Raw genomic sequence first — 144,179 nt, 5'->3', positions numbered from 1 at the left:
AGAATTCATTCTGCCACTCAACAGCTGGGCTGAACCTGGGCTCACCGCATCCCGGCAGCTCAGTTCCCTATCAGTGCAGCAGATTAATTTCTCTGCAAAGCACCAAGATCCACAGACAGAAAGCAAAACTTAACAATGGCTGTTTCTATGTATTATTAGTGCGTGAAATGGTTAAAGCTCTACAAGTGTTAGAGCATGGTTTCAAAACAGGTTTTGGTCACCGACAGATTTTTCAGGAAGTTTTCTTGCCCTGTATTTGTGCAATTCATGATTATGTCAAGTATCGCCAGATACTCCTGTGGGTCACTAGGCCTTCAAATGAAGAGCAGATAGTCACTATCCACGAGATCTCTACACAGGGATTTTGCACTTGGGGTATCAGAAAGAAACAGCAGTTTTTCAACACTGTTTCTTAAACCTCTGACTCATAGTTCAACTATTAAAGGAGCCTCGGGAAATCTTTCAAAGGTTTACAGAGCTTTTTTTTTTTAAAAAAAAAAAAAAAAAAAGGACGTTTTGCAGCAATTTAGATAGGAACCTACACTGTCTGACACCAAGTGAGTCAAGAATATGTATATGAAAATTTTTCAAATATGTACATTCATACATATAAAGAAACATCTTAATCATTAACATTTCTTAATTGGTAAATACATAGAAGACCAACTAGGTAAAGGAACTATGCTCTCAATGTGTTTCATTGCATGCTCTGTGGACACCATCATATTTTGATTGTCAGCATGAGGTTAAAATTGCAAGCTGGTAATGCCAAGCAAGGTTTGTGGGAGGAGGAAATACCTTTTGCCAGACCAGCTGGTATACTTGAAGAACACGGACATGCTTTCAAGCATACCAGCCCTTCTGCAGGTCTGAAAAAGAAAAAAATAATCCATATTTCAAAGCTAAATACATGTTCACAACAATTTCTCAGAGTTTAGTTAGCTACCCATTCACTAGGCAGTCTGTGAAGAAGGGAAATTGGTGACTGTGAAGGAAAGAAAATGTGAAAAGGAGGAGGCAAAAAGAAGGAGGGTGATGAGTAGGTAGAAAAAAACAACCACCATTTTATAGCCTACAGTATAAACAGAAGTTAGTGTGGGGAAGAAATACCTAAGCATGCCATAAACCAATGTCTCCACTGAGCTACTGGTTTTTACTGCCCCATAGAGTGCTGCATCTGAGTTTGCAGGCTCAGCTTTGGAAAGCATTTTGCAAGTTTACCTTGATGATAAAAACAGAGGTATCAAAAGACACAGAGATTGTTTCCTGGGGAATGTTGAGAAATGGCAGCTGGGTATTTTGTCCTTTATAGATCGCCCTCAAGAGGTTCACCGGCTGCACTGGGAGAATAGATCACTTTCTTTGAGAAGCAAACCGTCAGTAACTACACGCACAATGATGGTGAGCAATTGACCAACAAATTACTATTTCAGAATCAGTGGCACAGGTCACATCTTTTAGCTGAGCTGTCAATGAAGTCCGACCGGTCTCCAGGCTTCCGCTCTGTAAGCCGACAGATCCATTTGCAATACTTCTATGTGAATCACAAGAATTATTAAGAGAAATTTCCAACACTAAACTATGTAAACACGTCCAACCCCACCCTCGAAAAGCCTAGGATCAAACACGTTTATGAAACCTACATCTCCTCTCTTACTCCTTCTCTCAATCACGCCAGCAGTCTGGTAGGGATTTATTGGACTACTAGATATCCTGCCTTCTCCTGCCCAAAGCGAAATATCCCATAACACCAAATTTAGTACCTATCCCCTTTTAACTTATGATTTTTGCCATTTCTGTGCACTACTAGTTACGAAAGTCAAGGCTAGGTCATAAGTGTCTAAAGATACTGGTTTTATATTGACTTTTTTTTTTTTTAACAAAACATTTCTGCTGTTAGTAATATATATACATATATATCAAACCTATGTTATTTAGTATTGCTATAAACTACTTACGGTATTAACTGCAAGTTAACAAAGGCCTTCTGATTATGTATAGCTTTCCAATGGACATAGGGAAAAGTAACCAAGTTCTTGAGACAACTACAAAAAAAAAAAAAGGGAGGCAGTGCTGGCATGGGTGGTTTGGGTTTCTTTTCTTGGTTCAGTTTTTAGCTGATTAGATCATCTTTTTTAATATATATATCCCAGTCCAAGTTGTAACAAAGTACAGAAAAAGTGAATACAAAGTTACTGAAGTTTAGATAATTATGGTAGTTATTTGCATCCATTAGTTCTTTCTTAGACATCAGATGAAGTAGCACATTAGCCACTCCTGAAGTAAGACAGCATCGTAAATAAATAAATTTGATTACATAGATATCAATCATAAGAGAAAATTTAGACACTGTAGATAGCACTCTGGAATTTGTTTCTTTGGGGACAGACACTGAGTAATTCATTAATTTTTCCACTTATATTGTAGGTACCACCGTAACAAATAGAGCTAACTTGATTTTCATCCTCCTAACCTGGATATATTTGTTTCAGCTTGGAGAAAGAACTCTAGAGAGTCCTAAGCACTACAAGTTGGAATGGCAGAATGCACAATGAAGGCAATAGCAATAGCAAACAACTGGTACTACAGGAAGGAGTTTCATGGAATTGCTTGGGTTAGAAGGGACCTTAAGGATCACCTAGGTGATCCTTGATGCCATGGGCAGGGATGCCATCCACTAGATCAGGCTGCAATCTTCAGAAATGCAAAGATGTAAAATGCACAGGAAAAGCAGGCTTGATGACTGCAAAGCATAGGTTGGAAAAAGCACTGGAACACAAAGGTATCTATGGGCAGTAGCATCCCTTCAGAAAAGTTCCAGCTCCCACAAGAACACTCAAAATGGTTAAGCTTTCATACAGGCTACGCACTCAAGAACTTCAGAACACTTGAGGAAATCAGTCTTCATTGATTTGACAGAAAATAATTAATGCCACAGACTGAATAACGCAAAGCCATAAACTTGATGAGCTGTGCCAGGAGAAGGACATATAACTGGTGAGAACTACTTGATCATTAAGTTCAGTCCCCTGCAATTTTAGGCAGCGAGACAATAGATGTTTTTAGTACAGAACAGCTAAAAAATAATAAATCTATAGCATCTCACAAACATCAGAAGTCAAAAACATTCTCCAATATTACGAAAGACGCTTTAAAACTAGGCTACCATGCAGTTGCTATTTATCTGATCTAGAGCTTATTTCTTCCCAATCCATTTTTTTCCATTTATTTCATAACAGACCAAATAAATTTGAGAAGCTTCAGCTCATCCCGAGATGAACGTTTCATTTGAAATAGAAGAGTTCAGCTGGAAGGGCCCTACAAAGATCACCACGTCCAAGTGCCTGACCACTTCAGGGCAAACCACAAGTTCAAGCACATTATTGAGGGGGCTATCCAAGTGCCTCCAGAACACTATGTGTTAATGTTTGATTTCCATTGTGCCCATCTGATCCTCCTTCAGCTGTACCGCCACTGTGATAGTTATTCCCCCATCTTTTACAGCTCTTTCCCATCTGCTGCATGCCTCCTTTCAACATTCAAGCTACTTACTTGTTATCATTTCTCTCATTCATTCTGATAACACATCTATTAATAAAGGTTTTACTTTACACCACTACTGTGTTTTCAAACCCTCCTGTTCTCGTTTCTAGAAAAACAAATTTTATAATAACATCTAAAATGATAAAGTAATTAATGGGTATTCTTGAAGAACATGCTGTTGACTAAGAGGATCTCCAGCTGATAAACTCTTATGCTGGGAGAGAAAGCAACAGCATATATAAACCATCACACAGTGAAGGATTGTAAAACTGAGCAATGCTTGTGTCAAGATTATCTTATGTTTCCATAACACAAGAAAAGGAAGCACAGATCTCGCACAGAATTTGTCAAGTACCACACTTCACAGGAACATCATAAAAGAAATGTATGACCTCATTGTAATAGCTGCAGCTAGCACACAGAACAGGTTCAGTCCCTTCAACAAAGTCTTCAAGAACTGTGAACTTCAATGGCCAAAAACAAAGTTAAGGAAAAAAAAAAAAAATACAGTCATTAAAAACAAAATTGCCCAATTTTTAAACATTACTGGCCAAAAGCAGTAAGTTTGTATCAAAGGGTTCAATAACTTCAGAGAGTAGATAAAACGTGCCAAAAAGAAAGTTCTTACAAGAAGTTCATTTACAGCTTCCAAAGGCCTCTGAGTTATAAAAGTTAGATTTATGCCCAGAGTACTGTACGTTATTGTGAAAGCTGGATGTGAAGTAGCACGTGGAGATGAAACAGATTGCCTCAAGTGCTATACAAGAGCATCATAAAACGGCCAAATAACCCAAACTGCAACAGCATTAAGGTTGACTGAGAGGAACAAATTTAAGCCTGAGGGACAAGCCAATTCACTGGGATAGCTGGCAAAATTACTGCCCCCTTTATCAAGTCCTCACTGACCACTTGGAAGGCAGCTCCTGACCTGCCTCAACATACAGCCCAGCAGCTTCATTTTGTTTCAGAAACCATGATGCTGGAGGAGATGCTCCCCTTGCCACTCAGCCCTTCATATGGTGTGAGTGGAGGGGAGGGACAAGGGGAGCGACCTCCCTAGGCACCCCAAAATCATTTATGCCAGCACTTTCAGAAAGCTGCAGGAATCCACATCAGAAAATAACTGAGGCTTTCTCTGACACAGTGACAACAATGGCAAACTACTCAAGAGCTGTCCTTGCTCTGTCATCCAAGACAGCAAGAAAACAAGGAAAAGCAGAAAAATAGGTGGCTGCTGAAAGGGTGCTCCCATCCAGCGCAAGTATTTCATAGCTTTGCTGTTCCCTCTTTACACTGAGGGCATTAAAATCCACTGCCTTCCAAAAGGGCATCTAGTAGCTGAAAGGAAACTTCTCCACTTTTCCTCACCACTCTGCTCATTGCCCTGAAGTCTAGGCAATAACTTGCAAGTTCCACGAATGAAGAAGAAAGCTCTAAATCCTGGGGCCCAACATGCCTAGCTGAGAGCAGGGATGCCTTGGCTTCTTTTCTCCATTCCTATGAACATCTACTTTGCTTCCTCTTACCTTTTTTCAAAGTTATCTTTTGAGGCATCTAACTCTCCCAATACGCTATATTCCAATAGCAACCCTGGTGTTTAACACGATACACCGAATTTCCACCCTATGTTGGCTCTTTTGTACATGGACAAAGCTATCCTAAAGAACATGTTAAAAATGAACAGTAAACATTTGCAACTGAATGTGCTCATATGAGGCAATTAAGAGTAACACAGCAGGAATCACCTTCTCTAAATCCAAGGGCAGTGTTCCCTCCCTGAATACACACTATTTCCGAATAACACAATTCCCCTAGGGGCTGGCGCTCCTTTTGCTGTTCTACAAGCAAAGAGGCGTATGATCATGTCCAGCAAGCCAGCTGAAAACCAGATTCCATCCTGCAGGAAGCCACTGGATATTCTATTTGTTCCAGCTAGGGTCTAGATTAGGATGCGGGCACACACGAGTCCTCAGAAAATAATCTGATTTAGGAACAATCCAGCATTTCGCTCTATTTGCTGCTCATTTTTCAAAACAGTGTTTCAATTTACTTTTAATTTCTTTTATATAATGTTAATGGATACGCCTCATAAACACCGTATCCTCCCTTATGAACAAATGGAAATGCCCTTTTTTAAGTCAAGGTTTTCTTACCATAAAGCAATTCCAGAGGAAGATTAGGGTGAGAGGGGTAGTCTATAAAAAACAAGAAATCCACTCTTATATGCAAGGACATGAGATAATTAAATTGTGAAACTGAGCTTACCAGAACAAGGTCAGCAGTTCAAAATATTTTGATTTAGATTTTTTTTTTTTTTTTTAAGAATAGAAAACGGTTCATGAAAAATTTGTACTGTTTGGAAATCACGTTGTACATGAAAATAACATCCAAACATTGACCATCTCTTATCATCCTAACACAGTAGATAGTGCTTCCATAAACATGGTATGTTGTAATTGCATTAGCTATGTTTTTATTGATAAGTTACAGAAAACCACATAAACGTAGGTGAGCATGTATGTACAGAGACAAAGGCCTCCATATAAAGTACATATCCGGCTGGAAAAAAGTGCTTTAATGTACATCAGTCTCTAACTTGCTGTTCAGTTTTAAATCCAGCCTCACCCACAATTTATCTTTTATTCACTGTTTTCACCCTTACTTTCAAAGGGATTTGAATAGGTCAGACCTATTTTATTTCAAGAAAATATTCTTGGATCACAGTTGGTCAAAACCACAACAATATTCTTTCTTGAAGAATTTACTTAAAAATTATGACAAAAATGTTTTCTGTAAGGGTATTGCACGGTAACTTTTGAAAAGCACCACCAGTGGAAAATGCTAATCATTAGTTTATGCCTTATTCATTCAGTAGTGATCTGCAGTAGCAAGCCATTCTTTTCAGAGAAAAAGCATACAATGTTATTAGTACAATATAATATTTTTTTAAATTTCAGTACGGAAAGAACAGGGTTCTGTTCAGAAACAGATCCACCTGGATATTTTCAGAATAACTGATGAAACACTAAAAATTACAGAGGTTCTGATCAACTTAAACATCTTAGAAGTTTAGGCAGAACAAAGTTAATGGAAATCTGACTTAAAGCAGTTATTTTAGGCTGCACTTCAAAGTTTTTAGAATTGTTATGGATCTGATCCCCATTTATGAGTCAAGCAAGCTAATAGTAAAGTAGACTTCATAAAATAACACATGCCCAAATTATTTCAACAAAGGCTTGAAAGTCCTGATCCAATTTAAAAATAAAAAATATTTTAAAATATTGCAGGTTAAATGAGCTGCAGTTCTACAAGGGAGTAAGCACATCCACAAATAAGCAATTAGAAAATGCATGAAAAATGTAGTTTTCACACTGCAGTCTACTTTGTTGTCTTTTAACAGTGCATTTACATATTTTCCAGGTCCAATGAGATTTGTTTGATATCCTAACAACTCACTATTATTATCTCCTAATTCTTAACTATACTATTAATGACTTGAAACTTTAATCTAGAAGCTGTGAAGTTTTAGCATGTTGTAATAAGGAAGTCTTTATGTTCTTTCACTTAGCAATATACAGCATGTCACTACTCACTTCCATAGTGGACCCCATTTATGAAAGATGAATCACAATACAACTGTTGACAAATGTGTTATTTATAACTGGGATTTAAGCACTGGAACAATCCTGTGAAACTTTATAGCAAAGAACGCACTGGGTAGGCCATAAAACTTTTGGCAGGTTTTAAAAAATCATTAAGGTATGTAATGGCAAAGATAGAAGTACCACTGCTGGTTTGTCACTAACTAAATCCCTACCAGCTTAGTGCTATGTTATTGCTTTCTACTGCTCAATAAAGGAAAAAGATCACACTCACCGACTCAAGAATCTAAGTTCCAGACAGACAAGAAAGAGCTTTTCAAAATTATGCAGCACTTGGAAGAGAAAATCTTTTTTAGCTTATCCTCAGAAATTATTTGAAATCTGAAAGCATTTGAAAGATTTTTGTAAATTTGTACACAAAAGCAATGACACCAAATGTGATTTCAAACAACAACTATGGAAACAGCATATTTTTAAAAAGTGGCAATAACCCAATTTCATCAAAATTGTTGAGAAAATAACTTTATGTAATGACATAAGATACCTCCTTTACTGTGAAGATTTTTATTTTTTTTTTTAGTACTTTGACATTTCATCAAAGGACAAGGCTCCTATGGCTCCATAAATGTAATGTAGCTATAACCAATCCCCAGCAGAGCACAAAGATGCAGAGTTTAAAAAAAAATAATAATCTCTGAAGCAAAACCTAACCTACCTCCTGTAAAAGGCTCTCTGTTGGGAGAAAGTTTGGGCATTCAAAACACTTCCTGGCTTTGCTTTCCAGAAATTGTTGTACCTTTCTCATATTTGAGATGAGGCATCAGAGCCAGGCCTACTGTGCCAATTCAACAGCTTCATTTGAGTTTTGCTAAACGTACTAGGAAATAAAGAGAGATTCATGAAAGGACTTGTGATTTATTTGATTAGGTCTGTTTTACCCTAATTGGAAGTACAGTAACACTCCTACCATCTTATGTATTCTCCCACTGTAACAGGAAAGCTGGCTTTTAAAAAGACATTGCATTATTGAAGCAGAAATATATTGTGCACTGGGTAATTCTGAATCGTATTTGATGAGGGGTGACAGTTTTGAAACATAATTGTGGATCAGAGAGAAAAAAACCTCCTGCAATGAAATGGTTCATGAGGCATTTTGTAAAGCCAGTTATCTTGCATCACAGGGGACAGACAGAAGACAACTGGTCAGTTAGAAACGCTTTTCCATAGGAAAATTAACCATAAAATTATAGCCTGGACTGGAAACTCTAAATAGTATTCCTTTGCTGTACTGATTGCAAGAATTTATGACCAGATGCAAGTCCTTGCAATTTAGTTAATGTATGCAAGGTACGGAGGCACATACAAAACATCTATAAAGCAGGATGCTCAATTACTGCTGTTGAACCATAGTGAGGAAAATATAAATATAACTAGATTTCCACAGAATAAAAAAACAACAGAAATTAACTTCCCAAATTCTAGAGAAGTAGTTGATTGAAAAAAACTAACTGTAAGCTCATGGTAAGTAGCCAGCATCTGTGCACCTGGAGTTTGTTGCTGTAAGTCGTATGAATTGACGTTTAAAATACCTATTAAGACTCCTTTAAAAAAGAATCACAGCTATCCAAAGCTTAATTATAGGTGCTACTTAAGGAGGTAGAACCTGAAAAATAGGAAAGTAAATTCTTATAAGGACTGTCCAAGGTGACATACTTGTGGAAGATAACGGGATAAGAATCGAGTGCCTAAAGCTGCAAATACATCAGCAGGATCTCCTGAAAGAATTAAGAACCTTGCTGCTTTTGCTTCTGTTGGTGGTGGTTTTTTGTTGTTGTTGTTTTGTTTTGTTGTTGTTGTTTTTAAATCTCACTTTCCAGTGTTTGGTTTCACCTGAGACAGATGCTAAATTCTGCACGCTTATACTCACGAAGCCATAAAACCGTTATGAAAAGAACAAAATTTCACATTCCTTTGGTAAAGATATTGGTGATTATTATAGCAAGTGCAGGACAGAAGAGGAGCTGCTCACTAGTGTCTAAGTGTTCATTTAATTACCAAGAAATTGGTAAACTTAGCATTTAGTAGTAGTGTTGTGGTTTTTTTTTATTTTTGTTTCTGTCATTTGCAATCTTTCCCAAAAGACAGAAACATTTCACATGCTATTTACCAACACATAACAGGCTAATTAACAAAGGGTGGTGCTCCTGCAGTTGCAAATCAATCATTCAAAAATTCAAAACTATCAGAAAATATTCTTTTAAAGTCTGATGTGTGATTTCTGAACAAAGTTGGTAATACAGAGGTCAAGATATTTATAACTGATCTGCGAAGGCTTTGCCACAGCCAAATAAAACGAATGTGTAGATTGAACAAAGAAGACACCAACAGCAAGATGATTAAAACCAAAGAAACAGTGAGTCCTGGAACTAAACATTCAGGGCTATTTGCAGTATGTGCACGTTTCTGATGACCTCTTTGGTCAATTAGCTATGAAATGAAGGAAAACACTGTTATAACTGAAAAATAGCTTACTTGGAGATAGAAGCCTCAGGAAAGCATGAGGCTTCCACGGCTTTTCCGTAAATGTTTCATTTGTTTGACTATGAGGCCTATCGGGCAACGCAAGCAAGGTAGAAGACCACTGCTGGCATTTAACTTATCCCCACAAAAACAGTGAATGTCTATAAAGCTAAATGAACGTGGTGTTATTTTAAGGAACTTTATATGGAATCAGAGCCATCTAGGTTGGAAAAGACCTTCTGGATCATCAAGTCCAAGCATCAACCCGACCTACCGAGTCCCATCATTGAACCATGTCCCTCAGCGCCACAAGGAGCGCCAGGAGTCCGAGTTTGTGAAGAACTGGAAGCTGAGGAATGAACTGAGAAAGCATTTACACAGCAGATACAAGCCCCCTTTCTCCACTTTAAATGTCAGACGTCCTGCTGCTCTGCGTCAAGTTTCCTGTTTATCGGTTGCTCCTTGCTTTCTGGAAGAACACTCGAAACCTTTGACGTGCAAAGTGATAAGCATCTATATTCACAATTTTTTGAGCTCCAAAAGATAGCACATGCTACTGGCTGTTCCCAATGCTAAGGAAAATCATTTCCTTCAGAAAAGACAACAGCTAAAGGGCAGAGAACAACTATGACTCAGAGCTGGTGGAGAAAGAAACCAGTCTCCAAACCATCACTCCCTGTATTTTATCTGCATTCTTCTGATTTTTATGCAACTGATTGCAATACATAGACTGACATTAATAAAAATATAAAAAGACACGTAGACTGTGTTAAAGGCACCTCAGTCAGTCCTGGCCTAAAGATATTTTTCAGGAGAACTTCCTCATAATGAACATATGAGCTTTTCCCTGAAATGCTGCCAAGAAAAGGTTCAACTGGGATTACACCTGTCTAAAGCAGATGGGTATTTGATGGCTGACCGAGAGATTTTTTATTAATGAATTGTGCTTCTTTGTTTCACTTCTTGTTGAGGTGTTGAGATTCCTTCAGGTTTTTGTCATTGTCCCTCCTACCTAACAAATGTTCTGCCAGTTTTTGGATGAAGCTTTATTTTGGATTGCAGTGGTTGGCAAATACTGAATTACATGAATGCGATCTTAAAGCTGTTAGTCTTACAAGCAAAGAGAATGTGAAGTGCACATTGAATGTTTAATGTATAACTAATGCGAAAACAACACTGAAATGTTGTAGAAACAAAAACATTTTGGAGAGGCTGCAATATTTTGGTTCCAAAAGGTATGAGCAAGAGACGCTAATAAAGCCATTTATAATAAACTACAGAATAAAAGTATTGAATGTAACTAGGCAAAGAATTGGGTTATTGCCTTTGCACTCAGCTGAGGTAACCCTGAAAGACTAACACACAGGCTCAGAGCTGTCATCGTTCCTAGTTTACAAAAATACTGGGTCTCTCTGCTTGTTTGTGTGACAAACATGACTGAACGTACAGAAAGACACCCAAAAGCAGGACAGCAAGCTGAACGTCCCACAGCACTGCACAGCGAGCTGACAGCAGGAGTTGCCAGGTCTGTCACCTGGTGAGAGGAGAGGTGACTGGTCTGCTCAGAGTCACTTCTGTAGGGGAAATAACTATTTGTATTAGATTGAGAGAAGAAGACTTATTTATTCATTTTGAAAAGTTTACCTTATAACTTCAGACTTTCAAAAACAATCTGTCACAACATGTCTTTTGGAAGATGCACATCAGGTGATAGCTAAGCAGAAATAATGCACGGGCATTTGTGAGCCTAACTATACTCTTGCAGATGGTTCATTAATTCATTTGATAAAGAGAAGAATGATGCATACCAATTGGAGACGTAAGTTTTTATCTTTCTGTTGTAATGCACAGCTTTGTACATTATTTATCAGCTCTGTCACTTTATGTTTCTATATAAAAACAGTGATAAATCCACAAGGTAACTTTGGTGCCAAAATACACAGAATCTTAAAATCCTCAGTCATTACCACCTATTCATCAGCTGCTTGCATCTCCACTGTTAAAGATGGCTGGTTATGAGAAACAACACAAAGTAATGAACAACCCTTAATAGCAGGAACAGATTCTGAAAACATTACAATTCCAGCAGGAATTGATGCAGGAAAGCTTCCAACCCAAACGGTTGGCACTTGTTTCTCTTTCAAGCAGCCTAGAAGAAACACGTCCCAAACTTTGCAGTTTTCAGGCATAGACGAGCATTAAAACACAACAATAAAATATGTCAGGGAAGTCAAAAGGAATTTTTAAAAAGGCAGCTAAACAGCATGGACTTCACAATGCAGAGTTTATGAAAGTATTAGCAATATCTCAATTTCATTTAATGACTTTTCTTTTTACCTTTTTAAGTACATACAGCAACAGCCTCCTAACTCAGTTGTCGTATATACGAACTCCAAACATGTGAAGTGTTTGATAAATAAAATCCAGAGTTAAAAAACATGAAACCAAACCAACCAAAGAAGACTACCCATACTGCCTATGTATTTCCTTAGGCTGTATAAACACAATTTCAAGCCTCTATCAAGAACTCAATAGTGGCTTTTTGCAGGCTATCCGTTTAAGCATAGACAAGTCTCTTAGACTTCTTTGTGTTCTAGTTATTTCAAAAATAAGATAGGATAATATTAAGTAGCTAATTTGTATATAGTGGTTTAGAAATAAACATAATTGTCATAAGTGCTTTCACAAAACATTATGGGCATAGTTTTAAATAAATGGTGTAATTTTTTTTTTTGAATTATTACTTTTGATTGCATTTATTCGCTATGTCACCATTTGTAGTTTTATGATACTACAAGAACAACGTAACTTATATTTTCCCAGTCACCAAATATATTTTGAAAACTGCGATCTACTTCAACGAGTAATAACTGTATGCGTGAGGGTTTAAATCAATGGCAAAAGTATTTTATTATCAGACTGTCACCACAGTATTTTCACTTGGGCCTGCTTTTGTTTAGTCACAGAAAGGGGAAGTGGGAATCCCTTTGCACTGATTCACCCTGCACAGAAATCTGTTCAGTGAAATGGTGCTAGTAGCGTGGTGATTAAGGAGATCTGTGCTCAGAGTGAGGTGGCAGGGTATTACTTGGCTCCATCAGATTATGTGTGTAAAAAGTATGAAGTAGAGAGATAACATTATTAAAGGATGTCAAGAGAGAGGTGCAATAAAGAACACTCCTCTAGCTCACCTGACCCTACAGTCTGCAAAATTAACTGTACCATTTGGGTGAACAACCCTTGGTTTTGTTCAGGACCATAATACCTACAGGATTAAATCCTTTCATAGCACAGCACTTAAGGACTTGAACTTCCAATCACAAACAGGCAAAACAAAAATAATCACGAAAAAGCAAAGGTTAATCAATTTTCAGAGCACAGATCAGGCTTTAGACAAACTCACCACAGCTTCAGAGCCCACTCAACTCCTACAGCAGTCGATGACAGTTATTCCAGAGACACTAATGAAATTATTATTTTTTAAACCACTACCATTGCTCGTTCCCCCTCCGAGTTCCCATAAAGCAAAATACAAACTCAAAGGCACCGATAGTTGTGCACAGTTCTGTAGCGTTCATTCCAAATGTTGATAGGAAAAGTCATGGCAGTGTCTATTTTGTGTCACTTATTAACATCTACTATTTCACAGCAGCTTTCAGAAAGGAGAATATTTTTTTTTACAAGAAACTGCCCCTGCAAACCAGGAACATAGAGCTGCTCCGAATCGGAATGAATAATGGCACAGTAAGCTATTTGGGTTCAAATAAAATCTAGACCAATAAATTAAATACAAGCTGTAATGTTGAGTAACACTCATTTGTATTGATTTCCGATTTTTGCTCATAGCACATGCTGCCACTGCTTTATACAGATACTTTAAAAAGAAATTGGGATCATAGACCCAAGAGCTCAAAATACCACCCAAGAATCACATAAAAAGTGCATTAAAATGTGAAAGACAGACAGACTAACTGAAGTATCTTGTGTATTTGGAGCAAAGCCACTTACATGATATACGTTCACCTATGCTGTACAGATCAAACAATCCATTTTATTTATAAAATACACTAAAGCATCATTTTTTCCCTTGAAGGGACATTCTCTCAAAACGCTATTTATGAATTCATTTTCTTTCTTGTCATGCACTTCTCTGAAATAATTGGATACAATGCAGTCTGCCTCCAGTTCAGGAGCTGTCCGTGCCCACAGGTTTTGCCGTAGTGGGACAGCTTTCTTTCACTGACCCTCAGGAATGTGAAGCTCTGTTCCTACAGCCAGCAGCCACCCAGCGTAAGCTGGAGAAATGAGACCCTGCTCAAGCACTGGGAATTAACTAAATTCTGGAGGCTTTGTTCAGATAAACTTCTGGGAGACTGAACCGTACAAGTTGGCCTATCGTCAGGAAATGATTAAAGGTATACATAAAATTGGATTTTATATATATATATATATATATATATATATATATACACATTTGCCATAATGTGGCAGGCTTCACTTTCAGACAAGAAACTGCATCCACTAACAGAAGACTCACACACCTCTATAAGTTTTTTTCTCACTCAAGCGTTGGTGGCTTATTCCAACCGGCCGCTCTTCACTGCGGTGTTACTATTTTATGTGCTAGTGATTTATGTTATTATATGAATAATTCCATTTCTAGGGCTAGCAAATCTTCTACCCAATAATCACTTCCAGTTACCAGGAATTTGTGTTCTGTTGTCCACTAATTCACAGCTACCCCAATCAGAGAAGAGCAGAACAAGTGGTTTAGTTCAACTTCAACGGAAGTGGTCTGCTAAATTAGCATCTCTCCCCAAATCTACAGTATTTCCCATGCACATATCAATTAAGTACACAGATACCAAGTATTTAAAAAGTTAAAATAAATCCAGTTAACTTGATTAATCACTTCTATCTTATCCCACTTCTTGAGAAGTTGTTACTCAAAGTATTATAAGATTTCTTGACATCATCTTGTTATTTTTATGTGGAGTATCACGGTAATATCTGACATCTGAAATAATAGGGGACAAATACTACACTAATTACATTCAACTCCTAACTAGTCTTTTCATTAGCGAACAAGGAAGAACCTAAACTCCTACACTGATTTTATAATTACATGCTCGGTATAAATTGACTACTGGTTTAGCACTTTTCTTTTGATTTTCCCAACTCCTAGTCATGGCATTTATTCAGGAGGTGATCAAATATTTTTTTCCTTGTTGCACTGAAACAGTAGAACACAAGAAATGGACAACAGTTTCTTTACATACAAAAAGCTGGAGGGTGGCCTGCTGGAAAGTTTGTTAAATCTCCCGGAGCTTTCAGCAAACCTTGAGAAAAGTCTGAAACTAGATAACACTTTAAGAGGAAAGCATAAGGAACAAAGAAACCAAAGAAAATATTTGGATTTCAACTTCCAGTATTTGGGTTTGCAAATAACATAACGTAGAGACAAAGTACAGCTCCAAGTGTTCAAATGCTGGGGTTTATTTAATGTTTCTGAGATGAGAAACCAATCTCAAATTCAAATCTGGAAAAAAAATGAACACTATCGTAATTTCTAATTTCCTGAGAATTTAATTCCCTGAGATAATTTTACAGCTTTAGAGTTGTATTCCAAATTCCAATTACATTCTAAAAAAAAAAGAAAAAAAAGAAAAATCTTTTTTATGAAAAACATTACTCAAGCTGAATGAAAATTTCAGGAACTCAATGAACATGGAGGCCTAATGCAACGTAATCTCTGCTTATGATCTGCGGAGCAGGATATAGCAGAGAGTCTCCATCTGCGTTTTAGGCAAATGTCACAAAGTACTTATTTTTCATAAGTACGAGCCTGCAGTTTCTAAGAGGTTTATGAGGCACCAAAACAGTTCTCTCCCCCTGCCCCAGAGGTAATCCGTGGCATTAAGGTTTCTTCAGGGATAATTAAAGCTTATCCAGAGAGTACTGAAAATTCATAAATACCGATTCAGGCATTCAGGACAAGGGATAAACTTAATAGTTCCTTAAGCATGACTTAGCAGAGTTGTCATTGGGAATTAAGACACTGGGATAGAAAAGTATTGCTGAAGTATGAAAACAACTTTTATGGAACAGCTATCACTAAGTTACACACGCTTTGACACAGGATAGAGGCATATTTCAATTGCAGAACAAAGAACAGAGATATTCTGGCATGATTACAAATATCAACTCATTACCACTTTTTTTTTCCCTCAGCCCCACAGCTACATTTACCATTATATGATCTGACTTCATTTTATCCGATCTTCATCTGATTCAGGTTTCATTTTGAAAAATTACTTCCTTTTTCCAAATTTAAGACGGGTCAAAGGTGGTCCATACTACCTCTGCAAAGCCTCACCAGGTTAGTCAACTCAGACCAGACACAATACAGTAAGGACTCTCAAATTTAAGAAGTTAGCTATATTATAAAGTGGGGGGATTTCTACAACTCTGAAGTCTGTTGAAAGAGCTGCATCCCACTAATGCTAAAGCTTATGGAATTCAGTGTTTCCATAGCAAGTCTTTATTTCAGGCCAGGGAAACATATGCCAGAACCTGACACACTCCAGAGGCTCAAGCTTTCCGTGCAACTGTGATAAAAAGTTATCTATTATACACAGGGGAAAGGAATCCACCACACACACAAATATTTTGGTGATCTAACAACAAGGAATCAGTTACTTGCACTTGGAATTTTTCCCCGCTCTGATGCCTTGACACGTTGCGCCCATGAAATCAGAGAATTAACTAACCCAGTGGGAACCATTTCAACAAATCCACCCATAAAATATTGAAAGCTGAATTAAAATTCAGGTACAGCATTTGGAAATGAAATATTTTTGGAAGGTTAAACATACATTCAAGAATAAAACTGTAAGACAGTGATTCTTACAATTTCAAATTCATGCTTGTAACTGGCCTTGCTTTCAAATACTTCGAAAACCATTTACCTCTTCTGCCTCCTGAACCAGTGTTTACGATCCATTTCTAAAGGGCAGGTAAAGCAATTTGGATTTAAAAAGTTTCTGGAGTGACAGCTTATGACTAAATACCACATTTATAAAATTTGCTGTTAAGAACAGACAGGATATAAACAGAGTATCAAAATGAATGTAGTGCTCTATGCCTTTTACAAAAGATCTTCAAAACGTTCAGAAGACCTGTAATAGACAATAAGAGTTCCAAATAATTTGTAAGAGACCTAATTTTTTATTTTTTTTTGTCAAAATTCCTTTCAGTCACCTCTTGGATTACAACACATTACGGCTCTATTCTAGAGGAAACATTTATCAGTCTTATCTGGACAGAGAGAGGGAGGGAAAATAGTCTTACCCTTATCACTTTCCTAGGTCTGGAAATTTGTATCTGCATCACTGGAAAATTCCAATTGATCGTGACAGGACTTTTCTTCCTGAAGTACAAATTATTTTACCGCAATGGACTATAGAGCAACATATAACTTTAACTGTAAAATAACTGTAAAATACCGTAAAGAGAAAGATCCTTATAAAAGGAATAAGAACCAACTTAAATTTGTGCACATGTGAAAGAATAAAGCTTTCAACAGGAGATACCCTATTCTCACAGGTTACACACTTTAGCTGTATTGACTAATAACAACGCATTTGGAACAGATAGTACCTAAGCAGAAAGGAGAACAAATTTTGCTAAGTATTCCATTAAAGCCAAGGAGAAATTCCCCTGTACAAGACCAATTTTCCAAAGGTGAACTCCTACTCCCAATAGAAAATCAGCTCCAAAATATTCATTGTGTTCATAAATACCTTGGAGGATCCGAAGCTTCAGTTTGCACCTGACATCCTACCTAGCACCTTAGTTATGGAGACTATTTCAACAGCTTCCCATCAGTCAAGCTCCATCGCTCCCCAACAGCTACAAGCAGCATCAACAAATAGCTAAAAGTCCTCACTGTCAACTGAATTGGCAGGAAGCTGGCAAAATCAGCTTTTAAACCTGTATCGATACAAGGTAACATTAAAACAAGAAAGAAGGAAGAAGGAAAGAAAGAAAAAAAAGAAAAAAAAAAAAGAAAAAAAAAAAAGAAGAAGTAGGAAGCAGAACTGAAGCTATTACTGGTATTTAGTTAGCTAATAAACCACGGAGGTCTTGTAATTACATTCACATGGTTAGGACACACAGATTGCATGACAGTTTCTGTTCATCTGACTGGGTAATGATGCATTTCAGTCAGTAGATGGTGCTGCTTCTTTCTAGCCCTCTCCATCAAAACAACAGTATGTGGTTAGGTATGTATGGTCCCACGTTTACGTATGTTTGTGGAAGGACTGTTACTTGCATCTTGCTGCTTGGCCAAATCAGCAACAAAAACACAAGCTGCCTTCCTAAATCACCACAGCTAACATGAACCTGGTTTTAGAGTATACTTATTAAAGAACGGGAGAGACACACTCAGACTATGGATTTCTGCCTTTGGAAATGCAAGAACAAACACCAAATGGGTGCCATATTGTTTTCTGTCCCCAAACCACATTATTTATAGAAAAAAAAACAAACAAACAAACAAACAAAAAAAACAATCCTTAAAATGCAAAGATAATGTTACTCCTCCATCTACATACGAGGTCTGCAGCCCTCAAATCCTCCTACCACCCACCCTCCAATTGCATCAATTAAGCCTCTACTCACGTTCATTAGCAGTCAGTTGCATAGGCTGTATCTGATTTTATGCATTCCAGCAAACCTGAGCATATTCAGTACACTAAATGAGTCCATGCTATTTGCTTAGCTTGATTATTGTCAAAAGACTTCCGTTGCTACTTCAAAAAAAATCTTGGCATACTCTTACTTCTTTTGATACATCACCAGACTTCTGATCTGCAGACACAACAGATCACGAGACTGATCTGATGTGAAAGATCTTGCAAGATTTACCATTAAATGTTGGGACCGGTCTGCTGGCCTGGAGGCACGCAGGAAGAAGCGTCAGGTAAAACAGACAGCCTCATCTTCTCTCTGACTTCTCAATTAATCAGTGAATTCAGTCCGGATGCTCTAGTCATATAAACAGCATACAACACTTAGAAGCTTACTTCAAATTTTCAATACAAAGGGCTTGGATCTCATCAAAGATAGGACCTAAGAGATTTCTTGGTCTTTGCAATTTAAACAGGAAAAATATCTCGAGGCAAGGCTCTTGCTTTCTTTTGGCCCCGACAGCCATAACTGAAATCTGAAATCAGAAGTGTACCAAAAAGAAAAAAAAAAAAAAAAACATTCTAAATAGTTCAAAAGCTTAAAAGTCAGATTATTCTCATAAGAATTTATAGAAAAATAATAGTAGAAGAACAAAAATGGAAAGAAAAAGGTATTTAGCACAAGAGGAAGCACCTATAGATGTCAGGGGAAGACTCTGGTTATTTTCCTATTCAAATGGAAAGGAACTAAAAAAGATTGTAAAAGCTACCGGTCCAGCTTTGAGAGCATTTCAATGCCCTTCCCTGCAAAGTTTTTATTTGAGGCTCTTCTACAAATTCTCCTATATACCCTTGCCACCACAACCCTCCAGCAGGACAGCACAGTTCCCAACATGATTGTGCCACTGCCCTGGCACCGTGCAATCGGTCCCCTCAGACCTATAGGAAATGCCACTACCAACAAAGTCTGAAGGCTCACAAGCAAAAGAAGACAAACAAGAATACTTGTGAAGACGACACAATCTACGTGTATGAACTCTCCAATTATGTACATTTTCCTGCATCAGCTAAAAAACATGAAGTCATATTTACAAATTTTAATTTAAAAGCATATTTAAAATATTGAGTCCCACTCCACTGATTTATCTGCCTGTTCATGCTGCAGGTATGTGCACTGTCCCAGAAAAACACAGCAAGCCCCAAGGCATCTAACACCCAGAACCTTCATGACTCACTTTTTAAGAATTGCTACACTAACATCCAGATGTACACCATGATTTCAGCATCGCCTGCGCAGAGCTCAGTAGGAGTATATTCACACTGAAAGCCTTTTTTGCTTTTCAGCCACATAGCTTTGAAAAGACCTCCTAATTTTCAGCAGAACATGACAGCAGCTTGATAAAAGCCTCAAAAGAGTGGGAAATGGTTCAGAAGTTGAATTAACTAAAAGAGTTCATAAGATCTGCTGACATTTGCTTATAACTACTCATAGTCTCTGCTCGAGGGAGTCTCATTTACCTTTATGGAGAGGCTGTTGCTAGCAGTAAACAAGTCGATGCAGCAGCATCTTCCTTTTGTTCTGCAATACGGTTCTTTCCTTTTGAAATTTTATCTGCAGCTTCTCAGCAAGACAATAAATTTGCAACAGCGAATGAAGCCTAGAATAGTCAACAGAGCTGAAGGACTGGCATTTGAGGAAATGACTGAAGTATGTGTGTATATGGAGAATGAGTCCGTGGGAGCAGCCAGGCTGCGCTGCAGGTCCACCAGCTCCTCTTAAGAAGCAGGGGAATGGAAAGACTGCGGAGCCCATCAGTTACGGCACGTGGCAAAGTCCTCCTGGGCAAAGCACAAGACAACCTCCCCGTCCCCCAGTCCAGTATTCACTGGCAGATACCTCAGGAAGCAGGGCAAGGAGGAACATACGTATTGGTACCACTCCAGCATCGCGCTCCCCAAACAAATTCTGGCTCAGAATTTTTTCAATTTTGACTCGTATGGATTTACCCAGTCACATCTTGAACTCCTGTTAAATTTAACCACCACACTCTGCGTACCAAATTTCCACGCTTTGATACCCGACAAGAAAGCATGAAAGATCTATGGAACCCAATTGAGATTTCTTTTTTTTTTTTTAATTAAAAGGGAAACAATGGTAGCAAGTTGTATTAGACTTTTTGCAAAGGAATACTGTGAACACCCTGCACAGTTTTACACCTTGACTATAGAAAATAATAGGTAATAATGATGAAATAGCAGAGTCTTGGAAACAATTTGCAGAGGGCTTTGCAGAAATCATGGGCATATTGTTGGGTACCATTGCTATAATGCTGCATTCGGAAAAAAAAATATTTATCCACTGTCTATGAGATACTAGATCAGTTATGCATACAGGTATTTTCCATCTTCTACTAATATTTTTTTTTTTTTTTACATTTTTGAACATCTTAGTTTTCTCATTGTCAAAACGTGTCTCTAAATAATGTCATCAAGGAATAAAAACCAAGACTGCAAAGGAGGTCCTGGTGGCATGTTAACGTTTACAAACCCACCAGCCTCTTCTGGTTCCTTTTGAAATCCATTTCTAGACTTTTATGTTTTCTGTGTGTTTAAAATGCCATATGAAAAATGGAAGTGAACAATGTCAACGTTAAAATCCGGATGTGAAAGTCCATAAATTGGATTAAATTTCCATAAACCTTAATGAAAAGCAGAGTTCACAAAAAATACATTATTGCTCTGATTTTCATTATGTAGCTCAGCAATGCAAATGAGTAGGAGTCTGAGAAAAAAAAAAAAAAAAAAAAACAATAAAAACAAAAACACACAAAACAGTTGCTGTTCTTAAATATGCATCTACTGTTATGGCTTGTTAATGGGAAGAAGGCTGCTCTAGATCATAAACTATAAATCCCAAAGCTGTAAGGATGAAAACACAGAAGTAGAGGTATTACTGACCACTTGAACAGAGAAAGCTGTCACATATTGACTAGCGAAAGAAGTCGGGCTCTTTTAATACAGTGTTGGTTGCTGTGATCATATAAACTGGAAGAAAGCAGTTTCCAGGCTTTATGTCTTAAAACAATTTATTTGCATTTTAAACTGTGTAAGTGATGCCCAATTAGTTCAAACGTACACAGAAGGAATGGCTGTCCTGGCACGGTCTTGAATACTGTAGAAGAGCTACTGTGAAGGAAGTAATCAGAGCTACAGAAGTCACCACAGAAAAATCAGTTGTAACATTCACATAAGAAAACTCAACACAGAAACAAGAACTCCACAACTACTAATAGTATGAAAAAAAATTGTAAGAAAGAGAAACTATGAAGGAAGAAGGATGTTCAAAAGACCCAAGATAATTAAAAAAATAAAATAAAATAAAAAAAAAAAGAGGAGGGTGGAATGAAAATGCTTGCATTTTGCCTGGAAAACACTTAAATAAAAACTGAGGGTAAACGTTCCATTAAACAAAGATGGAAATGCACAAGAAAAATATAATATTTAGCCAGTAAGAAAGTCTTCGTACATATTGTCTGTTTCTCGTTTAATAAGCTAAGTGTTAATGGCATTTTGCAGATGAACACAGAATTGCATAAAACCTACAGCAGAAAGGAACATAAATGCAAGCATAAGCACACAGCTAGTCCCTGAATCACATTTAGAAAACTGAAAAACAGTCCAAAGGAAGTGCACAATCAGAAAGTTAGGAAAGTTAAACAGTAGAGAGAAAAAAATAATGGAAACTGACGGACAAGTAGCTAAAAAGAAGCATTATTTAACCGTATCACAGGGGGACACACATATGAACCAGATGCACTTCAGAATGAAAACAAACTAAAATACACAGAAAATCATACAAACAACTTCAATTTTTCTGAAACGATGATTACCTTTTACATTTACTTGCTCAGGCATCTCAGCTAGAACCACACAGTTATTCAAATGTTTACATGAAGAAAAAAATATATTGACTGGCAGAAATAATTCATTAAAATTTCAAAATGTGTTTTGTTTTGCTCGTTACTTATTTAAATAAAAAAAGTTTTAAAACTTAAACAGCAGTCAAGCCACTTTTTCTGCCAATACTACAGATCCGCTTCTGAATTATTAGCTGACAAGGTAACTATAATTTTGTTAGAACTGATCTGATCCACTGAAGAGCCTGCAGTGGGATTTCACATACAGCAGACCTATCTTGCTCATCTCATGCTAGTTCTCCAAAATAATTTTTTATAACAATCTACATAAGATGACCTAATTCGTGCATCTCTCTTAAATTGGAGTTTCGAGTTCAGCTAACTTGGGCACAAAAAGAATAATCAGCAGAGACGAAAACACACACAAAAACGATAAAAGCAAATATCCACAAATTACATCCTACCACAAATAGGACACAAGTAGTCACGTTAGTGCTCATTGCCACTTTGGAATTTTATGGTAAAACAAAACCACAATACTGTTCAAGAGATAAACATCATGTGTTTCCACAAACATATTCCGCGTGCATGGAATAACTGCATACTTACTTGGGCCAGTAAACAAAGCCATAAACTAGACAGCTTTCATCCTGCCTAAGTGAAAAGATAATTTGATACTAGAAAATAATCTCTATCAAACTTCCTGCAAATCGAATTCTCTATAATAAAGTTTATTTTTACATGTACTCCACGACAACATTCAGTTTACCCATTTTACAGCAAATATACCTCTTATTATGCCAAATTATTCCAAATGAGTTAATACAAGCTTCGGCATTAATGTTTTCTCCTCCACCCTGCAACGATTTCATCCTCAATCTCTGTGAACTCCATTACATAAAATCTCATTCTTCTAATGGGCTGGCATTTATTTTTCATTACAACATCCCATCTAGATTTTATTCCACACAAACCGGCACTCCTGTTTAAGAAGTCTTCAGCCATACGAGAGAAAGCCTTTCCAGTAACAGCCGCTACCTTATTCACCTCGCAACACTGCACAGAACATTGTAACTGCAAGTAAGAAGATTGATAAGCTTGGCAAAATTAAATAAAAAGCAAAATCAAAAATTCTGATGTCTGCTTATAATTATTAGAAAACACAAAATTACACGAGAGACACTGTGCGTGTCCTGCCTGGGAAGCCACCGTTTCTGTTCTCCGGAAAATTAATATTTGAGTGAAAACAAATTCTAACAAAGCAGAGTGATATAGAAAAAAAAAAAAATCCCCAAAAAGGAAGACTTATTTTGAAGTAATCAACCACATTATCTCAAAAAATTCAAAAGAGCAAATATCTGGAAGCCCAAGTTCAGAAGTTTTCAAAACTTAAATTTCCTAGGAAAGTACAAGAGTCTTAGAAACATCCGAAAGCAACAAAAAAGTTTCAGAATAAAGAGGTCTCCCAGGAGGAGCGCAACAGAAAAAATAAAAGTTTGTTGAAACATGTTGGTGTTTGGTAACTTCATATCACACAGCTGATGCAGTACCCTGCATTATCAGGGTGGAACTAGGAGAAAACTTGATAGTCGCTGTCAGGGCATTCCTACATAAGAAAACTAGGAACTCACAAGACCTTTTTGGCTTCATGGTGAAGAATAGAAAAATTCTGGTAATGTTCCAACATGTTATGGAATGTCTACGTTGCACACAGCTTTTTTGTTTTAATGTTTTTTTTTAAACACCCTTTGATAGAATTGTTGTCATCCCCCCCAGCATGCAGGGCAGCTGCAGAACCTGATCAGTTCAACATTTGCTTTGGAGCTCTTTCAGCTGATACCAACCTACCTCTGCTTCCAAAGTAGCAGAGCATGGCTGGGTCTACTGCAAGTTAGCAAGAGCAAAATTAGAACAAAGACATAAAATCACAGGGGCAAGATGAGATATTGTCATTTTTGCACAAGACATTTATATGGGGAACGGTAATTACAAAAAAAAGTGCACACAAGCATGTTTGCTAACTTAGACATGGTGTTTAGACTTATTTTTACCTAAGGAACTGTTTATTTAAATCCATGTTTCTTTAGAATTCAAGTCTTTTTTGTTGGATAGCATCTCTGATCTTCACCTGCACAAACAGTAAAGAATCTTTATGCTACCTTTGCAGGCTGAGGCACTCAGCAGTGTTCCTTTTCCTTCATGTAGATGAGCCAGTATTTCACCGATATATACATCCATACTTTGCTTGTTGGATGAGAGAGGTAGTTCTGTTTTCTGCCCAAATTTAATTACAAAATCATAGGTCTTTAAGACAGGCTTTGAATACATTTATATTTATAAGAAACAATAAATACGGGGGAATATGAATGAAGGTTTTGTTTTGTTGTTTAATGCTGAACATGATTTTGCTATTGTTCTGCAGTTGAATAGTTACCAACATTCACAATCCAAATCTTGGCATGAGCAAAGTCAATGGCAAGACTCCTGGTGGTTTCAATGGGACCAGGATCTGGTGCCCTAAAGCAACTGGCCTCTTCCCCACATTCCCCATGGTAAATATGTCATTTATTATGTGGCATTAAAACTGAGTGGTATAATGCCTGTTCTCTGCATCGTTTTACTGCACGCAAACTGTAGCTTAACATCACATTATAGCACAATTCACATCAAGTTTCCTGGGAAGAAGCTGCAATATGGAGAAAATAACACTTGACAGGGGTGGTAATTATTTTTACATCACAACCTACAGAATTACAGCAAGATTTGCCTTCTTAATGCTAAATAAGCAATTCTGTGAGAATATAAGTGACACTGTAGCTAAAGGCATGGTCTTACTGAAATTTAACAACTCCCGCTGTTTTCAGAAAAGAACCAAAGAATCTTGTAAAAATCATTTATTTTAAGATGGCTTTTAAGATGGGTGGGAGAGAGACTGGGGAGAAAACTTACTTGCCTGCCTCATCTTTTAGAAACATGTCCAGACAAACACAAATGGAAGCGCCTTGACCAGCACGAACTTTGCCTTTCTACAGATTAAGTATTGAACAAATACTGTTACTTTAGAATAGTTTCTTTAGCTATAATTCACAGTTCTCTAGCTTTAAACAAACAAAAAGCTGTCTGCTCTGAGCTGAGTTTGTTCTAAGTTTCAGGTCTTCCAGATCTGTAGCAAATATTCTCAACTTCTAATAAAAACAAAACAAAACACCTCTATTGTATAAAGTTTGGATAAATCTTCTGTAATAGTTGTATCAAACATAACACGTAACATTTTTAAACAACATAAACAAGTATGCAAAGGACTTCACTCTGGAAAGAGAGGAATGGAAGAGACAAGCAAAGAAAGAAAGAATAGAGCTGTGTAGAATACTAGCAGAGATTTCCTTGCTAGTTTGGTTTGGTTTTTGGTTTGGTTTTGTTTTTTGGTGGATGAGAATGAAATTCCTGGACTATAAAAAAAAAAAAAAAAAAAAAACTTTCATTGATTTTCTGAACATGAAAAGATAAATTCTGCATGCCCCTAGCAAAGTTACTAACTTGCAACTACTCTACAGCTAATAGAGTGTTTTTATAGTTCGTTATATTACCTAGCAAGACAACAAATTGCTCTCACGGGATATTTGGTAAGGGGTTAGAGGATCAGAAAATGAACTGTGTTTCATAAGCTGCTGAACAAGCTTTCCACCCCTCCCAAGTAAGGACAAAGAGAGAGAATTTGGAATAACCAAATATACAAGGGATCTCACCACAGCTAGTACACGCTTTTCGGAATTTTTATCTTAAATAGCTGAAACAAATGAAAAAAAATAAATAAACTAATAACTACATACATACATGTACATAGTTCTGGATATTTGGTCAAAATGGATTTTCACCTAAGCATCCTGACTGAGCTCTTCAAGGATCAGCTTCTGATAAGCTTACCCTGGCTTTCAACATGCCCTTTAGAACTCTCTAGAGAAAACACCTACCAGCTTCAAGAGCACGGAGACACCAAGATCAGCTCCACTGCAGTCAGAGTAACGCGAAGAGCACTGAAATCAGGAATCTTATTATGTGCAATAAATCCAAATACTTACTATCACATCTCTGTCTTCATTCCCCACTAGCTGTGTACTGAGACCAAATTTTGAGGGCAGCAGCAAAGGGCGCAGCACAAGCAGCAGCTGTGGGTCAAGCTGGAGTGGGGAGGTGCCTGGTGAGGCTGGGCAGTGCCAATGAAGCTAATTTGTGCCATCTCACAGCCAGGTGTGTGCACCCACCTCTCACAGCCATGGAGAGGTGCTGCAGAGGGGTTTTGCTGGCAGGGGATATTCCAGGGAACGCAGAGGCTCCAGACTGGGAAAGAGACATGGCATGGGAGATTTGGGGCAGGTCAGGGTTTGGGCTTCCCAGGAGGGGAGTCTGAGGAGGACGGGGGACCTTTAGGGCACCCTGAAGAGGCCCCGTGATCTGGGCAGGCTGGAGGGGAAGGCTCCCAGCTGTAGCCAATGAGCCCCATGGGGCAACACAGGTTGGGAGGGCAGAGCCTGCAGCCAGGTCCCCAGCAGGTCACAGGGTCAGTGCCCCAGGGATGTAGTTTTTGTCAGAGAAGTAGGCTCAATCACTTGGTTTAAGATTTAAATTTAAAATTTTGCCATAGAGCTTTGTTTTCCTGCTTCAGATATACTTCCAAGTAAACCACCCCAGGTTTCAGATTTCACAGGCAGATTGTCTCTAACAAGTGAATGAAGGAATACTTGAGCTTAAAAATGATCAAATGAATCTGTCTGACGAAGACCAGGACACTAAAATGTCACACTCTTTGGAAAGGGTTACAACTCTCAACAAAAGCTTACCATTTTTGATGACCTGTTGCTTTTAATTTCATTTGTAACTGTGTACTATTCAGAGTGACATACTGGCATGGCAGCAGTTGCTCTAGACTGACACACTCCGAAATTAAAACTAGGAACAGGAAAGATCAAGAATGCTTTGATGTTTGCAGTTTAAAAAAAAATAATAATCAGGCTTTGTTACCGTGAAATGGAGTAACACCTTGGAAACCCCACACTTCGCATCTCACCCAAATAAAACTTACTCATGTTCGTAGGAACAATGTTATGAATTCCCAATGAAGACAGCTTTCTTTCAAAAACAAAACAAAACAAAAACCACCAACATTCAAGTACAAATAAATGTTGCATGTCTTGGATTTTCAAACATTAAAGCACAGTATGTTCATTAGCAAACATCTGTTCTTATCATAACACTTTTGAACAACCTTTACGGAAAACATTCTGCATGTTTAATTTTCAGCAGATGTAGCATGCTTAGAAATGTTTCTTGAAGTATGTAATTTCTGCAAAGGTGACTACTTAATTATTGTGTCTAGGTGCATCCCCTAACCGAGGCAGCACAAGCACCCACAGAGGGGGATTTGTTGCCACACCTCTTCAGCATGTATTGCACAAGCACATGCAAAATCCACAGAATTCAGCCTAAGCAGAAATCCAAGCTGCTTTAAATTCCTTGGAAAGCTTCCTTTAAAGCTAAAAACGCACATTTCACTACCTGAACATTTTTTAATTTTTGCTGTCATTAACTTTTGCCTTTTTGGTCTCTGTATTTGCCTAGGATATTCTGGGTTGATAATGATTCAGAATTACTAAACTGCGCAGTCATCTATCCAAATGGAGCCACCACAAAGAAAAAGTGCTCGTTTCAGTCCAGGATCATCTGGAAAAACACTCCCGATTTGGACTGCAGGTTGACTACACAAGCAGTAAATCATACACGGTGGATTCGAAGCCAAACAAGACAGCCACCTAACACGTACAGCTGGATTTTTCCTGTTTTGAAAGGCTGGTACTTTGGGAAGATGGATGGGAGCCTGAAAACAAGACTGAGGAGCTAAAAAATGAGAGAGGAGGGAATAGTCCCAACAAATGGGATGGCCAGAACTTAGAGGTTTCCTAATACAACACAAATAGGACAGTTTTGCATGTACTTCTTGATTTTTCCTCACTGTCTTTTCTGTGCATTTTTGCACTTTGACAATGACAAAAATGTGGCTGCTTTATGAAGTCTTTTGCAAAGCCTGTATGCCCTGAATTTCAGGCTTTTCAAGATAGTGATGACCTAGAGGGTTCAAATCTCCTGGAGAACTCTGGGGAGCATGAAAAAGAACTTGTCTCAGATTTCAGAAATTTGGGCAGAGAAGTACTTATTTCGGAAAGGAAGGCTAGGTTAGAAGGCAGAAACCTTGGCATTATACCTCAGAGCACACACTTTGAGATATGGTTGATTTTTTTCTACAGCAAATTGGTCTGGGTAGTAAAGGCTGGCTATAGTTCTGCAGCTGAGGGAATACACATCCATAAGGTTTCTAACACAGCCTACGACAAGCTACAGAACAGATTTGGTCCTTGTGGACAGTCAGCCATAGCTCATCTTAAATGACAAACCCCTATATACAGCTCTTGCAGATAAGGGAAAGAAAATGGATTTGTTTTCCTTCTTGGTCATCACCAAAACAGCTGTTCAATGAGTTCTGGTCTACACGCCTACAAGCCCCAAATCATAGTTTCTCCTGCAGAAGTTTTCCTGCATCAATGAAGATGGACAAAAAATAACAAAAACAACACAACACTTGCATCCTCGCTTGAATTTTCGGATACAGGACTTATCAAGTTACACTTTCAACAGTAAATATACTTGACATTTAGTTGCTGAAATAAAGTAAATATGGGACCCAATTGTGTCATTTTTATGGAGTAGAACTACATGTTCGAGCATATATCAAAAGTGAAATCCATTTAACTAAACAGAAAAGAATAATCCAAAACTGACAAGGGATATGAAAAAAAGGTTGATACAAAACATTTCAAAGATTCCTGACTGGGTATCCCTAAGGAGTAGAAGCCGTTAGACCATCAAAGAGCATTATCATTCTACCTACAGAGACTCTTTGTGTAAGACATTAAAGTTACACTGCTGAGACTTCACTGTCCATTAGAATCATTTTGATATTCTTACGTTGTTTCCCCTATGATATTACACCCTTTGTACTTGCTCATTAAGTCCCAATACTTGTTTATCAAAAACATGTCAAGCCAACGACAAATCTGGAGTTCAAATTTAGACAATGCATATGATCAAGGAAAAAAAACTCATTGAATTCTCTCTCCTGGTGTGAACTCATTACTGTGTATTTACATAATGTTGTTTTCAAAGGCAGTGAAATGACATTCTGTTATTGAACCTCAATGGTTTTTCTGCATAAAATCCAGCAATTACCCTTATCAGGTAAATCAAGTACCCAGCAAGTGAGACGATCTAAGCTCGATCAGTATGATAAAAACTTTCAATGTCTTCATAAAGGTCTCTGCCTCCATTCTTAAATGCTTTTTTGATAGCAGAAGCATCTTGTTCATAACACACTCAAATACTTTTTTTTTTTATATATATTCAAATGAGTTTTCTTGCAATTTCACAGCAGTTAAGCTTCAAGTTATTCAGAGCTTCGTGTCACAGTTCATCACCCCTCTAGAACCTATGATATCAAGTGTAAACTTAAAGTTTACTTTCTTTGCTGCGAGTAATGATTCCCCAGGAAATGAGCAGAATTCATTATGTGCTTTTATTCCACAGAGAAACACCTTTTGAAAGAATCTCATTCCAGACATGTGAACAGAACTTGCAATCAAGTACTTAGAGCTTTACACAAAATTCAATGAAACCTAAAATCTACTGAAAAAAAAAAAAAAAATCCTTCTTGTGCTTCAGGGAAAGGTGTGGGAGCCATTCAGTTTGTATTAATTGTAAATTCAATTTAAATTCAGTATGTGCTTCACAAACATGGGCCACGTCATGGTCATAGAAATAATATGACCTAAGTATCTGATGAATTGTCAGAAGCAAGGAATCCCCGATACTTCACTCAATACATCCCAGAGAAAGAAATAGCATGTATCTTGGCTGACAACGCAATGCAGGAAGCACCAAGCTAGCCTCAACCTCCCTCTTCCCACATGTCTCTGTCTGCACATTCCCACTCTGGAGCTGCCCCACGTCCCTTCACTGCTGGACTCACCCTGGAATTCTCGAAGCGCCACAGGGGGATTCAGTGCCTGCGATGAAGCCAGACCAAAGGGGACCAGCGAGGCAGCCTCTGATCTTCTATCATTCCTGTAGAAAAGATCAGATTAATATTTTCATAAACCAAGTCTGCAGGAGGTCAGGACACAAGCTGATTGAAACACTTCACGTTGTTGGGAGAAGGGAAAGCTTATCCATGTTTTCCCAGCTGTGGTCTAAGGAAAGATATTGCTTCTGTGCATCAAAACTTTACCTGCTATCCTTAAACCACTATGGCTACAATGTTCTACTACTAAAAAACATTCAGCAATAATAAATTAATAAATAGCTTTTCAAATCAGTTTGTACTTGTAGTATCATTCAGGAACTTCCATAATTTTGACCTATTCTAACCAGTCCTGGCAAATATCTCAGTTAAAAAACAAAACAAAACAAAACAAAACAAAATCTAATCCAAACATCCAAACTCAGTAGTATTTATTCCAGAATGAGCCTGCCAGTCAAAACAATCCTGGTGCAAAGGCAGAGTCTAAGGTCATTTTAGAAACTGCTTTAGCTGTTACAAATACCTTAGTTGCAACCAGCAAGTGGAAGGACAATGAAATTGTCTGGAGATATAATGCATATATCTTCATTCCTATTCCCACTAGAAAATAAAAGCAAAATTTCAGTAGGAAAAAGAATCTGCTTCTTTGTCCTTGTTATATCGGTATGCAGTCTATTAAGACAATAAATTCAGAGCTCTCACTAAGCTATTCTTAAACTGCATGAGTCTTCCTGGGCTACATCTACAAAGAAATGAACTTAAGTTCGCCCCTTTTGATTTCTCACTTTCCTTTTTAGATGAGTTTTTCAAACTGAAAATTCAGGGCTAACAACTATTGATTTCTACGGGCAAATGAAACCATCTGGGACTTGAGCAATTTTTTGTATGCATTACCAGAAGACTAACTCATTTTATTTATATGTAAATGAAGAAAAAATAAAACACACGTAGAAAACAGAAAATCTGGGGGTTGCTTTCACTTTGTCTACTTGGAGAAATGCTTTCATCCAGGTTGTGTTCAATTCACAGTGTAGTCTATATGCACCCTGTGTTAACATGGTAAAGTCATTTTATTGCCCTTTCATTCTTCTCCTCATCTGAGAAACAAGGATATAATTATCTACAGTGGAATTCTAATCTTGGCTGGGGTGATAAGAATCAATTATTAACCCAGTGTCAGATTCAGAAAAAAAAATAAAAGGAAAAATAAATTTAAATGAGACACGAGAGTCGGCTTTAACACGTATTACTGTCCCCAAATCCCACCTCCTTAAAGACAACCCATGCACTTGTGTTATGCAGATATTTCAGTGATTTGATGATTTATGTATTAGTCTTCCCTTTGAGATTTCGTAATCACTCCAAACTGAACCTAAAATCTCTCCTACGTATACATTAGGTTGCCCTAAATTCTCCAGGAGAATAAACTGAGAGCACTTGGATTTGATTTCCTTGTTTGGAATTAGCTTCAACATTTGCAAACACTCAGGGGTGTTTGCAGAAACTCCTTTTGATGGAGACTTAGATGGCGATCAGATTTCTGAGACTTCACAGGAATAGCTTGTCTTTCCTACTGAATGAATGATGAACAACGAAGCTGATGTGATATACAAACAGAATTAACAAGTTGACATACACAACATAGATGTTAATACCTTAAAAAATTCTGCTTCGTACCCCATGCAGTGCGTGCACTTCTGCCCCACCGAATTTAACTATTCAACCACTGAATATCTCCCTCCCCCTCAAGTAATTGCTGCTTTTGCTGTAAGGCTGCATCCTGCAGTCAGGGCAATTTCCATGCTTAGAAGCCTAAAGAAGTCAGAGCTATTTTGTTATATGCCAACTTACAGAAGGGGAAATTGCTTACATATAAACACTCGTGAGCAAGCCATGCAATGTACTATTAGAATTAAGTTACATTCAATATAATGTCTTACTGCAGGAAAAGAATTAATCTTGTATTCAAAATGTTTACAGAGAACCTGCAATACTTTGTTGAGGAAGCCAAGTTTTCAAAAGCCTTTGCAATCAGCTTTGTAACAACAACAACAACAAAAAAGGAATTCACACCTGTGCTTCTTTGATGATAGCTGCTCAAAATAACCAAATAAACAAAGCTGTGCATGTCAAGTCAGATCATCTGCTTTAAACACAATTTCTAAAATAAATTTGGCTCCCATTATAAGGCTCGTTAACTGATATGCATTATTATCTCATTTAATTCATCATTTATTGTCATTTTCTCTTGCTGGTAGTCTGGGGGGGTGTATATCTCAGTACACACTGGTGTGATTTTCTTTCTTCCTCTTCCTTTCTTCCATCTTTTTTTGAAGCTCAGTAGCTCTGATAATTCCTCCCCCTACACGTTGCTGTCAGCTACTATATACCCAGGTCCCTCCAAGATTCTTACTCTCTACAGGAGTTTCCACATGGTGGGCAAACAGAAGCTCATAAAATTCATGTTTCAAGCTCACAGGAAGCTGGGAGGGCCTGGGAAGAGCATTGCAGAGCCTGGGTTATCACACCCTGAGCTCTTCAAGTTTTGGCTCTGTGCCCACCTCTTCCAAATGTTGACCATGCAGGTGTCCCAGCAGAGCATCAGAGCATTATTCTTTCCTTCTCACTCTTCTAAATTCACTCTGAATGATGCAAGCTTCCCCTTGGACCAGCTCCTAAACTATTTCAGTATGGGCTGTCTGCTTCACCTCTCTTGCTGTCACCCACCTTGAAGACACCTTCCATAACTATTTGCTCACCAGAAGTGGTTCCTTGTCTCTGTCAGCCATCTGCTGCCTGCTCCTCTTTCCCGATAAGTTTGTGGCATTTCATAGTTCACATGCTCTATTTTTTTTTAAGAAACTCTTTTGCCCCAATATCTTATCTATCAACAACTGAACATCACTTTTCCACAGGATCTGCTGCTTTCACTGTTAGCATCTTTGCTGCAGTTCCTGTTGTCGAGCTGCTTCTCAATTTTAGACATTTGCTCTTTTTTGTTTCTCTCTTAATTGTGGCTGAGCAGCTATCTATTTCTTTTAAACTGACTCCCACAGTCATAAACTCCCATCCAAAACGGCCTCTTCAAATGCAACCCCAAGTATCCTGCAAAGGATCTTCCAAGTTTCTTCCAGAGGTAAATTGACTAAATGTATCAGCTGTTTCCTCCTCTCCCCTTCTGATCCCTTTCTTCTCCCATACAACACACAGAAAGATTCCTCATCTGCTCTCCTCTTCTAATTCTTCCACTTGCTTCTGATATAAGCTCTTATTTTGGATTTCCCCTCCACCCACTTTTGTCTTAGGAAGCCAGGCTCTGTTCTGTCTGCACAGAACAACGTAATGACTGGCCCGGGATTAGATGCCATTACAGCTATCAAAATAGTCTCTCACAACTATTAGCTTTGTTTAGAAGAAAAACCTTTATTTTCTCTGAAACAGAGAAGGGATGAATCCAGTTTAAAAAAAAAAAAAAAAAAAAAAAAATCTGTCATGTTTTGTTAATGTCTAAGAATGATCCATCTTTGAATTAATCTGCAATGGCGTGGAAAAATAATGCATTAAAAAGTGTGCTACCAATAAATATCTTAATCTACCTTTAAAAAATAAAAAACTATTTAAGAAGCAATCAAATGCACCTGATGTGAAAAACAGCAGGACTACTGGCTGAGCTCTAATGATCTGGACCATTTAGAGACCATCATTAAGGTTGCTCAAGGTTGCTTTCACAACTTATCTATGACACAACCAGAACTATCGCACAGCAAGACAGCCAAAACTGTTTTGTCTTCCAGACTCACCCTGAATCACCTTAAAGGTCTGTTCTGTCTCCTTTGGACATATTTGCTATACAACCAGTAAATTCCAGCATACATCAATTCACATATTTCGCTGTTATGAAATACCCAAGATACAGAGGTGGCTCTGTAAGCATTTTGCAAATCAAAAATATTTTTTTTTCCCCTCAAAAATCTTGATTTACGGTATTAAATAGCTACCATAATAGGAAAAAAATCATTGTTTCAAAATAGCCATCTCCACCTGACTAAAAGTCCAGCTACGATCCAGGAAAAGAAAATTTAAATACACAACATGAAAAGTGACTGATTGTGTTGTGGTAAAAACAAACAACCCAACTTTCTCTCACAAAACACGTGCTTTTTGAATGCAAAAATTAACCGCGTTATCATTTAATATGCTAAGTGTCCTCACCAACTTTAGCATCACCTCTGGTTTCTTTCAGCACTCTTACAAAGCCCACACCAACCTTGACCAAAATGTAATTAGCATCTTGTACCCCACACCTCCATCTTCCTCAGGCAGTATTTTCAGGATGTTCTGGAACTGAAAGCAGTGTTTTATTTCCGAGAGGAAAGCCATTCTCGGCACCCTTCCTGAGCGCCTGGCATCATATTTACCCCACCAGAAGTCACCAGCCGATGGACACGCAGGTGCTCGTCTTTGCCTCAAGGCAAAGATCACTCACCTGTTTTTGCTTGCTCGTTGTCATGTAAACTTGCACCTCTATGCAATGACAAATAACGTTTGTAAAGCTTTACCTACCACTGCATCTCAGACACTTAAAATGACTGTATGGATGCAATTCGTTTTAATGATTGGTTCTGTTCTCTCAGACTTGCAACATATTATTCAGTAAATTAACTTCGCCTCTCTCCTTTGAAAAGAATGCCATGAAAAGCCTTTCACATCACAGAATATGAAATTGATTACTTTCCTTTGACTGCTGTATTTCCATGAGGTGCTGTTTTGACCCTGTCATACAGCTTATTAATTAAAAGATACTCCTAGGAGCACAAAATATTAAAATACGTAGGAGAACAGGAATCTGTGTCTACAAGAAAGCATACGAAACAGAGCAGTTCAGTTGGAAAGGCCCTAAAAAGATCACCAAGTCCCACTGCCTGACCACTTCAGGGCTAACCAAAAATTCAAGCACATTACCGAGGGCATGATCCAAGTGTCTCCTGCACACTGGCAGGCCGGGGGCATCAACCACCAGCTGTAACACCCACGAGCTCCCTCGGTACTCGGGGGTGAATCCCATCAGGCCCCACTGAGCTGATACAACTGGTCCCTTACAATTTTGGACCTGGCAATTCAGTGACCACAGACAGAAAAGCACTGCTTCTCAAGGCACAGTCCTCCAGCCCAGAGAACTAGGCAACTGAAGATCTACCATTAAGAGCTCAGGCAACAAAAGGCATTAAATGCCTCCACATTTTCCTCATCCCTACTGGTTAAGTGACCATCTTCATCAGTTACCAGTCCAATGTTTTTCTTAGAAAACATTTCCTTTTCTCTTGTTTTTGACACACTGGAGCATTACGCATGCTTCAAAACTGAAAGGAAATACTACCAATTCTCACAATTTGCCCCTCAATTTAATACGTCAAAATAATTTCATTCCTCTGGCATCAAAATATTTAGTTCATGTATGAACAATGGAAACTATTCATATGTACAGTTCTGGAGGTACCAGAGCCTCTGAACGTGATTGAATAAGCACGCTATAATTACAAACTTTTCTTTATCTAGTCATGTCATTACTATGACCGGATTTATTACACAATTAGGACTGCATAACTTGACACGTAACAACATATATTATAAACATTGTTTCAGAAATAACTGACTGTATAATCATGGAAACTGAATTATTTTAACTTTATTATTTAAACTCATTGTAGTGTACGATGTAATCACTAGGATAGTCTGAGAGATAAGTGGAAAAATTAAAATGTGAAAAAACATTGGAAGATAGCTCACAGATATTCTTCCCAAGGTACTGCATCCAGCCAACCAGCAGGAACAGTCAACGTTTGCCTATCCTGCAGTTGAACTGTGTGCGTTAGCCAAAGATGAGGTTTTATGTCTGCTTTCTTTCTCTTTAAGCACATCGGTGAACTTGAGTTGTTTTGAAAGCTACTCGATTCTGTTTCAAAAATTGAACTCAAGAAGCATTCAGCTTTTGGCCCCTTTTAATCAACCTTCACAGGACCTCAAGGCAGCTCAGACAAAGCTACCATTTGCGACACCCTGTACCTCAGACTCAAGACCTACCACGCATAGCAAAACAGATCCCATTCGTCAGCGATACTCAAAACCACAGAGATAACCAGCTCTGTACTTGCCATGGACAATTTTTCGTGTAACTTGGTGATAAGAATTAACCAGCTTGTTTATGCGACCGATCAAACATTCTGCAGGAAGGTCACTGCTCTGTGGTATCGTGATCTCAAAGGAGTTGAGGGTAAAAGGGGAATCATTCTCAAAATGCTTTTCTATTTCTATAAATAAATGCTTTCAGACAATTTCAATAAAATGTACACTGATTGTTTCCTATGACAATCATTTTCTGTTACGATATATATACACCTGAAAAGTTCCAGCAGCAGCAAAAGCATTTTTAGGTATGGTCACTGATAAGCATCAGATAATTAACCTGCCTTATAATACAGATGACAAATTGGGGGGGGGAAGCAGAAGCAACTTTAAACTGTTGTCAACAACATCTAAACTCTTAATGCTACCGTAAGTTTTGTCCTTACCAAAATTAACCAGAATGAGAGTACAGTACAGCATTCAAATTCTTAGCAAAAAGAGAGACCCTTCTTTTAGTACTGGGCTTCTGCAATGCTCAGGCAGATTCTGTGCATTCTGCTGCAGATGTTAACATGCTTGTCCACCTGAAAGTTAGCCATTTACTTTCAATGTCTTTAATTGCAAGAGTGCACTAAAGCAGTGCTCCTCTAGGGAGGGGGAAGAGTGTCTTCTGGCTCTCTCATACTGGCTCCAGATAATTTTATTCCATTTTTCTGTATTTATTGTTATAAAGAGGTTGGATAATTGCATTAAGATGACAGCTGACATTTTCTACATAGGAATTTCTGAATGATGTTAGGCCAGTAAACAGAGGACAGGATCAAGAAGACCAAATGTTTACCTACAATGAAAAAAGTCAAGCCTATATATGTTACCATTCTTTCTAAAGCAGCAGAAGAAATTCAGTCCAAAAATAAAAATAAAAAAGGGGAGAGACCACACAGGCTCCCACAAACAGTGAGCACCGCTGAGGGTGGCTGCCTTCCATTCTGTCATCTTAAAACACTCACTGTGCTCTGTATGGGGTAGTACGCTGGTAATTTCAGGAAGTTTTAAAAATCCAGTACTCACTTTCATACATCAAGTTATTGAAAAATAACTTGATCAGCACTTGCTATTTCTCATTGAGCTGTACACTTCAAATACAGAGAAAAAAAAAAAAAAAAAAAAAAAAAAAAAAAAAAAAAAAACATGTAAACTCATACATGGCATCTCCTGCTCCTGCAGGAAGCCAGGCTCTGTTTAACTTCCTTAAAGCCAGTTTTTGGACCTTTACACATGGTGAAACTGTGTCTGGTCATGGGGATAAATAAAAGCTTGTGCCTTCTGTAACACAGCCATAGGCACAAATATCAGTGAGGCTATGTAGCTTAGCAGCAGGGAAAGCGAAGGCCTGCAGCACAGAACAAGAAGCCTGAAATCAAAAACGTGCTCATCAGCTCTGGTCTGTATTCTGCTCTTGCTGGAAGCTGTCAGGCTGGCATGGGCTATCCTGTTTGACACACTATAGTTCAAGCACACGAGTCACGTGTAGAAACCAGATTATTTTTTTTTTTAACTTGGAATTATAAAAAATGTTTGTGACCTGGAACGTAATTTAAATACCTACTTTGCTTGGTTTTCAGTATTTACAGGATGGTCATTTACTAAAGTATGGTTGCCAAAAGCCCAAAAAGGCCAAAATAGGATAACCGAGGTAGAGATTTACAGTTCAGTTTTTGTTTTGTGGGTTGTTTTTTTTTTTGGGTTTTTTTTTTTTTTTTTTGTTGGTTGGTTGTACATTGTTGCAGTGTTTGTTTGTTTGTTTGTTGGGGGGAGGAGGGTTGTTTCTGTTTCATCCCTAGCCTAATTTCAGGTTCTCTTCCTAGCAAAGTCTTAGAGCTGTGTATTTCCATGCAAAAGCAGCTACCTTGAAGATGGGCAGTTGGGATAGCCTACACCAAAAGGAAATCACGTGTAACAGCATGTTTTTTCTCTTAGATTTCTTCCAAATCACCATGGTCAGCACTGTGAACTGTGTTCAAGTGAACAGCACTGTGACAAAGCAGATTGTGCTCAAGTCCCTGCAAATCTTCCTTGCCAAGGACAAGCGACTTCAGTCAAAAACTTAAAACAACTCTTTCCTCAAGTAAACCCAGACCAAATATGTTTTCCTCTTCTCAAGACTAAGAAAAATTACGTTACATTCACAATGACTGTTTTTCCAGGTGCGTCCTGCATCAGCATGTTCACATCCTATCCAACACTAGAAACAGAATTACCTTAATGCGTGTAACAGAACAACAGCATCTGCCAAATTCAGGAATGGAGAAAAAAAGAGCTAAAGACTTAAGACTGACATCTAATTCTCCTAATAAGAGGATTGAAGGAGGTAATTTGGTTAAACTTCAGATTATAAAACTAAATAAAATCCCCAAGGCTTCTGAAAAGATGAAAATATACACTGAATTGTGATACCACTAAAGATTCAGAGTTATTTAAGAATGGATAGCCAAGTTACACCGAAAGAGTTACAGTATTTACATCAGTTTGAGCCTTGACTCCCATTTCTACTCCTAGAGGATGGTTAGCAGTGCTTTGGAAAACTCATGTTACTTCCCAAAACATAATTCCACTATCTGCCCTTTAACTTCAAGGGAAAAAAAAAAAAAATCAGTAAAAGTTTTCCGAGATTTTAAATTAAGTACAACATACTATGAGCTCTGATGTAATTTTGCACTTTTACACTGCACATGTAATTATTTGTCGCTTAATTCTAGTCTTAAATAGGGGTTTGGAAGATCCAGTCTACGAAATGTGTTTTGTCAAGATAACAAGTAGAATGCCCCTGGGAAGATATGGGCACATTTATCGTCTCTATTTATGGCTCTGAAGAATGTTCCATTCCTGTATGGTGTGCTGTCCTAGAGAACTTGAAATGCCAAATAAACAAGGTTGCCAGAATCTTATTTTAACAATTTTAAAATGTTTTAGAACAGGAATAACATTCAATGTTTTACATGATATGAACAAGCATTATGAAAGTTTACAAAGCCAGTATGTTCAAGTCTATGGCTATAAACAGTACTGTACGAATTCAAAACATTTAGCATTAATAAAGGAAACTCAGGAAAGAAAAGGAGATGGGGTTGGTCAGAGTATGGGGCAAAAGTTTCTTCAATTACATTATACAACTTGTGAGTAATGAAATGGTAATTTTTTTTTATTACTTTTTTTTTACTTGGTGTTATACTTAAATCAAGTTATAATTCAGTTATACTGTAATCGCTCTGACTACTTGCTTCTTCGTTCTCCCTCTCCTTGCCTGCAGTCTTACTCCTGCAATCTCTTTCAACTCAATTTTTCTGATGTACAGGCGGCGTAGGGTCAGGTATCTCCAAATTACTTACACATATAAGCCTTGAGAAATTCAGGGTTCAGATAAGGACAAGCATATGAAACTTGAAAGTTCAAGGTTTTATTTCACAGCTGGTCTACCACGCAATGACAACTTCAAACGCTTAAAAAGTAGAAGCATGCATTTATAGACCACCAGCACAACTTCAGAAACCTATACAGACCTGCAATCAAGTGCACATACTGCTGAAAAGCGTGGCCAAAGAAGAAACAAACAGTGAAAGACACTTTTTTCATTCTTAAGCCATTTTCCACTTTTTTTTTTTTTTTCTTCCACATAGCCAGTATCCAGAATTTACTCAGGGGCACTTTACCTTTTGTCGTAATAGCCATTGGCAATTATGGCTGATGAACACTTCCAGAGTGATGACAGAGCATGGCTATATGATAATATAAGACCACTCCTACATGCACTGGCCTGAGGTATCCCAAATATGAGGTGACAGGGAACAGCAGACGCATACCACTAATACATTATGTTGGTCTGTGTCAGTGGGAAAAATGTGACAGCTTAGGAATTGTTCTCAAGTTACACAAAAACAGGAAATATTCTCCTTTCTCATTTTACCAATCAGGGAGAAATTCCAAGTAAGCTGCAAGACTTAAAAGCAAGCTTATGTCCATGCAACAGACCTGGAAGCCTTGTCAGGGCTTGAGGGGGAAAACATTACACTTTTTTTTTTTTTTTTTTTTGGGGGGGGGGGGGATGGGGGGGATGGGGGAGTTAAGGGAAACGAGGTAGAGGCAAGAGGACAAAAAATGACTGCAGTTGCTATTGCAAGTTCTACCTTTTTGTGCTAAATGCAAGGTCTGCATGTACTTACTGTGTTACACAGAAGTATCAGCCATGTGCAAACTCATTTTATATGCTTTAAAACATTCACATCTTCTTCATATCTCTTTGAGACAAAGGGCCCAGGTACAAAGACTGTGTCGTAACTGGAATCCAAATCCAGATTTACCAATGTAAGTCCATCATCACTATACCAAAGCAGCCATCAGAGGTTATTTAAAATTTCCATGCAGAACTGAGGACTGGGAAGTATGCAAGAAGGCATTTAGATTACAAGGCAATCAAAGTGCCTAACCTACTCCCCCAAAATATCTGCATATCACACTTCCAAGCCCTGCTACTTTGATTTCAGAAAGCTGGAAAATAATCACCTCTACGCACTGCTCTTTTAAATCACTTGATCTGCTAAGAAAATAAGATCCTGTCTGTCATTACTTTGGAATTTCTCACTAGAGATTGTTGTACTGAATATTTCAGAGGATTTTCTAAAATTTCATCACTAGAGTGTTTCTATTAATGACACACTCAGCAAAAGAAGCCCGCTTTTCTCATCAGTTGTCATAGACTGCTGCCTAAGCTAATTATTTTAAAGCATGCATAGTTATGCTCCAAACATGAAACTTTAATGGAATGAAAGATAAAATCAACTGGCAGCCACAATGTTATAAAATATGCCCAGTAATAAAGAATATAGACAAAAGGATCTTTTTCATGTTTTCCTATTTACCACCTTCAACTTGCATGAAAGACCTATAAGCCTCTTGCTGCCTTTCTAAGATTAATGTTAGTTTAAGGAAGATCAATGATTCCTCAGCCACCAGCTAAGGGAAAAAATCTTTCATTTTTATATCCCGCTTGCCAGTTTGTCACAGGTAAGAGTGAGTATGCATTTGGGTCTGATAGGCTCATAAATAAAGCAAATAGTGACTAGAGCAATACAGTTGGAACTGCTAAAAATGTTTTATTTTTATTCCTGCTTCTTCCCTCATTCCAACCTCCAAAGTACCTCCATAGGATCTATAAATTTCAAGCAGAAGATGTGCAAGGCCTCCCGTAGGAAGATGTCTTTCAGTTGTCATCCCATGACAAGGATTAACCTAGTACACAACTTCCCAAATTCTTTTTGGGGATTTCAGCAGGGCTAGTATTTTTTTTTATAGTTTGTCTTTTAAGAGGTTAACATATTTAGTTTGCCTGGCTGTTCCTAACGTAATGAACAACTTTTTCATTCGTTGCAGAGTGGTATCGTGGACAACCTATAGACTTACTTTTAACTAATACTTCAGACTAATTACACCCAAAGTATTGTTTCTTAAATACTGAAAGTCTGATGTCTCATAGCAGGCAACAAACTATAAAAGGAACCAAGAAGAAATGTAAAAAAGTAAAGTTTCTTATTCATAAAACCAGTCACCAAGAGCAAGATGAAACACAAGAGAAGAAAGAAAGAAAGAAAAATGTTTAAAAAGATATGGATGTCTAGTGACAGCTGTCATTCATTGCTGGTAATGCTGAACAAGACAGTTTTTCAGACAAGCGAGATGGAGGTTAGACAGCTATTTGAAGGGAAAGAAGAAACAAATGATTAGACAGGTCCCAGTGTCTTTTGTTTGACTAATTACACGTTGAAAAATGCACGTGCTCTCTATGCTATGTTTTAGTATTGAGTAAAAAGTTTAGATGTTACATTTTGAAAAATGTTGTGTTTTTTTTTGCAGAGATTCCCCCCTAAAAAAAAAAAAAAAAAAAAAAAAGGCACCAGAAAGTGACCCATTTTCTACCAAAAAAAAGTCAAATAAAAGTCAAATTTTTGACTAAAGTCACTTAAAAAAATGATATCTCAATTCCAGAGAAGCTGATAGCAGTCATCTATTAGATTATTGTCTACTTTCACAAATCTGTACTCCTACATTTCTAAATTTTCTTATCAATCCTGCTCAGCCATAATGACAGAATCAACTGTAGTCCTGCAGAACTTTTTGCTAAGCTTTAATCGTGTGTTCCACAGCTTCTAGATATCACAGGATGCAACTGGACAAAACGTTAGAGCACCATGTGCCTGTACAATTTTATTTCAATTTGAAACCCCCCCAAAAACATACATGGGTCCTTTTAATGCTACAGAACGCCAATACAGCAGACATAATTAGATTGTTCGTAACAGCCAAATATCATGCAGGAAAATTCATTAAGGCACTGCACTGTTTTTGCACTTCTGACTAACTGATCCCCAGCTAAGTCTTTTGAGGCCAGCCGAAGAATAAAGGCTCTGACTATGTGTTCTTGAAATCTACGGCAATCATTACAAACACACACTTGAGAAGCAACTGGAAAAGAGAGGCAATTTCCTTTTAGTTGCTATTCTAATTCACTTCCAACAGCAGAAAAACACTAGAAATCAATGCTGAAAAGATACACTTCTCAAAAGATTCTGCAGCCTAAGCTCAGTCCAAATGAAACGTATCAACCAATTCCTTAACGAGACTGGAAAACTACGGATTCTGTTTCCCATGGCCCATTGAACAGGCAATGCCTTTTCATGGGATTTCTACGGTTTCCGTGCTTCATTTCCACGTCTCACTTACTGGAAATCATCAAACGCGCATTGCTGTACCCTAAATGAAAAAATGGGATTCCTGATCTTGAGCAAATATAATCCTCCTGAAAACTGATAGATGTCGAACCCAACTAGGTACTGAGTTCAAGGACTTCAAACAGTAAAACCATCTTCCTTTCCAAATGCTCCTCTCTTTACAAGTAGTAAAGGGTAGTATTGCTTAGCTGTCGAGCTGCTACGCTACTTGAACTTTACCTCTCGTGTGTAAGAAAAATAATGACAAAATTAAGCTCTAAAGCTTTCCTGACATTTCAGGAATACATTACTCCTGAATACATTGCATAGCAAGCAAGAAGTCCTTTCTTCTCTTCTGGTCTGTAGCTTTAAGTAAATAATTTGGTATACACTGCAGTGAAAAAATACCACATGAAAATAACATTTCAGAAAGGAGAATACAAAGGTTCCATATTTCCAAAAAAAAAAGCTTCTGAAATCTCTCTGGAAAAACAGCAGTCCGTGCACCCCACAGACAATGAATAGTTCTCTTTGAGCCTGCCCACTTACCCTACTGGCCTTTTCAGGCATGAAAAGACCCTCCTTTCCCTGTCAACATGTCCCCCCTCTACCCTCCCAGTATCTGTTGGCACCATTATTTCTTTCTTATCTTACAATAAGTGTAATTTTGATGCATCTCCTCTGAACTGCCTATACTTGGCCATATGAGTTAACTATTTACTTATTTAAAGAAAGCTTAAGGGAATTAGTTGTGGAAGGCACCTGCAAATGCCTAAGAAAATATCAAAGGGGATTTCCTGAAGTCTAGAGAGGAATGCTTATAAAACCACAGGGACATGAAAGAGATTCAGGAAGGATTCGTCTCAGATGCAGATGAACTATTGACGAAAACGAGTGCTTGAGAAACAGAGGCATTAGTTTACAAGTGAATCTGAACAAATACCAATAAATCGATGAAAGCGAAGCATGTACCAAACCAAATAGGGCTCTTCAGATTTGATAATTGCCCACCGATAAAAACAACCAGGGCAGAATTTCATGTCAGCAGAGTATTTTTGATATACTAATAGATAAGCTAATATCTCCTGTTAACGTCATCTATGACATTTGCATGGCAGGAAGCAAACACCATGCTTTTTCAATTGCATGCATTCAATTGAAAATCTCACAGCTAAATCCTAAAGTCTTCCCCCAAAAAATAAACTAAATCCTAAAGGCAATCCCAAAAAACAGAAAAGCTAAGCAACATCTAACAGAAGTTTTAACATCACTCCGGAAAATAAAATAGCAGAAGGTAGCAGTTACCTGGAACAGACAAAAGAGAGAACTGGGAGTGAATTAAGAAGCCTGAGCAGCTACTACTGGTTAAGTGTAAAACAAACAAATGAAAAAAAAACATGGACAAGTCAAAGAGGAATGAAGACCACAGACACGGAGAGGTTGATCAGCAAGGTGTGGACATATTTATTATGCCCTAGAGTACCTGCTAAAACCTGTGCTTGTCCCAAGCCTTAACTTCAGAGTTCTCTGCTGTCCATGTTGCAAAATATGCAAGTTACAGTAAAAGGGAGAAGTGTGAAGCTATTGCTCATTTCTGTTGTATCACAGAGCTCAAAGACAGAAGGAAACAGTGGCTGGCCTGAAAACAAAAGTCACTAACACTTTACCTATACTGCCTTTTTTGCTCACATATTTAACCTTCATTTTTCAAAGATCTAAGTTACAGATATAAAATAGAGGCTTAACTGAACTCTACCTATTTTGTTATATATACACATATGGGATTATAGATAGATAGATAGATAGATAGATATAACCGGATTTAATCTGAAATAACCATACGCATAAAGATTACTTAAGAAGCAACACTCAAAATATCAAAATTCATTGCCACATAGCTCATTAACCTAAAAACATGATGTTTGCAGAATACACGTGAGCAGAACTTTAGGACTGATGACACCTTGTCTAGCTGCAGGTAGACTGGTGCCATTGATTTTGAAATTTCTTCTTTCTACTAATGCAACCTCTGTGCTTTCATTTATTAAACATTTCCCTTTTTGTATTAATTGTTGTAAATACTCTAACTCAACTAATGAAATATGAAAAGCTAAAACAAAGGAATAAAAAAATCAGAACAGAATTATTTGTTTAAAACTGAACTGCTTCATTTCATCTTTTAGCTTTCATTTTCTTTGTATCACACATTACTGTTGTAGACTGAAATAAAATACTGCACGAATAGAAAACTTTTTTTTTTAAATATTACTATATATGTCTAATACCTCTTTACTACACTAATCTTTTAGAAACCTACATGAAGAGGGTTAAGAAAGAGACTATAGCCATTTTACTAAGTTGTTATTTCCCTGCATTCACATGATATGTTTGCTTTAGCAATACAAGAGGCACACAGGAATTTTTGTTTAGGATGAAGACTTATGCTGTTACTCTTTGCTGGCAACAAGGATGTGCAAATATGCTGAGAGCAAGGTTTAAATATATTTAATACTGATGGATGGATTTAGATGACCAGGGGTAATTTCTAAACCAAGCATTAAATCTCATACTCATACAATTTTGAGAAAGAATCATAGGAAATTCTTTTATTTTTTCCACCTGCGTCAATAGATTTTCCTCATGATTTTCAGTTAAGAAAGAGTTTTGCTCCTTGGATGCACTAATGGACAGCTGATCTTATTGTATGCTTGGTATTTTCAGGGTTTAGTTGGTATGCTATGGGATGCTAAGAAACACTTCTTGGGTATAATGTATGTTGTTTACCTGTTATACCTGTTTAAAAAAAATGCCTAACTGGTTGGAATTAATTTTAAAAAATAATTCCTATAACAGGAAAGCTCAATTTCACATCATATGTACATTTCAAACCACCTTTATAAACAAAGAGCCATGCTACACTAACACTTTTTCCATCAGGCCTTCTTAATGATTACTGTGTGCGTTGTGATAAATCACTTAAGGCAAAATAATTTTCACAAAGTAGTCCAGTGTTTTTAAAATGAAAGAGCGGATGCTGAGCCATCTCACTGTAAAACATATTTCTACAGAATATGTCACAGGTAATATGTCATGGGCTTCTGGGTGATAAGCATAGATACCTGAGGATTGCCATACAAGCAGTAACTGTGAGCCATAAATTTAAAGTGTGATAAATAAATGTGATATGGTCCAACACTCCTTAAAATTAAAATGAATTCTCCCCTTGGCTTCAGTGGGCTTTGGATCAGGCTCTGGTACGTGCCAATCGTTATTCTTCTAAGTATGCTTCTAATCGATTTCTCCAAGGGGAAGGTCCAGCGTAAAGAATTTTAAGAATTAAATAATACAAACCCACATCAGAATTTAGAGAAGGAGGAGTATTTACTGAAGACATCAAGACAATTACTGAAGCGAAGGACATTCTCAGGAACCTGTTGTCTCAGCACCATCTCAAAGTACAAAATTAATGTTCAAATTTGTGGTTTCCTAGGTTGTTTTAAGCAGTTTTAAATGACATAGCCCCTCAAGATTTCTTTTAGCTTATCTATTTTCTATCATGTACAGAAGAACGCATAAAATATCTAGCATTACTTTGCCAAGTATTTACCACTGACAGATTGTGCAGTGCTGCAGGTGACCTACTGCCTGCACAACGCAGCTACTGAAAAGGCAGAAGGTCATTAAAGAGTAGATTAGCTTCCAGAAAGTGGGAAAAAACAAGATGGGGAAGAAAAAAAAAAAAAAAAGAAGAAGATACAACATACCCAGTGCCTTTCTATGACCGTATCTGAACTGGCAAGCAGTAAAATAAAACTGGTGCAGAAGTGTAGAGCAAACCAATCAGTGATGAACACCTGATGTCCACTTTACACGTGCTTTCAGGCTTTTACTTTGGACAAGCTGGAGTCCAATCCTGGTGGCTGGACACCCAGCGAGTGGTTGGAGTACATCAGGCTTGTTCCCACAGTGCATTTGCCCAGTCGGTTTCATCCAGAAGCAACCCAGGTCAAGCACTGCTACGTGTTATGAACCAAAGCTCAGGATGTGGGGCCAACCAGGAAATTCAAAAGCATAATCTTGATCAAAAGTCAGCGCAGGAATAAAGCTCAAAGAAAGCAAACAGAAAAAAACGGGTCTTTACTTATTGTGCCAGGAGATTCTGAAAGGCAATAGGGAAGTTTGATTTAGCATAAACAGGAGGCTTTCACCGGGCATTTTACTCCATCTTACTCACAGGTCTACATCCGAGACTGATTCCAACCCGTTATGTCTATCCATTCTTACAGAAGAGGCATCACCACGATAACCAGTGGGGTAACAGGAACTGCCAAAGATGCACTGTCTGAGGTAATTTTTAAATAAATCAAACCCAAAAGCTTAAAAACATAAAACTCCTATGCTAAATGGAGAGCTTACTATGAAAGAAAATTTGTTATTTAATCAAGGGAATCTATTGAGAGAGAATAAGTTAAGAGCTACAACAATAATCACATCATTTACTTCTAAAAAGTTCAGGGTCAAATTCCTGAATACAAAGTTTCCTCTTCCAAACAGCAAATTCACACAGCTGGACATCAAGAGCAAAATGCTGCTAGATGTAACACAAACACTCAGGATTAGGTGGAAAGGGAAATAGATTTCCTGCCTTACACAAACATCTGAGATGTTACATTAAACCCAAGCTGATACTTGTAAGGGGTTTTAACCAAAAGCTGTTAACAGAAGGGACCACCCACACTCCCAAAGTTGAGGAAATTTTGTTTAGAGCACTCAGGAAACTGAGGTTTAAGAGCTCAAATTCTTGCTTAAAGCAGGAAGAAACAGGCTCCTGTACTGCAGGGAATGCACTATGCTACCCTCCCTTATTCCGATCCAAAATTCTGCCTTAGAGGAATGCCTGGCTGCTGCTCTGCCAACTTTCTGTTTGCTTTTTTGTTTGTAACAAATCAGCATCTTCCAGTCAAAACAGAAAGTCCTACCCAGCTCCAGAGTCCATAAGGTGGTGGTGAGAAGAAAAACTTCAGACTAGTGCCTGATACAACCGCAGGAGACTGTTTACTTATGAGTAAAACCTACTGCTATTGCTACACATTGCGCAAGCATGCCAGAAGACTTCTTTAGAAACGAGGAGGCAGGAACACACCACCCTGAACATCAGCAAGCTAGCGAATTTGAAATATGAACATTAGTATAGACACGTTCCTAACAGCTTCCACAAAAAAATGGCATTCAGTGATTTATTTTGCAACATAATGCCTTCAAATCAGACCAAATGCACTCCAGTCGTTCAGACCAGAGGGCAGCAGGCAAGGCAGGCATCCCCTCAGCTGGGGGCTGCACGGGGCTAACACAGGAGGCACAGCCCCACTGCAGCTCCAGCTCTCCTGCTTCCAATGCTGCCTGGCGATGGCAGCCCACTGCTGCACCCACGCAGCCGCGTTATCAATTACCTCCAGCTTGCAGATAAGGCTGAATCGCTGCAGCATCGATTTTACCACCAGGCACAGATGTATTTAGAAATGTTTTTTGAAAGATAATCTGTATAATGGGATCCAGAAGTATATATTAGAGGAAGGAGTCAAGGAATATAGCAACGTGTCTTATATTTCTGTTGACTACTGGAATACTAAACAGATTTTTTTTAATCAGATTTTAGCTATGTAACATTTTCTTTGTACCTTTTCAAAACATCCATGTAAAAACTGTCCAAGCATATGTTGTGTTCTTCCAAAAAAAAAAAGAATCCTTTTTAATTATTATTTTTATATAAGATATATATATATATTTTATAAGATGCAAGTCAAAGTATACATTCTGGAAAGTCAAAACTGAAACACGTAGTTTAAAGTCCAGGCAAGCAGATTCTTCAAAACTGAGAACATTTGCCCAGCTTAGATGCAAAAACTGGTAGCTCTTAAGAGCTGTGCAATCCACAGGAGATCTACAGTGTTGAGCAACATCCTTACTTGCCTGAGTTTGTCTACAAAATACGAAGGATTCAATGTATAACAACTTGTATACCACGTGTATCAGCACCTTTCTGCACACACTGTTGTCATTGAACGAAATAAGACAACTGGAACTACCATTTTGGGCCAAATATAAACCCCCCTGACTGCACAAATTGCCATTGTTCCCTCTGGTTACAATCTCACTAGAAGGAGAGAGTAGTCCTCATCTGAGAGGAGAATAAGCTAAAAACACAACCAAACAAAACATATATGATGAATGTCTCAATAACATAAAAAGAACAAAGTAGATGCTAAGCTCAGAGCATCTTAGCCCTATAATGTTCTCTAATGAATGCCACTTTGAAGAACTTCTGTGATGACAAAGCTCACGTCCAAGCTTCTGCACAATGACACAATCGAGTCAGGCCCAAGATCCACCTGGTTTGGCACCACAGTGCTCCAGCAGCAACTGAAAATGGCCCAGGCAATACAAGAAGAACAGGAAAAGATTATACAGTGTTCCTCAAAATAACCCCACAAACTATAGGAGATTGGAAAAGTACCTTTGGATAGGACAACTTTATTGATTATTATGCTTTAATGTACATAGTAAGAACTGAAGATACCTACTGGATTTTTTTTAGGAAATAAAAATAGTTATATTTGTAAAAATAAATAGTAAGCTCTTTGGTCTTTGATGTTTTATGATGTATTTCAGCTTACAGTTGAAGTCTGGCATCCCAGAATATAGGCCAGACTAACTTAAAAATACAGCTAATTATCTCATCCAACCATTCGAGCCGAATCCTCCATTCAGGAGTCAGTAAGAATCAGAAGAAAAAAAAAAAAAAAAAGCAAACTAGAACTGCAGACAGAAGAATTTCTTCTATGCATCCCTCTCTCATTTCCTCTCTCTTGAAACCAGAGGGAAGAAATGGGTATGTTCACTGCGCCAGGACATAACAGCTGTGCCCCAGGTTAAACCTGACCTTGGCAGGTACTGATACCCAACGTGCAATGCTTCAGGAGCTGAGGTCTCAATAAAGGAGAAAAAACAGCAGCTCCCTTTCCCACACCCACTTTTATCTCATTTAAGACTTCTCTCCATTTTACTCCGAGCTGGGGAAAAACAAAGAAACCAAACTAGGCAGGTATTTAGAATGATAATGGGGAAAAAAGAAACTAAGTGCTATACTGTCTTCGGAGTGCAACAGATTTGGATGCACGCTTGCATGTGCATGCATTGGCAAAGGAATGAGCAAAGTCAAAATAAAGCTAAAATAATAAAATGTGCACAATAAACAGGGAAGCACTGTAGTAGCAGAACAGATGGACAGAGAAATGAAGTGTAGATTCTTCTTTGTAATAGATTATATATAGCATTAACTTTGCTAGATTCAATTTTCAACAATGCTTATTAATAATGCATCATTTAATCTAACAATGTCTTATAGTAAGAAAAGAAAGCTTAAGGATTAACAGATTTACTTCTTTTAAAACATATGTGTAAGGAAAATGCTGAAATACTGTTCATGGCAAGCTGCTGCAGCTATTAATATAATCTCTGAAAGGTTACAGATACTGTTTCTTGAGCAAAAATATCAGTGACATTTGCATCTGTTTGTTTAAAACTGCAGACTGACAGAATTGGGACATAGAAACACGGCTAAAGAGAATAGATGCAGTGATGGTTTACACATCTACTTGCTATACTGATGTTCAAAATACATCCCTTCATATGAATATTTTTCCCTATTTTTGCTAATTAATGTTCTTTAAAGTGGTTGCTGTAATTCCAAAGGATGATAATTGGACAGGTCTTTAACATAAAAAATAAACTCTTCAATGCTTCCTCATAGCGTGATCTCTTCTTCTTGTAAATTACGAAGTTACCTGTCAGTCGTCAAAAGTACTTTGAAGTCCTTGAAAATTAAGCGTTTACAGTTATAAACTGAAGGCACTTTGAAGAAACTTTTAGTTTCCCAAACTTCATCCAGTGTGGTGCTGGATGTGGTCCCTTCCTCCCTGAAACCAAAGGTACCCCAAGCAGATGTGAAGTTGGAGTCACCAGCTCATTCCAAGCTGTTGCCATTCACCAAGCAGCAGCACTAGACAAGTAAACACTCCCATAAATCTCATTATTCAACGTTTGCTGTTATCTCTCCGTGTCCTTGCCTCCACTGAAATAAAGACAATCCTTCCGCTCAGGAATAACAAAAATCAGCACGTTAGCAATTTCTGCTTAACTATCAGCAAGAGGAAAAGTTTATGAAATTGCAAGTCTTGCCACTAAGACTGAACTGAGGACCTTCTTACTGCCATCAAACCTCAAGCACGTGTAGATTTGAAGTAAATCCGTAGGACTTGAGGCCATCTTCCTTTTCTCCTGAAAATCTTCTGCCTTATGATTACAGCAGTCAGCCACATACTGCCATGCTCTCCCCTCCCAATATCTCACAGTTTCGTGGCATCACTGCTACAACAGGCAGCCCCTTTAAACATTTAGGAAAAGAAGTTTCACAGGAATTTTGCTTCATATTTTCTTTTTGGTGAGCTTGCTTTTTTCCTGCCAGAGAAATACCTCATAACTGAGTTCAGAAAACCCTTTACCATGGGGTATTTCAGTGAAAGTTGTCAGGGAAACTGGAAGAATGAGAGGAATTTGAGATAATGGGAATGCAGCAAAGTACTGCAATGTCATCTCACTTAAAGTAAGTAAGTAAAAGCAGAGACCAAGGAGAAAATGCCAGCTGCAGTTGTGTTAAAAGACCTAAGGTAGAAGGGAGTAAGAAGAGCATGGTAGAGAACCACCTAAAGTAAACTCAAAAGTTCTTGATTTAAAAAAAACAAAACAAAACAAAACAAAGCGACAAGTACTGACTGACTCCAAGCTCTTAGACCAGTAAAAAGAGCAAAGAACCTTCATTTTTCTTCCCTTTGGAGAATTCCATTGTCATTTCCAGACATCCTTATTCATAATGAAAATACAACAACTGTTCCAGCTGTCAGGTACACTCTTCAACAGAGAAATGAGATTAAGGGAAAACTGGAACATGACAGAAACATACTTCAAAAGGCAATTGGTAGCACCTAGGCATACCTCACTTCATTTTTTGTTTGTTGCAGGGACTTGACAGGAACAGCATCTTGATCTCTGCTATTCAGTGTGCTGTAGGAAGTACAGTCTCCCAGACTAATTGGCTTAATTTAGTTGCCTCCTAAAATCTCTATCTGTAAAATGGGATATCCGGATGAAATGTAATGGACTGTGGTATGTAGAAAGTCACATCAGATAAACTCAATGGTTCTTTTGGCTTTTGAGCTATAAAAAGAGGAATACACTAATTGTCATTGTTTACAAAGAGGGCTTAATTAACAATACTTTGGCAGCACAGAAATATTTCAGAATACCAAAGCGGCTGTATAACTACAGACATTAAAGGTTAAACAATAACAATAAAGAACACAAGTTCAGAACTACAAATGAATCCTGTACGCACTTTTAAATAGGCAGTGTAGATATTAGCAAAATTGTAATCTGAAAGTATGACAGCTTGTGTTCTGCTCATCGACCGCTCTCTCCTTTCCCATAGTCTAACCAATACTTACATGAAAGCTCTCTTTAGCACTTTTTTCTTCTTCCGAGCATTCTCATCAATTTTTTTTCAGATTTCCTTTGATTAACTGTCCCCCATCCCTTAGCAGCCACCAGGGTATATATCAGGCAGAATGCCAACCTTTCTCACATCACCCTAACCTGAAGAATTTCTCTCAAGCAAAGAATTTGTTTCTGCACATTTATAAGCGTAAGACAGACAGGATAAGTACCTGCAATGACATAAATGAGGTAATCAGCCTATGCCTCAAGAATTTATTTAGAACAGCAAAATTCATTTTATCTCAATGACTTGAATGCCAAGACTACATCATTTAACGGGATGTATACATATTCTATGAATACACATGCTGTTTAAACATCTACTTTCATTTTCTTTCATTCAGTCACCATGCCTGCAACAAGGAAGCACTTAAAGTTATGAAAAGTTAGCGTCTAAATTTGTGATACAACCAGTAGGAACAATTAATTGAAGAAAAAGTACTGGGAACTAATTAAGAACCGCTTTTTGAAGCAAGTGCCAGTAAAAATGCTTTTCCTGAATTTCTGAGAGCCTGTTTAAAAATTCATCAAAGAATTTCCACTTAAAGTTGGGCTTTGAAGCACACACTCAAAACTCAGTGTCACCATAGATCTCCCTGCCCATTTTACTGTGATTGCCTAAGGAGGCAGAGATAATGTGATCCCCCTGTATGCCAGCATCCCTCTTGCCAGCCCCCACAATTTCAAAGTTGTTGTCCAGTTTCCATCAAAACCAGAAAAGAGTTAAAAGGCTCAAAAATAACACTATTTGCATCGGCTTGAAAAACTGTTTTCCAGGTAGAGAAAGAGAGAAATTATTGGTTCTTCTGAGAGGAACCTGGACTTTATATACTCCATTTAACCAGTAGCTGGGGAGACAATCAGCTTCCACAAAGCTGCAGCACACACTGACTGCCACATGAGCAGGTTTCTCAGAAGGATTAATTGTACCCAAAGCTCTAGTTTACAGAGTCACGGTTATTATGTCAGTATCACTTAGCTCAACAACTCAGACAAAATCTCATCTACTTATAAATACTAACTACAGTGACAACTACATCAAAAGCCCAGGCCAAAATATCTTAGGGCTAAAGCAGTCGTGGAGAAATCAAGTGTTGAGTCAGGGGTTGAACTTCGTAAAAGCCTCAGTTAATGCTGCAGACTTAATTACATCAGAAGATGTACTGTTTTTTTTTTTTTTTTTTTCCTTTTTTACGTCTAGTTGTTTGTTCCTGAAGTTTGTGGAGTGAGTCTCTTTGTTATCTTCATATTCGCTTTGTAAGACGTTTTAAGTGAAACAATAAATATGCAGAGAAAGAAGCAGCAGCTGACTATTCATGACACTTCTGTAAAAATAATCAACAAAATTTTTAGAGCTGTCTCCTCTCTAGAAATAAGCCTATGTAAAACAAGTACTGAAAAGTATGCTATGTTAAATTATGCAGGACAAAAAAGATCCTTCTGTCCACATACCAGTATAGTATAAAAACTCTTCGTCTTCTAGTTGAGACTCCTGTAAGCTGTGCAATTCAGCTTCCACACATTTAGTTTTCAGTGCACAAGTACCTTGAAGCACATGCTTGAAGCCAAGCACAGCTGCCTTGGATATTTGATAGACAAGGCCTTTTCTTTTTCAGGACAGGGAGAAAAGTATATTCTAAAATATTAGTGCCAGTTGCTTTACTTTAGAGGGCTTTTCAATATCTGGATATCTTTCTAAGTTTCTCAGAGAAGGATGACAACTATCTTTCAAAACACTTCATCTACTCTACTTTTCCCATTAGCCTACTGAAAAGTCATCAAGAGTAATAACCTGCAGCTCAAACTGAAAACCACCACAAAGAGAGCTCTTCTCTGTCGTAGAGTAGAAGAACTGAAGACACTCATACATCGCCCAATTATTTAGCAAAGCTGTAATACTTGATTAAAAATGAATATCTTAATGCAATTAAACAGCAACCATATTTTCAGAATTAAATTCTTGACTGGGATGCTTGGTTTCCATGCTAAACATTCACTCACTGCTAATTTAATAATAATAATAAAAGTTATCTAGTTTGCAAAAACTTACACAAAATTAAATCACATTAGTTGTAATTTTATATAATCTATGTTCCACAGAAGCTGGATCCCCACAGAAGCTGCCTGAGAGTATTTATAAGGTGACTCATGTGTCTGGTTTGCATTAGAAGAGGCACATATCGGCTGCCTTAGCTAGGAAACAGCTGAAGTCATGAAGAAGAAAGGCAAATGAAAGCAGCAAAGGCAGAACCCCTTTGGCTCTGACATTCTTCCTTGAACTCTGTCTACGTATTAAGGGACTAAACCTTAAAAAATATATATATATAATAATAATAAATAAATAGATAAAAAAGGAGAGAAAAAAGTAATGACCATAATGACCATGAGCTTGTAAAATCTGTCCACAGTTAGCTTCAACTGACTGCACAGCTTAAATAGACATCAAATAGCCTACACAGGCCAGGGCATGTGGTCAGAGCGATAGTGTTGCATGACAAAGCTGTTTTTTCCAAGCACACAGGTTTCCTCAGCACACTCAATCAGGCAGGAATTGCTGATCACTTCAGAAACAGTTCCTCCAGACTCTGCGCACTGTTGACAAGAAAACAGGCAAATTTTCACCCTTGCAAAGCTGCCTGTGACAGGCAGCTGATGAAAGAGTGAGAATTACTGACACAACACGTCCTGCGTGTGGCAATCTGCCCCACTCATGGCGTACTGAAATAAAACAGGCACTTGGTAGTCTTCACACAGAACTTGCTATACGTTACCTCTTTGGGTTTTTGAAGCTTAGATTCTTTAGCTACAGGTTTATACAACTTTCCTGTCAACAGTCTTTGTAAAGTTAAAGAGAAATCCATTCCTGTGCCCAAGGTCTTGAAGTGACAATACAATGACGTACTGTTTTTGTCACCTCCTTCAGAAAAGTGTATGCTTTGACTTGGTAGAATAGATGTACCAACCTGTGAATGCTGATGTACAAAATGAGAGCATTTTTTCCACGAACAAGAAGGCCCTGCAAGTTCACTGCTCCGCTGAGCTATTCAGTGGGTACGGCACAGGAAAAAGTAATAAGACTCTTCAGCAGCGTTTCAAATTAATAGTTTCCCTTTTAAATGTCATCTATTTCTGTCAAAGCTGGTCATTTACATTTTGCACAGCCAGCCTCAGGGTAGCTCCAGTTCTGAAGACCCTACTCAGACAAAATACGATTGTGTTTCAACAAGGACTTTACCTTTCAGTCTGAAAGGCTGAGTTCCATTGCTGCAGCCTCCATACACAGTTATTGCACGTGAAACACACATCCTACAACATTATTCTCTCTTACCATCTACTATGAGTAAAGCTCCAGGTCGTGCCGTTTGCATTTTGCCTTGCCCTACTTCAAAAGACGTCAATCAGAACTTGCATATTGCCTTCTGATACCAACACGGAAAAATGCCTACAGCTACGCCAATTAAATTTGGCGCAAAACATCGCTCTGAAAGTATTATTTAACTCGTTTTAGCCTACGGCAACGTTTTACAGCCAAGCTATAAACTCCTTAATAACAAGCTGCCTAACAGAAGTGCTGACAGACCATTCACAGCTTCAGCAGTGCTCATTAAAATGCACTGGAACAGATCACTCCGCGGGTGACGGATCCTCAGCGCTGAGCAGCACCTGACATCTCGATCAACTCACACGTTTCTGGCCACGTGCACAACACGCTCCCTCCTCCTATTTGGACAGCACGTAATTACATTACTTTCTGCAAAAACAGCGACTTTGGCCTTGGATATTAATAACCTGTTTATTAGTGAACAAAATCATATCCCATGCCTATGGAAGTGCAGGCAACTTTGACCAACATCTCCATGACAATTAACTTCAGGAGGAATGCTTTCACTGAAGACTTTCATAAGGGATTGCTTCACCCCTGGACTTTATCGTTTCTGGATTTCCTAACTCCTTTTCATAAAACCATTTCATTTTTAAAGTAGGCCCATGCACTACAGAATTTCCTTTTATTGTGTGAGTCACTCCTCTGAAATAGCATGAAGGCACTGAAGTACCCGAAGAAGTTTGTTTGAAAGTCCACGTGTTCAAGCACACAGAAGGAGCCTGGTGCTCTGACCCAGGATCAGCATCCAGGCTCGGATTCGGATGAGGTTTGTAGGCCACAAACACAATGGCTGGGAGAACTTCAGTTCCTGTGGAAGGGGTTCCCCAAAACCAGCACACAGAAGGCTCACAGATGTTTTTCAGATGTATGAAATTATTAAATCATAGCACAACGTATGGTTTTACCTAAGCCAGCCTCCTGAAATTAGCAGGGTTAACTTCAAGAATAAGCCAGCTTGCTTAGGGCCCTGTCAAGGAGGGAGGTCCTACACCAGCCCCCTTGGGGCTACACAGGGGGGACTCAGACCCACGTCCCCCCTTGAAGCACACAGCTGCAGAGCTGCTTCCAACGCTCTTGAAAATAGGTCTGACATGTAATCCCTAAATATTTACAGGGCTCCACTGCAGGAGACAAAGGGGACAACACAAAGCACTCAGCACCTCGTCGTTTCAGACTAGTACGTGGCAGTTTATTCACGGCTGTGCAGCACAACGCAAGTCCACCAACCCCTCCAATCTGTTTTGCGGTCACGAATCCTCCCGTGTAATGGCTATCGTAATCCAGAACTAGCAGCTTGATACAAACCCCTGCCGGCAGGGCACTGCTCAGAAAAGTGCTTCAATAACATGGAGGTAGAAAGAGGAAAACAAGAATATTGAGAATATTGACTACAGAGCACAGATAAGAGTTTGCAACTCAAAGCTCGACAGAGTTAAATGAAAGTTAAATGAATTATTTAATTAAAATGTAAAATGTATTTGTTATAAATCTTTCCTGGTTTCTAAAAAGTTTTTTTTTTTTTTTTTTTTTTTTTTTTTTTTAATTAGAAGCCTATGAAACATCTGTTTTCCAGCATGAAAACGTAATTTGTCATACCAATTATTGATCTCTACAGAGCCTCTAATGGGACTGGCAGTCACAGAACCACACAATTTTCATCATCCATAATGCAGCTGCAGGAAATAATTCTGCCTTTACAAGGCACTCTAGCCTGAAGCAGCAGGTTATTTGAAACATCGTTGCTTAACAGAAAATAGGTGTCATGTACAAGGGTATATACAGTTGTCATCCACTTGACTTCTTTTTTTTTTTTTTGCTTGCACAACTAAGCAACATACACAGCTTTTTTGTTGTTGTTTTCAATCCAAGTCTCCTTCGCTTCTCAGGCCTGACTTCCAGCCCCCTGAAGCCACTACCACACGTGCCCACGTTAGCAGTCTAGAGACATGTCTACAACTACTCCCCTTCCTTACAGTGACCCATCTCTATTTAGTTAGACCATGTATCAGATGAATAATTTTTTGCAATAATTCTGTAATTGTTCTATCTGCTATAAGCTTTGTTACAGAACAGTCGAGAGGAATTACGCCCCCATACCCCATCACAAAAGAGAGTCCAAAAGCCAAGAACACCAATGGTCTCACAACAGATCTTCAGCCATTCTTTTGGGCTTGCTCGCCTCAAAATTTCTTCTCACAGTCTTAAATTCTTGGATGTTTCTAAGATGACTTACAGATGTTCCACAAAGCTTGTGCCAGTGTCCACCAAAGGATTTTATGCCCTTTGTCTGCTCCATGATATAGTTCATGAATTCTCTCACATTTGACTGTTGCTATGAAACAGTGGAAACCAGAACAATTTTTCCCCTAGAATACCAGTTTCTCCAAGGACTTAGCCCCCCATACCCCTTCTACCCTATTAGGATTTAATTCCTGGTCACATTTTTTCAAAAAACCTTCCCAGTAGTTTCTCAGAGCTCCCTGCTAGCAAAACATAAAATAATAATAATTAAAAAAAAAAGACTTCTGATGGATAGTTCACCTTTTTTTCCAGCCTGAAGTCTCAACCATGGGTGACTCAACACTCATTGGGCTCAGCTATGTGCTATCAGGTGTCAGTTGTTCTCTAGTATCCGTAATTCTTCGAGGTTTTACTCAGAATCACTGTTTCAAGATCAGAAATCTTTCCATCACAGCTTTGAAAAAATATTCTGGGTGCACCTGAAGACCACTGTAAAAACGGAAGTCTTACGCAGTTTGGGAAATGATGCATAAAGAAAACAAAACCCCTGACTGCTTATTTATTCCTGTTATAAAATTCACTGAAGTCTTAAACTTCCGTCACAGAGGATCATCTCTGCAACCTACATTAATCAAAGTATGCTTATTTAAAATTATTTGCAACTGCAGTTCAACCACCTTCCTTCTTTCATTACGAATTTTTTGTCTTAACATACTTTTTAGGGACAGATATAAAAATTAACATTTCTGTTTTAAAAAAAAAAAATGAGAACAGTAAGAAAACCAAAATCTGTGGTGAATCACAAGAAGCTGGAATAATCCCTCTACCTACAACAAACATGCTGTACCATGCAGCACGTTCACTAAAGCAACTGGTTCAGTCTAACAGGCAAATCTCAAATCAGCAAAAGCAAAAAATGCTGCTACGATTCAATTTCCAGTTGATGCAGCACTGTTTCAGAGCATCAGATAATAAACCAAAACCATTGCACAAAATCTCTTTATTAGTCCAGTAAAAAGGAGTCGTAAATTCCTATGCCTTAGGGACAGATAAAACTATAGCACAGCAAATAAAAACAGCAAGGAAAGGCAGGTGGGCACAATCAGCTGAACAAGTTTGCTTACAACTTTCCAAGACTGGATAGGCTCCAATTTTACAGAATCCAGGCTGAAGAAGAAAAGACTATAGAAACTTGGAGATCTGCCATACTTGAAGGATGCATTGCATAGTAAATTAACAAAAGAGATTACCTATTAGCACTGAAACATTTTAAAACCTAGTTTTTGGTAACTTGAGAACCCCCTCCAGAACACTTGTTTCTGCTCTGTCACTGTTTCAGTGGATCCCGAGACAGAGTGGAGAATTTTTGCTGGACGTGCAAGGTTAGAACCACCTCTCCTGAGAGCCTATCCTACTACTTAACTTACTGAAAGACAAAGCACTAACACAAATTAAAGTATTTTCTCCTTAAAAATACTAGAGTTCATATATTGGTCCACATTTTTTAATATTCTGAAACTTAAAAACATAGGAACATAAAGCTGTCCCTTCTGGGTCAGAGTTTCATTCTACTTCAAGCACTGCAAGACTCGGTGAATAACATCCCTGTACACGTTTTACCTACCATATTCATGATTTTGTGAGTCTTGCTCATATCAATTCTCATCCTTATCACCCAACTAAACAGGAGATATCTTTTTTTGCCTCTTCCTCACAAGGTGACTGCTCTGTTTCATTAATCATTTTGGTTCCCATGCACATACATACAATGAAAACCATTCCCTGTACAGACAGACATAAATAACACATGAGCTTTTTCAATAGATCTTGATTGAGACAATTTCAGTGCTTGGTAAAGCTACAGATGAATTCCCCTAAACCTAGTTTTGATCCTGTGGCAGCATTATATCACCCATTTACCACTTAAGGAAGAACAAGGTATGACTTGATCACACCACAGGTCAGGGGAACCCTAGAAATTTTCAGTCAGATGTCCATCTTTGCCACTGTTTCCATCAGGAGAAATTTAAAACTCTCTTATGACACAGACACTGTTTTTTTTTTTCCTTTGTTCACAATAAAACTTTCTAGTTAGTCCTCCAGTTCATCACCCTTCTAATAATTTCCCATTTAACAATAAAGATTTTCCAGAAAATGAGTTGCATTTGTAGTATCTCCCTGTCTGGAATTTGTGAAGAAACACCAGGTCAGTTTGACACAAACTACGTTGTAATAAACACACATTGCTCTTGAATCCCTGTTTGTTTATGAAGATCCCTCCAGTTATTTTCACAATTCCTCTGAAAATACTGCATACTATGTAGATTTGTATCGGGTTTACATGGTAAGGTTTTGGTAGCAGGGGGCTGCATGGGTGGCCTCTGTGAGAATAAACCAGCAGCTGCCCCACGTTGGGTAAGGGCCAGTTTCAGCTGGCTCCAAAGGGACCTGCTGCTGTCCAGAGCCGAGCCAGTAATGATGAATTAAAAAAAAAAAAAAAAAAAAAAAAAAAAAAAAAAAAAAAACTGCTGTGCAACAGCAGCTGGGAGAGAGGAGTGCGAAACAGCCCTGTGGCCCCCAAGATGAGTGCAGCAGGAGGACAGAAGGGGCTCCAGGCTCTGGAGCAGCAGTTCCCCTGTGGCCTGTGGAGAGGCCCCTGGTGGAGCAGGCTGTCCCCCTGCAGCCCATGGGTCCCACACGGAGCAGATCTCCACACTGCAGCCCGTGGAGGAGCCCCCGGTGGAGCAGGTGGATGTGGCCTGGAGGAGGCTGCGGCCCATGGAGAGCCCCCGCAGGAGCAGGCCCCGGGCTGGAGCTGCAGCACGTGGAGAGGAGCCCACGCAGGAGCAGGGGGTCTGGGGGGAGCTGCCACCCACCCGTGGGGGACCCGTGCTGGAGCAGTTTGCTCCTGGGGGATGGACCCCATGGGACGGAGCCGTGTGGGAGCAGTTCCTGAAGAGCTGCTGCCTGTGGGCAGCCCACACAGGATCAGTTTGGGAAGGACGGCATCCCGTGGGAGGGACCCCACAGGGAGCAGGGGCAGAGAGGGACTGTGAAGGAGCAGAGACAAAGTGTTAGGGACTGATGGCAGCCCCCATTCCCCGTGCTGTTGGGGGAAAGGAGGTGGAAGAGTGGATTTCGCATCATTAGTGGAAAACATTCTCATCATACACTGTAATTTGTGTATTGTATTAGAGCAACTCTAATACAAATAGAAGATTTGCTGGTGTTAGGAAGGAGAGTTTTGCTAGGAGGCTATGTTAGCACAGACTTCATTGTTTAATCAGGTGTTTCCTGCTCTCTTTCTGCCTCTCCCCTCCTCCCTCCTTCTGTGAGATTTTTCTCCTTTAATGTCCTAAATGAATCAAAAGGGCAGTGGGTGCTTTGGAAGTATTCGGTGATGTACCTCTCAAAACTACCTTTGGTTACCAATGGTTCACAGCATTTACAAGTTTACAAAAGGGAGCTTAACACCAGAAGCGTCAATGGGAAAACAAAAAAAGCCTGACAACAAAAACTGTAAAGAAAATTGGTGCATCTCAGGAATTTAGATTATCAGAATTTACAGAACTGTAGTTTTCCTGTGCTTTAAGTGGCAAAGCTTTCAGACCTCTTTAAGTACAGCGCTATATTATATTAGACTGTCCCTCTTCACTTACTTCATATTTCAAACCAGAGGCTTTTGCCCTTTATTGGCAGTAGACCTCCAAAAATTATTTAAAAAAAAATTAAAATCTTGTCTTGTTGAGCTTGAATCTCAGCAAACCACTTTGTGTTTGTTTTTTTTTTTTCCTTTTTCCCCCATCTGAGATTTGCTTATTGCTTTAAAGAACAAAAATCTATTCCTCATTTTAAAATAAGTGATTATTTGAACTGCCAATAAAAAAGCCAAACTGATACTTACTTTCTAGGCTGTAAATTGGAATGTTTTTAACAGTGCAGTTGCATTTTAGTTAAAGTCACAAGTTTCTCTACAAAAATATTTATACCAGTGTGTGCTTATACATCTATCTACTCTGGAGGAATTTACATGCTGATGACAAAAGTGCTTACACAGTAGATAAGGATATCCATCTCTCTGAAAATGCATCTACAGACTTCGCGAGTAGAACTAGTTTTGTTCTTCACCCTATACCAATATTTCTATAAGACACAGTCACTGAATATTGAAGTATAAGGACACATGCAAGACAAGAGCTGTGTTTTTTTTTTTCCTGATATAAAGTCCACTAGAAATACATGGAAGAATTATTTAAATCTGAGGCAAATATTTTCATTTTATTTGCATTTCAAATTACCTGTTATTTAGTATATTCTTGCTCGCCAAAACCCACCATCACCAATAAAAAGCTCTTCGAATTTTATTATTTCCAAGAGAAGCTTATTCTCACATGCTTTAGGACCTTTATTGCATAAATTTTCTTTTGCTTGCAGAAACCAGTTTCCTGTAAAACCTTCTTGCCAATGGATGCAATTGTATAGTTTTTATTCAAGCAAAGGTCCCATTGAGAGTTTTACTTGATTAAGGACTGATTAAAGACTGCAAGCTAATACCCAAAAGCTACAATTTTCAAAACGTGCAGGGAATTTAGCTACTCTTTTTCCATCAAATTCAATCAATGAACTGCTTTGAAAGCCTCAACCCAATTGTATATTAAATTAAAATAGAAGGCCCAGCTACTGAGGCAGTTCATAACAGCACCTACAGATTTAAACGATACCAAGCAGATAAGGAACTGGCCAAAAGGCACAGGGCTTTCAGGAGTGTTTACCCATGTTCTTCATTGAATTTGATCACAGAATTTCAATGAAGCAGAGTCCAGACAACATTTACCATGCTTTTACAGTATTAACTGATTTATAATTGCTATCTCTTGCAAGTTACATCTCGTAATTTGCAACTTCAATCTACTCTTTTTCTTGATTTATAATAATTTTTAGGTTCACAGGCATATATACGCATTTTAGTTTTACTAATAGCATTGCAGTATGAATCCCTATTCAATTATTCCCTTTATCAGAGCTGCGGTGTTGATTTTTGTTTGTTTGTTTTTTTGGCGCAAAGCCATTGATTGCATATTCCTGCTCAGCCATCCTCAACTAAACAACACTGCCAATTTCAGAACAATTCCAAACTTTGAGTTTGGCAACAGCTTTTTATGCTGCCCTACACAGTCTCCTGAACCTCTGCTACCTTAGAAACAACACAATACTCCATCCCCAATTTGAGTATTTCCTCATGTGTTCTTTCAACCGAGTCTGAAGTAATTCAAGCTAAACTAAGATTTTACTGTCACCCTGGTTAAGAAAAAAAGACTGCACTTTCCCCTTTCATTTTGTGCCCTTGAGGCACAATGTCTTACCAGATAGCTTTAAAGAAATGTTACTTCCTGGTGTTCTAGATTAGGAGTTACATTAAATAAAGGCAAATTCACAGTTAGGGCTTTGAACTGCTGAAGAAAACTCCTCAGTCAAAGCCATACTTTCCTTCTACAGGAATCTCCTTGTCCCGAGATAAGCCAAGTGAGTTTACTTTCCAACTTTCAATTTGACCCGGTAAGCAGCAGTGAAGCATGTAGTCCTACTCATGTGTTGATGAAAGACAAACACTTCTCCAGTAATCCAAATGTGGAGAACTGCAGCCTGCATGACTTGCTGCCATCCCAAATGCATCCATAACGCAGGCATTACTCATCTAGAGCACTCTGGCCTCACGAGTTGTGTGCCAGTTGTAGCTAATTTACACACACGCATACACAGCTGGGTCCTGGAGCCAGATGTGTTTGCAGGGGTTACTGATAGGCTACACATTCGCAAAGCCATGGAAGAACACAAGTTCTGCTTCTTTCCTGAGTTTTCCCCAGAGCAATGGAAGTGACCTACAAAAAGCTGAGAGGTTGTTATACAATGCTCTATTAAAAGTAACACACCAGCAAGCCCACAGAAATACTTCCTCATTTTCTACTAAGCATAAGCAGTTCTTGGGGCAATTATTTTCTCCTTTTCCAAATCCTGGATCAATGTTACTGCTGTTAATCTTTTGTCACTGCTTTTAATTTTTGTTTGTGATTACAGCTGAAAACACAGCTTTTATTGTTTTGTTTTGTTTGGGGAGTGGGGATAATAATCACCTTGCAGAAACTGAATTGGCTCTTTCACCTGAATACATTAAGATTAGTCTCTGGAACAAATTTCTGAACCAAGCATCCTTGAAGAAAGGAAGTAAAAGGGTTTAGTGACTTAGTGATCAAGAAACTCTGAAAAGCAGTTTATAAGTTATTTCATATTTTTAAGCTCCAAGACATCAGCTTAAACTCAGGATCACACATCCCGGCTCAGCTGAGCACAATTCTAAATTTAATAATGTAAATAATTCTTTTCAGTGACTTCAGTTGGTTTTGGACAGTTGCTCCACGGCTATTTAAAGGGGCTAACCCTGTACTGTGACCAAAAATCTCTGAGTATAGCCTGGGACGCAAGCACAGAGATAGAAATGTCGTTCACCTGTGCATATCCTACCTTCATACATCTTCACACATTGCTTTCAGAGTGGCATAGAACTGTTCAGCATTTAAAGATATTGCTGCCTTCAGCCACAGCATGGAAAATCCCCAGAAGTGGCTTGAGGTAACACTCATTCATGCAAAGTTGTACCAACAGTCCAGAAACGCAAAAACACAATGACAAATACCTCAACACAATCTTTTAAAAATATTAAAAAAAAAAAAAAAAAAAAAAAAAAGCAAGCTTGGCTACTAAAATTGTTCATTTTTCAATGAAGAGTGGTGGTGTTTGTTTGTTTGATTGTTTCTGATTGTTAACAACAGTTTTAATTTCTTTCAGATGCACGTTGATTTTGGTGCTTTTTATATCAACAATTCAGTTCTGATATGCATTTCTTTCAACTTTGGTGAGGATGACTTGAAATATCTGCACATTTCACCCCACTCAAGTCAGTGATACAAAACAGTTTTGCTTTTGTCCATCTCTGCTCATTTATTAAGGAGTTTGTATGTATATCACCACCCCTGCGGGTGTTTAAGGAAAGATTGGACGTGGTGTTTAGGGACATGGTTTAGTGAGTTAACATTGGTCGTAGGGTGACAGGTGGACCAGATGATCTTGAAGGTGTTTTCCAACCTTAATGACTCTCTGATTCTATATATTAAGTACCAGCTTCTCCATCATCCTTTGTATTCCTTTATCAGTTGTACCATCACTTGTACTACTATCCAAGAGGGGTAACACTGGCTTCTTTTGCACAAAGTTTACATAGCTATTCAGTCATAAGACTTATGTTATGAGTCCTGCAAAATATACAAGTCTAGAATTCAAGACCCTCCAACTTTAAGAAAAAATTCAAAGGAAACGATATCCTACACTTCTGTGGAAAAAAAAAATATAAAATAAAATCACACTTTGATGCCACATACACCCTTCACTTTCAGAAATCCTTACTAAGTTCATCCCTAATTGCTGCATATGGAGTCAAAAATATGTGCTGCTTAATAATACTGGAAGTCTCTTACTGATGTAAAAAAACAGCCCCCCATGTATAAATAATCCACCAATATCTTACCTATTAAACAGCTTTACTGCACCAGACGCATTAAAACAATATTGTTAATGGAGTTTTCTATTTCATTGTATGCACAATTAAAAATCTTAACTGCAAGCCACTTCTGGCTACCTGGAAGCCACGTTTTTTCTGCTCCCCATGAACTGCTGTCAAAGATGAGGTCAAAAATCCTCCACTAAAGCTCTATTGTTGAAGTTTTTACTGTTGCCCCCCCCCCCCCCTTTTTTTTTTGTAACACACATATTCTAATGCATACATTTCAATTTTCTAATTCCCCTTTGTGGTTTTGTTTGTTTGTTTTGTTTTGTTTTTAAGTTGACTCAAACTCTCCCGACTTTGGAACTTGACAACATCCCACCAATTCGCTGTTTCTCTTGAACTGCTTTCCCCCACCAAGCAAAACACACCTCACCTTAATAAAATTATTTCTCTAGGCTTGCCTGGCATAACAGCATCCATTACTCTACACACCACGACCCAGGCTTGCAAGAATATTTGTGTGACAAATCCTAAATCACTTAGAAAGCAATAGTTTTCAAGAGGGCATTTCAGTTGCACTTGTGCTTGTGATGTTCCCATTAATAGCAAAGTGTTCCCAGAAGTTTTATGAATATTTAACATCAGGAAAAGGTTATTTGGCCCTGGAGATTTTAGAAAGCCTGTGTATGACAGAGAAGCATACAAGTAGATTACTTACAAGAAACGGGCAAGTGAGAGACTCAAGTCTTTTTACCTATCACGTATTTTTCCCATTTGGGCTCAAGGATATAAGGCACTATATTTAGGACAGGATAGGAGTTATACATGGTGGACTTGTAGAAGAAAAAAAAAAAAAAAAAAACAATAAAAAACTGTTGACACTGATTTTTAAACCAAAAGGGGACACATTAACAATCATTGCAGCTGATACAAAAACATAAAAGTTAAATTTTTTAAGCCAAGGTAAGATTTCTTACTTACTTACATGTTTCTCAAACTCTCTTCTAACAGCATCTCTAAAAAAAATAAAAAATAAAAATGGTTTCTTCACATTGCAGGTACAAATCTATCAAAGGAAAAAAAATTAAGAGTGGGTGGTTTTCATACACGGGAAAATTTTCAAATTAAGTTACGAACACTTCAGTTCAGACACGCCAGGAAAGCGGTCTGTGAGTGACATTATGAAGTTTCAGCACAGAGATTTTCTTTTTGCATTTGAAGCTGATCAAAGTTAAGTGTACAAAGCTATACGTAGCTACGTGGCAAAAGATTAAACAACGACCAGAACAAAAGGAAACACCATTTTCCTGAAACGCTTTGTCTGAGCAGAACATTACTTCATTAAGTCTGATTCCATCTCCTACTTCAATCACATCATTGCCAGAGCAGCTCAGCGAAGCTGTGCCTTCAGAGCACACCAAAGAGAATGATGCCGTCATTACAGCTCGGCTGCAAATCAGGCATCTGAGACAACCTTATGATTAGGTACAACAGAATGAGGAGGAAAGACAGCTAATATATCCATATTTTAATATGTATCTGTGGTACCTAATGATAACAACATGTTGATTTGAACAGCTACTCACTTCAATCTTCTAATTTACTGGCTGATGGAAGAACTAATTTATTTTATGTAAAATTCACAGGAAAGTTCAAGACGACATCCTGAGAAGTATTCTATAAAAAGACACCTACTTTCAAATGATTGACACTGCTGCAGCTATCTGTAAGGCATTTCAAACAATCCTTAATTTTGGTGATATAACTCCTAAATAAACGCTGCTCCGCAGAACACCCTGCTTACAGAACATTCTGTGTGACTGAGAATTAAACAACTTTTTCCTCACGGAGAAATAATAAATGTTTCTTTGGAAAACTAGACCATTTTATCCTATAATTGCCTGTTTAACTGAAACCTGGAATTGAGAAATTCAAACTGAATAACGGAAATGCATTTTCATAGAAGGTGAAGATGAACAAAGATTTTTAATTTCTATTTCTTTTTTCCACAGAATATGGAAGCTAAAGCCTCCAAATTCTCACAGGGAAATATATATATATATATATATATATATATATCTGTGGCAGGTTGTTTTGTTTCTGAGGCGGATTTTGTTTCTAAAGATTAAAGACAAGCCACTCTTGGCTCTTCACATCTCTCTATATAGTTTTTGTCACAGTGAGGAAAAAAATAAACAAATTGTAGGTTCAAATCCAAAATAGGACAATCCCAGAGTTGATAAGATCACACCTCCACAGCAGCTTATTTCGAGCAGCACTACTGCCAACAGAAAATGGATAGTACGAGAGACGGCTTAGATAGGTGAAAAGACAAGAAAACTTTTAGCAGTTCCAGGACTAGGCCTCAAAAAGAAAATTCCAGAAACTTATGGAAATACCCGGAACAAAAAGAATGGTGTTATTTTTGAATCTTTAGGTTGGAACTCTAACACCATTTTGAGTTTCAAGCAAGGCCTTTTAGCGCGTACCTCTAAATTGAAGTAAGGGCACCAGGAAAGCCAGATGTATGCCCTCAGAAGAGATCACACACCTTGTTGAAAACTCTTTTGTGTCAGAGGATCATGCAGTGGTGGCTTTTGGCCCATGCACACCCTACAAGAAGGCGTCGGGCGCAGGCGCGGCGCTGTGAGGAGAGGCCGCGGCTGCCCTGTGGCAGGCGGCAATGGCTGGCGGCCACCCCGCTGCAGGCCGCAGCTGCGCCCATCAGCCCCGCTGGTGGTGCCTCAGGGAAAACCTGTGAGGGAAGGGCAGAGAGCCCTGGGGGGCTTCGAGGAAAAAAGTGCAAGAAGCAGCCCTGCAGACCTCAAGGGAGGAGGGGCTGCAGGGGACTGCCCCAGGGGTTCATGGAAGAGGACCATGGCAAAGCAAGGGAGGAGGGCAAGGAGATGGGCAGCCAAGTTACACCATTACAAATTGACCACAAACCCCTGTTCCCCGTGCCCCTGTGGCTTTTGGGGTGAGGGGTGAGAGGTTGAAGGAGTTGGGAATGAAGGAGTGAAGAGCCCAGCAGCCAGCCAAGGCCAACTGGCCATAGTCTGGCTTCCCATATTGCTTCAAATCAAGAAGAACCTGAGATCCATAGAAAGCAAAAGGCTAGCATTTAGCCTCTCTTCTGCTAAGATTAACACTGGGAAAGCTCACTGCCTGCACAGATATGTTACCTAAAATAACCTTACCAGCCCACTGTTCTGTGGCATGTCTAATTTAGATGTCCATTTCACGTATTGCCCAAAAACATTGCTGCTGTTCCAACAGCAATGCTTCAGAGGAGCCTTGCTTCTTTCACTCAAACATATATTCAGACTCGACAGGAAGGCAATAAAATAGTATCATCTACAAATAAATAAAAGCATGAAATCTTCATGAACCAACTTCATTAAAAATGGTATTGTATCTTTATACACTTTAAAATAGAAATTTAATCAACACAAAATAATACGCTGTGAATCTGCAGGAGTCTCTAAATAAACAAACAAAATACTGGTTTATTTTAAAAACTTGATAACCTATTACGTAGTGACTGAGTGAAGCTATGCTAAGGGTATTGTACCAGTATCTCCTTTTGGTCAGTTTGCTTCCCTAATGTCATTTAAGCAATATTTGGTATAAGATTACAGCACTCATGCATGTAACTATTCTTCAATGTGAATTTCAAAGTGCTCAGCACTTCTCTTACATTACAGTTCAATGGTAAAACCCCCACTGACATCAGTATCAGTAAAATTAGGACAGCTCTGGCTGAGGTTTAAAGTGTCTGCAAATTTTCTATCATAGCAATTCAAAGAAATAACTTAGAAAAAATGAATTTCTAAGTTTATTACCCCAGCTTCACTTCGAATTAAAACGACGACCATCTGACTCCCTTTTGAAAGGCAGCACCAAGGTGGCACAGAAGGTAGGAATGACTCACCCAGCTGTAACAATTCCAAATGCACAGAGATGGAAGCAATCTCCAGAGCTGCCAGTTTTGCAATGATTTTAATGTGCACCAAAATCCATTAAGAATAATTTGAAGTGAAAGTTACTGATCCTCAAAGTTAGGCCCATGATTAATTTCATTGTCAATAATTGCATTCTAAGTACTTCTGTTAGCAAGAAGTCATGCCTAAAAAGGTAGGCACATGTACAAGTCTTTGAAGACTCAGATGCCTCCCAGGAAAAAAAAAAAAACAAGGATTTTTTTTTCATAGAATGGCTTGGGTTGGAAGGGACCTCAAAGCCCATCCCAATTTCAACCCCCCTGCATGGGCAGGGACACCTCCACCAGACCAGATTGCCCAGAGTCCCATCTGACCTTGACTTGAACACCTCCACAGATGGGGCATCCACAGTTTCTCTGGTCAACGTGTTCCAGGGCTTCACCATCCCCCGAGTAAAGCATTTCCTCCTGACATCTAAACTCCCCTCACCTAGTACTACAACCATTCCCCTTTATCCTAGTATTACCTGCCCACGTAAAAAGTTGCTTTCCATCTTCTTTATAAGCCCCCTTATAAAGAAGAGATCTACATCTTTCTTATGCTGAGTTCCCCAGATCTGGATGCACCACTCCAAATGGGGCCTCACAAAAACAGAAGAGCACAGCCACCTCCCTCGACACCTGCTGGCCACTCTTCTGTTGATGCAGCCCACAACGCAGTTGACCTTCTAGGCTGCAAGCATGCGCTGCTGGCTTATGTCACATTTTTCATCCATCAGAATCCCACAGTCCTTCTCTGCAGGGCAGAGTTCTTCTCCCAGACTGTCCTCATGTCCAGGATTGCCCTAACCCAGGTGCAGCACCTTGTGTTTGTTGAACCTCATTAGATTTGCACGGGCCTACTTCTCAAGTGTGTCCAGATCCCTTTGGATGGCCCCTTCCTTCTACCAGTTGTACCACTCAGCTTGGTGTTATCTGCAAACTAGCTGAGTGTGCACTCAATCCCATTTTCTATGTGACTGATAAAGATATTAAATAGCATGGGGCCTAGGACAGACCCCCTTATGGAAACCAGTCATCACTGGCCTCTACCTGGACACAGGACCATTGACTACTACTCTGGTTGTGGCCATCCAGCCAATTGGTCCATCGTTCAAGTAAAACTCTTTCCAGTGTAGAGATCAGGATGCCACGTGGGACCATGTCAAAGGCGTTGCAGAAGTCCAGGTAGATGGTATCATTCAGTCTTCCTTTGTGAACTGATGCAGTCATTCCAACGTAGAAAGCCACCAGACAGGTCAGGTTTGATTTGCCCTACTCACCAAAAAGCCAACTGCTCCAACAAAAAGATACCCAGCAGTATTTATAAGCATAGCCCTTTATTGAAAATGTAAATTGAAATTCAACTGCCCATGTAACCTTCACCTCCCACTACTAAAGGATCTGTTAAGCTACTGTCTGATGGAATCACCTAAAGGCTTGCTTCTCATTTACTGGTTGACTGACTAGCAGTGCATGCGCTTCCATTCATTATAATTAGTGTGAAGTTGTTTTTGATTTTATTTTTTTTTTATTTAGAAAACAAAGCAGCGAGATAGATGCATCAGCCACATTAGAGACCAAACTCTCTTAAAGACATACTTGCATGACTGTACTAAAAATTTAATTTTAATTGACTACACTATAGCTCCATAGGATGACAATGGATAAAATACAAAGTGTTGTTCACATGCAGTTCTTGGTCAGAAAAGTGTCACACAGCGATGGAAATTTCAAGCCTTTAAGTTACACTCAAAGCTTGGAATGTTTCTCTTAGAGGTAACATTGTTCTTAGAAGTTTCCTTCCTAGCTATAAAAATACAAATAAAGCAATGAAACACAACATCAGTTCTTTGACTCACATATTTCAGCTTAAGGTTATGCTGTTTTGAGGCAAAAAAAACAAACATGGTACATTTGTCAGACTCTAGCAAAATAACAGGAACTTTTACATTTGCTTTGGCCTTCCATATCAAAATCTTTTAAAGCAAGTAATGATTATTTCAACTATTTACTTGATCTGTTGACAAGTCACTACTCTACCCGGGCATGGAAAAAAAAGTTTAAAAAATCAGCTATGCTGACATACAAAAATCCAAACTTTCTGCCTAAGAAGCTGTATTTTAACTTCCCATTTTTAAATTTTGCCTTTAAATTGTTTCTACCCAGGTGAAGTATAATAGTTAGATGTATCATGAAGCAAACTTTACAGACTAACATCCTTGAAACATCCTGTTAGTATGAAAATGCCAGGAAAAGGACAAAGTATTTTTTGAGAAGAAAATGCTGTCTTAGTTTCTAGTTTAATTATTTTGCCAAACAATACAGCTGTATTGAGTGGTTTGGGCTGAAGAGCTGTGAAACTTTTTTTTTCTTATTTTTATTTTTTTTTTCAAGCAATAACTGAGAAATCATTGCTAGGAATATAATTTGTAGAGGTGATCATAATAGCAGTGAAGATGTTTTGATTAAAGAGCCTGAAATCTGTTCCTGGGAGAGGTGCAAAACTAATGCTAGCTGTGTAGGCCACTTTACACAACAAGTTACAAGGAGTGTGTGCGGGAGTAAAACAGTGAGAAAAAGCACAGCAATTAATTTGCAATCAACTTCTCTTTGCTAATACACATCTGCGAAATAAAAGAGCACAAAGGAGGAGGATAGGCATTCAGAGACAGATCTTGCGTGTGAAAGTTGTCTGGGAAGCAGCCTCTTTCATTGTGAGTAGAGTTCCTTCTACAAGAGAACTTTCCTCCTTGGCTGGGATCCTTTATATGAAAATGTGACAAGTAGATAAATACATACAAATGCTGTGTGACATCACTGAATTACAAGCCCCTCTGTCAGATATCAAGGAGAAAAAAAAAAAAAAAAAAAGCGTTTACCCTTTTTAAAAAGTAGTGACTAATTCAACCAGCAGAAGAACAGCAAGAGTAAATTGCCTATATAGCAAATATCAACTTAAATTCAGAATCACTAATAGCCAACGCTGTAAGGATCTTTCCTGGAATAAGTTAAACTTGCAAAATCATACGATGGCGCTTCTCGAATTTTAATGTCACTGGTATTAGCTTATGCAACCGTCTCTTTGTATTGTTAAAGCAATTACAGCACCAATGCTAAAAGTTCAAAAAGCAGCAGAGTATTTTCAGAGAACTTTGCTCTATTCCAGATTTGAAAATATATAGCTTAAGAGTTCAGTTGTCTCTTACTGTCTAATATCATGAATTTTATTTTTACAGGCTAGAAGGTCTTCTGAACCTAAACAGGTATTCAGAAAATAGTGAAATTGAAACAAATTCCTTGAAAACGCAAAGCAAAAACTAGCTCTCCAAGAAGTCATTGCCACCTTCAACAGCTATAGAAATTAGTATTTAAAACTAAAGGTGTCTATTTAAGCAAATTAAAAAAATCTTCTATACAAGCGTTTTGAAAATTCAACTTTATATATATATATTTTAAAAGCACACGCTAAGAACTTGGAAATACTAATTTTTGTTCCCCAAGGTGCCTGTAATACCTGATTTCAGGCATTCCTCCTCTCCCCAGTCAAACTCTCCAGAGAGTTTGATTTACTTATTCAAATATATTTATTCTAATTCTAATATTTCAGAACATTTATTCCAGGATTACTCTAGAAGACATCTTCCTTTCAGCCAGTCAGGTTTTGTTGAAATAGTTCTTTGAAAAAAGCAGTGCAGGAATGATGAGGTTTTGGATTAGATAGTTCTGCCTCCAGGAAAACACATGGCATTAGAAAACGTTAACCAAGAGTTAATGTTGTTGTGTCAGAGAAAGGCAATTATGATTTTGAAATAGCATTTGCAGTGTTTAACACTAAAATATGCAAAAACATCTCAAAGGTTTTCAAACCTGACTTGTTTCCTTGTTACAATAGATGCTAGCTCACATTTAGCAACTTGTTCATTAGTATGCAGTCTGATGCAGTACCTTTTCCCTGCAGAAACGTGCTAATGGATGCTCCTTAAATACATGCCCTACACAAAGAACACCCTCATGGAGAAGTCTGAAAGTCATCCGCCACCATCTCTTAAAATTTCATGGAGCACCTTGCTTAGAGGTCTTTTACATCTATATAGCATATTTACTCTCATTTATCCCCCTTCATGATATATTTAAGAATGAATACATGGAAATAATGTCATGCAGATCTCAAGGCTTATTTGGAAAAAGAAGGGTAAATCCTAGCAGGCAATAAAGCAACTAGCCACAGGTGTGTAAACTGGCTCTTCCATCCATGCAAATATGCTCAGCTATTGTTTCCAAACCCTCATAAAAGTTTCTATAAATACATGAAACTGAAAGTCTAAATCTTATTTTACTGTCAGTATTTCTCACAGCTTCAGCACCAACGCTGCCTTATGCCAGTACAGAAATGAAAAGAGAAAAAATAAAATAAAATAAAATGGTGGTAGCTGGGGCAGTCCTGATTGACAGCTCCTCCGCAAATACCTGGGAATGTGCAGAGACAAAACCACCATTTCAGCAGAGAAACAGGAGGGAAAAGGTAGCCAGGAATGGTGAAAAAAAGCACTTAGCCATGAGAGCTGTCTCTGAGGTGGAAGCCTGAATCTTAGCCCTCCCATCACAGAACAGCCGGGCAGCTATTTTGGAGACAGCTACAGCAAATTAAGATGTTAGCCCCCTCCAATCTCCCAGCAGTTAAACTACCACAAGAGATTACACTGAAGACTGCCAGGTTATTTGAAATTGCCATTCAAGGTGTTCCAAGCTCATCTGTTTGGGGTTTGAATGAAAACAGATCAGAAACATTCAAGCAACGTGTTAACAGTAATTTGGCTTCTCAGAGAGCAGCAGCCAGTTCAGTAGCAGAAAAGAAAAACTGTTCCAACTACACTCCAGCTTTCCTGTAAGCCTTTGGAAACAGTGCCACAGACTTGCATGCAGAGTGGAATTTTTCCTAAAATCCGTACACTAAGCAAGGAGATGTCTAGTCTTAGCTAGAAGGAAAATACAAAAAAAAAAAATCTGAAATCCTGACTCTGCAGACACTTCACCGAGTAATCATAGAGGCCTCTGTTATTGTGGGATTGAATTCCAGAAATTCCTCCTAAATTTGGTCTCCTTAGACTATCCTTTCATTAAGTGAGAGCAGTTTCAGTCCTCTTAACCAAAAGCACTGACCAAAACATTGCCAGAAAAAAAAAAAAAAAAAAGAAAAAAAAAAAGAAAGAAAGAAAGAAAGAAAGTTAAAGCTCTGTTTTAATGCAACAGCTCAAAGAGTAGGGAGCTATTCCAGATGTGGAAGATGTAAATCCAGTTACCTCTATTATCCAAATGGGAATGGGACCATAGGATAATTCAGGCTGGAAGGGATTCTCGGGAGGCTTTCCAAAATAGGGTCACAGCTGGATCAGAGCAGGCTACTCAGGGAGCTACCCAGTGGGGTCTTGAAGACCTCCAGGGACAGAGACTGCAGAAGCTCTCTGCACAACCCATTCAACTGGGTCACAGTCCTCGTGGTGACAAAGCAATAACCTTATCCTCAGCCTCTACACTCAAAGAAGAGGGAGGACAGCAGAAAGCATACACTGTCACCTTTGTGCCGAGTACTTTTAAGAGAACTACTACTGGTTTAAAAGCTTATGATAAGACTAATAAAGTTATTTCGGGTAGACAAACAAAAAATGCTGTGTTTTCAGAACCTGAAAATAACAAGCATGAACTGAGAGCCAGGCTCTTCAGCTCCATTCACTTAGGAGACCACTTACTGTGATAGCTCTTCGCATGCCTAGGAACTCACATATATATATAAAAAAAAAAAAAAAATCTGATGCCTTTAAATAGTTGCCTTTGGATCATGCTGAGTAGTAGTTTCAATATCTACTTGTTCTGCCTGCTGTCTGTCAGCCACCGTGGGTTGTATTCAGACTGCTTCCTATAGATGTCTCACTTAACAGCCATAATTGTGATAGTTTTTGCAGAGTAAGTACTCTATAGTATAGGGCTAACTTCAGCCCCTTCAGATTCTTTTTTCTTCACTGTTCTATAAAATACTGTCATTAGAGTAAGGCAGGCCTTAAATCTCATTTGTTCATAGTTCAAGATCTATACTCCATGATGGAATAAGTTTTCTAGACTTGGTGAGAAGAACCAATTCCATGAGTTTATAGGCTCTTTATGACAAGGCTGCAAAATAATTTTTCCTTCTGTTACACCTGGTATAAATGTGTGGGTAGAAACACGATTTAGGTGCTTAAAATTGAGATCAGGAGAAAGCATACCATATCATTAGTCTTTCTTGCATCAAGTTTCTCAACCATTTCTTTAAAGGGAATAAATTTTCTCCTTTTATGTTTGTGTTTCTCTCCCAGTGCTTCCTTGATATAGAAGAGCACAGATGAGAAAGGTAAATGATAATATTTTATTTGCTCTGCTCATGGCACTCTCAGAGAGAGAAAAAGCTCTGAAGACTTCTAAGAATTATTATTCATGTATTAAAAGTACAAAATTTAAACCTTTAGAGAGACTATAACTTCCCAAAGTCTCACAGTGAAATAACGGTTGAAACAAGAACAGAACTACATTACTTCATCCAATATCCCCAGTTCTAACCCTTACTCTGATTTAAGTCTCTGGCATCTAATAGTAGATATTAAAAGTTAACACAGGTTCAGAGAATAATGACCAGGTTCCTGGAACAGAATCCAACAAAGACAACTTAATACGCAGAAACCATTTCTGGAATAGCAAGACTGAGCCACGAGTGGTTAGGAGACGAGGAGAGTACTTCGGTGAAGTATTGCCTGTACTTACATTCTTCCCTAGCCTCTCACTTTAGGATATTGCTGGATCAAAGACACTAAGCTAGGTGGATCTTTGGCCCAATCAGTATAGCCGTTTATGATTAAACTTCAGGACGTCCACATAAAAAAGTATGAAGAATTTACTAGCAGGAGATCACCAAATCACTAATAAAAATGAGAAATAGTGGTGCTGAAATAACACAAAGGGAACACGGGGCTACCAGAAAATTGCAAGAGGCCGAACATTCAAAATGTTTTGCCTCAGATTACTAGACCTTAGATGTTACTATAACAACACGTCAGCACCACTTGAAAATGTTTTTCCCCCCCTTCTTTCTTATATGTGCACACGACTGAAGCGTTTTAGAAAATCTGCTCTAACCGTAGAACCTCCAGGCAAAGAATAATGTTGACCAAAGCTGGCACACAAACGTATTGCACGGCTTGGTCACTTATTTTTCATGACGTGGTTTTAGCTTTGCCTGCCATTTCCCAGGATCCTCAACAGCAGTGGGGATATTTCTACCTAGGCACAGATGAATTCACCAACAGACAGACTTCGGACAGTGGAGTAATGGTTTCTTCACTGGGTAGCACAGGGAAAGCCAGTGGTTGAGAATGGACCAGATTAACAGCCCCAGACAGACTGGATTTGCACGTTAACAAGAGCACAAGATACTGCAGCCACCTCACTCTCAGTGACCAGTTGCAGCCTCGGAGGAATAGGATGTTACTCTACACATCTGTCATTGGGTTGAATCAATACACCAGATATGGCAATGTTTTGCCATCGAGGGAAATCGAGATGCTACTGAATATTTAATCTAATTATCTTATAGTGATTTAAATAAAGCTTCACACCACTCCAGTACGTAGCATGACTGATCTACTGGAAACGGGACAAGGGAAGACACGACAGGCTGCCCTGTCAATAAATTCTTTGTGGGAGTTGCAATGAATTGCCAACATACAGATATTATTTTTCCTCTTCCTAGCCTTTCCCTGATACCCACGCTCAGCTATGTATTTGTTTCAACTCCGTAGCTTACCTATAATAACAAGCACTGAACTCAAAGATGGAAGTGCTGAAAAAACACGACACAATGCTGACCTTCAATGGGATAGTCAATGCCTATACCTGTGACAATCTTATTTCGTGTCGCATAATAACAACCCATTGACCATAAAATACTTCACACAATATATACAGCTAAATCAACATATAAACTAAAGTGGGTTTTGCTGCTTCTCATAAGAAAAATCTCAAAGTGCAGAGTACAGTTGAGACTGGTCTGTTAGAAAACAGAAAAGGGAACGTATAGGCTATAAAATAGGGCGCAGCACTAACACATCATCAAGTTCTTGTGTTTATTTAAAGGTGAACATGCTGTACTTGTATCCTGCCCAGAATCTACCCGGAGAATTGCAAAATATATATTTTAAGGCATCTTATTTGATACATTACTGGTCACGTTATATATTCAGAGCAGGTAGTCTAAAGCGAAGAACAAAGGCTGGGTAATTTGAACTTTAACTCATACTTCACAGGTCGATGCCTCACTCAGCCTGCAAGAAAAAGCAATTATTGCACTTGAGCTAACACACGGAACAATAATATAGAAGGGGGTCAGTGACACGCCATTTCTTTGAAACGATGTGCAGTAAAAATAAACTCAAAATAATTAATTTTCTTAAAAGCACTATAATTTCACCCTCCTGACTGCAGAACTGTTCAAAAGCAAAAAGGAACTCAGTAGCATGACTTTTGCTGGTCGAAATCTTATCTTGAATTAATTCTGGAATACACTTATAATAAATGATTAAACATATTCTTTTACTTAAATACCTCATTTTCCCTTCTATGTTGTTAATTAAATGCTTTCTTAAAGTTCTTAAACAACGCTAGCTTCAAAACAAGAAGGGTGATGTGTTCCTAAGCAATATTAGGATAATCCTATACAGTTTGGGTAGCTTCTGTTTTTAACAGTGGCTGCTTTCATTCTTTGAAACAATTGCTGCTCCTTTTGGAACAGGTAAATTGCTTCAGTAAGTGACAAGTTAGTCCTCTTGCTGTGAGACTAGAAGCTGTTCCTTCAATCAAAAGTAAGCTGGTTGGAAATAACTGATTTTATGCCTCACCAAGTTTGGTCTTGCCTGAATACAAGAGGACATTATCTCGCCTGCCTGCCACAGCTAAGGGAAGAGGCCCTATGTGACTGACGTACAAAGTGCCTGGCCAGAACCAGCGCCTGCTGCTTAATGAGGGGAGCAGGGGAAGGGACAGAAAGCTTTCAACAACCACCGGCAGGCAGGGGAGGCAATGACTGTGAAAGACAGCAGAAAGTTCGGGTCTTGGTTTGAGTAAGCACCCAAGCTCCCAAGTGATGCTTCTTTTTCTCCAACATCTTGATTTGAGGCACGGATTGGAAAAAATATGGATTATGGAAATATCAAATGTGTAAGATGAAAACATAAAAATTAACGCACAACCCCCCAGCTTGCTCTTATGCTGCATTTTCACCTGTTAGCCAGAGTGAGGATCGAAACACTCAATTCAGCTCTTTGAAAAAAGAAAAAAATCAACTTCCTAACCTGAGGCATTTCCTTATGCTTATCCAGGTCTGCCCCACTCCCCCAGAAAGCACTGCATTATTTAACAGGACAGTCTAATTAGCTTGTAACTTGTGCTGCATTCAGCTTTGAGTGAAGCAAAGCAGCAGCACAACTGCTCGAGACACATTCCAGCTATCGGAAAAGCAGTCTCATACAAATTCATCCACTGTGGGAAAAGAGAAGTTTAAGCCTGTAAATGCAGCATCAGACAGTGCTTGACCTTTGAAACTGTGTGTCGGCCTTGGTGGGAAAACAAATATACCACTTGCCATTAATGGGCATCTCTTCTACATGTGAACAACAGAGTATTGTGTTAGAGAAAAACGCAACGTCCTCAGCATCTTACACTAATCCTCCTTCAGGGAGGAGGGAACATCAATGCTGCAATTGTTTTACTTACCATAAAATGAATTCACTCTAACAACTTCTAAGTTTTAACTTCTGAATTCCATGAGATTCTAAAAGGATGCAACTTATTGTATTGCAAGGACACACACACCCCTCTCTAAAAATTGCAAGGGTGAAAGAAGAGCTAGGAAACTGAGCGGCCTCATGGAACAGGCTGTGCAAGAAAAGCATAGCAAAAGCATCTAAAACCAATACTGTCCTCTAATTCCTTCCCTCCCGCATTTTTGCTCTAATATATCGTAGCTAATGATCAACACCATAAATGTTAATTTGGTTTGCAATATTGGTTTCAAGAATCAAAAGACTGCACAGGAATAGCGTAAGCTGAAATAGCTGAACAAGAATGTTATCCCAACTGTAATGCATGTGCTGAAGGGTGTTAAAACATTAAATTTACTCTTCTCTTTTTAAAATATACTGAATGTTACACTAATGTCAGGATTAATCATATTGTATAAGCTAGCTAGCATTTTTAATATTTATTTTTACCTGCATCTTGACACAAAAACTACTTAAAAAGCATATTAGCCAGTATGTCCTTGTTGTCTTATCATAGGAAATAAAGCCATTTATTTCTGAAATTAAACAAAACATAAATGCCTCAAATGGTTACTTGCCTGTATACATAATGGGATATGAATGTCTATTTAGATTACTTTGTAGGGTGTACATATGCACCGGAGTAACCAAGATCAGAAAGTGGCAGCTCTGCAACTGATCTTATCACACACCTCCTAACCACTGACAGCTCGAGCTGCATAATCTTGCACAGTTCAAAGTGACAGTCAGTTTTAGGTCCCTCTAATCTAGGTAAACTACATGAAACCACCATTGCAGAACCACTGTTTCTGCAATAAACCATCGGGGAAAAATGAACCTTACGTCCAGCTTTTGTAACAGCTGGAAAGAGAGTAATGGAGATAAAAGTCTGCCTTGCTGTACAGATGTGATCCACTTAGTGTGCTGTTCTGTGTGACTACAGTGTCTGCAGCGTTGTGTGTCGGGGCTCCTTTGGTTGGCAGTGCTCATTAGGAGACTTTATATCAAGGCACTGATGTACTCCATCTGTTTTGAGCATATTGCCAGTGTAAATCAGCTTAAAGCAAATTTATTCACCCCTCACAAGATTAGAAGAACTCTCATTTGGCATAGAAACACCAAATCTCCTATGGCCCATGTTTTCCAAGCCACTATGCATCCCTAAAAAAAGGCGAGCATCTGATTTTGGAGTGCCAATGAGTTGCCTTCTGCGCGCAGTTCTCCAGTAGCTGGTAGGTTAGTGCATCTACAGATCTGATCTGCTAGCAAAGATGTCAAGGCAGTTTTATTCCCTGCCCTGCAGATCTACAATGTCTGAATTACCACCCCCCTCTGTGAAATTGATTGTTATAAGCTGTCTGTAAAAGGGAGGTTACTTGCCAAGTTTTCAAGAATGTGTCAAATTTTTCTCCATTTAAAAATCACTCTTTTGCCACGATGCAAATTAAAAACTAGCATAAAAGTGTATCAACAGAAGTTCTACTTTTAATTAAATTAAAGTTTAAGGAACTTAAGTACCAGATTCAATCTCCTATCTTTACCTTTTATATTTCATTGGTTGAATCAAAACAATTTTAAAATGAAGCCTGCAGAAAGAAAACCTACATGGAATTGTATGTTTTTATTCATAGTTACTAAAGAAACTATATAGCACTCCAAGGAAGTGCTTAGACTCTACAAAGGACAAAGACTACACCTTCAAAGGGAGACATCAACGATTAACATCCATTTGGTGTAACAAGTTGTTTTAAAGGTCTGGTTTTCAGACTTCTTCTTTAAATAAACTTTAATAATTCTACATTCTTAAAAAAAAAAAAAAAAAAAAAAAAAAAAAAAAAAAAAAGATTAGTTAAATTGCTATTGAAGTTTTAGGAACTGAGAAATGAGAACATTTTTTTCTTGAATCATTAAATGCAAATCCAGTCAACATGTATATTCATCAATTCAGAAAAGCATTCACTATTAAGTCTTCAGAAAAAATATGTTGAAATAAGATATCCCTAACACAACTTTCTCTATTACAAGAAAAATGGGTAGATTAGCATAAGTGGTAGAAAATAGTCCAAGTTCTTCTTTCCATATGCCTAGATTTAAACATAGGATTACTTTTAAGTTACAAGATTTTAAAGAGGAAGATTCCCTGTCTGCCTCCAATATTTCTGGTTCATAGGCTTAATCTAAATCTTTTTGATACATAAAATAAACCACATAGATGTATTATTTTATTCAAGCTGATGTTAGTAAGTTATTCAAATGGAAGAAGGCAAATACAGCTAAGCATCTGCTTTGCAGAGTCAAACAGGGTAGTGGCCTATCTTCTGCCTTCTCCCATATGCTGCAGAGATTGAAGGCAAATATTCATTTTGCAGATCAACAGCCCACATGGATAAAAAGGGCAGTACTGTAGCCTGCACTTCTAATAGCATGATCATGTCCTGTTTTTCAAATAAGCAACTTGCCTCATTTCAAGCACCTCCTAATTAAAAGTCTCAATATAGATTTTCCATCAGGGGAAGCCTTCGTACATCCATGATGTTGCTGCTAACAGAATTTCAATTTATACTTCAAGAACAGACCAAAGAGTAGCAACACTTCTTTAAAAATCCAGTTCACTTCTGCGATCACCCTCTCCTTTTATAAATGAGGTTTATTTAAATGAGGTTTTATTAAATTTAAACCGGTTTCGAATTATTCCCTTTTAAAATGACGTCTGTACATCAGTCAGTATGAAAGAAATCAGTAAACTGCAACAATTCTCATCTCTGATGGATGGAATTAACAGTAAGGCAGAGGATCAGCAAGAGCCATTCTTGTAAGACCTCACACTGGAGTTTAGGTACTATTTGCATTGAGCTGCCTGCACTGCGATAAATTCAATTCGAGGCAGGCATTATTGCTACAGTATTTTTCTCCTATTCCTAGATTTACACACACACACACACACTCTCATGCACTATTTTCTGTAGGATATCTTGAAAAAGACCCCAGTGGAGACCCTCTATTTATGTCCACGTCCAAACTAAACTCTAATATCCTATTAGCTAAAGCAATGTTTTCATGGAGTGTTTTACGTCCGTTGATCCCCCATAAACAAGAGTGTCCTTTTGTAAGCTAAAATAAAACAGTATGAGCTTCTTGTCTGGAAAGCTATACTGGTTTCCATTTGCTATACATTTGGCCAACTTTTTATGGTGAAACGTGAAACCAAAGCTGACTGCTGAAACAAATCTGCATGAAATATCTGCATGAAATATCTGCAGTGACTATGCTGAGATTCAGCACTTCTCAAGTTTTAAAAAGACCAAGGTCCATGCAACTTTCTGCCAAAAACTACATAGATGTGAGTTTAATACGTGGACCACAGACAGAAAATATCCACAATAACCCCACGCAGCAGGAGACTACCTGTGGTAGGGGGCCCTGTGCATCAGACAAGCATGATCCACTGCCCCCAGAAAGCTGAAGACAAAAAAGGGGTGGCAGTGGCTCTTCCCTGGGTCTGATATCCAAGAGGAATAACAGGGCAGGGTAGGCTGTGCTGTATCCACAGCAAAGGACTTGCATCAGAAAGAGCTGTCCAATACACGGGAGATTTGTGTTGCTTTGAAGTCGATGGCAAATACTGTAATAAACTTGATTAGCAGAAGTGTCACTCACAGAAAGCCCTGGATTGCCTCAATCTGTCCAGAATAATGAAGAGCTCCAACTTCAGTCCCTTAGAGTAAAAATGCTTGCAAGCAAGGTGACCAGGCTTTTAAGAGGATCAGGTGAAGCTTCTGACACCTCTGCCATCTCTTGGTGTTTGCATTTCATCCATGGGATTTCAATGTTTGTTGCTCTGATCAACCCTGAGCAGGAGTTGGCATTAAAATTCACACTTGTGAAGGGAGAAGAAAAAACAAACAAACAAACAAACAAACAAAAAAAAAAAAAAAAAAAACAAACAGAAATGCAGAACAGAAACCACCGGAGAGGTGCTTGTATCCTGGCTTGCAGTGTGCACTGACGCAGCACTCAGTCAAGTTCTTCCATGTATTTCACCCACCTTGTTTAGGAAACTACCACTTGCTGGATTAGCAGTAGTCCCATTCAAAGCAAGCTTTTAGTCTGACATAATACAGAGTAGGACTCATGTCTGAGTTAGAAACTTAGGGTCTTTTGCCATTGCGTAATTTCTTTAACAGAGGTCCGAGTAAATCAAGGAGAAAGTGGAGTCACATTTTAAGATTAGAATAAATTGGCTGTTACTACTCCCCTTACTCGGTCACACACACGCCCCTTTTGATGTGAATAAACAACTGTAAATAAAGGTTTTGGCCTGGAGCAAATTAGATTCAAAACCTTGAAGAAGTATGTTTTTTCTGAGCTCAGCAGTTAGCACATAGATTCGTGGGCTAGCAGCACAGTTTTATTCAGGTGCTTTCCATCTTAGATCAGCAAAAGCAGAAGGAGAGGGAGGATGAAACCAGGATATGCTGCAAGGAGGACAAATAGGAAAATAAGTGGAACACTGCAGAGGAAAATTCACTGGAAAAAAAAAAAAAGTCCACAGAAATGGAAATAATAATGCATCTTGAATGGACAGAAAAAAATAAAATGGTATGGGATTATAAAAATCCTTCAAAATCCTCAGTTAATATAAAATGTCATAGGATTTGCAGAAGTCACATATGGAACTGTCCCCTTACGTTTGTTTCATCTTCTCCTCCTTCCCAGTTCCTATTTCCACTCACCTAGCTTCTCCTTGGCCACTAACAGCATGTTATTGAGAAAAATTTCTCATATCTATTTGCTGGTTCTATAAGCTACCTGCCATACACATGCCTATGTATATATCAGATGAGGTACTAACAATACACACACACACAAAAAAAAAAACACAAGAACTATTTTCTATGCAGAAATATAATTCCAGCTTATTCCTGATTATGTCACTGACAAAACCAGATACATAGATACACTTTATTTCTTCACTCAGCTCAATTTGTGTGACTGATTTCACTTTAAAAAGAATATATAGATAGATCTCTTCAGAAAGATGCATGGAATCAATTTACTGTTTCCATGAATATCGTTTATTCAGAATATATATGGACTGAGAAATATTGATATATATGCCAACAGCTTAGAGAAAAAAGGACTACCATTCCCTTATCTTTCTTATTTTACTTCTTATTCCTGTTTATTCTCAAACTTTTTCGAAAGCTTGTAACAACAGCTAATGAACATGCTTTGCTATTAAGTTCTCAGGGGGCTGCGTTTTTCTTGTTACTCAGCTGTGATTTCAAGAACACTCCCACTTTTTATTAATCACTTTTGATAATGGTTAATTATTTCAGTGCAAAGTCGATGCCTGCCAGCTCAGTTCCTAATAAGGTCTAGCAAGCCATCAGAGGCAACAGGAAACTTTCATCTAGAGAAGGTTTCTATTAACATCAAAACACAATCCTCCTCCCCACCCCGACCACATACTTCAATAATATTACATTTCAACTTACAAGAAGCGTGACTTTGCAGAGCAGTTACTCACAGTGGTTCCATTCCTAACGACTGGGCCATTACACGTACCGCTGCTACCAACTTCTCAATAAAAACCTTGTCCTTTATAACGGCACTGAAAAAGCTCTGCCTAGCTGTCATCTGTCTAGACCTTGTTTTCGAGTGGACCACAAATCAAGTTGTCTTAGGGATCAGGTTGGCTTTAAGCCAACTAAAACTTCAAGGTCCGTATTTAAGCAGCACTGTGATTTAAAAGCTTATGCAGAAAGAGCATCAAAAATCATTTCTGGCATTTGCAATTCTCCTGACATTATAGCTTGCAGACATGTACAGGCCTAAAAGCTGTAGCATCATTTATTTAAACTCTAGAAATGGAAATCTAAGTTTTTTTTTGTGAGAAAAATTTGATTCAATACCTTTTCTTCTGGTAAAGGTGACAGTTTGGAAATAGCTACTATTCCAAAAACATAAAACCAGGGGAGTAAAAATAGTTTGTTTCACTGATCTTTTGGGGGCTTGAGAGAATAAATAAAAATACATCAATAATAGTTCGTATATATAACTAGAACACGGACCCCGTCTTCATAAAGAACAATTGTAGCAGGAAAGAAGCACTCGGTGAGCATCCTGCTCAGGATGGCAACTGCATCTTTGCCGCTACGTGCCATTCCTGTCAAACACTTCAAGTAATGCAAAACCTCAAATAGATGCAATAAAAAAGTCTTGCCCACTGTAATGCATCTCATTCTTCCTTATCAGCTCTGCAATAGCATGGGAAATGCCTTGCCAGTACAAAAAAAAAGAGCCCTGGAAGCCAAGAAACTAGAAGGGAAAAAGTAACAGTTTTTTGGGCTTTCATCCCAGGAGAAATTTCCCTTCAGCAGAAAGCTCTTTATTTTAGTCCGAAAAGGACAAGGAAAACTGCTTCCTTCCACTTAGTTATACACAGTTGTTATTCCATATAACAATTGTTATTCCGTAGCTTTTTACTTTCGATTTCAAGTTTTGTACTACTCAAAGGAGGAAACTATTTGTGGCAGCAACTTATCTCCTTACAACTCCGCAGCTACCTAAGCCCAGCCTATCTTGTCATAGGCATGAATGACAGAGCAGTAACAGCTTGCCACTGATGCGAACAGACAGCTTCTATCATCAGAAATACTACTAGAGGGTACTATTTTCAGAGAAACAGACGTGAATCTCAGAAAAAGCATGGCCTAGAAATGTGAAACACCAACTGAGAAGCTGGGCTTCACATACCCTGTTTATATTTACAGGCGAAAATGTAAGGTGTACAAACCTGCCCTCCACTCATCAGCACTCCGGCCCTATAGCTCAGATCAGGTACGGACTCTGGGATGTTCATCCTGGATTAGCAATTGGCTCAGCTATGACTGCACTTAAAATACTGACAAACTGCATTTTAGATGCAAAGAGCTGAATGAACACACATGAAACCTGATTTCCTAAAGAAAAGATTTGACTGCTCATTAAAGTGATTATACACTGTAAACACCCTTTGTTTCTAGGAAATGGCTAACTGCATTTTCTGGGAAAGAAAATGCAACTTATTTTTTTTTTTTTTAAAGTGGTTGAAGTTGTCCTCCTCTGTTTCAAACACAGTGCAAGTAGAGCCATTGGCAGTTTTCCCTCACTGGCATACCCAAATATCCCATAATAACCTGACTCGTGAAGGAGGCTACAAAATGTGTTTTTTTGTTGTTTTGTTTTTGTTTTGTTCGTTTTGTTTTGTTTTGTTTTTTGTGTTGTTTTGTTTTTAAATCAACAGGAACATTAATATGTGGCTTGATATCAACAAGCAGGTATCTAGCTAGACCAAAGATCTCTGATATTTGGGACGTTTTAATGACAGAAAATAAAATCTAGAGCCTATTTTGAATGCAGCTAAGATGCCCGCATTTTAATTTCTGCAGCCTTCTGCTTTTACGTAATAACCTGTAAGATAGATCTGCTGAATAGCAGCTAAAACTGTGCATGTCCCTGGTTTTCATCAGCATTACAAAGCCAGTGCACTTCAAGCTCTTCAGGAAGAGGACGCATCTGTGTGGTCTGTATTCCTTGACATAAACCATACAAATGAATAATTATCTTCTGTATTTCGTACGAGGTAGTTGCAGATTAAAATCCCTGCATTTCAAAAAAGTTCTTTTCCCAAAGAAAAAACTGTCAATGGTCAGTATGGTGCCATGCAAAGGACAAGCCTTTGGAGGTTTGAATTGTTATCTCAGGAAAAATGCAGAAAGAGGTGTGACAACAAGTAGTGCAGATTTTCAAAGGAGAAAAAATATGCAAATATATGGATATAAATGGCCTAGGTTCTGTTTTGTTCTGTTTTTTGTTGTTGTTGTTTGTTTGTTTGTTTTCCCTTTTTCTTGTGTTGTTTCGACCCACTCCCAACACTGTATATTTTCATACTATCCACCAACAGCCATCACAACCCTCAGCATCCTTCCTACCACATCAGCAGTATGAAAGCAGCTCTGAGATGGTAGTGACAGATGCATCATTAGGAACGTGCACTCGAGTGCCAGCCCCAAGCTGTCGCTGGGCTGTGGCACTGATGGCTCTTCTGATGGGTTCTGCAGCCACAGTCAGATCACCGGGAGCGCATCTGTAGCACAGCAGGCAGTGGGGTCACTCCAATCTGAGACCTTAGAGATCCTTCACGACCTGATCCTATTGCATCCCAATCAGACTTTGGGCACCAGATTTCCCATTTCCTAAATCTTATTGTACATTAATGTTCCTTTCACAAACAAAACAACAATCGGTAACAGATATAAATGGAAGAAGTCCTCAGTATGCATTACCAGGTGAATTTCCAAATCAAAGTGATGGCACCAAAAGCAAAATAAAAATAGAGTCAGATTCCACCCCCTCCCCAAGCTCACTTTATTCCTTTAGGATGTTAAATGTAAAGTCTGCTGAAATGTGTCTCTGTTGAGCTAGGAAATGAGCAAAGAAAATACATCATACATTAAGATAGAGATTGTAAAGGTAAGCTCACCACATCTCTTCTGAATAAGGTGCTAAACAATTCAAGCCCTTCAAAATTTTGCTTGATATTAAACATATGCCTCCTGAATTTCAGGTAGCAATTGCATCATCATCTTCCACTAGTCAAGTCTAGGTGTACCTGATTTCACTTGTACGAGCCATGAGACCTTCTAACACCAGTAGAGAGCTCCCTTGGCAGATGGTTTGGAATCATGCATTTGTTTGACTGTTTTCATTTATTTCTTCTTGCCTCAGTTGGATTTCAGGAATTAAGCTGCTTGTACTCTTACCGTGGGGAGATAACAACCCACTCCCTGCACAAAGACTGTTCAGTCTCTGTAGCCCATCCAAACATCACTGCTGTGGGGTTGGGTGTGGGTGAAAAACTATGCCCTGAAATCCATGAAATATACAGATATATCTGAAGTTAATTCTCCCCACCACCAGCCTTAATTAAAGTAGTTTAGATTCTTCAGATAATAATAGATTCAGATAATAATTCAGATAATAATTTACTTTAATATTGTTTGGAGTTAGGATTTAGGTGGGATACATGATCAGTTGCTTCACAGCTCTCACCAACCTTACAAGACATGTCTAGGTGCCACAAGAAACAGGTTTCTAGTGTGGAAAGCATGAGGAACAGAGAAAAGAAGGAGCCCAAACTTAACACTAAACACCTCCAAACAGCTGGATGTGTCCTGAATGCATATCCAGAGCTGCCACTGCTCTTACTGCAGTTTCTGAGCCATCTGCTTTGGAATTAGAAGCAAACACCTCTGAAATGAAGAGAAAAATCTCATGTCTTAAGCCATTCTTGAGCACTAAGAATGTTTTATTTCAGCATTGTGTTAGAAATTAGTCAAAATTAATAGCACTTTTTGCTCCTGGCAGTTTTTTGTTGTTGTTGTTTTATCATTTTATGAGTAAATTTGTTCTTAATTTTCGCTGCTGGGGACAGAACAACATTTGTCTCCACATGGAGCATTTTTCTTTCCTGGTGATTCGAACAGCTAAAAAAAAGTTTGAAGTTTTAAAAGAATATAAAAAGTTTTAGATGAAGGATATATACATTTCTCTCACTGTGAAATACCATCTTTTTTTCCCAAGTACTGACAGCCAATTGGTTCTTTCAGTCCCCTAGCATTTTGAGAACAGCATGAGATTTGCAAAGGCAAGAGAAAACAATACAGAGTGAAAAGTACTGATTAACTTGTGGTGGTTCATTGAGTCAGAATGTGGTTCCCTACTGTGCTTGCTCTAAAAATCTTAAATCATCTTTCCCTCCCAGAAGCACCCAGAACAATTTGATCTGTCAAGGTAAAAAGTTAATTCCTTTAAACCAAAGTAAAAAGCTTAAAAAGTTTCCTATGAGTGGGGGATCTTGATGTATTGCATTTTTAATTATAAAATCTAATCAGGGAGCGCAACCGTACATTACTAAACAGGTTTTTTAGTGCTTCGTTTTTTGGTTTTGTTTTTTGTTTTTTTTTTTTTTCCCCTTTTTCAGACAAGCAGACAACTATTTCTTACAAAGTAGCCCCACAGGCTTACACAAAGACAAGACTTTCTACCTGGTGGTCCTTCCTCATTTCACCTACTAGATAGACGATGTTATTTTTTTCAATTTACACTTTTTTCCAGTACATCTTCTTGTATTTCCATTAGTTGTTCACATCCTTTTTTCCTACCAGCCGATACTAAATGATTCAGCTAATTTGTAGATTCATTCCTGAGGTTCCTGCATGTTCCCTACTGGAGGAACAAATGAGAATGAAAGACAGGAAGAAGTGATGAAAGTCTCTGGGCATCTCCAACTACTTTCCTGTAAGTCTGAGAACCTTTAAACGTGTTTTGTTTTCGTTGTTTTTTTCCCTGTCCCACACCTGGTGTTCTCAGAGAAGTGCACCCACTCACTTTTCTGCAAGGCTTTAACACATACAAGGTGACACGTGACAAAAACATGCCTGGACAAACAGGGGAGGCTGTAACATGGCCAACCTTGTTTTGAAAAGCCTTCCCACAGCAACATTGCAAGGCTACGTATCTCCTGCACTTGGTTTCTTGAGAGGAGACCGTTCCCCATGTGGGAAGTACTGAGCAGCTACAGAGTTTAGAAGCTAATGTTGGCCTTTCCCTTCAATCAACTTCTCATTAAAGATAAATTCAAAAGGGGGAAGAACTTAGAAAATCATTTTCTTCTTTATTGAGACTTGGGCGACCTTATTTCCAATAACTTCTTGAGCTATAAATAAAAAAGCACAAGCTTTAAGCCTCAATGTGTTTTCATACACATACTGACATGCAAACAGACGTGAACATGCATCTATACAAATGTGTGCATATGCATACAAATGGTGAAATTAGTGAGAGTAGGTGTGCTCACAGTATAACCCTTTACTAATAAAGGTCTGAAATTCAGGCACTAAAACAACATAACACTAATTAAGCCCAAAAGCTAAAGAATGAAATGAATTTCTGAAGTTTGCTGTAATTAGCTAAATCAGGAGAGAGAAATGACAAACCACTGTCTTGGGAATACAACATTCAAGCACAAAAATATTAAATTAAACATCGTTGTGCTTTGGTAAATGTCAACAACTACCTCAGTGGGAGAGTGGCAGGCCTCTGGCAGAGGATTTCAATATAAAGAACAGATTTCAAAAAGAATCTGTTTTAGTCTTTAAAAGGAACTGTCAACACAAATCACGAAGGATGACAGACAGAAATGAGATTAGGAACAGTCTTTAAAAAAAAAAAATAAACTGTCACCTTCAGAAATCAGTAGGAAATCATTAACTAACAAATGATAGCATCTGCAATCATGGGATTTAGTGTTACGACACAGCCTTCTTTCCTGATTTTATTAATAACAAAGGTATTTCAGCATTTTAGAAAGACATGGGAACCACGTTATGGAAGGCAGAACACAGTCCCCTAAATAAGAAGTAACTTTCTGTACAGAAGTATTTCAAAATTAAGCACTGTCTTAGAGACAGACACAGCAATGCCATAGTTATCTTTAGCATTACTAAAAGATGCTATCACATTATCAGGGTAGTGCGTATCAGATTCTGTACAAATTCTATATTTATATATGTGTTGGTGCACATGTATGTGCACATCTCAGTATGCAGTGTTGACAACATACATTATCCAGCTCAGGTATCTTTTGTACCAGAAGCACTTTACTTCATCAAATAACCCAGAAGTATAGGCAGAATGTCTGAATATTTCATATAGCTTGTTCCATTAGTTCAAATCAGAAGTCACAACTAATCCCCTGAAGATGACAAAGCTTCATTGCAACATCAGATTTCTGGACCTTGTCACCATCTTTTTCAGGCTGTAAATCTATAGTGACATCCACGAATCTGTAAAAGTTACAGAGCTTGAATCAAATAATCCAAAACTACATAGTCAATTATTTGCTTGTTGTCTTATTTTGCACTTACTCAAGTCTAACTGTCTACACTAGTTAGCTAAACTGATGCGTATATATTATTGGTAAAATAAAAACAAAGACTGCTTAGCTCAAAATACATTAAGATGTGTACCTTAAGAACACCTGTAGTCAGCACCTATATACCAGGCATACTATCATATGTATCAGTGCTGTTCTGATCACATGCAGATCAGCAGTCAACATAATAAGGAGAAAATTAGTTCGTTTAAAGTGCCTGTAAGCAGAAATATCTTTTCTTCACTACTGTTGCCTATAGTTTCAAACTTTCGTTTGCCCACCAAAACCCAGTAATACCAGCTCAAGACTAACTTGAAAAAAAGAGTCGGTGTGGTTGCATCTGGAACGTATGGAAGAAAGTATCTACCACGTATGTACTAACTTGAATTATGACTTTCTTCCATTTATAGTTGAACACCTATTAAAATACATAATAAATTATTATTTTCATACCACAAAGCCAGGACTGCTCATGCAGTGATACTAAGTTAGGTATTCATTTGTCAGATTGCCTAATATTTTTTCAAATACACCAGCTGAACACAAAAAATACAAACGAAAAGGGCCAATCACCAGTGACAGCCTGTTATATTATAAAATACATACTTTATCCACAAGACCTCATAAAAAGAATGTCACTCTAAACACAGAATATTGTCAGCTAAACGGCATTGTAATTGCTAATTTGGCAGACACATGGTTTTAACAAAACTGGAAGAAAAATCCTTATCTACTGGTGTAGTTGAAAACTATGAGCTGAAAATCAATTACTTCATCTGAAGCAAGATTTGTTACACAAATCCATATAAAAGCAATTACCAAAGGGTTTCTCCTACTTTACCCTCTATTAGTTCTCTTATATCAGCTTTCCAAGTGTCTCCTTCTAATAGCAACATCATAGCACCAGTGTAATTATCAAATACTAAGTCCTTGGAAAATGTCCTGCTTCCTAAGATACCACTGATTTAGTTTTAATTCTTTCTGTTCTATTTCCCTTTCTCAGGTACAATAATCAGTTTGCTGAATGAGACTTTCCCTTGCCTTTTCACGTTTCAGAGTCTGATTGCTAATTACAGAGTTCATGAATTTGCATTCTTCAGAACATTATCAATGTGTTTTAAGAGGTAAGGATCAAAAGTTAATTCCAGCTCATTACCTGACCAGAAGTTCAACTTGTAATAAAATGAAACAGAAAAAAAGAAGGAAGGAAAAGAATAACAAACATGCTACTAGTGGCCAGTATAGGGCTAAGTCAAAACACTACAGCAGAGGGCTCTGAGAAATACTTCCCTCCAGTCTGCATGCTGCATAAACCCCAGATGATGATAAAGCTCTTAGATCCACACACATTCAAAAAGTTTATGCTGGCTCTTTGATTCACACATCTGACAAAATAAGCAGTATCTCTTGAGCTAAAGATTTTTTTTTTGCAAATAACAGAACTTTTCTGCTTCTGCAGTTTATCTATTCTGGGAATTGCAAGCAGAAAGCTCCTTGTTGACCACAGTGTTCAAGGACAAACAAGTGTTACCCTTTTTTACGTTATATTGGACAATGAGATTAACAAAATGAAATATTATGAAAAAATAACATTTTAGAAGACTTTTCTGAATGAGTATTAGACTGTCTCCTGATTTTTTAGTGAGTTCTATGAGAAGATAGAAAAATCATCTAAAGATGCAGTGGCAATATTTCAAGGATGTTAGATACAGATCTGAAAGTCAGCTAAGTTATCTTGTGATCATTTTCATTACAGGTTATGATGAGTCTTTTTCTCATTAATATACCCAAGCCAAATATATACAATCATGGAAAGATAAATTGATTGGGTAAATGTTCCTGCTACCTTCTTTGACAGAGAACTAATATTGCAGGGGAAATCAAAAACCACAAAGCTGGTACAAGAGGATGTGTACAACTACCTTGCCTGGCAGAGTACAGTCCAAATGGGTGGAACAACAAGGCTTACACTTCGGTGAGGTTCAGAGAGACTATTCTAATTTCTATATATACCGTGTCTGTTATGGAGCACAAAAAGTTGGCTTTGGGAAACAGTCAGAAATTCATCCTTAACAGAGTAAGAACGAAAAAGCAATAACACAGCCCACCTCCTGCTCTCACCTCACACATGCCAATACTCCTATCATATACAAAGACACCGACCATAATCCTCCAGCTCCTTCCAAGCTCAGGTGGATGGCTTGCATCATGCCACATCCTCTTACATGTACACGCGAAGAACCTGTACCTTGACACGATCTGGAATGGGACAAGGGATCCAGCGTGCATATTTCAGCATCCAGTAACATCTGGTTCACACCCACCTCTGTCCAGTTTTCCTTGCTGCAAAATTTTTATATTTAGGCCATCTCAACCCATTGTTTATATAACATATCCTAAAAAAAAAAATCCACGAAGAGGGTTCCACTGTATGTTGTCATCCCCCAAGTATCCTTAGAATTTTTTTGTAACAACTTATTTAGATATTGTTTTTCTTCAGCCTGCCTTTGCTTGACATAAAAAGCAGTTGTCTCCATGTCTTCATTGTTTTTAATACCAAATATATTACTTTCTTTCAACCTTTCTTGAAAGGTCACGACTCCTGAAGTTCTCATAATTGCTATTACACTTCTCTAAACTCAATTTATATTTTTACACCTTTCTCATAGAAAGGTGTTTGGAAGCAAAAACGGTTGTGCAGATGAGGCCTCATGAGTATGGAGGATAAGAGAAGAAAACACTTCCCTTCCAGGACTTCTGCTGTTGTGGAAATTCTGTGATTGTATGCCAGAATGCTACTTTAGAATGTACTTGTATCATGTCCTGAGCTTGTATTTTTAAGTTATCTATGGCAATTTATTCTTCTTGGGGTCCAGTGTAACCTCTAAATTGTTGTTTAGCCAATTGCCATCATCTATTTGATTTCTTTAGTATGGCATTTCGCAATCTTTCAGAATTGCATCTTAGTTCCAAGACACTTTGCCAATTATTAGATTATAACTCAAAATTGATATAAAACATTAATGAAAATAAGATTATGTTGTACCTAGGAAAGACCTCCAATTTCACGTATTCTAGTTGTTTTAATAAAATCAAAGAGCTTTATTTAGAATACTTTGAATAATTCAATAGGTAGAAATTAATAGTTAGAATAACGCAACAGTTCAATAGTTAAGTAGTTCAATAGTTAGAATAATAATAATTATAATAATTAGAAAATAGAGTAATTTGTATTTTCAGAATCTGCAGCTGTTCATAGTCACATCTAGAAATATACATTATTTGAAGCTTTTCATGTGACTCAGCTAAATAAGGGCTCCAAACAAGCAAAACAGCTGATTCCTGAATGATACATAATTGGAGAGACTTCTGAAGTGCACTCTGAGGCAAATCGGATACTGCTGGAGTCAGTGTGTGTTCTGACAGTCAGAGGCACTGCACTGCAATTTAGGCATCTGGTTTTAGCAGAACGAAGCACGTAACACAAATGTCACCCAACATTTTCCTTGATGACAGATGGGAGAAGATTCTACACATTTGACCAAACGGATGCTCTCCTGCTTGTATGGTCTAGAACAAGTGAGGCGATGTGGAAATAGGACCCCAAAAGAACAGAGGGTGAAAGTGAGAATTAAATTAAGTATTTTATTTTGATTTTTTTTTCTATTTTAAACCTAGTGGCCGCACGGGTTCTTCCAGTTATCTCTGTTAAATATTATGATAGCTTGGCACAGCCATGATTGCTAAGTTCTGCCTGTAGCTCCCTGCGTACCCCTCAGGGCACAAGATGAAGTAGCGTAATCTTTATCTACTTTTTGCACAGAAGCTCAGTGCACAGAAGTACCTTTGCCTTGGAAAATGGTAAATAATACCCAGTTTGAGTTCAGATATGGACCCCAAACCTTGGCTTAATACCAAGAGTTTTACCTTAACTCTCAAACTCCTTATAAGCCTTTAAAATAGGACTAGAAATTCCAATTGTTTCAGATTGCACAAAAAACACCTGCTGATATCCATGCAATTTAACTGAAGCTCCCCTGAACGTAATTCACTGTCATTCCTTGCAGTAAGTCATCCAGTGAGACTGAGCATTTGACAGCTGCTATAATCATGTAAGAGCATATATTCGTTCAGTATTTCAAACTGGTTAATAATCTAGCACATTTCATAATATTATGTAATTACTTCTTGCCACGGTTCAAGCACCTATGAAATTAGTAGAAAGATTAGAAGACTTCAGCTGGGCTTTGTGGTTGTGGTTGTTTTTTTTGATTATAGGCATGCTGAATCAACTCAGTCTTCTCATTCACTCATTACTTGCCCATTATCTAGGGATACCTGCCTTTGTGTGGACAGAAGAAGAAAACGCTTGCTTCAGCATCTGGTGTTTTGAGATTCACAGGCTGGAGCCCAATTCAGCCTTGAATCAGGCATCTCAACACCACAAAGAGAAGGTAGTGTGCTATTCAAGCGTGCACAGATGACCCATGCGGCAACTGTGCAGTGGATCCCAGACAAATATAGTTTATCTGTATGTGTTTTAGTAGCAAGGTTCCAGCAACCTAAGCTAGGAGAGGAGCTAGAACAGGAACACAGAGAGAAAAGCAGCATGTCATTTTGAATGGAGTCTTTTGACCAAGGCTTTAGCACACACAGCAGATTCTCCCTTCATGGAAAAGCATTAGAGAAGAAACTAATAAAAGCATACCAAAAACACAAGGACAAGAAAGAAGCAAATATTATTTTAAAAAAATATTTTGAACTTGAGACTTTTAGCCTTATTTAAAAAAAAAAAAAAAAAATCCTCCTGCCCTTTACACAGCAGGAATCTTGTCCAATGAATTGATACTCCTGCTCAGAGAAATCATATGGTAACATCTCCCAGTCTAAATGAAACAATTCCAGGCATACACGTCTTTCCTTTCCAAACATCAAGGATTATTTTTTATTATTATTATTATTTTCTTTTTTTAAACTTTGCCAGAAAGCCATCCTAAAGATAAGAATTTAGGGGCATAAGCTGGAGAATGGCATCAACTGTAATGACACATCAGTTCACAGGCCATAGGAAAGAAATACTCGATTTTTGACAAGCTCCAAAAGGTGATTTTACCAGGCTGTCCTCAGGCAGAGTCTGCAGGAAGCAGTGTACCTGTTCCAGAATTAAAGTGGAGTCTGCAACTTCCCTGTCCTGGCCTGGAAGTAGTTTCCTGCTTCGTTTTATTCAAGTTGCCTTTTTAAGGGGCAGTTTTTCTATGTGGCTCTTCAGAAGAATAAAAATTCTTATCCGTATTTATCTGTCCTCTCTTTTTCAACACTGTTTTTTTCTCTACTTAGCTAAGAAAGCTAATTACAGTTTCTGATTCTTCAAAAGGAAGAACTGGAAAGTTCTAAATACAGGGAACTGCACTGATGCAAGCCTTGATATCAGAAACATTTTTAAATGCATTAAGGGAGCATGATGGCTGCTTTTAGTTCCTGAGCCAATATAAAACACCCATGGAGGCAGGATGGAAAATGCTGAATAGGACATCTAGCACAGCCCTGAGCTTATGCCCAGCTTTGTCCGCTGGGCTATATAAAAACATGAGTTGAGTGAGAATACAAAGCCTTTTATGATTCCAAAAGCTTAAGTATAGTAACATAATGAAAGAGTGATGTGCCAAGTGAGGTCAAAGCTGGAATAACAGGCAATTTTTTGAACATACTAAAAACAAAAACAAAAAATCTCCACACCTTATTTAGTTCTCTGGGATGTTTCACTTCTTTATTAGTGTTTTGTTTGGGTTTTATTCTTTATCTGTAGAACCAGGCAAATATTTCTGATGCATATTTTAATCACAGACTGTAGCATGGAGCCTTTCAAATTCCCTTCATGCTCTTGGAGGAAGGAATTGTCTAGAAACCCAGTGGTACCCAGCAGCATTCAGCCTATGGAGCGTGCAATCAGGTATCGCTCAATACAGCAAGGCTGAGTTCTGCTGTCCTTGTGCATACAAACTCACTGAAGTCAGAGAAGAAATATTAGGATGTTTTAGCAAGATAGTGGAGCAGTAAACCAATTTAAAGAACTAGAAAAAAGTTTACAATTACCCTTGAAAAAGGTATTGTTGAGAAATTAGAAAGTTATAGTAAGACATTGTATGCAGTAAATATTAAAATGCTGCTTAAAAAAAAATAAATAGTATATATAGATTTCTTGGAAGGAAGGCTTTCTTCCCACTCACCAAAAAGTCAAGTAACCTATTGTCATCTATGCACTGTCTGTAACATACGCAATTACTAATGACTGGTGAATAGTTCCATATTATTACTGATTTTTTTTTTTTTTTTTGCTAGTATCAAAGAAATTACTGAGGTGAAAAGGAAGAGATTAAACTAAAAATTAAGTTCATCCATCACTCTTTATGAGCCATGAAAAAGTCTACAGGGAGAATAAATCTTTGTGAGAGAGACTACCGCTGCTGAAAATTCTTCATGCTTGAAATGCATGAATACCTTAAAACTTGTTCTATTGACATTTTGCTGTTTTGATTAAATTTACTATGCTGTTGCATATAATGTGAAACGATAGCATGTTGCTGTTATATTTCAAGACTACACGTGCTCTGCAAACACATAAGGAGTCTACCAAAAAAAAAAAACTAGATGTATTACTACTGGCCTGGAGCTTTTCTGATCAGCACTAACAGGCTTGAGACACGTTCGTTAGCAACAAGCAACTTCATCACTCTTCAGGTTCAAAATGCCCAATGAAATTCAAAGATATGTTTTCAGAAATAGGAAGGAGGGTTCATTCTTTTCCTAATTTGGAAACAAACAAAAACAAAAAAAGCTGCTGAACAGATGAAACCATACAACATCACTGTAAATTAGGCAAACAGCCATCTTCAACATACATGAGGTAAGTGACTTGAAAAGGCCAAGCTGGACTCACTGTAGGAACTCACTGTAGGAGGGGGAGCTAAATTCAGGCTTCCTAGTTTACAGCTCCTATGTCACGGCTGTAGGCTACCCTTCTGAAAACGTTTTTGTTTTTCCCCCTAACAGCTTGGTCAGAAATCTGCATGCAGCATAACACCTTCTCATTTCAGATTACCTATAAAGACGCCTCTGCTGACAACCACGGAACATATTATGAATATTCACCTGCCTACACTAGGTTAGAGAAGCTTTACAGCCCAAAGTTAAAAGCTGTGTATTTTTAAACATCAGTGATTCTTGATAGAAAAGGATCCTAAAGATTTTATTTTGACAGTAGCAATAATTGTCAAAGCAGACAGATGCGTTTCCTAAGAAAAACAGATAAAACTCCTTTCAGAAGAGCAACTCACACCCCTCTTTGTTGAGGCTTCATTAGTATGCATTTTAGTACAGCAAGATGGGCTGAATTCACAACTTCAGTGACTGGATCCTGCCCTGTAGCATACTTTGTGCCTCTGAACAAGGTCAGTAGCAGCCCGGATTCTTTCAAGTGTTGCTGAGCATCTGGCAGGGTTGTGCCCAGCGAGAGGAAGAGTTCCAGAGAGCGTCACCACCTCCAGTTTCAGTAAGCCTGACATTGTTAGCGTGAAAGTCTTCGATGAATACAACCAATTCCATGGAAACACTGAAGTGAACTTTGCTGAACTGGAACTCCAGAGTTAGAGTGCTTTCCAAATAAGAACTTTGCTTTTTGTACACACCATTAGTTTATTCCCTACTCCAACACAAAATAAAACTATTTCCTAAAAAGACAAATATTCATTTATTAAGACTGCAAGATAAAACATTGATTTCCCTAAAAACTGGTGTGGGCTTTGGGCACTTAGGATCAAAAGAAAGGTGAGATGTTCTTCTTTAGTGTTTTGTTTGTTTGTTTATTTGTTGTGTGGTTTTTTTTTTGTGTGTGTGTTTTTTTTGTTTGTTTGTTTTTTTTGTACAGGAAAGTAGGTTTCATATGAAGATAGATAATGCTCCTAGAAACCAGAACAAGCAAGGGAAGAGCTGCTCCTGTGTTTCACTGGCCCCTGCATCCACGTTTCTCAGCTGCTAGATCCTAGCACTAGCCAGGGGATCGGAGTCCTTCAGATGCTTCACCTTTCAAGGGTCTCAAGACAATGTTGCCACAACATAAATGCCTGATCAAGCTGCCCTTGGCTCATGCATAAACCCAAAGAAAACAATAACTTTACCAGGATAACAATCCGTACCTTCTAAGTCTGAGAAAAGCTTTTACTGTTGTGCAATTTCTGGCCATAATAGACTTTGCCATCTTTATAATACTTTACAATAGAATTGTACAGTGCCAAACTTTTTCTACTATCAATCTTTTTATTCCCCGCTGCGAGGAAATTAACTTCGGTGTGAAATACAGCAGCTGTTTATTAGCAAACAGGAAAAAGTGCACTAAATTAAAAGTCAAGGTGTGAAAATGAAAGATCCTTTAGGAAGCTGAAAGAGAACACCGACATACATACTGCAACCTCAGCGTCCTGAAGTTTTAACTAACGCTCAGAAAAATACCATAAAAACTTAAGTACTCAAAAGAAGCCAAGTGCTCTGCTTCTGAATTACATCTCCCAGCTGAAAATGCAGCAAAGCTGAACTACCAGCAGCTTCACATCCTGTCGGAAAAAATGTACATGTGGGCTAAGCTACAGCTGTTGTACACAAATTTTTAAGAACAGTGCACTTCAAACAGAAGTTCGTCTGAAAAAGGTTATTTGCTCAACATTTTGAGACGAAATCCTAGAACTAAGTATCCCCACTTGGCACCGGGGTTTGCAGATGACAGAGCTATTAGGGAAGAACTCAGGATTATATATTATATAGATCTATGTCAGCAATTTCCACAAACTGCAGTAATAAATTATCTCTCGTTTTTCTTATACCTATAATCTGGAGCCAGCAACTATGACATCTATGCAATGCATATTGCTTATGATCTGCTTTCCAGAAGAAATTTGTACTTTGTGTCACCCTGTTTAGCTTATTGTGAGCCATATAAAAAACAAATTTTGCATCGTTCTTCATCAAAAAAACAGAGGGAAGGGAAAAGCTTCTTAGCGCTGGTTCAGTCATACGAGAAAAGCAAACAAAGAGTGACCATGCTCTGCCACACGTTTGTTTCACAAAAATTATGCACAACTTCAGAGTTTGTGCCTAGTTCCAACAATGCGTCTGCTATACAAACTCTGATCTGGCTGTACTGGAATAAGTTGAAGAACAATGCTTGCAAAGCATCTTCTCAAAAAACAAAACAAAACAAAAAACAAAAAACTATCAGAACTGATAATTGCAGCTTTCTGAAAAAGTCTATGAATACCTAACATTTTGACAATAAAACAAGGTTAAAATTTGTCTCAAATTATATGCTGCCTAGTCAATTTGTGATTTTTATGGAGGTTTTTTTTTTGAAAATTACTTTTCTCCAACAAACTTCTTATTAATCCAGCAGTTAGATATTTGATCTTATATAACATGAAAAACGTTGTCCTGAAATTACACCAGTGTCTGCAGTTGTGCTACGTGCTTGATCCTTCAAGAGAATATTTCTGGCCAAATACGGTGTCACACTTCAGCTTGTAGAAAACGATGCACTTAGCCAAACCTCAGGGTAACAGGTTTAATCCTGAAGATGTTTCTAATTCTTAAGATTATTATTATTATTATTTTTTTTTAATCCGTTGCCAGTTAATGCAGCATGAGCTGCTCTATGCACAAGTACCTCAAAGTAATAACCTACTTTGACTGTCTACATCAAAGAAACTTTTCAAACTTCAGTTGTGGTCTGGTTGATCAATTCATGCCCTTACAACCTCTACCATCCATCACACACTCTGTTCTCTCCCCCCAGAGCATGCAAACAGCAGTCACGGTTATATCAGTTATATTTACACGGAAAGCTCCTTCTGGTACTGGCAGAACCAGAACCCCGGATATAGTTCATCGTGCCACAGGGCTCATAGCTCTAGCTGAATAGTTCCTGGTCTCAGCCCTTCAATATTTTGTACAAGTGCCTGCTACTTCCTCACACGAACTCGATTCAGCACAGAACAGCTGTAAGACAAGGAATCAGCATACCATTATACAAACGCCTTCATTTCTTACAGGATTTTCATGAAAAGTCAAATATATCCAGTAAGCAGAAGGGACAGCATTGAGGGGTGGCTAGAAACAAAAATGCAATCATGAAAGTGTTTCCAGTTCACACTTTCTCTAGAATAAACAACTCAAACCCCTGGAAGATTTTTTCCAATAATAATAATAAAGGAGACAGAACCACCACTGAAATGCCAACGCTTTGTTCCCAGGGAGGACTCATGAGATTGACTGACTTTCTGAATGCCAACAAAATCAACACTTACGGTTTAACAGTCTTCCTTTACTGTATTACAGTCTTCTACTTTTTGGTATATAAATACTTTGGTATTAGAGTCTTCCACTTTTAAGATGGAAAAAGCAAATCCTGCGCGCTTCTGTTTCGTTAGTACCAGCGTGCTTGTTTCTTTTACTACATCAGCTTTTGTTGTTAGACACATCCATACAGAAAATCTGGAGCAGCAATAAATTATTTATCGCAGAGTTTTGCCAGACATGCTTTTCCAACCCATTGTATTAAGAAACATTCTGAATGTGGCTCGGCTTTGAAGATATGTGACAAGAAGAGAAAATCAAAATATACAAAACACTGTATCACGGAATTGGAAAGCTCTTAAATTTTGAAAACAACGAAAAACAAATTTCTTCTAGAACAGGCCTTTGTGGGTTGTCCATGTTTGGGAAAGTCAAGCCTAGAGATACGTTATCGTGTCCAATTTCTGATGAGATACAGCAGAAATCAACTTTTGCCCTAGGAATCCTAGACAAATGTAATTTATTCCACTGTCATAAAATCCTCCAGCTACTTTTTTTTTTTTTTTTTTTTTTTTTTTTTGCCAGAATAAAGCATAGCAAGCTCTTCTTCCCACACCCCCAGCTACTCTGCCTCTTCCCGTCCTTAGAGGTGGGCAGAGGCTTGGGCAAACAGATCATTTCCACTCTCCTGTTGGGTTTTGGATTGTTATTATAGCAAAGGAAGAAATGAAAGAAACCACAGAGAATTGTGAAATTTCAGCCATTCCAACTGCAACAGTTTAAAATTTAAGGGAAAAATTGAGTAAAGTCACCAAACAGAAAAGAAATAGCTTAATTTGTTTTCTCTTAGAGTTCAGGGCACAACTAAGTATTGATCTTCTGAACATTTTTACCCTCTATGACTTTTGTCTTTGTTTCAGGAGCATCTGGAGAATTTATTATTATTATTATTATTATGTATGCTGCCCTTATTTTGGAAGGCCCATGTTTCAACCAGAAAACTTACACTATCTTAATGTAAGACCTGGAAGAGAGCTTCTCAGAGACAAGAAGTAACCAGACTACAACCAAAGACAAAGGCAGCAACCCTGCAGATGCTAAGGATACAGTGAAACTATTAAAAAAAAAAACAAAAAACAAAAAACAAACACTTTCTTCATCTGTGCTGATTTTTTAAAGGCAAAACAAGTTAGATCTTCCTCTCGTACTCAACCCAGCAAGCTGCATTAGCAGGCACAGCCCTGATCATAAGGCAGACACTGAGGGGTCAGGTAGGTGGATCAGTGTAACACTGCACAGCTGAATACAGGGGGAAATAGTGGCATAAATGCTAAATAAACCAACTGTTAAGGATAGTCGGGCATTTAAACCAGCTTTACTCCTGTGGAAGTGACACATGGATGCCGCCGGTGTGAGCAACAGACAAAGCAAGACCTGTAGGGAACCAGCAGGCTTCTGCCACTCACTTCTCCAAATTTAAGCTCAAATTCAGCTAAAGCTACCAGAACTACGCTGGATATAATTTATTTTCAAGAGATTACTTTTCTCCAAGGCCTCACTCTCCAATTTGTAGAAGTATGATACATTTTTCACCTCCCCCCTGCCTTGTTTGTTGGCAAACTTGATTACAGACTTCACAAGCCAGTAACCCACTGTTAACCTTCCAGATATAACTTTTTTTTTTTTTTTAACATCTCAACTTAAAGTAAGATTTTGTGAGCCAGATTCAATACATCTTCAAGTGAAAGGACTTTTTTCCTGACCTCAGAGGACTCTGAATGAGATCCTCTGTCCTCAGAAAACCTCAAACAACCGCAGGAAGCAGCAGGGAAGCCAAGCAAGCAGAAGAACAAAAGGGAAAAAAAGTCTCAATCCCCTCAGATATTAAAAAAAAAAAAAAAAAAATCATCACAAGACAATGAGGAAAACCTCTGCAGACAACCCTATTTCTGCAAAAGCACTTTAGCATTATTGAAAATCTATGTTGTAACAAATTGATCTGACTGAAAAGGTAAAATTCCAGGCTGAGGCAAGATGAGTTAGCTCCGTGCCTTCCCTCCCCCCGCAATGAACAAACATCTTCATTGTTTTACTAAAAGTTACTTCTCCTTACGAATGCTTACAGTGCAAGATTTTAAAGCCATTGAATCTATACAAAGAACAGACATACCCATTAACTTTTTTCAAGAGAAACAGCAATTCGTCTTCACTGTTTCGTGCAGCATTCCAACAATTACTGCATTTCATCTCCTTTGGCTCTTTCAGAAATTTAGTCAGTAACATTCTGGGCAAAAAAAGACCTTAGCAGAAAATATTTTAACAAAAAAAAAAAAATACCAGGCTGTTCAACCACTTATAGTCTCTAACCTGCAAAACAAAACAACAAACCACCTTTTTTGTGTGTGTGTGTGTGTATAATGCATCTGGGCAAGCTATTCTCAAAGTACTAACATCAACAACAATAACTTGGGCAGCGCACATAGGGACGCACAGGGGGTCACAAGGCCATAGGAAGCAAGCATCTGTTGCTTTTTTTCAAGATCTCAAGATGTACTTTTTGTTGTTGCTTCATCCCTTAGGTAAAATGGAGTTATTCCTCTTTGCGCTAAGTCGCTGAGACTACTACGAGTGCAATTAAAGAGTTATTTTGCAAGATTCTGCCTTGAAAATCCCATCTGCCCCACCCACAATGCCTCTTTGAGCATGAGAGCCCTGAAAAAGTTTGCTGTACGTAGTTCTCTGGGTCTACTCTTGTACTTCTTAAATGAAGCTCAGGAGTATTTATTAGATTTCTGAAGTAAATTAGTGCTCTTTATGTTCATAATTACCAGTAGCGGAGAGACTGAAAAAATTCCAAGTATCAGTCCAGCCTCTTCACAGTGGGATAGTGGGATAACAAGGGAGAACAGGCACAAGTTGAAATAAAAAATTCAGATTGGCAAAGAAGAAACTTTTTTAAAAAAAAAAAAAAAAAAAAAAAAAAAAAACTAATTCACCAGAATTACCCTATCAATTGAGCAAGGATTTTTTTGGTTTTGGCTTCGTGACCTCCTACATTTTTGACCTCACACCACACAAACATGGCACCAAAGAAAGAGTAACTGATTTTCTTCAGGGTTTTTAATTGATAACCATGCTACAGCATTAGAGTGCACTACATATTCCAGTTTGGGTTTTATTTTCCTATTTTTAATCTTTCTATGCATTTACCTGTCAAATTAAAACAGCATCAAGAAACTGAAATATCTAGTCGCGTTACACAAGAGCCTTATTTTACCTGAGCTGGAGATGTGTTTGTTCTTTTATTGCAACTGCAGCTGTGAGTCCAGAACAGAGCTGGAGGGGCACAAAATATGTGGAAGCAGAGGACCATACAACTGGTTACTGTGAAAACCATGATTTTGTGCTACAAAGCGATAAAGAAATTTGAAGAAATTAAGAATTCTCTCTGAAACCAATTTGTTTACCACAAGGCCACGTTCAATCTTGACGATCCTCGCTTCATTTACTATGCTCCAAACTTCTTCATTAAGCTTATTGTCCCAGAGATGAGAGTTTTCTTCACCATTCTCGAATTAAATCCAAAGCATGTTCCCAGCCCTGATTTATCTGCAATGCACCACATTAGACAGCAATTCTGTGGAAACCACAGTACATGCTTATTTAATTACAGACTGTATCATAATGCATACGTATACGGACAAGGGAGCTAATTTGACACTGAATAAACAACAGGAAAGGAGAAGCGTGCACATAAATTTCTGTTTTAAAGACTATGAATAACAGGGGTTTAATTATATCATGTCATATCTCTATCCACTTAGATCATCAACAAGGCTGCTCCAGACGGCTCTCTGCTCGTTACATAAAAGATGTACTTTTATCTCATGCAATAAAAACAGTAGGTTGTCATCTTTCTCATAGAATAACCCTGCCAAGAATGGCATATTCTAGCTGGAGAGTGTCACAGATACTTCCTGACAAGAGTGGAAAGGCAAGAAACAGGAATTTTAGGTTCATTCCAGCTCTCAATCAAGTTTTCTTTCATATGTAGTTTTTCCACACCCAGTTTTACACAGGCACAATCATTTCTGTCTTCACAGCCAACATGTCCTTAATACACTTCTCTCTCTTCTTTAGCTTTTTCCCTAATCCCATTTTCCAGTCTCCAGGTCTCATTCTTTTCACTCCAGTTTCACTCCTTATTCTTGGACTAATAATCTGATCTCCCTGGGACGTTCAGCACCTTAGCATCACCTGATCACTACCAGTCCCTCTTACTCAAGTCAGCCAGAATAAATTATGTCCTGCGTTTATTACAGTTTCATGCTTCCTACCATCCCTCCCCCTCTTCTACTTTTTTTTTTTTTTTTTTGACTTCCCACTAAAAATAAGAATTTTGCTCATCAGTAAAGCACAGAACTACCTCTTATGTGGAAATGAGACAACACCAGCATGGAATGAACTATGGAACCACAAAATGGATCAGCATTCTGAAATATTTTCCACATTTCTTAGAATATTTATGTTTTGCTACCTATTTACCTTTTTAAAAAAAAATTACCTACGAAATTTACTGTATTATCTATGGTTGCCGTAAAGCTTGATTTCAGGTGAAGCAAGAAACATTACATACCCAATAAAGCAGACCTTACTTAAATTTTGTAAGCATGAATTAAAGAGTTTTTACATATCTGCAACCCAGATGGTCTACTAAATAAGTAAAAGATTTGGATACCATTTTTAGAAGTTGTACGAAAGATGCGAAGTAGAAAGTGTACTGAGATGGGTGAGATAATTTATTGACAACACTGTAGAGAAGATCTTTTGTGATGCTAGTCACAGGCTAACCTAAATTGCTTCCAATACAGTTACTCCGTAATATTGTGGTATTTTATGGGAAGCCAGAGGAAGATCCATGCCACCCAGACCTGTCAAGCTATTAAATATATAAGGAATATTAAGCATGAATATAGTTGCCCAAATTAAAATAAAGGATTGTGAACACAGCATAACTTTTAACAAGGGAAAACTCATTTATTTCTTTTCTCACACAGACCACTGATTAGGTCTGATCAATTCAGATGGGCTTTCCCTTCCTGGGAGTAGCATTAGAATATAAGATTACTATTGTTGCTTACATAGCAAAGAATGATTTATTACTTGATGATAAGGCTATGCTTTACTTGTTCTTGGTTGCAAAGTTATTACAAAGCAGATTGCATGGAGAGAAAAAAAGAAAAAGAAGACATTTAAACTGCGTACAGTTAAAAAAAAAAAATAATGCAATGTGAGGGGAACACAAAACCCAAAACTTATTCCTACAGTACCTAACAAATCAAATAAAATAACATTTATATGGTGGCTTAAATAGTTGCCTTCTAACAACTCATACATGTACATTCCACAGCAAGACCAGAAATTCTCTTATGTTGGAAAGGAACTTTTCAATCAGCAAACAACCTCTGCCTACCTTGATCAAATATTTTATTCAATGTGAATATGCTAAATTATAAATTACTATCTTTTTTATATTTTATATTTTTAAATTATAAATTACTATCTGTAAGATTCAAAGTAACTATAATAAAGTAACTTGTTTTAACAATAAACAACTTATTTTGGACAAGGCTATCATAAAGCATAAGGGAATCTGCATTTCAAATCTATGAATGGCTCTGCTTCCAGATTCTTGTTTTCCGTGGAGCTTAACTGTTGGTTAACTCAAGAAGGCATTTTTATTTAAGGGGAGAAAGTCGAACTGTTATGCGTATTAGTTGTTAGGCTTTCCTCCTCATGATGTTGTACCAGAACATGCTCTAGGAACATGTTAATGAGGCAACAAACATTTGTCATGTATAAGATTTTACTTATCCTATCTTAAAGGGACTGATATTAAACACAGCAGTCTTATAATTAAAACAAACAAACAAACAGGAAAAAAAAGAGGAATCACTCATTTGTGCCATAGCAAGGAAGCTGTTAGACAGGAATGCTCGGGTGATCTTTGGAAGGCATGGTACAAGACATATTAAATATTTTTCCTGTCTCAGGTGTGTGGTTTCTGAGGTGTAACTGGGTACTGAAATTACCAGATTTTTGAAAAATGGATTATCACCTTGGTATGATGTTTCTACAGAGCCAAATTCCGCAGGATTGGATTCACTGCTTGGGTGTATAATTTGTTACTACAAGATACCAGGCTGACCAAATGGGAATATTACTGTCAACATCCATAATTATCACTTGAATCTTAAAATGATGCCTGGCAAACAGACAGTAGTAATGTTTCAGGAGTAGAAACAGAATAGTGATATCAACTATGACAGAACATTAGGATTAGAAGTATATCCTTCAGTTTTCTCCTCCTTCCTGGCTTAAATAGATACTCACATGCATACACTGTTACTCTGTTGAGTTAGAAAGGGAAAGAGAATATCTATAGATTAAAGCATGAACATTTCCACTGTGGCCACTAAGTATTTGTTCAAAATTATTACAGATTGTTTTCTTATGCTAAAATTGTGTGTGTGCGTGTGTGTGTGTGAATAGCTTAGATGGATACCTGCTAAGCTACTTCTTAAACCAATGAATATTTTTACCAGTTTGTCTATTGCAGTTAAAAATAATAAAATCACTCCATTCATATAGTCATACCAATTCAGTAAGTCACAAAGATAATTATACGTGCATAGAAAATTAATTTTTCTGCATTTTCTTTTTTTTGCAGAAGACCAAAATACTGGAAGCACTAACTCATCTCTTTCAGAAAAGCACATTACCTCAACATGCAGCACGACTGATGTCCTGATGACAATCAAACAACTATGCATTTAAATATTTTCTTCAAAGGCATTGTTATTTTCAAGCTCTTTGTCAAATCAAAATCTCCTTGACTGACTCTGTTCAAGGTAATACGAACACTGCATTCATGACTTGTTACCAACATGTCTATTTCATTTTCATCCAAGAGAAAAAGATTTGGTAAGTCTAGGACAAGGGAAAAGCACAATGGTGCTGTTTCTCGTGCTAGCACAGTGGAAAGATGTATTAGCAATTACAGCTTTGAGGGCCTTGAGTAAGATACTGCTTGAAGCAATGCTCTTACTTCATAATGATTTTTACAGGCATTAAAAAGAACCAGGACTCCTTTGGCTTGACACTAAGAGATGACTCTCTAAGTGTACACAGTGGTATTAGGAATTATGTATAAATCCAGACACTACCATTAACACCCCCAGCGAGGAAAAGCAATCAGACGAAATGGTAAAAATAGAAGATGTCTGTTTATTCAGGTGCCATGTACATATGTGCACAGGATATTAAGATTAGTGCATTGCTCAGAAAATAAACGGGTATAATAGATTTTTTCCACTGTGTGTCATACATGACAAAATATTTCAGGTTATAATGTTAGGTAAGTGCTATTATTAATCCTATGGCTGAAAAATGTATTAAAACACATAGAACCCACAACAATTCAGATATTATTTGTGCAGAAAAACTACCGTGCAATGATGTAGGATTTCAATTTACAGAACACCGACTTCCTTGCATTAAATACAAAGTACCTTTACAGAGTATGCTAAATTCAAAGAGATGCAATTAATTTGCTAAATGGCACACATGACAGCATCCACACTGCCAAAGGCTTGGGCACCAATGCACGATGCAGAGCTTTTCAGTCAAAAAAATGGAAAACAGTCCAAATTTCTACTGACCCCTTGCACTGTAATGCATTAGCACTTGGCCCAGAATTTCCTCTGACCTTCCCATATAGGTCCTATTGGCACTGCAACGTTAGTGGGAATAGTAAGGTATTTTTCCCACTCCAGAGCAATGCAATAGCATCAGGGCTGCAGTCATGCACATGTAGAGCAGTGAGAGTGATATGTTTACACTCCTGCTTCCTGATTTTCAAGGTCGCCAGTCTAATTTTTAACCTCTTTTTTAAATCAAGCATAACATTTATAAGTGCATAAACAAAAATAAATCAGGACTGCCACGGACAAGAATCCCTTGCACTACTGCAGTACTTTTCTTCCTGTCATTCATTAAATCTATTAGACTGTGAATGTCTTCAGAGCAAAACATCTATGTTATTTGCTTTGTCTTCTATGGAGATATCAATTAACTTCCAGAATATTAACATTCTAATAATTATCAAAAAAGTATTGACCATCTTGGTAATAGCTCATGAACATACTAAATAAGCATTTGTTTTGGTTAGCATTAAATATGCCTTAAAATCCATCCTTTAAGAATTTGTCTTTTGTTTTTCAGGCAAATATTTTAGCTGCGAGCCTGCCTGAAATCCTTTTTTTTTTTCCCCCCCTTCTCTTTTTCTTTCCCCAAGACTGCATTGGTCCTCACTTCTTTTTACAACCACCCACACACACACAAAGAATGAATGCTGAACACCAGCCCTTAGCATATGTGTGTGTGTGAGAGAGAGAAGTAGAAAAGTAAATTGATGTAAGATAACATACTCTCACTTCTGCCTTCTTATACAGCATCTAGTCATACAGAAGAACGCCAGATGTATGCTTCTGAAATACAAGCAGAGCCTCTTTCCAAAACGGATGACATTCAGGATGCCAGGAGGAAGATGCAAGCTTTCTAAACAGCTTCAACAATTCATCTTTGACCTAAGTGCATTGAGTTTAGCTTTTTCAAAGAAACGACTCTGTTACCAAAAAGACTCTATAAGAAGCAGATTAAACCTTTATCAACACCTGATCTTGAAGAGAAAAAATAAAAAGCATTTTCTGGCCAGAAAGCTCCTGAATATATTGCTTAATAGCCAAATACTCAGAAGAATCAAAATAAGTATTATTTGCCCATTCTTGACTGATTCAGAAGGTGCCACTGCTTAAATTACTTTAAAAATAGTTGCAGCTATCGAGTGGTAGAGTTACAATACCAACAGGGTATTGTACTGTACTTCTATAATAATCCATCTATCAATAATGCCAGCCATATATCCATTGTACTTACACTTCTGTACAGCTTATCAAAACCGAACAATTACTTTAAAAACTACTTTCAAAATTCATTCTTCAATGACTGAATTAGCTCTGCTGCAAGATTAGTGATTACCTTAACTGAAAACCTGATTCTCTACGAGCAATTTTTGAGAGTCCCATTGTACATACAGATTTATCTGCTGCCTACATACGAAAATTTAACAGAATATTTGAAGGACAAATAGTAATTTAAAGAACATAGACGACAGAGTTATAATCTGGCACCACTACACTATACTTTATGTGGCTATAAAAACATCTCTTCAGTGGGGCATATACTGTATGATAACAGTTTCAGGACAGTAATATACGTGTAGCTAGTTATGGCTTTATTTCCAAATTCCCCTGCCCCAGATTAGAACAGCTATTTAAACTTTTTTCAAAAACTCAAAATGGGTTGGCAAATGAAAAATGATCCATCAGGAGGGCACAGAAACTGACTTAACCCTGTCCGTGTTTCACATAAGACCTTTAAAATGCAGCTTTTCCTCTTTCAGACTGAACTCTGGTGATTATTTCCTTAGAGCTCAACTTACTTTTATTATGTAAAAACTCAAATGCAAATAATTTTTTAAAAAGTATATGAAGAGGCAACATGAAACTAGTTCTGAAATAGTTTTAAAATAAAAAAAAATAATAATAATATTTTTATCTCTGTCAAGTAAAGCCAATTAAAGTATCCCTGTGGTGAGCACAGCTTTAAAGTCAATCAGTTTTCTCCAGGACTACAGAGAGCTCACCTTCTTGGAATGATTCATCACAACACTCATTATTTCCAGCTTCTGATTTCCCTGTGCTTGGCTGCATTCTCCCAGTGAACAACCACTCGGTTGCAAATGGTGCAAGTCAGACACTGCCATAAACTGACCATGCATGGGTTTCCCAAATGCTAATTCAACTTCTAAATGGAAGGATGCTTCCTAAAGCAGTAATGTATATACCTATATTTAGCTTTGTTTTGGTTGTTATAAAAATCAGCTAATTTTTCTTTAAGCCTTGCTAAACTACTTTGCCCTTTGTATTCCACAGTACTGTTCAGTGTAAAATAAATGCATTGTGATCAGAGTGGATGGTTGAATTACTACAAAACAATGTCCATTATCTTTATGATAAGAAAAAAAAAAAAAAAAAAATCAGTGTTTGATGCTTCTCGAACATGCCAGCAAAGATTTATGGGTTTGGTATAGTTGGTAAAGTGCTGTTGCATCTGAATAAAGATGCAATTATCTGATTCACTTCCCATCAATTTCACCACCATTTTGACCTTTCCGTAGTCAGTAGACTTCGATGAAAACTTTATACTGCTTGGTGATTAGACTAATCACACATCCCAAGAGCCAAGTTTCATTTGGTCTCGGAGAAAATTTCAGGAAATTAGGAATAACAGAGATTAAAATGTAGATGTGATATATACAGTTCTCATTTACAATGTTTCAAGGAACATTTCCAATGAAGACAAGTCATAATTCCCATAAATAAATTAACCACCTTAGGGAATTCAACTCATTGCATGTCTGCTGCAAAAGCCTCTAAAATAGCCAAATATATAGTCTTGTACTAGACCTTATTAACCTTAAACATGATTTTATCACATCTCCCTTGGCTTCAGGTCTCATAACACTAACATTGCTGAACAGATTTTCCCGCCACCATCTTTTTTTAAACTCACCCTCCAGTTCATACCTACCTAACATAACTTTCTGAATATCCAACTTTAAATATATATATAGACACACACATTGAGATTGTTCATTATACATGTATTTTTTGAACTATTAGAAGATGTAGATTACCTTATGAGAGTCAAAACAATATATTCTACAGATTTATTTTTTTAATTTCTTAACACATACACATTTTTGAACAGGATGGCATTTAATAACAATCCTTGGAAAGTGCCACCAACAAATATTAATGCCTTGTTCTAAACCAAACGCCTGTTTGCTTGGATGTAATAGGAAGAGGTTTTTTTCAGTACGCTATCTGTGCACATAACATTGGCATTGATGAATTCATGGTGTTCTCTACTATTATAAACATTTCCTTTTTGGAATGAAAGTCCCCTTTTTCTAAAGATAAATAAAGTTTATAATTTACAATGTTTGCTCAGCACAGTGCATGCAATTTCAGGCACTGGTAAAGCTATTAGTTTCTTTCCCTGTGTATTTTCTTTGTGGAAGAACTCTGTTCCTCAACATGACCTGCTCTCAGTGCACAAAACCACCATGACACTCTCTAGTGCCAACAAGCAGACCAGCCTGCCAACTAAAAAAATATATTTTTTTGCAAATATCTGAAGATAAATAGCATTAACAATGTTCTTCTTTATTAGAATTCAGATCAGGAGTAAGGTTCATGCTATGTGTTTAATAAAACTCATTTTAAACACGACTTTGGGAGAAACACCATCTCATGAATTCTCTTTGATTACTCCATCTACACAGGTCAGGTTAGATTTGGTCTGCTCTGACTGACAGAACCATGGCAACAATCCTCCCGGCTCTTAGTCTTGTGGTTTTTTTTTTGTTATGTGTTCATACACTTCTAGCCTAAATACTCTCGTACACCAACTACTCAGACACATGACAGAACTAGTACCTCAAAATGACTTCAGTCTTTCAAGTCCTTTTTTTAAGAAGTTCCGGTGCTTGCTTCTCAACTCACCCTTCCTACCGCATACCAGATCTTCATAGTCGCCAATGGGAAAATTTCCCCTTCGTTTGAAGAAATGCTCAAAATTAACAATCTTATTATCATATCATCAGACAGAAAGAAATATAGGAATGAACAGAAACATTGACACTGTAATCCTTGATTGTGAGGCTAGGAAGGTGTCATTGTGATCATGTAGTCTGACCCTTACATAACACAGATATTAATCAATCTGATTTAAGACAACAAATTCTCATTACAGTAGCCCAGGTAACTCTCCAAGTTTAGAGAAAAAAATGAATTTATTTTATTTTATTTTATTTCAAAGGATGCTTTTAAGTTACTTCAGATAACATAATCTAAGTACATCACTAGCTACAAAAGAATGTTATTAGAAGATGATACTAGGTGTTGTTTAGATATGTGAAGAACCACACTATGTATAAAGAAATCTACTTTCTGTCATAACTTCCTGGGCAACTAGCATGTGTCAGTTCATGTCACTGCCACCTAGTCAGTAAGTCAATATTTTCTATTGAATATGTCAGGACAACACAATTGCACTGTTCATCCAAAAAGAAAAGCAGCCAGTAACTACTGGCTAATCAATTAATTTAGTGTTAACTTCAGGAAATGAAATGTTGAGCATGTGGAGATATTAAAACAAATATGTATTAAAATATCTGACATAAGCTGGCACAAAAAAAAAGTCTCTGGCATATGTCTAACAATTAGAAACATGAGGCAATACTATATGTTCCAGGAAGCATATGTTATTTAATGATGAAATAATTATGTTCATGTCTACACAACACATGCTTGAATATCCTTTAACTGAAAAAGTAATACTTTAGTAACAAGGAGATGTAGCAGATGACAATCATATGTCCGGGAATTGAAGTTAGTCCATGTCTTTGAAATAGTGATAGGTTGTAAATAGAGTGACCAAAATATACTAGCTTATAAAATGATTCACCAAGCAAAACCATGGTTGGTGTGAAATTACAGAAGCGTGCATATTTTCAAATGGTAAACTTTGAGGCTCATATGGACACACTGCACAACTGACAATATATCTGGAGGCAATGCCAAAATCAGCAGAGTTCAGGGAAGTCCAAAACTCAGATGTCAAACTGTGAACTCGACCCATATTGAAGGCTGCCGACATTTAGAGACAGACTTCTGTTCTACAAAGTCATTACCCCGCTGGCTTAAAAGACAACCAGAACAACACACCCAATGTAGAACTGAACTTTATCAACACCTGAACACCTCAGCTGCTGCCAAGTTGACAAGGTGCCACTGAGTGTCTGACTGCAGGGACCCTTGAAACAAGGGTCCAGCTCAATAAAATAGTAGTGGCATATAGACCACGTATATACTCAGAACAAGCACTGATGTGGGTTTTGGGGTGTTTTTTTCCCTCCCCTCATCTGCACTTGAGAACTAACACCCACTTCAGGTCAGCAACAGACTGGTTTTATTTTGTTTTAAATAGCTTTGGCTTAGAAGAGACGGTTTCAAGGACTGCAGGCATTTTGTATCACAGCACAGAGTACAACATAAGTTCTTAATCCAGAACAACTGTTTATGAAAAGGAGGAAACTACTAACTAGCTGCTTTGCAAGAAAAAATTCTCCTCTTTAAAATACGCACTCCACCGTTGTCACAGACAGGTGGCATCTGCAAAGGCTGTGATGACAACCACCTTGTTTTAATAAGATGCTAGAAGAAAATTAAAAATAAATGCCTTTTAGGCAAGGCAAGTATAAACAGCTATCAACAGCGCCTCAGCTTTCCCATGTTGAAGGAGTTTACTTACTGCATAATATAAGGTAATTACTCAAAGCTAGCTCAGCCATCCAATACTGGACAAATAATCTCTTGGCAGAAATAGGTGTACAAAACCCTTATTAACCATTGTTTATGGATTCTGTCTGGAAAAAGAAATTGTTTCTGGTAAGTTGCATAACTCACATGCATTGTTAAATAAGAAACATCCATAAAGAAATGCTCAATTTAAAAATAATTTGGCATCTCGCTGACAATAAGCCAGTCCGTGTGATTTCTTCGATAATGATTAAAAAAAAATCTCCATTAATTTCTCAGTGCCAATGCCATTCTCAATTATCCCTCTGCTACCAAGCAGCAAAGATATGCTAACTACTTCGCATTCCCTGGACAACAAGGCATTTCATGTCATTTAAGAATAGGCACGTAGAACATAAAACACCTGAAAACAGCTTTGAGCGGGGTATATTGCAAGTAAGGGAAGAACCAAAGCCTGACAGAGGATGGAAACTTCCTCTGCTGCAACTGGATTGCAACTTTCTGAACAGTGGATAGAAAGTTTTAAAGTTTATCCACTACATAATGCTGCAACTGATGTAACATAAGGACACAGTTTAGATGTGAGGTCATAATTTGAGGTGCTAAAATGATTTGAATGCTCAAACTTTTGCTCTTCTGTTTTAGGAATCTTGAAAATTATCTTCCAGGAAGTAAAAGCCAATGACAAAATCTAAAAAAGTCCTGGCCTTTTTATTTTTAAAAACCACAAAGGCAATTAACTTGGGTTTCACACACATTTGTCCTTTAACATAGATGGACATACGCATATACCCGGAATATTTTATCTCCTTTGCTCTATCGTTTGATTCCTTCCAGTTCTCATACTTGAAAGTCCATAATACACACATTTTCTTGTTAGGAAACCTGTCCGAACACCATAGGAATTCACCTTTTCCCTCCCAGATGGAGGGCCAAGTGGTCAGCCAAATAAAACTCTACTATTCTGGTTTCACCTTCTGATTCATCTCAGCCAAAAATTAATAAATAAATAGATTCTTTGTCTCTATTGTCCACAGTGTTTTCAAAAGATAGGAGGAAGAAATACAAGATACTGAAGTTCTCTCAAATAAATAAAACCCTACACACATCATCTTCCCAAAAGAGATTATACTTTAACCTTGGCAATTAACTACCCGAAGCACTTCACATCTCAGAATTACTTAAACCTTTGTAATTATTTTTCATGAGCTAAGACCTCATACACAAGTCAAGGGCCAGGTGTGCTTGTTATGCATTACTATTTCTAGAGTTTCATATTTTAAACAATATACCTGTTTACAAAAACTACATATAGTATTTTATTTTTTTTTTGCTCTGATAATACAATTCACACTCAAGAAATACATCAACAAGCTAAGCTTGCAAAGATAGTTGCTCATTATGTGCTGCTATTTCACAATGGCATGACTTCTTCATTAGTTTTGGAAATAAATGAGTTTTGGAGCAGTAATTCAGCTATACCTTGGGCTTTTTAGAATTCATTTATTTAAAATTATTTGCCTTCAAATAAAAATTTAATTCTTCTACTTGAGGTTTAGTGTATTGAAGAAAAGAGGTAACTCCTGAGTTTTTGCCTAACAGAAGATACAGTATGAACTCTCTTGCACTTCACTGCTGAGCTTATTGGGCATATAAGGAATGTTAAGCAGCAGCTACACTTAATATGGTGCCATAAGGCAAATAAAGGGTCACAGTACTTAAAAGGAGCCTCTTACAGACAGTGGAGAAACAAACTTACCGATTTCATAGCCCTGAAGCATTCCTTAATGCTCAAATGTCTTGTTATATGAGGCTGTTCAAGATGCAAAAATTTCAAATTCAAGTTAAACACAGAAACAAGTTTCCTTGTACTTAGCAACTCTTCTTCCCTGAAAGGAAAGCCTCACACATACAAAATGGTCTTCGGAAATTTAGCAGAATGTAAGCCGGTGTTGAACACTTAACCATGTGCGTATGTATGTGTAATTTCACACATTTTCTGTATAGTTTGAAAACACTTGCGGAATATTCACCATTTACAGAAAATGAGTGTTAATTTAAACACTAAAAGAAATGGCTGTCTGACCTTTTTTTTCTTTATTGTTGTAAGTAAACAAAAGTATCAATGACATACTTTGGCACAACTCACCAGGAATTCTTTTTTCCTTGAGGATAACATTAGAATAATGTAAAAAATGAGTTAATGAGTATACAGAGCTTCTGAAATAAATACACTGTACACAAAACTAAGCACACTGCGTAGTATCAGCTGTAAACAGAATCCGACACGTAGCTTAGGGAAAATAAATCAAAAGATAGCTTTTCATTAAAAAAGCTATTTTAAATAATTATTTTTATTTTGAAGTGTAATTAGAGAGGCTAGAAGTCAGAGCTGAGTAACCCTTACCCAGAAAATTCAATGCAAGTCAAACAACTTAATTGTGGTTACACAGTCTACATAACTCTTTACACGGATGCCACTCAAAATTCATCTGCCAAATCATTAAGTTTCACTTAGACGATACCTGACAGCAGCACTTTAAGTGCTGAGCTGGCTGGCAAAGACAGAAAGAATTTTTCCTCTCTACTGTAGGATCAGACTAATCTTTGCTCTTTCCAAAACACACTACTGAATTAGATGAGTGGAAACATCTGAACTGGAAACTCTCCAATACAAGAGATAGCTGTCAGCATTGCATTCACTCATGCTCCAATGAAATCCAGATTTTTCAAGTCTCACATTGAAAATAAGGCTGGTTTCCAGACTTGAGGAATGGATGCCCTGAGATTTATTTCTTTAAATTATCAACATCACATTTTATGGCAAATGGTACCTTCTAGGCCCCACAAGAAAATAAGCTGTCTATTCCAATACTGCTGTGTTTTCACTCTATGTTTTACTGTTCTACAACAGCCACACCAGATTCACACATCCAGGTTTACACACCAAAATTAAAAGAGTACCCTAATTCTCCCTCCCTTGCCATCTCCCTGTCATCACTGCACACACCTCCTGTTGCTGTCTGATTCTGCTACCAGGAATAATCTCTAGCCAGGCAGAGTTTTCTTCTCAAGTCTCCACATAAGACTGAAAAAAAATGATTCAGTGTAATGCATTTAGTGCAGTCCATTAAGCTTTGTTTCTAATAAGAGCCAGAGCGTAGGCCATCTTCTATCCCTTAAGTAAAAAAATATTAAATATAGTCGCATAAGCTTTACTCATGCTAGTGAATCAGATAAAACAACCCATTTATTTGTAAATTGTATAGAGTTTCAACTGCTTGTCTTGTCAGAGAGCAATGGAATACCTTAATCAAAATGACATCATGTTATTAATTTACAATTTGATAAATGGGATAATCCTAATTCCCCAAATGCTTTTGTTTCCATGAGCTGCAGGAAGATATTTTTGCTAGGAAAGACAAAAGGTATGAAAATACTAAGGTATACAAAGATAGCTGTGCCTAAGTCTATAAAAATTAAATCTTTGCTCATGTGAATAAAATTTGTATTTAATTTGCTAAGTGTAACAATGCAAAAAGCCATCCCATTGAGGCTTTTAGAAAAAGTTATTTCTCAACGTTATCAATGTTACATATTCTGTTTTGTTTAAAACCTCCAACTGCAGAGGTAAATAAGCAGAATGTGAAGGATCTCCTATAATCCTATAGAAAGATTGCTGGAACTGTTATGCCAGGAAGACAAAAAATCATCTGATTTTACAGTGATGGCTAGTTACCTTTTCTTCATCTATATCCATCAGTGCCATCCACGGCCTGACTGCCTTTTCTGCTTTCTTTTACTGAATTTCACAACCCATTTTTAACATGAAGATTAAAGAAGCAGTATATAGCAATTTTAGAAGTGATAATGCAGCCTTATCAAAAATTGGCATAAGCAAGAGATAAACTGTGTTTATTACAAAGAGAAAATGGCAAATTTTAAGATACCGTGTTTCACTTGTGATTTTATGCATTAGTTTGATTTGCACATATTCAGCATTTACTTCTATGCTTCATTTATTCAGCTGTTGATAATATACAGATTCAGCTTGCTAATGCAGCAAAAACAGCCTTATCCACAGAGGACATCAGCATGAGCATTAACCTTGAGTGACAGCAGCTGATCTGTACTTAGGAACTACCAAATAGCTTGATTTTCCTTCGGAAACGCAACCGGAATACTTATAAAAAATAAAAAACACAAACAGAGAAGGTCACACGCATGGAAGGAAATGGCAGGTAGTTTGTAGTGGTGATTTCAATTTACCATACAATGGTAGGAACTCTGTTCTCAAAGAGAATCAGAAAGGCAGCATTTGGTTCAGACACCTGATGTAGTAATCACAGAATCACAGAATTTCTAGGTTGGAAGAGACCTCAAGATCATCGAGTCCAACCTCTGACCTAACACTAACAGTCCCCACTAAACCATATCCCTAAGATAGTAGTCCACACCCTGAATAATGGTCAAGTTACGGTCACTTCCTTGTTGTTCTCATAAACCATTCATTTTATTTTGAGACTTTACACAGGGAATTTAAGTCATATTAGGGTATGACTTCAAAGTGGAAAGAAAAAAAAAAAAAAAAAAACTGTTCTTATTTAGCACTCTTTCAGGCCATAAGTATTTATAGATAAGAACAGTAAGGTGTAACTGTTCTATAATACTCACATAGCATCAAGCCCCACATCATTTTGTTTGATATTGGATTATAGAGCAGAATAGTGACTTGCTTAGAAACAGATAAGATTATTAGATACGCAGCAATTCAGGTATAAGACTGATAATCCACAGTTCTTAGCTGAAGGACCAATCCATTAAACAACAGTTTATCTGCTCAGGGCTCTAACACAGAAGAGCTTGATACAAGCTTTCACTCATCATTGTGCCTTATTTTCTCCCCAAAGTAACTCAGCAAGACTCTTCAAAGGGCTGGTTATCTGCGAACTCACAGTGGGTTCACACTGCCAACAAGGTGGCAGTGGGAAAACCCAACCTCTGTAGGAACAATCCTGTGGTACCATGTCTGTTGTTGTTGCCTTGCCCGTGAGTGAGTGATAAGCCTCCAAACCCCCATGGGGAAACCCTAAGAATTTAAAGTTTCGCTTGTATTTCTATAAAAAACTTAAGAGGGAAGAAAATAATCTAAGGAAGTCAATCCTTCGGGTACCCTGCTTCTTATAGGTTTAGATGCAAGAAATCCAGTGGAAACCTCTTAATAAACTTAGAAATACACAAATATACAAACCAGCACCCAGATACTTACCCAGTTTCCTGGCCAAGGAGAGGAAAAGGGGGGAGGAACAACACACCGCAAGCAGACAAAACAAAATCCACCTCACAAGTATATTGCCTGTTTTTGACACATCGATTAATATACTGCATTTCAAAAGCATGCCTTACCTCTTTCTTTCAAGAAAGCAACAATAACAAAATCCCCTGTGATTCTACATTTTCAATTGAATTTCTTCAAGGTAGAGCAATGTAAATCTTCTCTACTTGACAGTATGAATGAGTCCCTGCCACGTGAGCTGAACAGCATGAAAGACATCCTCCACTCAGGTTTCCCAACAAGGAAAATGGTCCCCTTCCCAAGACTGATATTTAGAATATAGATATTAAATGCACATAGCACCTGCAAGTGAAAGAAACAACCTCATTTTACAATGCATCAAGGCCTGTGCTTTATGGAGAGATGCAATATTGATGCAATCTTGCCTATAGGGAGATCAAGAGAAAACAATGGCACCTGTGCATTGCCTGGACCCCAAAACGAAGTCCAGACACCCTGTTATTTCCCAGCACCAACTAGAATATACAATAAACTTTACCAGGAACAAGCCACGCCATCTGTCTGCAGAGTCATCGTGTCCTGCGCTCTGCAGGGACAAAGTACTTGATTATCAGCCTAGATGAGCCAACAATGCATGTGATCACTGAATTAAGAAACAAGGCTTCAGTGGATTTAAAGCATGACACTAAGAAGGCATATTGCCACTTTTCTTTGGCAAGAAAATAAAACAGTCATTATTAGCTAACTTTACTGAGTTAACACCTTCATTGTTTTGAATGTAAAAATATCTCTATTGCATTGATCAGCTGCACGAAAGCAAGAACAATACTGGAGAAGAAGCAAGTGCTCCAAATCAAGTCACAAAAGCTTCAGAAACTATGTTTGCTGCATTTCTTATCTACTTTTATTCATAAAGAAATTGCAGATGCAAAGTAAGATTATTATTTTTTTTAATATCGGTTCTAAGATATTGCTGATTTCTGAAGTAAAAAGTAGCAATCTTCTGTGAAGTAATCATTATTTCCAAATTTAGGTAGGAGTTTCTAAAGGTGCTTCTGAAAGAATTAATTGTTCCAAGAAGGACAGCAAGCTACTGACACAAAGAAGTGAAAGGCAGAATGCATACAAAAGAAAATACATACAAAAGGGAAAAAAAAAATAGCAAGAGCAAATACAATTCCTGTTTTAAGAGAACGATACAAAAGCCTGAACCTTCCATTAAATAAATCCTGCAAGCAGAAAGGAAAGAATAATGAAGTCCCAAAGACAAAGATACCTTTTTTTGTACCATATAATCATTTTCCTTAGTTCCAAGCAAATAGGGGAGACATTTTAAACAACAACACGGTAAGATTTTCTCATCCACTTTCAGTGTATCTCAAAACCCCCCTCAGACTACATACTCTCTAACAAAATCAATCAAGTACGCAACAGTTGTACAGCAGAATCATCCTGTTCAGTTGGATGGACTCCGATTTATAGAGACTAGAAAGTTATCCAGTCCACCCCAACATAACCTCTACGAAAAAGACCAAATTATTTTCATACTTCATTATCATTCCCCTCCAACACAAATGGTAACAGAAAATGTATATGTATTTTTTTCTTTTTACAGTCACTGTTTAAAAATAAAGACTATGAAATCCATGAAAAACAGTTGGAGGAAATGACAACAGATCTGAACGCGTGTTCAGACAAATACTTCGATGTTTTGCAAACATTAACAATATAATCATCTACAGCACCAGGACAGCACACAATTTTAACTAAATTATTAAAAGACAGCTTCAGCACCAACCTGTATTTTTAACTTGCTTCTATACACTCATATTTCTTTAAAATTGTAGCAAAGGCACGTCTCACACAGTCAGCAATAAAGAAGCCGGTATGCTCTCAGCCCAGAGTACTCGAGTGCTTGCCACCTGGGGTGAGACCATGCCTCCTCACCCAGCTCACCTGAAGCTCATTAAACCATTTTGGAACATACTTCGTGCCAGCAAAGGCACGGGTTACAGCCCCAGCTGGTATCACAGGTGGAGGAAGCCCCTCCAGCTGCTGTCCTGCTCCACCAACTTTCTAACATCCAAAATTTCTGTTCCTGATCTGTGTGCTGCCTTATTTGTTTCTTGGAGCCTCTGGTTCTACACCTTATTTTATGCAGAGTGGCACCTGCTACGTGGGAAACGTACGCACAATGTGCTCAGCTGGCCAAAGAAAAGTCTTGGTATTTTCTTCTTTACCCTACTTATACTGACACTTTTTTTCCCCCCCCAGGAATATTGTTTCTAAACTTTGGAAATATTAAAAAAAGTCAAGACCATATGCTTCACGCAATCATGGAACAAAAATGAGATAAACTGATTTTGCAGACAAATATTTTTGTTATAAGACATCAGTGAACTGTCTGTCCAGAGCAGACAATGTTTTACTTTCTGACAATGTTTTAATTACTGACTGAAGGAGTATAACTGTTAGTTAAATAATAACTAACTAAAAATAATTTCTAGTTCTCTTTCATTCATCTTCTGAAATTTGATGTTTTAGTGATTTTTTTCACCAATATATTTAATAGAAAAAACCTCTCAAGATGATAACTTCCTTTCTGCCCACCTCATTTCTACTTTCTGAAATGTTAAGGAGCTTGGAACACACACAGCACAGAAAACAAACTCCATTAAATATTACATCAAGTGATAGGAAAAACCAAGTCACAGAAAATAGTTATTACTTGAAATAAATGCTACTAATGACCAATTAATTTCTCTATTTGGAAAATTCTAAAGCCTAGTTTATTACTGTCTAGTAATAAACTCATATTATTAATAGTAGCTTACAAATACTATAATTTGGAACTCTGCGAGTTCCAAATTGCTAAGTTTTGAGCCACGCAAATGCTAATTTCTTCTCTCATGTTTATAAAAGCTTTTATTTGGCACAACAGCAAAGTACCAACTACAAAAAGCACTACTAGTGTTTGTGAGATTTTTTTTGCTTGCTTGCTATTGAAGATGACAAAATTTATTTTCCTGTCTGAAGATCAAAAAGTGAGAAAAAAACATTTTTGATAACTGAGGAAAACAATTTTTCATACTGTATAGCCAGCATAGAAGTCCCACTATAAATTGAGAGAATCTCTTCTGCACTACAGAGTTTTCCTGACGTTAGGGAAAAGAACCTCTCAGCAGCTGCAGATCGAGATTTTGATCCCACTTGCAGTGGTAGAAACTCACAGCGAATCCACTGGGGTCTTTAATTCTGCTGGAATATCTTTATAGCAATGTTACAATCTGTGTTTGTTTTGGCCCAAGACATTCCATCCACTTGTATGGCTCTCTGCCAAAGGGCTGCCTGTAGCAAACCTGTCTGTGGCCAGAGAAGAATAAAGACCTTGGAGACATTTTTTAAGAGAGAAAGAAAAAGGACATAAAAAACATATCTGAAAGAAAACAAAACAAAAAGATAAAAACAAATAAATAACAGCCCCAAAACAACAACAAAAAACACATCCCAAATTATAAAAAGCTTTGCCACCTGGCAAACCACCACACCACCCTCTGAATATAACACAATCTGTATTCAGCTGCCTTCCTTTCCAACTCAGGCTTAAAAAAGATTTATTTTTTTTTTAAATCACCTCTCACAAATTAGTTGAGGAGGATAGCTTCTTAAAATATATATCCTGAGGATCAGCCTGAAATTGTAAAGGAATACTTGGCAATGCTAGGCTGATGGTTGGACTTGATGAGCTCAGAGGTCTTTTCCAACCTAAATGATTTTCTGATTCTACATAGTGCTACATGTTCTGACACCTGCAGGAAGGTAACAGAGGGAAGGAAGGATGCACCATTGTTCTGATCCAGCATGTTTTCTTGTTTAGAGGGAGAAATCAGTATTATTTATATCCTAATTTTATTAATTTTTGTAGGAATGAATTTTACAGGAAAAGGAGCAATTTCAGATTAAACTGTGATCTGTATTAGTTGTACGTGCACATAAATAAATAAATAAAACACAGAAAGCCATAGTAACAGGAAACATTAAACACATTATTTCATAGGTGTTGATGGCAAGTAGACTTTCCCATATTGGAAGCGTGGAGTTTAGGAGAGTAGTTAACATGAAGTGTTAATATCTGGTTAGAGCTCAGCTCTGACTTAGGGCTATCTCCTGGAGCTTGTGTCATGTACTTGGTTCCATTTTCTGTATGAAAAACTGAACATAGGTGTGTTCAGTGAACATCTACGTTCAGTTTTTCATAGAGAAATCACTGGCACCAACAGCACTTTTTTTGCATTAAGCCACCCATTAATTTTTCCTCCCCTGATTATGCGAAGGAACGGGTGGTTCCTCAACAGTTGTACCCATCAATCCCACCCTCTTTTTCTGTCCTCTCATTCCCATCAGCAGCAGCAACTTGGGATTGGTTACTCCCCGTAAAGGCTAGGGTAACAGCAGACTTTTGAAACACAGCCCCAAATCCATTTTCTGATCAGCAGCACTCACTACAGAGGCAATAGCAGGAAAAAACGTTTCTGGCAGAAGCACCAGGCACTAGGAAGATGCAGGGAGGCAACAGTGCTTTTCCCATGTGTTAGAGCCCTAAGTCATTCTTTGCATGTTAGCAGTCAGCTGTGGGATGACAAAGAACATGCTTTGTCTATCAGCTTTTGTTTCTTCATGTATGATTATTGAAGTAATACAACAACAACAAAAACCACCAGGTTTCTGATTAAAGCTCCTGCTCATGGAAGGCACGTACTCAAATGAGAGAAGTGCAACAGAAATCCCTGGTCATGAGACCTTTTAAGATGGAGTCCTCCGTGATTTTACAGGGATCAATAGGAATAGGAAGAAACAGAAATACACCGGTACAGATGATGCCAGGATACTAAAGGGAACGACTGCCTTTCCAACAGAATTTCCCTCTCCTCTCTCTTCATCTTTCCTCATCTTCAAGGCCTGGTTTTCCCTGTTGATTCAGAGTTTTGAGATTCTAGGAACTTTGAGATAATGGAAACTTTATCACACTAAGTATTTAATTGATTTTTATCTGCAGTATCACGTACCGTGATCTCCACACAGGGGGAATTAACAGCAGACAATTCCATTCGCTGTTCCAGTTATCTATTATATTCCTTGCTCTTCTGCTTTATTCTTTTCACAGACTATTTATTACTCTGCTCAACACACAAAGCCTTTTCCCAGCTACTTCAGAGAAAGCTAACTGAACAAATACTGTTTAAGCCCCCAGAAGTCTGGTGAAAGCGTAGGTATAATGCTGGGTCTCATTATATGAAGATGAAAGGAGGAAGAACTCAGGGTTCAAATAATCGGTACCTTGAGACCAGTTCTTCCATTAAGACCTTACAGCAGCCACAGCTCCTTAATGAAAACTGTTAGGTGAGGAAAAAAATCGTTCTAACACTCCTGATTCTGGGTGAGAATCGCAGCCATTTTAGAGTAAAAGCATGATCTCCAAGACAGGATCGGATTGTGACAGGTTCCTGGCCTCTCTTATGGGCCACAACCTCACTGTCAATTGCTACTCATTAAAAGCATACAATCTTAATGCTTTCATCAAAAAGTCAGTCCTGGAATTTAAGATTCAAGCTAATTAAATATTACGTATTGAATAATTTTTTATTTTAACAAGAATTTTATAGTTTTACATATGCCAAAGCTGTCTGTCTTTGTGGAATGCCTTAGCAAAAGTCCGGCGTGCACCCAGGCTTATTGTACGGTTCATAAAAATTTGGAAGACATGCCCGATTCTCTAACAAACCATTAAATCTCATTTCCATTGATGCGTTGCTATCAGGTTAAGACCCGTGAATACAAAGGAAAAAAAATATATATATAAATATATACACACATATTAAAGCTATTAAAGCTTCCTTAATAGTCAGGAATATTTCACATGAGAAAGTAACCATACAAATTACATGCACTTTTCACTTGAATTGAGTGAACTGCAGTACACTATCAGGCAAAGAGCTCCAAGATATCTCAAATAATGTCTAGGAAAAATGGCAACTGCAGTTAGTCAATTTACTTCAATTGTAATCTTAATTTTCTTCTCAGTGAAGAACATTGAAACAACTCCATATAATTTATACTTACTTGACAGCCCAAAACATGTGGTGATCCTTTTTCAAACCAGGACAGACCCTCCTGAGCAAGGGACGTTCATGTTCTTTCTTAGAAAACCAGAAAGATCCCTTGAAAATGGGATCAGTCTGCATGTTCAGACCGAGATTTCTCCACAGGCATTCTGTGTTATTTCTGAGATTTTTGGAGCTTTAAGGAGTTTATTTTTAAGGTAGAGGTGCAGCAAATAGTGCATTATTGAATTAGTGAATCGCAGAAATAGTCTTTTCAGAGCTGAACACTGAGGGAAAAAGAACTGGCTTCAACCACTTGTCTTTGATTAAATAACTCCTAATTTGCTGAGCCAGATTTCTTTGTTTTATTACTTATTCATTACGGAATATGTAACCAATCCTAACAAGAATTTCTAGTTATATATGTTAATAAGACTACTACCTATATTGACTTAAAGATCCCACAGATAACAGAGATTTAACAGTTCAATCTAATGTATTAAAACATGAAATTCAGAAAGGGAAAAATAGAATATTGGTGCATATAGCTATGCCATGATTTTACTTAAATATCACATGAAAAAAGAAGAAAAAATATATTCAAGTATTAAAATATTCTTAAAACTAATATCCTTAAATATTTAACAGAAAAATATATAAATGCTTTTACTCCGATTAAGAAATAAGTGTACAGTGGCTGAATAACATTACTTTCAGATACAGTTCGAGGGTTCTCAATAACGTAAGCAAAACTGAATTATGCTAGCTCAAAAAATAAAAATCAGTGAGAAAACAGGGCGTAAGTCACTGTGCTTATCCCAGGAAAGGCAAAAAGCAGAGCTGGATGGTGTGCCCTCAACAATGGAAAAGAGAGAGGAGGTAAAGTGGTGACTTTTGATTATGAGAGAAACCCCACTCCATCTTTTCCTTATGTAGATAGATATTTATACGCACAAAAAGAATAAACTAATTAACAGGTCCAATGTGACTGTTCTTTATTTTACATTTCCTGCATACAACTCTAAAGAAAATGAATTACTTAATTTCACATCTTAATGTATAGTACTTATGGTTTTAATTAATCCCCTATTTTTTCTTTAACATTCACAATACTTTTACTTTTTAAGGTTGCTCATGAACGTTGCTCATGAACGTTGCACTTGGCAATGAATCTAGATAAAATTTACATGGAGGAGAGTAAAAATATAGTGGGGGAGGAAGAAAAGTCACCCAGTCTGGGGTCTACTAAACTTGGCAGACCTTTTCATTGCAAGAGTACAATAGAGGCATTTCATCATTTTATTAAGTGATAAATAGATAGATTTTGACTTCAGCATGAATCCCCATTAAGAGGTCAATGTTGGCATAAAACCATACAGTATTCATCATGAAAAGTGATGGGCTTGCTGAAGTTGTGGTTAAATTCAGGAATAACGTAACCATCTTCATGCACACCACATGACTCAATAGTTTTAAAGCAGTTCCATAGGCAAGGTCTTGAAGAGGTAGAGATAGATATCTTCAAATATTGATGTGTCACACAGTAAATAGTTAGATTTATTATTAAAAACAAAATAAAATAAAATACCCCCTCCAAAAAAAAAAAAAAATCACCTAAAAGTATAGAAAACATATTTTGAAACAGCAGATATTTATTTTGTAGATGTCACCACTGCATATATCCTATTTGACAGCAGACAGAAGGACCAAATTCTACTCGCAATTACTTAAGAATGAGATAAACAAGAACTTGCACCAGCTAAATGGAGCTCAACTTCAATTACGACAGGTTTCTAAGGGGTATGCAACAGTAATTCTAGTTATGTAGGTGTAGTTGTCATACCAAAATAAAAATAAATTTCTAAGAATGCATTGAGAGAAAGCTGGGCTCAGTTAGTTCCAAACCTAAGCCCATGGGAGAAACATTCAAAGGAGATGAAAACAGACTTTAAAAGCAGAGTTTCTTTCTGTTCCTGAAACGCATATGTTGTCTGCTTCTGGTAGCTAACACTTCAAGCAGCACTCAGCAGATTCAACTAAATTGGCTGTGAATGGGCAGAAAGATCTGTTGTACAGAAAACATTTCGCCTCACAGTTTTCTAGACTTTGAAGCAGGAACTGTTGCAGCCAGCTAATCTGAACGGGGCTCCCATGCCTCACTCCCCCACTCTTCCTCTCAAACTGGTTTTCCAACAGATCAAAGCATTCCCAGCTTAAAGAGTTAACTTGTCTACAGTTTTTAAATGCAAATAAACAAGTACTTGGATAACTAGTATACCTAAAGACAGACGATTGGCTGTTGCTAAGCAGATACCCCCACAAAAAAAAAACAATATCCAGAATCATACAGAGTAAAAAGCCAATGGAATCAATGATGATTGTGCTCATTTACAAACATTATGACAAAAAAAAAAAAAAAAAAAAAAAGTAATAACAAACTTGTCAATACTCCCAATACCCCTGCACACATCTTAGTATACTTAGACACTACTTCTTCTACTTAAATTCTTTATAAGGCAAGGCCAAAACAATTGCATGTGAAATAAAAGTCTGATGTTTACTCTTGTATGACTGTTCACTTAAAGAACACCAACTGACATAGCTGCCAAAAATACCCCCAGGAAATTAGTCTAATTGGCTTCGGTCTAAATTATTTCTGAATATTTCTAAGTTGGAATCTTTTAAATAATACTTCCACTTTTTTTAGCGATTAAATAATTACCCAACACACGTATGGACCTTAAGCTTAAATATGGAGCTCAGTGCAATATTTAAATAAAAACTTTGACCTGATTGCTTTTAAGAAGTCATCATCATGCAATTAACTAAATCTTACTAATATGCATCTTGGAAATTCGTCATTGTGCCCCTACACTTTATTACATTCAAGAGACAAAATTACACCAAACTATGTTTTAAGAAATTGCATTAAAGGTGTCTTATCTATCTCATTTACAGCGAGGAAAGAGACAGCACTAGGTTTTTATACCCATGTGCCAGGACAGAAGGAATTCCAACGAGTCCAAAGGAATGGCAACCTTGGATCCACTAACTTCAAAGTGTTGAGATTTTACAGAAAAGAAGTATAAACTCTTATCAGATACACAGACTGAAGCACAGCAAGGATAGGTGGGAAAATATAGAGCAGATCCCAGAAACTGTGACTCTCGGTCTTCCACATTAAAGGAGAAAATGCTACAGCAATTGGTTACAGAACAACCAACTCACACTTGTGTGTGTATAGATGCTTACACACACAAATAGTTAATGTTCAGTTATAGATTCTATAAACGTTTATTTTTTAATTCAAAACGTGAATACCCTCCCCCCAATTTTCCCAATTAATTTTTAATAATAAAAAATTGTTTTTTTGTGGTTTTTTTTTTTTTTTTTTTTTTCAATTCCTAACCCCCTTGCCTCTCTTTTTCTATTGTTCCAGTGGACAGCATTGAAAAGCAACAGACAATAGGTCCACAGATATAGAAATAAAAAGTTACTGAAAAAAATAAGTTTTAATCTATGTTTTTTGTGATTACACTTGGAACTTTCAACAGTATTTCCTTGCACTTAATTTCCCTTTTTAATTTCACACATGGAAGATATTATTTGGCACTTGAACAGGCCCCCTGTATTTTTGAGTTCTTACCCTGGAGAGATGAACGGATAAACTCCCATCTCTCCTGCTCTTGATGCTTGGCTGGGGACAGTTTTCAGCAGCAAGTTAGAAGGCAACAGCACGTCAGTCGACACTGCAAGAATTAGAGTCTCAGAATGAAAATCTTCCTTTTTTTTTTTTTTTTTCCTTCCTCTCCCATCAAGTACTAAAATGTTTTCAGGTAATTTGGGTTAAAAAAAGGAAGAGAAAAAAAGAAAAAAAAAAAAAACACCAGTAAAGAGAGGCATGGGACCAATGGTTCCTTACCAGAGTTTACTGCAATTATGACTTTCATATGGGGTAAGTGACTGTAGCTCAACTATACCCTGTATCTAATGTCTCCACGTTGAACTGCATTCTGCTTCTCTTACAGGTAAGGTGTTTTTACTATCCTGCAACAGATCTCTCAAAGTAAGTCCTAACTAAGTCCTTTTCAAACTGTTCACCTTAACACAGAGCACTGCAATATTCACTGGAACAGCAGACTGTGTGAAAACCAATCTGCAGCTTTGGGGTTAGGGCCGTCAGCTGGCAGGGGCAAGCCCTGAATGCCGATACCTTTTGAAATGAGCATTTAATTCTTCACACAAAATTGAGCAGCTGCACTGAGAGAGGGAGAAAACTCCCGCCAAATGTGTTAGAGCACTTCCCAGTGATGATTAGAGGCAAATCATTCTAGCAAAAGCACCAGACCAATGCAGCCAAATCCAGCAGCTGAAGGTATTTTCTGCTGCACTGAGGAAGAATGGTAAACCACACCCTGAAAAGAGGATTAATAAAATGGCAGATAACAATTACAAAGCTGATTAAAGATTTGGGTTTAAATCTCTATTATATTCTACTATTTCTCTTTTATTCAAAGTGTGACTGAGACTTTTTTTTTTTAAACAATAAATCTGAATTTCTATATGCAGACTTTTTCAAGTTATGAAAAACCTAAAATAACAATGATTGAAGTTTTCATTTTACCTATTTATCTACTCTTTCCTTTTACTACTACACTAATCCATAATGCTTTAAAATAGATGGCTTAGGTTTTCCTCATTTAAATTATTAGTTAATTAATTAGATAATTAATTTTGTCTTTTTCTTTTGCCAAAAATAACATCTCTTTTATTTCAGCACCCATGATGGTGTAAATAAGGCAAGAGAAGGTACTGTTTCCCTAAAATCAACATCAAATACAATCATGTTGAGCTTTTGACCATAGCTCAAAAAATGTTTGTGCCCAAGTCAATATTCTTACAAATAAAGGTCAGGTATGTCAGATACTAGATTTTTAGTAGAACAGCGTCCAAGAGGTGGTGTCTAATTTTTCTGGCGGCAGAGCCATTCACAGACAGAAATGGAAACAAAATCCATTTCCCAGAGCTCAGGATACAATTTAGGAATCGCGTCCTTAATTAATTTGCTTAATCCTTTCTTGAACCCATTGACTCTTTTGGTCTCTACAGTGTCATGTTGCAAAGACTTACAATGCGATTGAATTCATTGCCTGGGATTTTGCTAGTGTCTTTTGTTTCACTGACCATGCTCTCAAAACACAAATTATGTATGTATGATAAATTGTTTTGAAATACTGTCTTTGTATAATGTTCCCTTGGCAATTTTGGTTCGGAGTTATAATACCAAAATCAATATTTAACCTAGTCACAAAAAAAAAAAAAAATGAAAACAATGAATCATTTTAAAATTCTCTCAACTGCCATGAACATCTAAGGGAAATAATTGAAAAACTAAAAGTTATTTGAAACACTCTTGAGAAAATGAAATACCAGTAAGTGTACAACAACCTTCAGCTAATTAAGGCACCACATGATTTTACAACGTACATAATGGATGGCAGCATATACAGTTTACTGAGCCCTATCGATAAAGCCATCAACATTTTTCACTCAGACAAGGTTTCATGTTCCCACTAAACAGCGAGCTAAACACACTAAATCTTCCTCTCTACAATGCAATCATAGCCATCAGTACAATTCTAAGGCTACATCCTTCCCTAATGCCAGCCATGTACAATGGAGAACCTGTCCACTTGTTTGCTTTTCCATTTAAAGCAAGAAACAGAAGTCTTGTGTCCTGGCAGCAAGCACACAAGAAACCATTTGTTAGCTTGTGCGGTTTAACACGCATTATGGACCCTTTGCTCTGTACTTCCCGAAACTACATTCTGATCCATCCATCAACATTCATCACAGGTCAGTACCACAAAAAGCTATTCAGGAAAGGTAGATCACGCGAGGATTTTTTCCTCCCATTATCTAAAATGAAGTTAGAAGCATCTTTTTCATTTCTAGCTCTTCCTCCTCCCCACTCTCCACCACAAATCTAGACAGATGCACACACGCTCTGCCTCTTTACCCCTTTCTGTAACACTCAGGAGTGTGCTTTTCACTCATTTTCACACAGAGTGGGTAAAGCTGTCAAACTTTCTGTAGTGAACAGCCTGATGGAACCAGAGTCAGAACAAAGCCAAATGTGTGCAACCACTTTAAATAGATCTCTCTCCATCATGCCATTGGATTAAAAAATAATAATTATTATAAAGCTCTGAGAGGATGGAAGGACAATCCAAAGGTGCCAGTGGAGAGAAATTTTGCAATTTTTGTGGAAAATGGCTGCAGGAGATTTCACTGGGGCTTCTCATTACAACTGCAAACAGAGGTTAAGGTTACCTTTTTGTTGGTACCCAGTTCCTGACAGCAGCTGATTCAGATGCAGCTGTTGTGCTGAAGAGGTTCCCTAGCTATTTTCCAGTGCATGAATTAACTCAGACTGCACTGACGAAATCTGAAGACTACTAGCTCCTGTAGCAGTGAGTTGTTGAATAAGATGTTTTCCAGTAAAACAAAGCAAAAATTGATTAATCTCATATTAGTGACTAATCTCAGATTCAACAGTCAGTTTTACAATCTTAAGCAAACGAGCTCTCTGTTGAAGAGACAAAGATTAGATGTTTTAGGGTTGCTTTTGGGGGACACTGGAGTATGATGAAGAGCACCCCACTGCCATACCACATCGTACTCTATTGAGTATGATGAAAAGGTAGTAAGGAAAAGTAATGATACTGAATGACTTACTATGGATCCTCAGGTAAGACAAGATCTAAAATACCTAAAAGTCAGAGACTGCAGATGATAAATAGGAAAGAAAAAGAACATGCAGAGGCAAATTATCCTCACTAGAGTATATGCCAATACTATAAAGAGGCAAACTCACTGGAGGCATTGCAACTTAAAAGTACCAGCAAAAAGTCCGCTTGTTCTTGGGTTTAAAAATCCCTTGGGATCCTCAAGAAGTTTTGTTAAGGGCAGAGGACTCAAAAAAAGAAAGACAAAGTTTGAGAATATGTTCCAAAGAACAGCCAAGTACAAAAATGAAGTTAAAACAAAATCTGTAACCACCTAGAAAAATTTTATATGCCTTGTAGCGAAGACTGTAAGTTTTTTTGAGCAAAAGCTCCTACAAATTGGGACTTCTGTTCTGGAAGTCACAGGATAAAGAGAAGAGCCAGAAAAACAACTAGCATTAGCTATTACAAAAGAGAAAGCTATACTTAAGCTTGAACTGTCCTAGAAATAAAATGGTTAAGAGAAACAGTGCAGTCATGTGAAGGGGAAAAGGGTTTATTATACCAGAAGTGTTTTAAGTCACTGAGAGTATTTCCATGCAAATATGAGCAGCTAATGTAGGAAAGCACCTCAGATAATCCTCCAAAAAAAGGACTTGCACGCTTTTAATTTTTAAATAAAAATACCAGTAAATTTGTATCAATGGCTGAAGTACCACTATTTCCTTAGATACAAAATTCAGTAACTGTGACTTTAGTGTGAGGTTTTAGGTTTTCATTTTTTGATATTCACCAAGAATTCATTCTTAAATTACACAGAGGACAGCTTGGCTATTGGAAATGATTTGTCCCTTAAGTACATGAAATACGATAAACCGAAATGTACAGGTCATCGGTCCTCAGTCCAGAGATCCTGTGAACATGCAGCAATCAGTTTTAAAACTCATTATATGCTTCCAGTGTGTTCTTTGAAGGAAAAACACCTTACAACGAAGTCTTTTCTAAAACCGAACTTTTATATATCTGATGGCTGATACTGAGCCACAGTAGTTCACAAAATTCAAGTTTCAAAAAGAACTGCCAAGACCATTTATAGCCATCTTTCACAGGACTCACACAATGAAAGAGGCAAAGGCATACAAAGGAAGACATATTTTTTCTTTCATTTTCTTTTTTTCCCCTTTCTTAATTATTATGTTTAGGAAATGTCAAATCCACGAGGAAAATCTATGAAATACTTGAGCTTTCGATTGATTTTTTTTTTTTTTTTGGATGGAAACACAGAGAGGACTATTGTTTTATGTTATTAGCTCTACTAACGCTTTCATTATAATTGTAAAAAATCAAACACATGTAATTTGTCAAATACCGAGAGGACTGTCATTACGCTGATGATCTTAATTTGCATTGTTAAAAAGCAATTGTTATTTCCTTAGTAAAAATAGGAAAATTGTATCTGGCAAAACATTTCTACCCCTGCAAGAGAGCAATGGATCATTTCCAGCAATGTAAAGCAAAGTTGGATATTCCACTAGCACAGCAAAGCAGCTATGCATCACTTAGAGTTCATGGTCAAAAAGAAACCTGTGTACAACTCTGTGAGTAACAATCTAATGTATGACTTTATCAAGCACCTCATTTAGTTTTGTGAGCCACTTTGTGATAGTTTGAACAAGGACAGAAAAGGAGTTATCCAAAGGCTGAATAAAAAGCAATAATAAGAAAGAAGCTGTAGTATTTTGATGGAAAACAGATATCACCACGAAATTAGTAATACTGAGGCAAAGCATTGCAAAACTACACCAAGTTAAACCAACACCGCGAAAGCTGGAAGCTGTATTTAATGGAATAAGGATGGCATTTCTTAAGCTATCTTCACAGAATCACAGAATATTAGGGGTTGGAAGGGACCTTGAAAGATGATCTAGTCCAATCCCCTGCTGGAGCAGGAACACCTAGATCAGGTCACACAGGAATGCATCCAGGAGGGTTTTGAAATATTCTAGATGTAGGCTCACCAGGGCTGAGTAGAGGGGGAGGAGATCCTCTCTTGACCTACTAACCACAGCCCTTCTAATACACCCCAGGATGCCATTGGCCTCCTTGGCCACAAGAGCACTGTGCTGGTCCAAGGTCATCACATAGTCATTTTCCCAGCAGCTAACTCATTTGCATGGTGTGAAAATTTCTTAATGGGCAAGATACTTATAAATTTCAGTTTCAACACAAAATCTATCATTACTAGAGACATTCAAAAACAATCAATAGAGAAAATTCATATTTTGCATCTATTCTGAGTGATTCCCCTCACTGACTGCATTGTCAGGTATAATATTTTAAAGTTGGGGAGGGGAGGAACCAACTCCAAGCAATGTTTTTTTCTTCAATAAGCAGTTTTCAACCTTAATTAGAAGCAGTGTTCACCTGCCCCAGGGACAAATTTCTGGCAACACTAGCCATCACGTGCATAGTTCCACTGAAACCAGGAGTGCTACATTAGATGAGAAATGTTTGCAGAACTGGGCCCCAGGCAGTAAATATCAGCCTGAATGTAAGATGAATGAATGACATAGCATGGAAGAACAGTTCAGTCCCACATCATGGACGCATATCTGAAAATAAGTGCAACTCCGGGAGATATTTCCAAGAGCCTTTTGGAACAGAAACTCTTGTTACCCTATGTATGACCAAATGCATAACACTGAGTATCAGGCGAACCAGTGTGTGTCCTTTTCTCTCCTTCAAAGCAAAACCCTGAGGAGGTTATTCTTACAAACTGCTGATGGATTAAAAAACTAGTTGTTTTATTCTTGGCTTACCTAGCATTTTAGTAAATCAGGTTCCCAGGTTCCGCTCGGGCTTACAATTAGAGGCAATTCTAGTGTGTATACAGGCTCTCGTTTACCTAGCAAACTCTAAGCAACCTCCCTCCCTTGCTTATTGCCCTTCTTCTCCTTCCAGTTCTAAAAAAAATTCAGCTTATTTATGTTAACATATAAGTATGAGAGAATCCACCTTGACTGTAAATTCAAAATGAAGTTGCTGTGCTGCTTATTTAGGAATATAATAGTATTTTTTAAGTTCAGTTTTCAGTCTCAGTCACTCAGTGAGGATATGAATACATGGTGCTATTTGACAAAATCCATTTCCAAAGTAGAATCATTTCTAAAAATATTCACTGCTTATGGTGGCATCTCCAGATAACCATCACAGACCAGCATAGTAACACTAGTGTTCAGTATTAATCAATGCTTTGTTTGAAGTTTCCTTTTTTTTCCCTGATTCCAATAATGTGAAAAGAGCAGTACAGTACATTACCCACAGCATCTGAAAAACACAAGCTTATGAAGCCCAAGTAGCAAATATTACGTTATTCCTTCTTTCATTCCTTCTAAATGAAAGCCCAGTAACACAAAACCAGTGATAATGTAATTCAGATACCATAAACTGACCAATGAAATTTTATAATGATGTTAAATTGTTTTTCTGAGAGATACGGAACATTGCTTTTACATTTTTTTCCCTCCCTTAATCCTAAGGAAATGAGGATTATAACTTCATGCTGTTTATCTCTTCCAATAGCTTTGGAACACATTACTCAGTTTTAACAAAATTTGACAGAGGGATATGGCCTCAAAGATATTGTGTTCCCGCAAGTTTTGTGACACTAAACAGATGGGAAGAGGAGAGAGATCTTTATGTAATCACATTACATATCCCACTGAGAGAAAGGCTTCAGAGTATACATGTGCTTTGTTAAACTGTAGTATTTCCAGGAAATACAACTTATGCCACAACCAGGGAAAAAAAAACTTCAGACGAAGCATATGAACAGACAGAAAGCATGCACAGAAAGGAAAACGGCTCCTCGTTCTGGCACTTTTGAAGTTACTTGGTATGAAGGAGAGGCAGCAGCGGAAAAATCATGCTTAGTTGTTATCTCCTACCTGACTTCGGAGATTTCTACTTCCTAGGAAGCCTGATGACTTCAGTGGCAGAGATAACGCTGACAGGTTACACTTCATGACCCATCGGTGCTGTTCTTCAACATCACTGTTGTAAACGGAGATCAGAGCATGACTCTTACTCATTTTGGATTCATATATAATCTCTGAATATGTGGTTAGTTGGGAGGTTTGGGTTTTTTTTACAACACATAACCATATTCTTACATCTTTCTTACTGTTTTTCTTTAATACTAGGACTTCAGCAACTTATGATTATTTGCAGGGTTTACAGTATACTGCAAGTGTCAACTCTATACCTTCACCCTTCTTTTTCTGATGTTACTAATAATGCTAGTCACAATTTCTGTGAAGCTATTCTAATACGTGCTATTTTTAAACAAACACGTAGGAGTCAATATGCCAGTGGAAAGCACAAGGAGCAACGCATTTCAGGCATACCCTGTTCCACTGTAGGGAACTATTTCATGACCATGGGGGGCTCATAGCTGCCATTAGCTACCTACTGCAATTTATTTGAAAAAAAAGTCAACCTAAAACATTTCATTTCAGCATTAGGCTATGGAAGGTTGGATGATATGTATGCCAAGGCCAGCATACAGCTGAATCTCTGCAGGATTACACAATCAGATTTGGAGGGAACAAAATTTCCTAACACTTTATTATTTTTGCTTGCAAGTAAGCTGCATCTGTTCCATTTTTTTTTTTTTTTGACTTGCCCTGAATGCACCAAGATATAAAATCACCTCCTGCTTATTTGAGCTTTGCTGCATCTTTCTTGTCAACTGTAATTTGAAAGCAAACTAACTGAAAATAACCAAAAACTGAAAAAAGATGTATAAAAACAGACCTTAAAATTGCATTTAAAATAAGTACTGATATTCTCAAATTCAAACATGTTTATATTATAAGAGAGAGTTTTCTTGCATAGCCAGGCAGTATTAAGATAATTAACTATCTAGATTTTTCCTTTAACTACTCCACTGAATCAGGAAGCTGCCACAGCAGTGTTAAAGGAAATGTCTCCCACTTTGCACAAAGGGGAGGATGTTGATAATTATTTGTTGATTATTAGTAGTTTATATGCTTTGCAAATTTCATCAAAGCTTCTTCTACACAAGTTTACTTCTAAATGAGAAGCTCTATCATTTACATTGGTGTAACTCCCTGTGAGAAAAGTAGTTTTCTGCAGTTTAGCTGAGACTTTTCACATGCTAGATAATCAAAGCTAAACCATAAATAGCATTCTTAATAGTGTCTGCATGAGGAACGACAGTAAACAGTTACAAGACTCCAAATTCATATCGTAGGTCATAGCTTTGTAGGCAAGATTAGGAGGGAGTATCACCTAGGAAACAGACAAAAAATATAAAGCATTTTGGGGACAGCCTGGAGAAGAAGACTGCTTAAAATTTGATTCTATTGAGTTAGACTAATAAAGTTCAATATTACTAATGACTTTCATATTGCATACAGGGAGATTATTTTCATATGCTTCTGAACTCTCTTTCTCTTAATATTAGGCGTCTCTCAAAATTCAAATGTGCCTCAAAAACTTCTGGGAAAATGTGCCAATGTTCTTCAAATCCAATTTCATTCAAGTGTGTTGAAGTGCGCTTCATCTTTGAATAATCTGTTAAGGATTTTAAACTGTGTTTTCATTCTTTTCTTTCCAGTCAATGATAATTAAAAATGACTGATTACAGAATCAAGATGGCAAAAAAACATCTTATGGCTTAAAGGTGAAAAGCTAACTTTAGGAACTGGAAGTACAGGAGCTGAAAAAAACAAAACCAAGAAGAGTATTTTTGAATACTTACTAAAATCTGCATTTCTTAATGAATGCCATCAGACAGCTTCTACAAATATTGCTATACTACATACAGGATGAGTTACCTAAGTATAATGAGATGTGCAAGTTCATTTTAAACTATTTAATCTAAACACCATTTACAGATTCATTATACAGCTCAACCTTAGTTAAGTTTTCCTGCTGCAAAGCACCTCGCTTGGTGAGGATTCTGCTTGCCATACGAGTATGAGGTTTGTCTTACACCCTTCTGGACTGAGCACCTCCTCTCCCTTCCACTCATTGTGTTTAACATCTACGGCATTTAGAAAAGCTGTAGAACAGTAGTTCAGCATGATTCATATTCTGCCTTTGAAATGAATTCTGAACATTTAATATATGGGAAGCATATACAGTGAATGAAAAAAACAGACTGGCTTCATTTTCAGTTGAACGGCTACTCTTCTTTCTATTCTGGCTAGAAAATTTAACTCTTATCAGGGAATATGTCTTTCTCTTTTAACACTCAAACTCTTGTGTGTCATCTTACCTGCTCTTGTCTGAAGGTTTTGCATACTAAAGATTCTGTAGGTCTCAGTCTTCAACCTCTCTCATAACTAAAGGCAAATCTTTGAAAGATAGCTTTATAAATGCTCTCAGTTGGGTAGTCTCTCCTCAGGATTAATGTTGTTTCAAAAGCAACTGCAGCACTTCTGCCAGCAGAAGACAAATTTGCTCTCTATTTTGAGCGTCAGATAAATCTTAAACACAGCTGAAGGCATTCAAGCCATCAAATGAGAGCACATACAGCACTTGCATAATATCTATCAGCATATGGCTAGCAGAGCCTGCTTAGGTCATGAGGGTGGTTCTTCACAAAGTGAATGAGCACAGTTTGTTCGGATTTTTAGGCCTGTTTAAAAAAAGCTCTGTTTCAGTTCCGGGACTAGTTATTTTCCTGTGTGAAGTCCTGGCAGCATACCATTTTCTTAGAAGCTCTAATTTGGAACAGTGTTTTTTCCCTGTGTTGGGAAAATCTGAAAGGCTTTGGGAATTTATTGAAGATTATATGTGCACTTAAAAAAAATCAGGCAATTATTTCAACTGCCTGAGCTGCCTGAGTCTGAACCACTTGTTCTTAGCTTTCACAAAAACAAGCGATAGGTATGTTTGTAGACTGTTTTTTAAGAAAAAGGTATCTCTTACTAGTTGCTACTTTTTTTTACGAAGCCTTTTTCTTTCTCATGTTCTGTTCAGGAAATAAATTTGTAATTTATTTTTCCATAACCATATCCTTTCCTGAAACTGTAAATGTGAAAAACACACTTATTTGCTTTGCTATACAAGCTGTTCATTCCTAGATACTTCTAAAACATACATTTGCACACTTTTGTCTTCCCTTATAATCTGAATTCAGCCTACAGCTTTCTAAGCAAAATAACCTGTAAAAGAAATACTGGACCAAAAAGAACTTACTGTCTTCAGAGTAAGTGGTAGTACTTTACAGTTTGAAGAGGAAGGAAGATACTGTTTGCTTTCTACTGTAAAACAATAATTACTGGCAAAAACTCTGCTTGGAGGCAGGAAAGGGATATATACTTGTAAGCAGTACTTAAATCAGGAATGTGGTTTTGGATGCTACCTAGCTGATTGCTTTGAATTCCACTGCCCCTTCTCAGTGAGGAGCTCGAGGTTTCTAGTAGCTGTGACTGGCTGGAAAGAACAGACAGGCAGAAGGGAGGGACTGAGCTCTATCCAAATGCACTGCTGAACTAATGCCCTCAGCCTTGCACTGTAGCAAGAGTCTGGCTTGGGACAGGTAGAAATTACTAGTAGCAGTTTGTTTTATTTTAGCAGAAGGCAGCAAGGAACATAAGCGGATATAATTAGTTCAGAGAATTCTGTGAGAGTCTTGGATCTTTCTCCAGTATTTCAAAACCCCAGTGTCTTTCAGAATTCAAGCCTGTGCAGAAACACATTAAGAAACAGGCCACAGTACAGGCAATTTATGTGTTGGCAAGCCAGACAAATAATTATGGCAAGTCTAGCCTTTGAAAGTATGCCAACCTTCCAATTCTAAAATTGAGAAAGGAAAACTATTTTAATGTTTAGAATGTTATTATGCTTGTCTCTGGGAAAAAATAAATAAATAAATAAGTCAATTCCTGCTTAGTAAGTCTGGTTTTGCATGGATTCGGAATAATACCTTTGATTTTGTCTGATTCAAACAATGGGACTGCAGGAAAATACTATCATCAACACTGTGGTTATGAGTACATCTTATGCAAATGAATTACGGTCCTACATTCTTCCATCAATTTTCTAGCTCTCTCCCAAAACATTTTCCTAACTATTGATTTCCCAGCCTACCTTGTTGCCTCAGGAACAGCTTAGCCTTTTGATGCAGGACGCAGTCCATCCAGCTGTAATTAAAAGAAACAAGCGTTTGAGGAAACATGGAGTGTTTAGTTAGTGCAAGATGACAGGCAACTCCTTCCTAATGAAAATTTGTGGTTCTTTCATGAACCTGAAGACTTGTTGCCTGGATTACTGCCACAAACTAAGACATCTCAAATTGTTGGAGGCTTTTCTGACAATATACAGACAATTTTGTAGTATAAATCTTTGTATTTAAATCACTGTCCTAGTTACTGAGCATGCTGCAAGTCTCATGCTACTTCTGCGGGACATCTCTCAGGTGATAGGGATAGCTCCTGCACAATGGTAGGTTTTCCATAGATACAATTCCTACAGCTCCAACTGTTTTCGTAATTTACATATGCTATTTCCTGACCAGATATTTCTGTACACCTGTTTTAGAAAAGAGATATTTTTGCTTCTTGAAAACAAAGCATTTCTTAAAGGAATGAAGATGCAAAAACAATTCTTTCTTATTTAAATCACACATCACACCATACGTACTTCAAATAGTTCTGGATTACTGCAGAAACTTCCCTTCTTGTGGGTTGGGTACTCCCCCCCCAAATCCTGTTTTTATATGTGTACTCTGCAAGGCTATACATTACAGAAATTCTCAGGCTAAAATTTGGGAGAAGAATGAGAAAAATGAACAAACAAAAACCCACCATGTCGTACCAAGCTAAGCAGACAAGCTTACAGAACTGAGCTGCTGTCAATATTTGAGCTGATCCATTTTTAAGGTAAGGGTACACAGGCTGGCTGATATACCCCTAGCTACATTTTGAATTAAAAGCATTTTACTGCACCAGTCCTGTTGCTTACTTTTAAAGCATTATATTAAATCTTATTAAACCTCTAACTATGTTGCTTTATCATAAATTATTTTAAATAATTCCCATATTCCACAATAAGATGAAATCCTTCAATTCATTGGCATCCAAGGAGCTCATTTCAAATATTTACCGAGGAATATGCCAGAAACATAGTTCAAAGGCATTTTGACAAATCAGAAAGGTTTTCCTAAAATATAATCTCAAACATATGGTTCCTTTAGCTCATGCAATTTCAGAGCCAAGAGTGAAATTGATAGCTAGAGAAGAATGAACAGAAAAAGCTGCAATCTTAATACGAAAATAAAATACTCGATGAAAAGATCAAGTTTCATTTCCATTAAGAAAAAAATTTGTCTTTAGCGCCAGTGGAAGCAGGAACAGCTTCCAAACAGTGCCAGTGTTCACTGATGCACTGCTTGATATTAGAGAGACAGTAAGGAAGATATAATGTGCCACAGAACATTAGATTTAAAATGTGCTTTCTGTTTGCTGCTTATTTTTAACAGTCCACCTTGGATCCAGGCCTAAATAAGACTCCTTAAATCTTGTGAGCTAAAAGAAACAAAACAAGCTGTGGTTTTAGAATTAAGTTTGATAATTAAACTTCCACTTAGTCTTGTCGTGACAGTTTTCAGTCAGAGAAGACAGGCCTCCTCAGTGTTAGCTGTTAGAGTACTATATTATGCAAATGGAAAGGCTTCCTCTTTACTCTGCCTTGCTTCTTTACGCCCAACAATGTTTTCAACTCATCACTCAGTGTCAGAACACATGCCAACATGTGTAACAACACATCTTCTGGAAAGAAAGTCTTCGTGTTTTCCTGCACCATCAATCATTTCCTACTTCTTGTAGCAAGATCTGAAGTTGATAACTGCGCTGGATTAAAAATGTGTTCTGAATAAATGTGGAAAATGAGAATTCCCTACTAGTTTTACAGCCTATTATGTAGTAATTTTTTTTACTGGTCCAAATGCAGAAAAGACAATACTACACTAAAGAATCTTCCCTAAATTATTGTGCTTGAACTTTCCCTAGCACATCAAGCAACCTGCTGGTGTTACAACTGGAGAACAAGCACTTTCGAATAGCTAATCATGAATAGCCCCTTTTCCATCACCCCACCATCAGCTGTGCTCGGTGAGGTCTGCTTTTGGAGCAAGATGTTTGTTTTCATATTATTTATTTATTAATTGGAATAGTCCTGTTTGCTAATTTCTGTGAAGACTGTGTGAAATACCTGCATAGCAATTGATAGCTGCTGCTGCCAGGAGCCAGCAGGGTAACCTGGCTACATTTGTGAACTAGTTGAAAAGACACGT

This window comes from Aythya fuligula, chromosome 5 (genome assembly GCF_009819795.1).
Source record: "Aythya fuligula isolate bAytFul2 chromosome 5, bAytFul2.pri, whole genome shotgun sequence".
NCBI classification, from domain to species: Eukaryota; Metazoa; Chordata; class Aves; order Anseriformes; family Anatidae; genus Aythya; species Aythya fuligula.
The sequence above is the reverse complement of the archived record's forward strand: the minus strand, read 5'-3'. Positions refer to the sequence as shown.